At 41.4% G+C, this 121,002-nt stretch overlaps 7 protein-coding genes and 1 long non-coding RNA gene across 19 annotated transcripts; 4 read left to right on the forward strand and 4 right to left on the reverse strand.

Moving 5' to 3' along the window:
• The first annotated feature begins 6,338 nt into the window (after window positions 1-6,338).
• LOC122863154 lies at window positions 6,339-10,955 on the forward strand. The gene is made up of 3 exons (XR_006374932.1): window positions 6,339-6,695; window positions 6,824-6,871; window positions 10,753-10,955. It is a non-coding gene; the product is annotated as an uncharacterized LOC122863154 (long non-coding RNA).
• A 15,436-nt stretch (window positions 10,956-26,391) lies between these two features.
• LOC122862826 lies at window positions 26,392-31,909 on the reverse strand. Of its 3 annotated transcripts, none has more exons than XM_044168559.1 (3): window positions 31,776-31,909; window positions 28,129-29,916; window positions 26,392-27,330 (listed from the first exon to the last, which is right to left on the reverse strand). In XM_044168559.1, exons 1-2 carry the CDS (start codon window positions 31,852-31,854, stop codon window positions 29,171-29,173), a joined length of 825 nt encoding a protein of 274 aa, XP_044024494.1. In that variant the 5' UTR covers window positions 31,855-31,909; the 3' UTR covers window positions 26,392-27,330; window positions 28,129-29,170. The 3 variants fall into 3 exon arrangements, with proteins under 3 accessions (XP_044024494.1, XP_044024492.1, XP_044024495.1); XM_044168557.1 differs by having other exon boundaries at window positions 27,078-27,448; XM_044168560.1 differs by lacking the exon at window positions 26,392-27,330 and having other exon boundaries at window positions 28,355-28,382; window positions 29,096-29,916.
• Window positions 31,859-36,241, forward strand: irak1bp1 (interleukin-1 receptor-associated kinase 1 binding protein 1). The gene is made up of 5 exons (XM_044168556.1): window positions 31,859-32,019; window positions 34,138-34,525; window positions 35,455-35,536; window positions 35,636-35,766; window positions 35,869-36,241. Exons 1-5 carry the CDS (start codon window positions 31,980-31,982, stop codon window positions 36,128-36,130), a joined length of 903 nt encoding a protein of 300 aa, XP_044024491.1. The 5' UTR covers window positions 31,859-31,979; the 3' UTR covers window positions 36,131-36,241.
• si:dkey-261l7.2 (uncharacterized protein LOC569751 homolog) lies at window positions 36,169-39,518 on the reverse strand. 4 transcript variants are annotated; one of them, XM_044168561.1, is made up of 8 exons: window positions 39,368-39,511; window positions 39,210-39,278; window positions 38,753-38,894; window positions 38,427-38,516; window positions 38,194-38,282; window positions 37,346-37,506; window positions 37,029-37,145; window positions 36,169-36,945 (listed from the first exon to the last, which is right to left on the reverse strand). In XM_044168561.1, the coding sequence occupies exons 3-8, from the start codon at window positions 38,875-38,877 to the stop codon at window positions 36,835-36,837; spliced, it is 693 nt and encodes a 230-aa protein (XP_044024496.1). In that variant the 5' UTR covers window positions 38,878-38,894; window positions 39,210-39,278; window positions 39,368-39,511; the 3' UTR covers window positions 36,169-36,834. The 4 variants fall into 4 exon arrangements, with proteins under 4 accessions (XP_044024496.1, XP_044024498.1, XP_044024499.1 ...); XM_044168563.1 differs by having other exon boundaries at window positions 39,210-39,513; XM_044168564.1 differs by having other exon boundaries at window positions 38,670-39,518.
• A 335-nt stretch (window positions 39,519-39,853) lies between these two features.
• Window positions 39,854-75,342, reverse strand: LOC122862824 (pleckstrin homology domain interacting protein). 2 transcript variants are annotated; one of them, XM_044168554.1, is made up of 40 exons: window positions 75,155-75,342; window positions 74,983-75,041; window positions 74,868-74,897; window positions 74,657-74,716; window positions 71,429-71,579; window positions 71,087-71,185; window positions 70,498-70,658; window positions 66,120-66,341; window positions 64,694-64,794; window positions 64,112-64,182; window positions 63,596-63,696; window positions 62,928-62,968; window positions 62,310-62,408; window positions 60,959-61,115; window positions 60,009-60,143; window positions 58,181-58,309; window positions 57,794-58,019; window positions 56,974-57,120; window positions 55,109-55,292; window positions 54,860-54,962; window positions 54,511-54,648; window positions 53,628-53,725; window positions 53,321-53,528; window positions 52,802-52,912; window positions 52,374-52,481; window positions 51,192-51,316; window positions 50,558-50,640; window positions 50,333-50,444; window positions 48,936-48,997; window positions 48,640-48,795; window positions 47,682-47,802; window positions 47,401-47,526; window positions 47,168-47,243; window positions 46,701-46,760; window positions 46,363-46,515; window positions 45,681-45,833; window positions 45,266-45,477; window positions 44,931-45,172; window positions 44,417-44,557; window positions 39,854-44,284 (listed from the first exon to the last, which is right to left on the reverse strand). In XM_044168554.1, the coding sequence occupies exons 1-40, from the start codon at window positions 75,192-75,194 to the stop codon at window positions 43,575-43,577; spliced, it is 5,511 nt and encodes a 1,836-aa protein (XP_044024489.1). In that variant the 5' UTR covers window positions 75,195-75,342; the 3' UTR covers window positions 39,854-43,574. The 2 variants fall into 2 exon arrangements, with proteins under 2 accessions (XP_044024489.1, XP_044024490.1); XM_044168555.1 differs by lacking the exons at window positions 74,657-74,716; window positions 74,868-74,897; window positions 74,983-75,041; window positions 75,155-75,342 and adding an exon at window positions 74,064-74,307.
• A 4,438-nt stretch (window positions 75,343-79,780) lies between these two features.
• Window positions 79,781-87,762, reverse strand: hmgn3 (high mobility group nucleosomal binding domain 3). Of its 6 annotated transcripts, none has more exons than XM_044169703.1 (7): window positions 87,601-87,761; window positions 85,492-85,542; window positions 85,179-85,208; window positions 83,411-83,461; window positions 82,467-82,562; window positions 82,140-82,239; window positions 79,781-80,607 (listed from the first exon to the last, which is right to left on the reverse strand). In XM_044169703.1, exons 1-7 carry the CDS (start codon window positions 87,613-87,615, stop codon window positions 80,600-80,602), a joined length of 351 nt encoding a protein of 116 aa, XP_044025638.1. In that variant the 5' UTR covers window positions 87,616-87,761; the 3' UTR covers window positions 79,781-80,599. The 6 variants fall into 6 exon arrangements, with proteins under 6 accessions (XP_044025638.1, XP_044025637.1, XP_044025640.1 ...); XM_044169702.1 differs by having other exon boundaries at window positions 82,467-82,565; XM_044169705.1 differs by lacking the exon at window positions 85,179-85,208 and having other exon boundaries at window positions 87,601-87,762.
• A 5,844-nt stretch (window positions 87,763-93,606) lies between these two features.
• enpp5 (ectonucleotide pyrophosphatase/phosphodiesterase 5) lies at window positions 93,607-101,276 on the forward strand. The gene is made up of 4 exons (XM_044168552.1): window positions 93,607-93,881; window positions 95,236-96,138; window positions 97,108-97,284; window positions 98,967-101,276. The coding sequence occupies exons 2-4, from the start codon at window positions 95,259-95,261 to the stop codon at window positions 99,368-99,370; spliced, it is 1,461 nt and encodes a 486-aa protein (XP_044024487.1). The 5' UTR covers window positions 93,607-93,881; window positions 95,236-95,258; the 3' UTR covers window positions 99,371-101,276.
• Window positions 101,277-102,426: 1,150 nt separating this feature from the next.
• Window positions 102,427-115,523, forward strand: clic5b (chloride intracellular channel 5b). The gene is made up of 6 exons (XM_044168553.1): window positions 102,427-103,255; window positions 111,533-111,642; window positions 111,738-111,863; window positions 112,502-112,608; window positions 112,872-113,053; window positions 113,867-115,523. The coding sequence occupies exons 1-6, from the start codon at window positions 102,719-102,721 to the stop codon at window positions 114,029-114,031; spliced, it is 1,227 nt and encodes a 408-aa protein (XP_044024488.1). The 5' UTR covers window positions 102,427-102,718; the 3' UTR covers window positions 114,032-115,523.
• The last annotated feature ends 5,479 nt before the right edge of the window (window positions 115,524-121,002 follow it).

Consider the following 121,002-nt stretch of genomic DNA (forward strand, 5'->3'; position numbering starts at 1 on the left):
TTCAAGAAGGAGGGCTGCTTAGTAGCTAGATAACTGAGCATTATCATTAAATACCTTCGAAAGCCACGTCACGACTTGGGTAGAGTACGACTATCAAACTGATAGGTAGCACTGACCACCGAAGCAAGCAGACCGCAAACTCACACACCTGCTCATGCCTGTAAGTCACTGTTGATAAAATCTTGTACTAAATGCTTGAGTTGTAATTTGACAGAACATCAGTAATTAAAAATAAATGGTCAGTACTGCATAAAATTTCTGAATTATGGAAGAAAGGAAGGAATGAAGAACGGTTATGTCTGCTGAGATGTATCAGTATGTAATAATATATGGGGAAGCCTTTTACATTCTTTCCATTAGAGACTGTTAAATTATGTCATGAACCTTTAAACTATGTAAGGGTCAAGTGTTCTTGCATGGCTATTAAATGGTAATAAGTACATCTGTGTGTGTGTGTGTGTGTGTGTGTGTGTGTGTGTGTGTCACTGTGTGTGTCTGTGTCTAAGTGAAATGTGCAGGTATCTTATTAGTACTTTGACCAGAATCATGGCACATCAAATGCATATAAAAATGAAGGTGAATATTCGTTTTTTCCGACCTCCTGAGTTTGTCCTGGTTTTTCCATTATGAAGCTGATCAGAAGTGGCACACGCAAATATCACACACACTTTCTCTCATTCCCTCACACACACACACACACACACACACATACAAGCCACAAGCCCTCGCAGACCTATAAGGGTCTGTCCTTAAGCATTAAAACATACAGAGGCCCATGAGATGGGCAGAGGGAGAAACCGAAAAATCGGTCAGCTTAGATCCAAGACGAAGCGAGATTGGACATAAGGCCCAAACATTTTTAAGGCTATAGCATTTTCCTCTAAACAGACATTACTGCAGTCATATCGACAGTGTTGTGCAAGCTCACACTTCACAAGAGCTAGCTCAAAGTTCAGTTCACACAGATTAAAATGAACTAGTTCACGTTCATTTCTTCCATTTTTTTTTTCCCTTCACAAAATGCTGTGAGTTTGACTTGGGTGGAGGAACTTTGCGGCTGTTGGCTCATGGTCTTTGCCTTTAATGATTTCTTGTGATCATCATTCACTCGCAGATATTTCCCAGACTGGTCGGATGTGTCAGCTCGATGTGTCGTTTCAAAAATCTGACGCATATCTGAAAGGTACAGTTGTAATATTGTTTTTAAATATGGATAAGGAGACAAGAAATATGAAGTGTAGTACCGTACGGAGCGCTGGGTTCACAAACGGCGCTGGTAGTAGTGTTCCACTAGAGGTGTGCTGGTATCAGTCTTTTAATCTAAAGCAATACGCCTATTTCTTCCTATTTTCTATTCTTCTATTCCTTTAACTTCAATGAGTGACAAAATAATATGTCCGTCTGTGTTCAAAGTTGTGATGCATGCAGAGGAATGCACACAGAGATTTTGTTTAATTCTTAGGAAACAGAGTCCACAAAATAAACAGATTTGAAGTCGACACAACTACAAAGTGGAAATCATCACATTGGCTGAACCACATGAAACAATAACTATTAAGTCATTCTCCTGCCCTCTTAAAATCCATAATATGTTGAGCCTGTTAATCGTTTCCTCACTGGGTAGGGACATGCTGAAATGTGCTGACAATCAAAATAGCATTTGGTTTATTTTATCTCCTCATGGTTACCCTGTATACATGAACATAAAACATGAAATGCAACTCATGGCACTGGCCTCAGTACCCTGCCAAGCAATGACTGTGTTTATGTGTGTGCCTTTACCCTGTTGGGCTTTAGATTTATCTTGATTGTTTCCTTCCACGTCTTCTCTTCAAAAAGTTTTCATGTTTCTCGAGGGTGAAACTTTATGTCGACTGTGGTCTCGGGGTTTGGTTATTTTTGAAAGCAAATGTGGAGGAAATATCCCAAACATTTTAACGGCCTTTCTTCAAAGGAGGTCGACTCTCTGTTGAATTTAATTAACAGACAGAATTGAGATTGGCCTTAAATAGCTTGGCTTTTTACTGTGCTTTTCAGAACTAAAACATAAAACCACATTTAGCAGTCATCAAGTCTACGAATCACCACCCCGGTTTATTTAAGTACAAAATTAGGCTAAAATGGGAGAAATCTTTATAAACATAGCGGGACATTTCTGGGACAAGGTTGACTTGACTGCAGGCATTCACACCCAAGATGCTGCCTGTAGTTTTTAACAGCTTACATTACAAAGATAAATATTCAATTCAATTTTATTCATATAGCGTCAATTCATAACAGAAGTTATATGGAAATTAGACAATTACATATACCTTTACTCTAACGTAATACAAGCAACTTTTTAAAGTATTTTTGGGCATTTGTGCCTTTATTAGATGGCAGACAGTACAGAGGTGACAAAGGCCTCCGGCCAGACTCCATCTGGAGATGGTCAGCGTCTTAGTCGACCAGGACACATAAGCAACTTATAAGGACATACAAGCAAACTAAAAGGACAGTTGATGACAAATTAATTCAACTTATTCTGATAAAAAAAAAAAACATAACATTGTTTATGGAAAGGTTTGTAAAAAAAAAGAAGTCTTTGATATGCATGTCATCAATGAAAACCTTGCATCTCCAGCACATCAACTTTTATGAGCTGAAAAAGCAGCCCAATTTTCAGCTTTGTGACAATGCATTTTTCAGATAATCCAATGGGGTTTTCAATGGTTTATTTAGCTTTAGAAGTTATTTTCTCAACCAATAAAGGAACACTGAATCCTGTTTTAAAAATTCTAAATTCCCAAATTTGGAGACACATGGTTTTCACTGGACAGGGATGGCTTCCACATCAAATACTACCTCCCTTCTGCTCAACATGAGAATGAATCCCCCCCCCCCACACACACACACACATTTTCCCCGAGATGAAACCTCTGCTATAAGGAAGGAAGGAGGGAAGGAAGGAAGGAAGGAAGTGAGGAGTGGTCCAGATGTGGACGAGGTAGGTGCCTCAGAAAGGAAGGGGTGTAAGGGCAGGTAAAGTGACAGCACTTGTACATGTGTGTGATGTCTTCATTGGTCCATTGCAGCAAAGACCAAGGACTTGTGTGCGTGTGTGTGATGTCTTCGTGCTGGTCCCAGTGGGCTGTAGATTTTAACAGAGCATGGATCACAATTACTGTTCCTCAGAGGGAGAAAAGTAAAAAGGGAACTGAAAGCTCTCTCTCTCTCATACACACAGACACGCACACACAGACACATACATACATCTGCTTTGTTCCTTTAGTCCAGCAGCTGAAATTCCCATCAGAACTTTACATCGTAAAGCCCCAATATCATCATCATCGCTGCCTCTCTTTTGGTTTTCTCCTTTGTTCTTCTGTCTTGCTCTCCATTCTTTCATCCATAGGTCACACACTATTCTCTTACAATATTTACTTTCATTTTTAAAACTGAAATTGTTGAGCCAACTCCCCGCTGCAAATATTGGTTCGTGACAACAGAATGTTTTCAGCAGATTTGTATGTGTGTGTGTGTGTGTGTGTGTGTGTGTGTGTGTGTGTGTGTCAGCAGGCCTCAGCAGTGAAACAATCAACTAGTTTGAAGCTTGTCCCCTCAGGGCTAGAACAAAGATGTTAAAATTTGAATTCTTCAACGCATAAAGCTCACTAAAAAGACTATAATCTATGCAACAGTATACGTGTGTGTGAGTGTATGTTATGGAAATATACACTTTACGACACACACAATCTTTGTGTCAAAACCTCTGCCAAAGTGTTGCACATGGTTGTTCAGGGTGTAACAGAGTGTCACAGAGGTGACAGCAGTGATGACCAAAGCAGAAGTCACATCAGTTGGTAATACGAGGACACACACACACACACACGCATGAAATAAGCCACCTTGGAGGCAACATCTTGCCAGCTCATTACATTCACTTGGACGGTGGCCTTTAACACACAGTACCACCTAGAGAGCAGCACAGCCACCCCCCACACTGCAACAATCAGCCTACAGAGAGCAGATAACCAGCAGAAGAGCCTCCAAATCCAACAAACCAAAAGGGTGAAGTGAGAAAAAGACAAAAGCAAATTGTAGCTCTGTGTTCTTTCAGACATGTGACTTAAACCACCAAAAAAAATTTAACTGATGATTCACTTATTGTGTGTGTGTGTGTGTGTGTGTGTGTGTGTGTGTGTGTGTGTGTGTGTGTGTGTGTGTGTGTGTGCGTGTGTCTGCACATTCCAAGTCCTGAAGTGGCGTGAGGGTCAGAGGTGAGCCGTATGTAGCCCCTTCATCAGCTCTCCTGGGGGGGCTGGTCTCGCAGACACACACACACACACACACACGAGTAGACACACACTTGTTGACCACTCACTCACTGACACGAGTGAGTGCAAGCAAAGAGTGACGGTAACACACGAAAAATCCACAGAGCAACATAAAAAAAAAATAATCTCATCCCCTGCAGTTTGACAGAGCGGCCTGTGTCGAAAGCAGTGTGTTCAGCAGTAAAAGATGGAGCAGTTTTACTTTCACAGGGCTGCAGACTAACTTTTCCACCGGTAGCACCGCTACCAGCTTTCTCAGTTAGTCACACCAGCACATGATTTAGTCGCACCCCTTTTTTATTATTTTGGTACAGCGTGGTATTAATCAATGACCTTGCATGCTGATGAATAGTTGTCTTAGTTTGCATACCCTAGTTTTGCAATGATGTAAAGATTGACAGTCACTCGAGACTTGATATTTGCAAAATATTTTAATCTGACTATTAATTTCTCTATGATAGATAGGGGACAGAGGCAATTTTGTCACCAGTCTTTTCCCAGAGGTTGTCTGATTCACTCCTATAAACTGAGCGCAGGCCACGTCGTTGGCATAGGTTGGATTCACATTCAACCTGTTCTTCATCAGTGTGATCTGGGATTAAAATTTTGTGAACAGGAGTTCCACTTTCACTATGTTAAAGGCAGTGTTGAACTTCTCTAAAAAGTAGTCGGGTCATGCACTGCAGGTTTTGTGTTTCTTACTGTCGTTGTGCAACTTCAAAGTTTCAAGCTTAAACTGTGTTGACCCAGTAACAAGTTTAGAGTTGCCTGCAAAGGACGGGCCACATTGCCTACCATACACACACAGCATAGCTTTCCCATACTGCAACCACAGGTACTACGTTAGCCACTGTGGTTGAAAGTAGTACTTTTTCTTCTTCAGTGGCTCAGTCGGTCTCTCCTTGCCTGCACTTTCCCCACCAGCCTCCTCCTCTCTCTCCTCATTTTGCTTTTTAAAATAATCTGCTGTAGACCGTTTCATATTTGGAACACGGCAACAGCTAAATTAATTGGCAGATTTGCCAGTGTTGCCAGATTGTGCCTCTCGCACGAATGCGGCAAGGTAAAATTTTACCTCGCACACTCTCAAAAAATGGGCGCATATGCAACCATTTTGGTCGCAGCCTGGAGCCATTTCAGATGCAGTGATGGTCTCGGTCTCTTGGGCTTGGTTCAATGTGCAATGTCATGGTGTTTAAGACATTTGAAATGAAAATTACTTTTTTTTTAATTTTCTAATTTTTGCCATTAATTTCATTAGTATATAACTTTACTCACCAATTCAATTGCAATCTGGGGATGCAGCAAAACTAATAGGAATTTCAAATCTTTTTGAGAATTATGGAACTAAAATATAAGAAAAACACAATTATCAATTAACACTCAGTAATATAAACAAAACATTTATAATTTTTTTAAGAAAAGCATTCATGTTTTTCCCACATACTCAAAGGACAAGAAAATGTTTAAATTAAGAAAACAAAAGAAATGTATAATATAAATGTTTACAAATAACTATTGTTGCTGTAATGTGCCTATTGATGATTATAGCTATATGTTTTGTGGTTGTTTTCTAATATTCCATATATATATATGTTGTATGTTACAATATAAAATGTACGAGATAAAAATGTGTGAGATAATAAAATACAATATTTACTTCACTAATAATAATAATAATAATAATCTGCATGTATATAGAACATTTAATAGAAAACGATGCAATACATTGTGCTTCAAAAAAGATGAAAAAACAATAAAAAGAAATGGGAACATTAAAAACAAAGCTTTATTTAAGAGGCAAATCAAAAATATTTGGTAGCAAACCTGCATATACAAAACATATAGTGCAGTGTATGTTATGGTTTGGGGTTTGTGTTTAGTCATTTCCCGTTTTATTTTGAAATACTCACCTCTTCTCTTGTGTCTTACAGTATTACTTCCTGTCTTTGTTTGGTTTTCCCTCCACTTTTGATTATCTGCCCTGCCCTGATTAGTTTCACCTGTGCCTGGTTATCTCCCCTCACCTGAGTGTATACAGTCAGTCTGCTTCCTTTGTTTCTTTGCCAGTTCGTCTTTGTACTTTGTAGCGTTCCAGCCCTTCCTAGTGTTTTTTGGATTTACTTCATTTGTTGACTTTTCTGGCTGATTTGATCAGGCTTTGGATTTGTTTGGCCATGCTGGACTGCTTTACTGGTTTAAACTTTGCCTACCTCATCATACCCGTAAGCCTGCTGTACACTTTCTTTTGCCATTAAATCATTGAACTTGACAAGCTCTGGCTCTGTGTCTGCGTTTGGATCCTATAGCCTCTTGTTCCTGAGTTCCCTGCTTGAACATCCCCAACAGTATATTAATTCTACTCTGCAAACAGCTCAGGTAAGTAAATAATACGGACCTATGCTCCTTCACATTTTCACATCATTGTTTCATCATTTTACCATAAATGCTGAAAGCACCTCTTAAAAGAGAAGTGCATCCAACGCTCCATGTCTTTTTGTTTTCAGTTTAAAAAAAGAAAGATTCATTCAACAATTAGTCTGAAGAGTACCAAGGTAACTTGCCCCCTACCCCCCCACTGACTTTGTCACCTTAACTTCTCTATTGCGTGTATGACTGTGTCAGTGTGTGCTTTCAGTAAAAACAGTCAAATGCCCACCTGTGCTTTTCTCACTCTCCTCATTCATTCAACTGACTTTTGCTCACTTTTCATCCTGTATTTGGCTGACTACACACACACACTCAGCCTCACACACACTCTGGCTCTCTGGCTCTCTCACACACAGGACACGCCCACATATAGCCGGCTCCCCTCTGCTCTGCTTTAAAGCATTGCCTATCCAAACAGGAAAGTGGCCTCTGCCCCAGCAGCAGTTGAGGGCACAGCAGTGGAGATTTCATTAGTCACAGCTAACAGGCTAATTATCCGCTTCAGCGCACCTGTAAAACTTAACTGTGTGTCAATCTCACACAATCACAGATACTGCATATAGGTGTGTGGGTGGGTTTGTGGACATGTGGGTGGGTGTGAACTGCTGGGTGTGTAACAAACCCGTCTGTTTCTGTGTTAATATGTGAACTGTGTGTCAATCAGGCCTCTGTGGGCGTGTGATGTGGAATAGTATGTGGAATAGTGTGGCTGGCAATCAAAGCTGCAGGTTATTTACTTATTTCTTTTAAAGGTACCAGAAACTCAAAACCATGAATTTGTAATTGAACAGGCAATAATGTGTTTGTGGTCTTCATCAGCCATCAGCTCCTAGAAATGTCATCAATTACTGTTCATTGCTCCCATGTTGTTGTTTTTTCACTTAAATTTTATCATCTTTATTTTGTGGCATGAAACTTGGTTTTACAACAGTTGGGCAGTGTTTTGTCACACCAAGAAAAGGTCCAATGAGGGAACACCGCTCTAAACTGGGCATCTCCATTGATTGACAGTCAATAGTTTAATCAGTGTCAAGAGGGGAAGATGATGGATAAATATTGAACAAGAAGAGACTGTCCTCCACATAAGAACGACAGCATCAGTCATTTCAGCAAGTGCCCCAAAACGACACATGAAAACGCTTCTCCTCAGTCCGCTGTTATAGCCTAATGATACTGGCCAAGATTAACACAAACTCTTTCCATTTGGTTTCGTTTAGCTAAACTCAGCGAAGCTATTTTGTAATACTTTCAATTCAGGTCATTAAGGCATCATCTGGCTCAATGGTAAAGTTTAAGGTATAGTCAGGATGTGAGATTCCTGTGTTACTTTTACACTGTGTGCCATGTTTGCGTATTGCAATAGCAACCTACGACACATGGAAACAAATTCTCCTGTGGCTAGATGCCCTGTGATACTCTTTTGATTGGAACAGAGGAGAAGGAAAAGAAAAGAAGATTGCAACAATCTTTCCCTTGTTTGAGGGTTTAGGGTTTCTGTGTTTAAAAATGGCCTAAAATAGAGAGATGAAGGAGAGCGGGAGCTACTGATGGGTACAAGAGTCTTTGAGGTTGAGGGAATTTCTCACAATTTTACTGCAAGCGCCAAAAACCCGCATCCTGCCCAACGAATAAAGCTGGAGACACACACACACACACTCGCACACACACCGGTACCCCCTGCCTGGCAGCCTCTTTGTAGCCATGTTGTGATTGTATCAGATGTGGAGCGATAGAGGTTAGGAGTATGGGGGTGTTGGTAGGGGGATGTGTGAATTTGTAATGTGCTTATGCTTGGACCGCAAAAACAGGAGATAGGGGTACCAAAGCTGTGTTATACTCACACAAACTCACACACTGTAGGGAGTGGAACTCTAGCTCCCTGAACTCCTTTCATCCTACTGAAGGTGGAAGTCAGTGCAGGGTTTCCTGGAGTCACAGCGAGATTCAGCACTCTCTATATCCTCTGCAAAACTACTGCCTGCTGACTGTATGTGTGTGTGTGTGTCTCTATGTGTGTGTGTGTGTGTGTGTGTTCGTTCATATGGTTCAAAGGCTCAGACTGCACAATGTTGAGATGAGCTATCAGTGTGTGTGATCTCTGAGGCTCTATATCTAACACATCAAAGTTTGAATTGTTGCTTTAGCCCATATATCACCTTTTATTAAGGTGGCTCTGCAGATGCAAGGCTTTTACTTATTCTGGATATTTTTGTTCCTCTGAAGTACATAACTACAACTGCAGGGCCTTTTTAAGATCACGTCGTTGAGCCTCCATGTGTGGCTGAAGTCCTAGAAGGTCACCAGAAGCTAAAGAAAGAGCAGCAAATGGTGTCACTTCCCTTAACGCCAGGTTAGAGGTCAAAGGGGAGCCACACTGGACTGTTGAACTGGACAAAGACAACATACCTACAGCACACTGCACTGGCACAATAAAGCCATGGGAGTTTGTCATGCAAATTTCCATTTATCTTCATCCTATGGTTCAAATTCCTCCCTCACCTTCATTTTTCCCTCTCTGGGCTGGTTAGGGAAGTAAATGTGTAAAAATGTTTAAAAAGAAAGCTTGTGACACACCACTTTCTTTGTCTCCATCTTATCAAAGGCTTTCTTTTATCCCTTAAACCCACCCCGTCTCTTAAGTTTGACAGGCAGACTTGCTGACTGTGGTGATTTTGTGTGCGCAGTAGACCATGACACACCCATAGCCACATATACTATACACCCTTAACATATGGGTGTGCCTCTAAAGCCGGGGGCACGCCACACGACCGATCTCCTGACTGTTCGAATTTATAACATTTATTGCTGTTGTTTACTGGAGATTATTCACTTATGATGTGGCACAGACGAGGTCACACATTAAACAAGTCTTCACTTACATTTGGCCACGAGGGATCTCCATACCAAACTGTCTCATAAAAGAAAACTTGACTGTGACCAAAAAAAAAAAATTTCAAATGGTGCACAAGGGCTGAGAATTTCTCAGTATCTCATAATTTGATTCAAGTTTGATTTAGGGTCTTATGATGTTGCTCCAAAACAATTCTTGTCAAATATAGACAATGTACTCTGCAAAGGAGCAAGCTATAAACTTTTTAAAGCCACCTTAGAAGTCTACACTGGGTTGCTTTAAGGCACTTGCACATTGGCTTCAACAGCCAGCCATGGTGGCACAACACCCTGTCAGCGTATTTCAGTATTTGCTCTCCATGCTGCTGCTGCTGATGTGCTACAATGTACAAGAGGATTTGTGTTCTCAAAACATACAGCTTAAAAATGTGACTATATTTCTATTAGTTTTAGTTTGTAAGAGTAGTTCTGATGCTATTAAAAAAAAAAAAAAAAACTGAAAGAGATGCAACAAATTAATTCATTGTTACGATGTGACACACAGGCTCATTGAGAGCCAAAGTCCTGAAATCACTTCCTGTCTAGACGCCGTTCCACTAGCTTCTGTAATTCAATGCAATCTCTCATTGAGGGTTTTATTCACCTCTCCTGAAAAAGTGAAACATATACATTCTATATTCTAAGACAAATGAGTATCTACTGTACTATAGCACCTGCTATTAGAAACTGAATCCTTTCTGGTTTTCACAATTTAACAATGAATAATTTGTTAGAGTTAAAAAAAATCCACTACAGCTCCTCCTCATTTTTTTCAAGACACCAGAGCACATACTTTGTAACCGTTGGTTTCTCCCTTATTCATAATATCCACAGACGCTCTCTTCTGGTGATATCTTTCCCACTTTTTAGCTTTAATTTCTACTGTCTAAAAAACGTTTTGTCACAGCTCACCACTCGACTAACCTTTATTTAAATAAACAATATTACATCTTTTTTTAATTTATCATAGCTGTTGTCTAGACAAATGGATTGAACAGCTTGAAACACTATTGAGTGAGGTCAATGTATGTTCCAGTGCTTGAATTTTGGTAATTTGTGTAATTCCAAATCTCAATGTGATTTTGAACAGGTATCGTACGTTTCGGTTTCTCTTCAGCTCTCCATCCTGATTATCTTTGTACTGAAGCCACCAACTCCTGGAGCGGTGCACACTATGGCCACATGGGATGCTGACAGGCACACACACACATACACACACACACACACACACACCCCAAGATCAGAGGATTTCCTGCTGCTCAGTGTGGTCGTGGAAGTGTGAGGGTACCTCCTGGCACAGAGCCTTAGCTGGACAGCACAGTAGGGAAGAGGAGAGTGTTTACACACTTGCACCACCGCCACCACACACACACACACAGCCAGGTCTGGCTCCTGTCCCACTCTGTTTCTCCATATAATATATCAAAGAATCTCTGGGTGGCTATGGATCTCAGAAAATCCGCACTCACTTCCTCAGCCGACATACTCTCTTTATCTCTCTCTCTCTCTCTCTCTCTCTTTCGCTCTCGCTCTCTCACTCACACACACACACACACACACACACACACACACACACACACACGTGCACACACCATGCATGGTGATGAAGGATGGTACCTCTCCTCTCTCCGGTCTCCAGCTGATGTACACATTCCTGACAAAACACCTGGAATAACACCACAAACACATATACACACACACCGGCACACACACAGTGGTCAGAGTCACTGCACCGCTGCTGGGCCAAGATAACCAAAAAGCAAAACTCACACTACTGAACTGTTGTGTTAGACGTGACTGTGGTATCAATATGCTAATAAATGAAAAAGATATGTGTGTATGTCACGTCTTTGCCCCTTTTTATGAAATTTCAGCCAAGGTCCTTCTCATCAGGCTATCACCAAATAAACCCCCATCATACCATAGCTGTGGGTTTGTAGATTTTTGACCAACATACCACGTCAGCAACATTACTGTCACGGAAAATTCTATCTTAATTGTTTTTACGAGCTTATATTATTCATTTGACCTTATTTTCACTTCTTCCTTAACATGACTGCTCTCTATGTCAAATTGCAGATACAAGGTTTCAGAGGGCAAGACTGAGCTGGAGGACACAGTGGAACAAATGGCCTGAACCAGGCCAGCAAGAAAGAGAGACATTGAGAAATAATATAGTCTATCTATGTTCACTTCCTGGTCAGGAGGAGGAGGACGAGGAGCTGGAGGAATAAAAAGATAAGAGAAAAAACAGTAGAGCCATTCATAGAGCATGTCCCTCAGGGCTTTGTACAGAGAGGAACAGTGTGTGTGCGTGTGTTTGAGCAAGAGAGGGATCGAAAGGAACTTCAGCGTCAACCAAAAATCATAGAATAGGTATAAGAATCAAATTTTAAAAAATGTAAGCCTGTTTGATCTACAAGTAGATATAAATACAGTATACAGTGTGCCATGCGTGTGGTCTCATCATCTCATCCTCCTTAGGAATGAGAGAGAGAGACCCCTGTTTCCTTTGGCTCTGAACCCTCTGTTGTGACTACATTACAGCCCCCAACTCCATATGCCTCCCATAGTAAACCCTCTGCACAGGCCCAACACCAGAGTCCATATGAACAGGGTTCAAACCCTAGGCTTTCAGCAGTCGCCGCTCTAGCTTTTAATAAATCTCTTTGCGGTTTCAGACAGCACATGACAAATATCTTGTTGCTTTGCTACGATTTTATCAGTCGGACAGATCAGGTGACTATGCAAATGCATACTGTAGTGTTAGGGAAACTTTCTACACTGACAATAATTCCACAAATTTTCTAAAAACTGACTTTTTTGTTTTGTTTTCCCTATTTCCCTTGCATCCAGATTTAGCTAAGATGTATTAATTACTCTTAGGGAACCACCATTGCTTGTATTTAAAAAAAAAAGTTAAATGTTTTGGAAACTATTTCTTGGTGAACAACAGGCGTAGTGACCTCCTGGAGTCTTGTCATCACAGTGAAGTACTGGGCGGATGGATACATTGTTGTTCTCAAGAAATAGTTACAGCATGAAACTACTAATTGTCGTTTTTACATTTTGTGTGTGTGTGTGTGTGTGTGTGTGTGTGTGTGTGTGTGTGTGTGTGTGTGTGTGTGTAATAAAAAAAAATACAACATGTTAATTAGTAAGGTTTAGAAATGCTGGTAAGTACATTTTTGAACTTTGGACAAAGCCAGGCAGGCACCAGCTTCCAGTCTTTATGCTAAGCTAAGCGACTCTAGCGCCATTCTTTACACACAGACACGAGTTGTATCAAACTTCTCATCTAACTCTTAGAAAGTGAATAAGGTTATTTCCCAAAATGTTGGAACAATTTTCTTACAGGAAAAAAAAGGCTTTTTAAATGCACAATAACATCTTTGTCTTGCACGATCACGTCAGACTAATAGGATTTACATACAGGAAGTGAGAGAAAGAGAGGAAACCTGGAGTGAATTTCTTCATGTTTACCCAAAATATACAGAGCCCAGTTCCCTCTATCCCAGCTGACTGCTGACAAATCCCGCCAACCGCTTATCAAATTAAACCCCCATTAGCAGCATAAACACACAGGCTCACACACTCGCACAAACAACCCATTACCAGCACAAACATGCTTCGTTTAGCCACCTTTCCTGCTCAGAGTGTATCACAGGCTCTTCAAATAATCCTGCACACCAAATTAGACATGTCTCCAGACCCAGATAAACTGGTCTGTATGTCACAAACTGCACCATGCAGCGTGTGCTCCTGACCTGTGCCGTCAACTGTCAGTGCCTGTCACACTGCCAGAAGCATGCGCAGAGTTAGCCCCACAACGTCACACCTGATGAGACACGGCACCCTGCATGGGGTCCACAGTCTAATTCCTTCCATGTGCGCTTGTTAACATGTAGGATTTTCTTTGCAGCCACCATAAAGCAGAGTGTGCAGGTAACGCAGTCTCATGAAACTTCGCTCTGTCTGGCAGATGCTAGAGGGATTTACCTCATAATGTAGTAATGTAAACCCCAAAAGTAAGACATTGCCGTAAAAAGGACAATTTAATCTGTCTTCCTTCCTCTTCCTGTGTGGCCCCCAGGGGACGCCTGGCCGGTAGTGGAGGGTGAGAGATTGGGGGGAAGAGTGTAAATGGAACACTTAATATGCACTCCATCAGCATAAACCAATCATCAAATGATTTTCAGGTAGATAGCGGTGTTTGGATGAACATGACGAGGTGCGTTTATGGACCGTGTCCTAGGAACGGATAAAGGAGGAGTTTAGGGAAACCCAGGAGTGAGCAGAGACGTCCAAGTGGTAAAAGGCAGCCAAGACCCAAACTAAGGACATATTACGCGTAAAAGAGGAAGGGGCAAAAATAATCCAGCGTTGGTTCCAGTAAAGACAGTCTATGCATCATTAAACAATGCGGCTGATGCTCCCTCAACACATTTCACACAACCTGCATGTGTCTCTCAGCCATGTAGTTTAGCTCAATTTCACTGACATGAAATGATTCACTCAATCAAACATAATAGAACGCACATCAGGAATATCTGTTTTCCACACTTCCCTCTTTAATAAACTGATACAAGCAAGGAGGGCCATGTCTCAAAGTCTTTGTAAATGTATTGTGTAACAGTTTGGCAGAACTTCTTCTGACACATCATCAGGAGTATGAGTTACTTTGGAGGCCTGTAGAAATAAAGGTAACTATTGCAGCTGCCTCACTGTTTTACTCAGCATTTGGTTTTGTTTGTAAAAAGTTTATAGTCGTTTGCTGAAACATGCTGAAGAGCCATTTCGCTGCTGGCGAAATGATTTCTGAAAGCAGACCCGCTTTTGGATTACATTCAGTATTTTAAGTGAAATTACATTACTTAACATTGCTTCTATAGCCTGGAGACTTTCCATGCTTACCACTGTAAAAAACAACCAAATACCTCTATTATAAGTATGCTTGCTCGTAAAAAGTGGATCAAGAAGCTATTTCCATTGTTTATTTGTGTGTTCCGTAGTGAGGCAGTCTGTAGCTCTTAAATTGCCCTGAAAAGAATCCAATCCAAAACAGCAAATCTATAGTTCTGCCTCCTTCTTTCCTCCTCCTCCTCCTTCTTCTTCTTCTTCTTCCTCCTCCTCTCTGGAATTCTACTCTCTCTCTATTCAAATAAATCTGAAGGGGCCTTTTCCACTTTTACAGGAACAGCAACTCATTAAATGGTTGATTTCAGATGGCAGAGTGTGAATGTTTTGAGTTAACTTTATTGATCTGTGAGAGAAACTGACGTCCCCTCCGGCACATGGGCAGTAGATTTACACCTCCGCCATTTAAAGACACCTCTAAACCCAGATGGCCACTGGCCCGCTCTCTCCTGCGCTGCCCTGGCAGAGACACTGTGGTTGTCTCTCCTGCACACATATTCACATAAACACAGCAAAAATGGCTCGGAAAAGGATATTTTATTCACTTACCTGCATGAATACACCTCTCTCCTCCAAGGGCTGTAGTGATGCGTAACAGCCTGTTAGTTCATGCCTGGTTCAGCCTCCTTGAAGCTTCAACTCTGGCTGTCTGTAGCACATAAAGAGTTTGTGTGGCGGTCATACAGAACAAATTCAAATAAATAAATTATTCCATTTTTAAATCATTATTTGAGGGAGTCCAGGGTGGCTGGATGACGGGGAGTTTTGATAAACTCAACGGGCCAAATTTTAGCCCATAAACACTAAATTAATTACATGCAACCTATCTCACTGGACCACGAGAACAAAAGACAAAGGATTTTATTCTTCTTTGACATGTTTTTGAAATACGGCAGTGCCTTCTCTGAGCTCTTTGAGCATGAACAAACAATGAGAACTCAGGGGAATATGAAGGGCCTGAAAGACGTCACAGCTCAGCTTAATCAAGGAGTCTTTGGTGTTTCAGATCCTGCAACTCGTATTTGCCCTCCCTTCGCCTGTATCAGCCAGGGAGAGCTTGGTCTGTCTCCTACGTATGACATCACTCCCCGAGTATGAGCCATTTCCCATAAACCTCCATGGTCCCCAGGGTTTCCAACCCATGAGATCAGGGAATAAGCAGGGTGATTATGAAGAAGGAAGATCACTTTATATCAGGAGTGAGTTCAGTTTTATCTTGTCCATTTTTTGTTTAACATACCAACAGGTACCTGTGAGAGCCAAACGTTAATTTATTGATAACTGTTTTATGCTCATGTATTCATTCAAACCTCATCTCTGTGTGTCCTATTTATCTGTTTAGATTCTGTCTTCCGTCTCTCTGTATTTGTCTCTCTCTCTCCCCCTCGGGGCTAAAAGCTGTGAGGCTGTAAGGTCCCTTTCTTCCCACAACTGCTCCCAATCACCCTTGTGACTGCTCAGCTGTCAATCACTTAAACATCAGACCCACACTGAGCAGATCAAGCCTGCTGGCATATATATACATACATACACACACACAGAGAGAGACACGCACACTTCCCGAAATACACAAAAAAAAACAGGGTTTGTAGGGGGAGTGGAGACATGAAGGGGGTCCTGTCAGCACCTGCTGGGCCTCACTGGAGAATCTGCAGAGACACAGATACACCCACACACACACATACACACCGCAGGGCACTAGATGTAAAGGTACCACTTTAATTTTGGTCATATTTACTCAGCCTCCCCCCAAGTTGCCTCCAACCATGCTGTCCCACAGTGTCAGTATGAGCCGCTCTGCCCTTTAACCGAGGGAAGCACTGGGCAGCCAGAACCACGGTGCAAAACACCCATGTATAGAAATTACAAAGAGACACACAGGAGCAAGCATGTACGACAAGTCAAGCGAAGTCTGAGGTCTTACACACATGTACAGACACACTAACACATCAACACACACCTAAAGTCAGGTATTTTCTATGAGCAAGGGAATCTTATAGAAATATACACACTCCAGTTCTCGAGGTTCCTTCTTATGAACGCAAAACCTCTCAATTAATTTCATCTGTTTCTGTCCAAAACCACATTCACACACACACACACACACACACACACACACACACACACACACTCTCTCTCTCTCTCACACACACACACACAGATGTAACGCATGCACACAAACATACACACAGAGTCCATTAGGCTCATGTGTTGGGCCCAAACCATGGCCCAGAGTGCTCTTTCATGGCTCCGTCATTACATCAATAAGTCTTCACATTAATCTCAGCACAGCAGAGCACACAGGCTATTACCAGACCAGCCCTGCACCACAGAGGCTCACCCTGAAGCAGACATGGGCAAAATAGTAGTCAAATATATTCTGGATACTTGATAAACACACAAGAAGTGCTTGGTTTGTCTCGTTTTGAGAGGGATGTGTCCAGTTTTGAGGCTGGTTAAACGGCGGAGGATAAATTACGTATGCTTCAAGTAGTTCAAATGCATGAAACCATATCTAGATATATTTGGCCACATGTGCTCTGAAAAGCCCTCAGAAAGACTTCTTTAAGAGTTTTTTTTTTCTATGTAGACTGCTGATTTAATACAGGGACCAAAATTATTTTTGAGGAGCTGGTTTCAATAGTGACTAACGAGAATCTTTCGCCAAAACCTTTTCAAATCTGTGTAACATAAGATCATGCCCTTTTAATGAAGCTCTTGAGAGTAGTCTGGAAAAAAAAAAACTTTCAGAGATTAGCTTACTCCATTGCTTATTATGAAATCAGCCTTTGGTCTGTAGTTAAGAGCTCCTGTGAGAAAAAGGCTGCATGGTTAATAATCACTAAGATGAGCTAAGGCAACTAAGCCGAGGCTGCCATCACAAACACAGCATCAATCACATTCCAAACACAAAAAAACTAAATTTTTGTGCAGACCGATGAATATCAAGCTCAGACAGAGAGAGAAAGGGGAAGAAAGAGAAAACGAGGAAGAAAGATACTGAGTGGAAGTGAGAGGAGGGGTGTTTAGACCTCGTCTGTCTGGACAGGAAATGGGGTTCTTTAACCCTTGACCCAGGTCCACTATGCGGCTGTGAGTGTGTATGTGTGTTTATCCTCTTGCATATGCCTTAGAACAGGTTCTTGAAGACACTGGTTTGATGGACAGATGGTCCTCGTTGTCATGGCAGCCTGTGCAGGTGTGTATGTGTGGGGTTTCCTGCCCTAAGGTGCACAAAGGTGGTGGGGTGGGGGTGTTTATCATCCACGGTGCCAATGGGCAGCAGAGTACCGCCACTCCCAAGAGGTAAGAGGAATGATGAAGGAGAAGGAAAAGAGGGGGAGAATGAGAGAAGGTAGGACAAATGGAGAAAGGGAAGGAGAGAGAGAGCGGGAAGCGGTAAAACTTTGGAGGAGCGTCCACTTTTATCACCCTGGATCTGTTCTTGGATGAAAAAAGCTGTGAAGTATGTTTTTCACTCGTCTCTCATTCTCTGCCATAATAAGAGAATAAAAGAATATTGCCTCAGAAACCTCCGCTGTTCCCGGAATGGCAGCCTCAGCTCAGATGACCTCAGATATTGTTCCGTTGTATTCTTTTATTCTTCTTTCAACATTTCGGGCCGCAAATGTGAGGCGGGAGGAGGAAAGAGGGGGTGCAGCGTGGAGGGAGTTGAGCGGTAGGGCCAAGGGTCACTGCTGGAGATTCTCCCCTGAAGGCATGGCCGCTGCAAATGGGGTAATAATAAACGTTTGGCGTTTTGAGTTTCTGAACCCCACCACCCCGCCCCTCTGTCCCGAGTCCACCGGCTACAGCTCCCGTACCAAACACATCAAAGTAAATATCAAATACTTAACATTGCTATGGACTCCTACATAAAGAATGTGAAATGCTTAACTAAAACTTTCTTGTCTACATTTAAAATTATACAGTAAAAATAGTGAGGAATGTTTTTTATAGTATTTATGTTGTTGTTTAGCAGTGCTGTTCAAACTAAGAATCAAGAATTGGCAGATTTTTTTGGTTAACTGACTCGGCCACTATACTATAGACTTGTTAGGCTCCCTTAGCTTTCATAAGAAGAGCTAGCATTGTTATTGCCATCACTGTGTGCAAAGCTTCGATTCAAAAACACTTCATTTGAAGCTAAATGGCTAAATTCTGTGGAATGTAGTCCAATTTATTTGAGCAGCTTTAAACCAAACAACTGCAACTTTAAATTATCTAAGGATATACTGCAAAGAAAATTGATGTCAATAAATTTTAGAACAAATTTGATTTGCAATGTGTCGCATCCAACATCTGCTTGAAAAATAATAACATTTTGAATATGTCATGCTTTCAAAAAACATCACATATACCCACTACAACTAGAAATTAAATTAAATCAAAAGTCAAGTATAAAATAAAAATTTGAAAAAAACAAAAAAACATCCTAACTTTTCTGAAAATGAAAGAACACACACACACATGCACACACAGATATGTCCCTGCACACACAAGGTTTGGCATAGTGGAAATATGTCTATACCCGTCTAATCCCAGGCCTCGCAGTCTGGGTTGTTTGTTTTTGTGTTTACTTTGGAATGTCAGACATCCGAGGACACAGCGGAGAGGAAGGTCAAAACCGCAGAGCCCCAAAGACTCAACAAACATTATTAAATTCTAACTTGTTATAAAAGGTTTGTGGAAAGTAGCGTAGTGAAACCATTAACGATTTCTCTGGTTATTTTCGTGTCCTTAAAGATCTTTATGCATTTTAAATCTAGAGTACACATACACTTGACAACTACAACCCACACACAAAAACAGAAGGTCTGCAATCATGTTGGATCTCAAGCATACAGTATATCTTGCTAAGAAATATGATTTCAGGAAGTGACACAGTGCCATATAAAGCTCAACAGGAACCTAAGAAGTAACTGAGGAAGGCAGGGCTTAAAAGGTTTTAGTAAGACAGCGATAGGGTGACAAAGTGTGACTGAACCCTAGCAACATTATCTTATGAACAGATTTAAAGGCCTTAAAACAGGATGACTTTATAGAGATGAATCGTAGCGTTTCAATGAAAATGTATTTAAGTCTTTTTTTAATGTATTTATTACATGCTCCCTAATCTCAAACAAAAAGAAGATCATGAAAACGGGCTCTCAAGAAATGGAGCTCTGGCTATTTGATTGAGAGATTTGATGTAGAAACAGAGATAAAATCCCACTTTCCTGTTCATCTGTCGAAAAAGCAGCCCGATCTATTGTTTGGAAGAGAGGAGAGGTAGAGGAGAAAAGAGGGAACAAACAGGGACAGGGTGCTGAAAGGGTTGTTAAGTCTGTGATAGATCTTTGGCTCTCAAAAAGGCACGATTCCTGTAGTAACAATGAACTTTGTGGGGAATATCGCTGCGGCCTCCATGAGGGGAACATGTGCTGTGTGTGCGCATCTGTGTGAGTGTGTGTGTACATGTGTTTTTCTGCGAGTGTGTGTCTCTGTGTGTGTGTGTGCTGTGCACTCATTAGTGAAAAGCCTCAGTGCAGACTAGCTCCAGTTACAGTAGTAAACGCTGCCTTTGAACTTTTAATAGAGCCCTGAAACCCAACCAGGCCTTAAAAATCACAGATCTGCAGGAAAAGGGGAAAAAAATGGAGAGAAAGAGGTGGAAATGGTCAAGAGTAAACCACACAAAATGTATGTAAATGCATGAACGGGAATGGTGAGATGAAGAGCTGCATTAAAAAACTAGATAATTCAGGTCATTTAATCATGAGCCACAACACTGCTGCTGTAATACTCTGCAGTCACAAAATGTATGGACTGGCCCGTGTCAACAAAGAGGCCATTAATACTAATGAAGCACAACATATATAACCGCACACCTGTTGACCCGGCTGACAGACACATATTGTAGCTCTCTGAAGTGGGCAAAAACATGCCAAAGCATTATTGGCATATCAAGTATCTCAAAATGCTCTCTTTCTGTAGCGCACATACACACATCATTATCATCATTAGGGACACTGCTTAGCTCAGGCACCTGTGTGTATGCCTGGATGCAGTAATTAAAACATGCAGACCTTTCTGCGTGTGTTTAAGTGGGTGGGTATTTATCTGGGTGGGTGTCTGCGTTGCAGAATCTTCTGGCATGCATTGCAATAAACAGATGTTGAGTCTTTATGAGGTCTTTACAACAGGTTCAGCCGGGCCCCAAGTGTTTCTATGCGCCGTGCCATGTGTGTGTGGCTGAGCATACATAGGCCTAACATGGAAACCTCTCATCAGTGAACCATAAAAGAGCCCACAAATGGAAACAAACAGGAAAGGTGCGGCATTCTTCCTAAATGCTGAGAGAATTTTAATTATTTCAATAATGCTGTCATAATGCTGCCCTAGTTACAAACAAGCTATTCCAATCTACATACACGGGAACAACGTTTAAACCAATCGCAGGAAATTCTCCGGCAGCCATGTAAAGTGTTTCATCTACACTACCATTCACCAAAGCCCATCCCTAAATCTTTTTTTCACAGCAAACATGTTGACTCGTCATAGCACTAATAACATTAACGATGGCTCTGTTTCATTTCACTGTGCTAGTGAGCCAGCATGCACTATACCACAGCCATGGAACTAGCACCCATAAACAGAACGCATGATGGTTATTAATGTAATTAATTACACCTGTGCTTTCCCTGCTATGACATGTCAAAATATCTGCTGATACAAAGGTCTCTTCAGAGCTGGGAATGGAGAAGGGCTGTGGACAGGACAGTTTATTTGACTACGAGCTGTTTACAGTGATGGACGCTGTGGAGCTGAGCGACAGCATGAGAAAATACCTCTGATAATATACTGACATGCAGAGAACTCAACAGTGAACTCGCCTCCGTGCTCGTCTCTCAGGACCTATGCACATCACACCACAACTAACAAGAGAGACATTCATAATTATGTTTTCATTTCCACTAACTCCTATTGCACAATTTTATGAAGTATTTTATAACATCCTATCCAACAATAGCTAATCTTTGCTTTCATTTGCAGTTGTTTGTTCAGCTGGCTCTGGGTGTCACCATGTAATGATTTGAGGGAGACATGCCATGCCATCTACGTTTAGATAATTATCCAATCGCCTACTCCTTTTTAGTATTTGTAATAATTTTCTCAGGTCTGACAGAGGGATTGTGCGAGTATCTGTTCAAGAATTTTAGAGAATGCTAAATAACATAAGTACTTAATGAAGGAGGGTTGACTGAGCAGTAAGCATGCTGGCAACCACCTTGATTAACAGTACATTCACACATTGCAACAACCAGCGCAACCGCTGTCTTCAACTAGTGACCTCTGAGCGGAGAGTCGTAGCTACCACTGAGGACAATGAGGTCATGTCCTTAATATTTTTTTCCTGGAGTTAACGTTCTACAATATAAAACGTTGATACGGTTTATATTTTGTATATATAAGCTGATCCCAATATTGCTAGGCTGAGTATTTTAAATTTGACTACTTTGAAGCCAACAAAATAATAAAATGCTATGGAACACCATTTAGACCTTCATGAAATATAATATAGATAAGTATAATTTAACAATTAACTGAAGAAAGAACTTCTTTTTGGTTTCTGTTCATAATTGTCTGAGAGTGTTGAGCGGGAGAAATTCTAAAATTCTGGCTACAGCCGTGACTACAGCAGCACCTGGAAAGGTTATCGCATTCACAATCCCCTCCTTCATGTACGAGGATGAACAAAAACAGCTGGGGCACCGTCATCTTTGGTGCAACATGTCCTTTCTTTCATTCACAACCCATCTCGGTGCAGGTCATAGTGTAGAAATGTTATGACCCTGTTTGCACTCACAAAATTACACAGTTGTTAAAACTTTTAACTTTTCTTAAAACTATGAAAGCCACTTAAGCAAAACATAAACATAGCATGATGACAGAGGAGTGAAACGTAGAAATTGTTCATCTTATTCATCTAACTAATGACCAAGAATTTACAGGTCCAGTTGTGAGTATTAGCCCACGAGTTCAGAGCACCTCCTGCTGATAAAACCATGATCACCACCTGAACCTATTGTTAAACAGAGCTGAATACTGGTGGTTTTATAACCAATAAAACTGTTCATCGGAAGAGTCTGGAGACGTAAACAATGAAAATCTCCATTTATTGTGTTTTCTCATTCTATCAGCATCTGTTTTTAACAGGGAGAGCGATTTGTGTAGGGAAATAAAAAAAAATGAAATTTGACTTTTTTTTTTCCCTTTCACAATAAAGTCCTAGACAGATGACAGCTGTGGACACACAGAGTGCACGCTGCATGTTTTATCGCCTTCACTCATAAATAAAAAACGCAGAGTGGGAGAAATACAGTCAAAATATACGATTTATGGCAACGGGCACAGGAGGGAGTCTGGAGATTTCTTGGACAATATGAAAATAAAACTGCAATAAAACTGCACGGGCCTTGATTGTGGTCTATGGAGAGACGTGGAGGGCCTCCAACACAGCTATTACTTCATCTGAGAGAGCAAGAGAGAGCGAGAGAGACATCAACAGATTCAGAGACCATTACAGTCAAATCTTTTTCCCTAAGTGGCCACAGTCTCCATCTAAGGACCCCCAGACCCGTTTCACCCAACATCCAGGGACACAGTGGAGGGCAAAACCTCCTCTATTGAGTTTACCCAGCTTTTTATTTACGCAACCAACCTTTTTTTGGTTTACATAAATCTTTACAACATAATTTCATGGCAGGCATCACAGTAAGTACTAATAAACTGATGGTAGTTATATAAACATTGTGGGAAAAGAAGAATTAATGCTTTTAAGAGTAAAAAGGATTCTTGTTTATGTAAGTGGTTGGTAACCTTCTGATGATCGCCAACTGAACAAATAATTTACCGTCATTTTCATTTACCACAACATCACAGCGCCCAACTGTTGCTCTAAGCATTTAAAATCATTGCAAGAGAGCCATCTTTCTGGTCAGAGGAGTTGGGAGACAGCAGAGCGAGAAGACAGACATTTTGAAGTGATTAGGGCAACAGATAGCTAGGAGAGGAGCAAAAATGGTCTGCAAGCCACTCAAGGAAAATGCTGTCTGATCTCTCTTCCTCATTCTCTCTCATATGAAAATAGCCTGTTGTAGGGTGCTGCATCTTTCTTGGCTGGAGCTGTGCATCAGATCTAGGGTTTCACAGAGCATACCGGGGGACCAGCGAAACCGGAGACAATAACAACAAATATGGCCTTGTATTTTTAGGTTGTGATTATAAAGCCCGTTTCACAGTTTAATACTCAAGGGGAACCAAACAAACTTTGTTGTTTAAAGAAACCAGTGTTCAGAATTGGATCAAATCTCTGCTGCTCCCAAATGTCCTTGAAAAATGAAAGAAGAGGGCACATAATAGGTCTAAAGTACACGGAGAGACGGCAGTTTACATGGCTTCCAAACTAACAGATTAATGAGATATACTGCGCACAATGCCCTCTCTTTATGCAAAGTAATATTTTCTTCACTAATTTAAGATACACTGAAAGTAAAGTATAAATTTAGATTATTTTGATACAGTACGTTTCTTTTGTATGATTATTACTATTTATTTTACTAAACTCTACTCATTAATATAACCTCATTGCTTAGACCGTTAAAAAGTCTGGTCACTAATCATTCAACACTGCTTTAAAACATTTAAACTAGCGTGAGAAAATTATATTCATGAAATATAACATTTACCTATTTATGTACTTGTGAGTAATTGATATTCACAATATAATACATTGATGGGCAAAATATAATAATAATTATTATTATTATAATTATTGGCCTCGTCTCCCATCTACCAGAAGTACTTAAATAAATATTTGATAGTTAGAATTATTCCCAACAATGATAGAAAGCTTAAATCTTACATAATAAAAACTTCAAAAGTATCTCTCTGTACTGCATGTAAAGGCCTGTACTTATCCTATCACTTCTTATGTGCTGCCATATTTTTATTATGCTATTATGTTATACTTTGTTGCCATCTGCTGACCAAATAGAGATACTGACCAACCCAAGTGATACTTGCAATACATTGTGTACCCTATATCACTCCGCTTTGACTGTTAACGAGTGACAAACATCTGTGGAAATGGAACAAAGACGTTTATAACAAGTGCTGCTATATAAGAAATACTATTACAGATATTTTTACTAATATTTTACTAGTCAGAGGTGTGATTAATAACATAACCATGGCTCTGTCCAAATTAAGTGCCACAGTAAGCCACACCACTGAGTAAACATGCAAAATTAATAATACCTTAGAAGTGGTTATGCAGCTATTATTTACAGTACAGTTACACCTGTGGTTTTGCTGCTAGTATATTTCAAAATGTCTGCCGTGAAAAGGGTCTACAGAAAGGTGGGTACCGAGACTTTCAAATGAACTAATTAAGTCAATGAATTGAGCAAAAAAGAGCAAATGTTTCAGCAATGGCGGAACTATGTTAAGTTAGAAAAGCAAGCTAACGTGAGCCCCTTTGTTTGATATTCTTTAGCATTTTATGGATACTTTGGAATCTTTCAACCTCACTCAGGCAATACAAGAACCAACAAACGCAAAGGGCCACACCCTTGACTTGGTTCTGTACAGTGGTCTCAGCCCTGACAACTTTGAGACAAAGGATATCTGTGTGTCTGATCCTAAGGCAGTTTTATTCAGTGTGGTTTTATCCCAACTACCCATTAATCACAGTACACCTGTCCGCTGCCGGCTCTTTAAGTCTACATCTGCTAGCAAGTTTTCTGAGCATTTTACTGCTGCTTAACTGCCTTTAATCCACATTTGAACACAGAGGAACTTGTCTCCCTTTTTTATGACACCTGCCAGACTATCCTGGACTCTGTTGCCCCATACAAAGACAAAAAGTCAAATAGAACACCCCAGCCCTGGCTAAGTGAATCCACCCAGGAATAATACAGAGACTGTAGGAGAAAGAAACAAAAATGGGGGGGGGCAAGAGCATCCTTCTTCTCTAATTTAAGTTTAGCAAATTACTCTAACCCCAGAATTTTATTTATGGTAACAGACTTTTCTGCAACTCAATAACTCAAAATCAGAAATCATATTGTTCAATCCCCAAATCCCATCAGTCTCATTGAGAATAGCCTTGGGTCCTTGTCTGCAAATGTGAAGCCCACTGCCAGAAATGTAGGGGTACTGTTTGATTCTGATCTAAGCTTCAAACCACAAATCAAAAAACTTGTCCAGTCCTTTTCCTCCAAATAAGAACCATCTCCAGAATTAAACCAATGCTCTCACACTCCGACCTGGAAAGAGTTATTCACGCATTTATCTTCTCTAGTCTCGACTACTGTAACTCCCTTCCTTCTGGCATAAACCAAAAGTCACTCTCTCGCCTCCAACTGGTTCAGAATGCAGCAGCTCGGCTTCTCACTGGTTTTAACAGAGGACATCACATCACCCCAGTACTTGCTTCTCTCCATTGTTCCTCCCTGTTCGTTTTAGAATTGATCTTAAGATTTTACTGATCACTTTTAAAGCACGTACATGTATGGGTCTGGCCCCAAGCTACATAATGGAAATGTTGACCCCATATGAGCCAGCTCGCAGCCTTAGATCCTCAGGTCGGGGCCCTTCTGGCTGTTCCGAAGTCGAGGCTTAAATCTAAAGGTGGCCGTGCTTAATTAGGAGAACACATCGCAGGTGTGATAAAGGGGACCCAAATCATGTGATCACAAGCAATAACTATATTATTGTGTAGTGAAGCAAAATTATAATCACATTACACACAGTCTGACTACTAAATCTGAATAAATATACAGTATCCAGAAACTCATAAAAAAATACATATTTAATTATTCAGAAGCCAAATAGAAAGGCTACCATATATACAGTAAAAAGAAATTAACAATAAATACACGTCATCCAAAAATATACACATGTAATCCAAATAGGCCTAAAGGAAAATTGAATAAAACATCCTCAGCATTGTCCGGCAGATGTTGAAGGGCCTCAGCCTCCTCAGGAAATAGAGGCTGCTCTGGCCCTTCCTGTAAAGAGCTTGAGTGTTCTTAGCCCAGTCCAGTTTATTGTCCATGTGTACTCCCAGGTACTTGTAATCCTCTACAATGTCCACACTGATCCCCTGGATGGAAACCGGGGTCACTGGTGCCTTGGCCCTTCGTAGATCTGCCAGTTCCTTAGACTTTGTCGCATTGAGCTGCAGATGGTTCCGCTCACACCATGAGACAAAGTTCCCCACCACAGCAGAGTCATCAGAAAACTTCTGAAGGCGGCAGGACTCTGTGTGGTAGCTGAAGTCCGTGGTGTAGATGGTGAAGAGGAAGGGAGAGAGGACAGTCCCCTGAGGGGCCCCAGCGTTGCTGACCACGCTGTCCGACACACAGTGCTGCAGACGCACGTGCTGTGGTCTGCCAGTCAGGTAGTCAACAATCCAGGATCCGGCTGGGCTGGCCGGATGGTGCTGAAGGCACTGGAGAAGTCAAAAAACATGATCCTCACCGTGCTTGCCGGCTTGTCCAGGTGGGTGTAGATGCGGTTCAGTAGGAAGATCATGGCATCCTCAACTCCCAGCCGGGGCTGTTAGGCGAATTGAAGGGCGTCCAAGAGGGGTCTGAGCATGGGCCACAGCTGTTCCAGCACTAGTCTCTCCAGGGTCTTCATTATGTGGGAGGTCAGTGCCACCGGTCTGTAGTCGTTGGAGCCACTGGGACGCGGCGTCTTCGGCACAGGAACGAGGCAAATTTCCTCTCTTTGGGTTGGGGATAAACCTCTTTATATGTATACGCCTTTTATAATCCATATTCCCATTCCTTCTAGCTGCCTTATGTGCAGCACACCCTCAGTTTTACGAGCTACGGATATTTGAACTGAATAGACAGCATGCAAGAGAAAAGCTTAATTAATATTTTTACTGTTCATTATTAATTCATTATTAATACAATCAATGATTTATTCATTATTATAAAAGCTAAGATATTTTACTTATATTAATGTGGACTGTATCAATATATGCTATTTGGGATATTATTCATAAAAATCTTAAATGAGTTCAAGAAGGCTATAGTAACCATTTTAACTAAAACCTGTGGAGGTCCTATAAAATGTTTGTATGTTCTTATATTGTTGCTGTTTTCTAAACTAAACTAAAATAAACCTAAAAACACCAAACCAGTCAAACAATGGGACTGTAGGCAAAAAAGTATATAAAATAGTGCTTATTAACAGTAATACTTAAAAATATGTGTAGGTGATACGGACAAAGTTAATATCCTGATCAACATTACTTAATTTTTTTACATCAACATGTAATATAATGAATACACAGAGGAGTCCTGCCCTATGAAATACAAAAAATATGCAATGAATAATTCTGGACACAACTATACAACCTTTGCATTGTAAGCAACTATTGAATTTGGCCTCCAATAATGGAATAATATTCAAGAAGGTTCCTACAATAAATATAATCCTACATATGTAACTTTAGCTTATCTCCACTTCATTACACTACTGGGGCTTTTGTAGTCTTAGTGAGGGGATTACTTACTTAGCCAACTCAAAGAGAGGGGAGCACCGCTCTCCAGCTGGTCGTCCATCCTTCACATCTGGTCCGGAGCAAACACATCTTCTCTGTCGTCATGGAAATCCCAGATGTAGTCTTCCACTTTGTCGCTTCTTGTGGGGAGCAGTGTGTATAATCCTGAAGGCTGGGAAAGAACAGATGCCTCTGCTGGATGCAGCAGACCAGAGGCAGTGCTCCAGCTTCCACAGCTTCACCTGTCACAACAGCCATCTACACACCTGGGGGGGGGGGGCATGGAAGTACAACAGAGTGAGTGAGATAAATAATCATTGAATTATTAAATTAGTGATAAGAATTGCAGAAGACTTTCATCAAAGTTGCTTTTTATTATTATTTTACCTCGGTACGTTACAGCCACCTACACCTAACTAAAAAAAACACGATGTGCAACAGAGTGAGTAAAATTAACAATCTTTGAATTACCGGTAAGTGAGATTAAGACTTCCAGGAGACTTGTCATTCAGTATTAATTTACCTTTGTCTGGTATAGCCAGCTACACGTTGCAAAGAAAAATACATGACAGTACAACAGAGTGAGTGACATTAATAATCTAATGAACTATTAAATAAGTGAAATCAAAATTTGCACGACACTTTTGTTAACGTTATCCTTAATTGTTAACTTGCCTCTGGTATACACATCTACAGCTTAGTTTAAAAAAATACAAACATGGTAGCTTGCTGCCATCGGTGTATGAGTGTGTGTGTGTGTGTGTGTGAGAGAATGGGTGAAAGAGACACATTCGAAAAATGCTTTGGATTAAAGCACTACATGCAGTTCATTTAGGTGTCCTATACATTATTATTAAAGGGAACTAGTCATATTCAAAAGAAAAATCTATATAAAGAAGCCAGATGTTTAAAAAAAAAGCCCTGGTGCAAGATGCTACTTAAGTCTTCACCAACCAGGCCAGACGTGTGGGAAGGTTACCTGGGGCTTGGCCAGCCCTGCCAGACACAAAGGTTTTACAGTTTTCCAATCCTGCAGCAAACAGGGCTGTCAGTCCTAATCGGAGTCGCTGTCATCAGCCCACCTTGAGCACTCAAAAGGACCCGGCCAGTATTTCCTGTTTGCAAATGAGCCGAGGCCTGAAGCTGAGGGAGCTGACTCCCAGTAGCTCTCTTTCCGGCTCCTGTTTGTGAAGGAGCTGAGGCTTGAAGTTGAAGCGGCTGACTCCTCATGGCTTCCCACACAATTCCACCTCTGCCTTTTAACACTTACCTGCTCTCCGTAGCTATCTTCCGTGCTCCTGTTTGTGGAGGAGCTGTGGCCTGAGGTTGAGGGAGCTGACTCTTCCAACCTTTGAAAAACTGAGGGCAGACCGTCTTCAGGTTGTTCCACTTGCTGCTCAGGAGGATACACTTGTCGCCATCCCTGCAAAAAGTTTTCTGGTGGGAACCGCTGGATGAGAGTGGAGCGAGGTCTGATGTTGTCATCATCGTAGTCGTCTTCCAAGTCCTCCTCATCCTCACACGTGGAGTCATACGCAGAATCTCCGCTGTCAGACCAGTCCTCATCATCATCAGTGTCTTCATCCCCTGCCTCGACCATCACCATTAGTTCCTCAAACGCATCCTCATCGTCAGAGGGGAGCGGGGGAATGCCTTCACCTTCATCCACAACCTCACCTTCCTCTTCCTCATCAGAAGAGATGCAGATTGGGAGATTGGGAGCTTTGCCACTGTCGACAATCCTGATTACTTCAGGAGGGCCGTCTTCTGCAGGACGTTCAATGATGTAGTTCACACCACCTGAGGGGGAAAAAGTGAAAGCTTCTGAAAACCTGGTTTCAAATGATAAATATCTCTCATAACATTAAACATCTGGGATTAAATAAGCAACAATCTAAGTTAAAGTTAGGTGCAGTGGTGGAATGTAACTAAGTACATTTAAGTACTGCACTTAAGTACAAATTTGAGGTACTTTACTCGAGTCTTTTCTTTTCATACCACTTTATACTTCTACTCCACTACATTTACTTTTTACTTCACTACATTGATCTGACACCTTTAGTTACTAGTCACTTTACAAAGTGAGATTTTTGCACACAAACCATATGAAGAGTTTATAAAACAGGATGTTTTGTTATAAATTAAACTACCCAACAGTTTATACAAGTACAGCTGAAACGATTAGTCGATGAATCAGTTAGTCGATTGACAGAAAATGAATTGCCAACTATTTTGATAATCGTTTCAGTCCTTTTTCATGTAAAAAAACATTTCATGGTTCCAGCTTCACAAATGCGAGGATTTGCTGCTTTTCCTGCATTGAGTACTTTTACATTTTCACGATTATACTTACATACTTTTACTTAAGTAACATTTTCAGTGCAGGACTTGTCACAGAATGTTTTTACAGGGTGGTATTAGTACTTTTACTTAAAGTAAAGGATCTGAATACTTCCTCCACCACGGTCACTAAGCCACCATCACACAAGAGGCCCTTTTAACAGTAATATCAAATATTGCGCAGTTCTGCCTCTGTTATTTTCAACAGAATGAGAATAATTGTATGCTGCATTCATGGGACACTTAATGATAACCACTGTTTACTCTACTCACTTGGAAAAACTTGTAACTGTTAATGTGTTGACCTTGGAAGAACCCTTTTCACAATGATGGAAATTTTGATCATATAAATTACAAGTATATTCGCATATATGGCTGAAGAGTTTGAGTTATAAATGAAAAATCAACAATTTTGTGTTTGGAAACCAAACATGATTGAAAATGTTAAAGAACATAAGCCTGTTTTACTGTTACTGTCCTGTTTTAAAAAACGTCACTGAAAGTACATTTGAGTATATAATGACATTTAAAATGAGAGCAAATGTTGAAAACGCCATTCTCGTGAGGCCTTGAGCCATGGGTCAGAATTCTATAATAAAAAAGGCGAGGTTGTGCACATCCAGTGTTTTTCACATGTGCTGAACACAGAAGACATTACAAAACATAATAATAATGATAATATTAATATGTTCGAAACTCTATAGGGCTTTTAGCACGTGAACAAGGCTTCATAACTGGACGAGGAGCTCAATCTCATTTACGCACGTCTCTTTGCGCTATTCTTTGGACGGAAATGCAAGCAACAGGAAAATTGGACAACAGGGGAAACGAGAAAACATAGACGGGACTAGGTAAACGATCAAGGTGGGGAATACAATACCAGATATGGAGCTCGAGATCAATCTGTCAGTGGGTCAGTTAATCAACTGTTGTGTGTGTGTGTGTGTGTGTGTGTGTGTGTGTGCACTGGGCAAAGGCATTACACCAAACAACTGTAAGGACGTCAGTGTTTATGTGGGCAAAACTCTCAATAGTTTGCAATGAGCTGCTAAATGTATTTAATATGCATGGCATTGCACGCGTCATTACGCTCAGTGAACCAAGGGTACACTGATTACATCATGCGCAACCAACAACAGGGCTTCTCCAAAATAACCACAGTAATCTCTGCAATCTGCTAGTAGGCTGGTTTATAAGTCATTATTCTCCCAGTGTATGAGCTGCATATCACAGGGTGTGTACTGATACATTTGTTAAAGGGGTGAATCAATAAATCAGTCATAAGTTAAATGATAAAATAAATGTAAAAGTTGTCTTACCTGCACGGTTATTGCCCAACTCACGGGCGACTCCCATCAGCAGGTGTTTCTCATTGCTCAGTGCTCTACTGAGGGCCATTTTCAAGCGCTTTGGTTTTCCACAATAGTTGAGCCCAAGTGTTGTTCTTCAGCAAGATCCGTTTTCCAGTAGATTCTTTCCAGCGCTTCAATTCTCAGAGAGTTAGTTAGCTTTCCACAGTTTGGATGTGCAAGAGATCAACTCGTGTCCAAGTCCAAGTGCAAAGTGAGAGATCAGAAAGAGAGACATAACATTTATATTTGTTCTCATATTTGTTCAATATATTTTCATTTTATTTATACATATTTTTTCATTTTTTATTAATGTTACTCACTCACTTTTTTTTTTTTAAAGCTATTTGTTTTCCTTTCATTATAGTGGGCTACAGCTGATAAGCAGCAACATTAGTTTTTCTTACATTCAGAGTTATAATTACATTGTGAATCTTATACAACCAGCTTCGGCAATACTCATGCCAATACAACAAATCTGAATATGAAATTGAAAACACAATTGAGAGAGAGTGTCACGGAGAGATTAAATAGACTAACAGATGATTTGTCCAACTTGTGTTACAAGTTGATGTGTAGCTGTGATAGTCCATTCCCTCTACTGACTGTCAGAAATGACACAGGCAGTAGTCTTATATTTTCTCCTTCAGCACCTGATGTGTTCATAATCATTAAACACACACAGCATGGTCAAAGTCTGAGCGAGGGACTGCCCCTCGTCACCCTGACTGTCAGTAAATCGCATAGGCCTACTAATTAACACAGTAAGTGCATATCTGTTTGACGCCCAGAAAGTCAAGTTTTGTGTCCCTTTGGCAAATGTTAAGGGTAAAAACATGCAACATTAAAAATATATGACAACAAGGAAACTAACTTTGTCATTCACCACAGCAGTAGTGGCAATTGAACGTGCAGTTTTCACATGGGTACATGTCTTGTTAGGCAAAGTAACTTCTAATTCTAAAGTCTATTGAACGCTGAAGGCCAGTCTGGATGGGAGATAATAGACTTTGTGATCTTGCCATGTTGTTGATTCTAATTATGTTCTCCCCTGCAATGAATCACAAAGCATTTTCAGTGTTTTGGTGTGGTTTACTTTGTTGCATACCAACTTCTTGTGTTTTATTGTTCTCACATGCCTGTAGTAGTGCAGCGTTCTGCAAACAATCATCTCCACTGTTATTGGATTTGTTGGTGAGCTCAGTGGATCCTTATTAACTCCAAAACCTCCAAACATTATGGTTTTAAAAGCTAATTTTAGTAGTTTTTTGTTGTTTTTCAAAACACTGACAGGACAAGGTGCATGGATTTGCAGCTGACGGATTGTGTGTAGGGTCTCTGATCTACCTAAAATCAAAAATACATATTTTTCCTCTTACCTCCAGTGCTATTTATCTATCTAGCTATTAAGATGTTTTCTTAATTTGCTTGTGTTTTGTTTATTTGCATGTGTCTTCTTAAGTTGCAGTGCGTTGAGCTCTCAGGGTCACTGTACATAACAATCTGAGCAACAATTTAATTTAAATCTGTCTCTCCCGTGTCCCCCGACTACCCTTTTAAACTTTAAACTCACAGATTGAAGCTCCAACACGGTTGCACTGCTTTGTCACTGCTGGCTGGTCCAGTGCACATTTCATATCGGGGAACAGGCCCGGTCCTAGACTGCTTTGATTGGGGGAGCAGTAAGAGATTGTTTTTAAGACTATTTTTTGGGGCTTTTTGCCTTTGATAGGAACAGTTGAAGAGAGACAGAAAATGTGGGGGAGAGAGACAGGAGGCAAAGGGCCGCGGACTGGATTCAAACCCGCTTTGCTGCAGTAAGGACTCAGCCTTGCACATGGGCTCTACAGTAGGAGATGTTGATTGGTCACCAACTGCTGCTGTGTTGAGTTCTCCAGGGATGATGTTTTTTGTGTAGGCCAGCCAGGACTATTGCATCGCCGTGGTACCATTAGCAAAAGTCTAATGGGACGTGGCATGTTTATGATTGGCCAAATCGACAAGGACAAAATAAAATACTTTTCAGTTATTTTTAAATTTGGGGATGAAGCGGGGTCGGTTGGGTGGGGCAGTCGGAGAACTTGGTGGCCATGCCTAGAACTATGGGTTGTCGCTGAAGCAGGGGGGGGGGGAGTAAATGATTGCATGCGTTGCAGTAACATCCTTAATACCATAATAACATATTCTCAAGAAGGTAGGCAATCTGTGAGAATAATAATAAGGCACGATTTGGGGGCTCCCAGATCCGCCCCTGGCTGCAAGGCTGTTAATTTTACTGACATGCGCACTTTGAAATAATCTTCTAACAACTTTCTCTTCTTCACACCTTTAGAAAGACAGGATCTGTCAACGCCCTCTCTTTGTAGTTCTTTGACGGAACTACACATCCCGACGAGCATTTCACCTATTGCCATAGCAGCGGGAAGTTGGATTGTGTCTACCATCATGGATGGCCAGAGTCGAGTCTTCGCTGCGATACTACCGGCTGCTGGTCGGGAATTCGACGGTAACGAAAAAGAGCAGGGACTCGAAGCGCGAGCAGTTACTCGTCAAAGTCCCAGTAACCGGGTAAGGGAGGTCCAGGTCACGGGAACAGCGGAGGTTTGCTGCCGGGCGGACCGAGTGTCAGTGCGGGTCAGTGTGGGCAACAGCAAAGAGTCAGTCAACGAGGTGACCAACAGCGTTTCACGGCGACTTGAATACATTTTACAAGCAGTCAGGTGAAAACACACTCCCATTCAACACTATAACTTAGCTAACGTTAACCTTAGTTCTGTAATGTTTGTAGCTAGCTAGGTTAGTATTCGCTGTGGCAACAGTAATGTTAACAGAAATGTAACCAACTAGTGCTGCTCACTGAGACATTAAAGTACGGTGGTATTAATGACACGTAGGATTAATGGCTTCTGTAAACGTTGTTTAAGTTGTCGTAAAGGAAGTTATATCCATTAAACAAGCAGCAGACTAACTGCTGTCACTGCAGTAGCGTTAGAAGTAGCCAGAGGTGGAAGACGTATTAAAAACTTTTACTGAAGAAGCAGTACTTCCTCAATGGAAAACTATCCAACTACAAGTAAACTAAAAGTAGACTAACTTGACCTTCAAGGTAACTGGCAACTGTAGCTGTCAATAAAATGCAGTGGCGTAACAAGTACGATATTTCCCTCAGAAATGCGGTGGAATTAACTATAAAGTAGAATACAATGAAAATATTCAAGTAAAGTGTGATGTATCTCACAATTGTTCTTTAGTGCAGTACTTGAGGAAATGTACCTAGTTACTTTCCACCACTGGTCGTAGCACTAGTCAGTAGTACTCTACACAGTCATGGGTTTCCACTGAAGCATTAAAGTGCCTCTTATTTATTCTTAGTAGTAGGAGTAGTAGTTGCACAAGTAGGCCTATTATAGTAATAGTGGTAATTGATGAACCAATATTTAAACAACTGAAGCTGTATGGAGCACATAGGCTAGCAGTCCAGTTAGTGTTTCTAAATGTATGTATGCGCACTGCTTATTTTGTGTGAAATATATATATTTTTTTTAACCGGTAAATTAGCTAATTACACCTTGTTCTCTAAGTCCACCAAGTCTAAAGTACACCTTGATGCAATCAATGTAATACTTTTTCATTTATTCATTCTGCTTAGACAACATGGTGTCAGTGACAGAGACACCTCAGTGAGGAGGTTTCTCCACCGAGAGGCAGACCAGTATCACATGGATGCAGAGGTGGAGTATTTGGACAAACACGACGCTATCACCCTTCACTGACTCTACAGCACATGTGTGTTGCGTTGTATATGACAGTATAACAAAATGTTTCCACAGGTTGTGGTCACTTTCTCAGATTTTGAGAAGATGGAGCAAGTATGTAGTGTCCTGCTGGAGAAGCTGGACAAGAGTGTTAGTGTGGGAACACCGCAGTTCTACCACAGTGCTGAATGCTTGAGTCAAATGAGGTATAAAGAACACACATCTCAGCATCACTGTAATACCTGTACAGACTTGTCCTTATTTTGATGAAATTCAGCAGTTGTAACTTGTGTGTGTTTGTGCTGTAGGCAGCGTGTGTGTGTGTCAGCAGTTGAAAATGCTCAGCAGAAGGCCTGCGAAGTCAGTCAGCTCCTGGGGCAAACTCTGGGACCCCCCTTACTCGTCAGAGAGGAGGAGACAAGGGAGTGGAGGAATGAGGATGAGGAGGTTGGAGGCAGAGGCCAAAGTGCTGCACCCCTCCCTCACCTTCACTGTACACCCACAATCACCGCCTCCTCACGGGTGTCTGTGTCCTTCAGCCTCAGAGACAGAAGCAGGAAAAAATTCTGAAGGCATTTGTCATTGACTCGTGAAACCAAAGAGCAGTGTCACATTTAAAAAGTATTTTATTTCTCACTTGTAATGGCTGAATAAAAGTGCAGTTTTTCAAGGTTTTGTCTACCTCAGCCAATACAGTGTTATGAATGGGGGGGGGGGGGGAAACTACACAGATTTCAAAAGCAATTTTGTCATTTCAAGCATTTACTGTTATCATTTAACTTAATTCCAGTCATTCAAATCTGTCTTTAAACATCAGGAAATATTAAATTAAATGTCTCATCTGTTTTTACTTTTTTTGGCAATACTGTATATTTGTACATCTCAAAGAAATAAAAGTTGGACAACTGAGAGCTAAAGTACAACATTTCATAAGTGAGTCCCAGTGTTACTCCAAATCCACAAAAAGACACCCTCACATTCAGATCCAGCAAGGAGGGATTTGAAAATGATCCTCGATCTGCTCAAATCTCGGCCTTTACGACTACCAGGTCAATATGTCTAAAGAAAACATTGGCATTTTGCATCCGCTCATTACAACTCATGATTGACAGATTCCAGTAGATTTCTTAGACAAATGAAGAACTTGAGACCAGATAGATAGGTCTCTCAGACACCTTTGAAAAGTCAGAAATACACAGAGAAGCAATAGCCAAGCTTCCTCTGCGGTTTTTAACATTGCATATCCCACGTCATGATCACACACAGCCGAGCAGTCAGGCGTCCACGTTCTCATCCTCGGGGAAGATCTCTCTGAGCCAGGGTTGCATGACGAACCGCTCCCCATCAAAATGTGTGAAGTAATTCTCCAAGGTGGGAATGTTCGGCTAGAAGCATCCAACAGTGAGTCCAAGATGTACTGAATGTGTGCGATTGTGTGTGTTTATGTGCTGTGATTTTCAGTACATACCCTCATCCCAGTGATGCGCTCCAGTTGTGTCTGAGGCAAGTATCCAACTAACAGAGAGGAGGGTCCAGGCCCGCTGAACAGTACTTTATAATGAGGCGTCCTCTCTGCTTTAGTGCCCTGCATGCATATAAGCACAGTCACAGAACTGGCTCATTTTTTTTTTTACTTATTTACTTTTACTTTCCAACACTTATTTACATTATAAAATGTCCATGCCAACACTGAGTTTGTGAAACAGAACGTTAATGAAGAGGGGGACACATGAAGTAAAAGACTTTCAAGAAGCAGTATTGGTGTGTCGAGTTGTGGCTGCTAACCTCAGAGTTGGAATACACTCTGTCGACCCACTCTGGAGGGGCTCGCATCTCGGGGTCCCAGCTCACCACCACCCCAACCATATGGCCCTTCCTCTCCATTACCACCTCTCCAACCCGGAGAAAAACATATGGAGGACGAGGGCTGCGCGTTGTCTTGGAGGCTGCAGGAATGAAGAAAAACGAGAATCTTCTGTGAGGCTTTTTTTTTTTTTTTTTTTAACACTTGCAGTCAAGTTGAACCCACAGGTTATTCACTGTCTTACAGATGTGAGAACTTTTCACTTGAACACAGAACCACAAAAGACACACTAATTTGCTTGCAAGAGCTTGTCTTTGGCTGCTTCCCTTAGGGGTTTGTTCTAAGTAACAGTACAATCAAAGTGAAGACATGAAACAGCCAGGGCATCATTGCATCAGATTCAACTTTTTCATGACATGCTTGACAATACGGTTTAGTTTGCCTTTATTACTGACAAAATACAAATTACACTACACATTTCATTTAAGTTTCACTCAGAGTAAACACTTGAAAGAGGTTAGTGTAGTTAGCAGTAAATTGTGCACAGCCTGCGTGATTAACACAGGATTTAATACTTGCTGAAGGGTTACAGTTCAGGCAAGGACAAAAAAAAAATGAAATATGACATAAAAATTGTAGAAAGAGTAATGGGACATATGGGGGCACAAAGTTGAAATACAGATAAAAATAAATTAATTTTTCTTAAATTAAATTTTGTCATTTTGAAAAATACTCAATATGGGAGCTGAAATTTCAGTTTATGCTTTCTGAATATGTCCACTGACCAAAATGTTCCAAATATATAGTAGATATGTATACAGACACAAACCTCCAAAGAATCCCTGGTCATTATCATAAAGCATGATCTCTATGGCAAGTGACTCTTGAGGCTCTTCCTGTCCCAAGCCAACCAAAGACCTTGGGAAAGCAAAAATATTGTTAGTCTCCACATATAAGTGACTGGCCCGTGTGTTTCCATAGTGCTACAAGAACTTGAAACATTAGAAATCCCTTTTAAAGGGACAGGAAGCAGTGCTTGATAGGATCCCATCCCATACTCACTGGACTCTGGACATCTGCTGGCTTGCCCAGTCCATCCATGCAGTGCCATTGATGAAAGATGTTCTCAACTCTTTCCACATTCTAATTAACCTGAAACACCATGGTTATTGATTAATGACAAAAACACTAGGTTATTCCTATATGGATGCACTAGGTTCACTATAATATTTCTATAGGGACTAGGATGCATATGGATGAATTTAAGGGCCATTTATTACATTTCAAACATTTTCCCCAACTCACTTTATCTTCCTCATCCAAAGTGGAGACACCCTACACTGATGCGTAAATGGGAAAGAAAAGCCCCGTTCACGCACGGATCCTACCGTGTGGTCGCGTGGAACCGCTGCACCGCCGTGGAGCCGCTCCACCGGGAGATGAAGTACTGCGCGGGCAGAGCGGTGAGCAGCAGCGCGAGCTGCAGCACCGCGGCGGCCGTTAGCTGAGGCATCACTGCGCAGCCGTCACCTGAGGACGGAAACGCGCGTCAGGTGGTTGTGGCAGGTGTGGGACCCAGTATCAGTCCAAAGTCGACGTATACAAGAACTCAAACCAAGAAGCCTTCGGGTAGCCTACAGAGCCGCTGCTACTGTGAACTGACACTTGTTTTTTTTGTAGTTTTATTGGCTGGCAGAATGTTAATATGGTTCAACCTCACGTTAAAGGAAGTGAAAACCAGCTTGATAAACAACACATGTTGCTGCGGAAACTTAGAAGAAATGCAAGTCAAACGACGTAATTGTCAAATTCTGTTGCCATTAGCCTAGTAATTATAACCCTTACCTCGTATTAAAATCCAAAGTCTTTGCTCCAACTATCTGCCTAACATTGCGTCTGAGAGTCTGCTTGCGCCTGGAAACCAGAACAGTGACACGGTTTCACTTCTGTTTTATTTACATAAACCACACGCGCGCACATGCCTCTACCACCTGTGTATTTACATTTTTCGTAAAAATTGCCAAACAGGTAGTCTGCCCAATCGCCGGATCCCACGGAGGAACCGGCGGACCTTTAGCGGCTCGCCACGTCAGGAAGAGCCGAGCCGAGCCGAGCCTGTTTGCTCTGCGCGGGGGGAGTGGTTTTTCACGCAGTTACGCTTTGGCAACGCAAGGTGGGAGAGTTGTTAATTCATGCAGCTTTATTGTAATGTAACCAACAACCTTAACTGAACTGTCTCTGTCGTCTTATTTTGAATTGGTTGTGTTATAGCACTACTGTATTTATTTTATTTTTTTTACTTCAGAGAGAACAAACAAATCAGCCAGAAAAAACGCATATGCTTTTATTTTTTTTTAGGACCACACATACTGCAACTTGAACCCTTGATGTGGTGGATAATATGAATTTAGGTTTTGTTTTGTTTTTAAACCTGTGAACAAGTGAGGATTCTTTTAAAATGACACAATCAACAACAGGAAGGAAAAGTGTATATGGAAACACAACTGTTTATTTTACTTAAAATATTGGTATGAACTAACAGGACAGCAGTACGCCCCTACACATACATTCTAGCCTTATGCTTCTTTTTTGCATTAATGCCTTTATATATAAAAAGTATCCAAACTAACAAAGACATCCTCTTCAATCAGTTCACATGAAACAGACCCCTTTCCCCTTCCCTTCCCATTCTGTTCTTTCCCATCCCAAGCCCCTCTTAAAACTTAAAATGTCCCAAAAATGCTTCCTGGTGGCTCACATGCAACCACTTCACACACGCACACGCACAAACACACACACACTGTGACCTTTATCCTCTGACCAAACACTGTGATGCCTGGTCAGAGGCCACAAACAGCACAACTCCACACATTAGCACAGGCCCGTGGTAAATGTGTGTGTACATGAGTTCCAAAATGCAGTGCGGGCCTTGTAAGAGAGCTGATCTCAAGTGCTTAGTCATATTTCAAAACTTCTCAATAAAAATTAACCTAAATCCAAAAACCTAATGAAATCCACACTGTGAAGCACTGGGGACATATGCGGCTGATGTGCGTTCAAAATAAGTGAATGAACACGCCGATTCTTGCTTATAAAGCAGCGACTTGCTTTTAAGGCCCCTTTGAAATGATTAGAGGTTGTACATTAATATTAACATGGTTAAGCTAACCTGACCAGCAATACGAAATCAGCTCTTTTACTTTGACAGGTGTAATAAATGCAGGTAGTGTGGGTCTGATGAAGAGGGGGGCGATGACAGAATTAACACGTTTGATGTCTACTTTTATATGACGACTGCATTCCCACTTTGACTGCATTTCAATGGGAAATCAGAGGGAAAATAACACACATCCCTGCCCATGCCCTTATTAACTGGAGATACACAGTGGCTGCTTTGTAGAAGGCTGAAGGAAAGGTTAGCTACCAATCGTTCCTGATTCAAAATGGGTACATCCACGGCAAAATCCGGCAAACATTTGGGATTCTCAAGTACTGTGTTTTTTAGTTGGCTCAAGTAAACATTGTGTTTAAAAGTGAGCTCATACCTTAAGTTTGAGAAGCCTGGGTCTATAATGTTGTTTCCACACTCTACTCATGATAATCTGTGCATATATGTAAATATGATTATGTGTGATTGAGATAGAAAAAAATCCCAAACCTTTATGTGCCTATGAAGAGTCTATCTTTGCCCACAAAATACATAGTTTTGTGGGTAAAGATCATCAGCTTCCTATCTTTAACAGAAACCCCAACAATAAGATTTATTTTCATGCCAACAGTCATTTGTGAAAGGAAGGTGTCAGTGTTTTAGGCTGTCTCAATCTGGAATAAAACTCTTCATATACACAATATAAACAAATATCTTGTGAAGTAAATATAAGCCAGACTGACTGAAAAAAAAAAAGTTAATTATATCCTCAAATAAGTGCCAGGAGTATAAAACACCATTCTAGCTCCACAGATCTAGCCACTGAAATACTGTCCTGTATGGCAGGGACACAGACAGGAAAGAGGTGACACATTATATGTAAGCGAGCTCAACACACTCACTGTGGAGACAGTAAAACTGCTTCAGAAAATAAACACATTCAAAAGCCATGTTCTAAAACTTCAGTGCCCAAAGACAGAATTTGGCATTGACAAATCCATAACCAAAAACAACGAATGACAAACAGATGAGATATATGTTCAGTAATATGTGACAAGAAAGACCTATGAAACGAACCGGGTGTATATAGATGCTTCCGTCCAGTTCTCCCCAGTCAAACCCACAACAACAAGTGGCTGATTTTGGCATTTAGTTGCTCTGTGCTGGGGTGAAAACAGCTATATATCAGAAGTGGAGGCCGTCATCTTTATAAACTCAGTCCATTTAGTTGTGTGTACAGAGAAAGTGACATAATGTGTTTTTCTCCAGTCACATTGTTCATTTTTCAGTCTTTTCTCTCTTTCGTAAGCCCTCCGTACAAGCCTGTCAGGTCCAGTCCAGTCCCTGAAGTACAGTTCTCTGAACCCAGTGATGAGCAGAACCAGGAAGTCCCAAAAAATTTTTAAAAATTAAGTAAGGGGGAAAAAAAGGCCCCAAAAGCAGAAACCGAGGATTCAATATGCCAGAGTAGCGAAGGCACACAATCAGAAAGATGAATATAAGACTTGTTTCTCTCTCTCTCTCTCTCTCTCTCTCCCTCTCTCTCTCTCTCTCTCGGCTTTCCGTCCAAATTCAGTCCGATCCAGTTTGATCTGGCTCGATCCTGTTTGCTCCAGGCATGAGAAAGTGCTAGAACATGCGAGACAGACTTGTGTGTGTATGTGTGTGTGTGTGAGTGTGTGTGTGGTCACCATAGAAACATCTCAACATTTAAAAAGTTCATTTTTATATGTTAACAATTTTAAAATACACAGGGTTACTCCCTCCGACTGCATTGATAACCGATCTGTGGTAAGTGCATCTCAAAGCTAGTCACCCAAAGCTCCACTGGTTGTACCTTAGGTATAAACTGACGATAGGTTGGTTATAGGATAATATATTGACATGAATAATGGTTTTACAACAACAGTAAAGTCTTTTTTCAACTGCTATAAATACATTTCTTTGAGAGGTTTCACAACGATCAAACTGTATGCCACTGTTTGTACGCTGAAAGTGAATGACGCACTCAGTTGTGTTATAAAAACACACACACTCCTTCAATTACACACATCCGTACACATACAGGCACATGTACTTTGTAGGCCAGAGGCCAAGCTCACTTATACACACATGCACACACACACACCAAAGACATAAAGGCACAAGGTATTGCTAATGTTGACGCATTGAAACATGATCTGTCTAAACATATAAATGACCCCTTGCAAAAACAAAACAAACAAACCCCCACACACACACCAACAGTAAACAAAACCTACAGATATACAGTACCAACAAAGGTACACCATTTGGTATTTTAGCGCAGACAGACACGCTCAGGTCAGCCAATGTGTAAGACTTTCAAAACAGAGAGCCGATCATCACGTACAAATTTTAGAAAAAGCAGAGAAGGGGTTGTATAAAAGAAGAGCGGGAACAATGAAGAAGGGGGCGAAAGACGTCTTCAGGCCAGTGGTCTCTAATCCGTCACAGACCCTCAAGTCAGAGACACTTGAAAAGTCCTCAAAAATAGTAAGAGTGAGTTAAGATACATCCAGCTCTCCTCATGATTTTTTTCAAGTACTAAAACTACTGTTTTGCCCAGTCTGACACCAACAGTGTTTAAGGTCAGACAGAGGTGAAGAGTGGTTCACTGGAAAGGAGCGAGTCACAAGACCCCCAGCATAGGAGTCAGTGAGCTCCTGTGGGATCCAACATGGACCAATAATGTAGGAGGAGTTGGAACAAATGAACATGCGTTGTCAGAAAGCCATCGGTTGGCGGAGCGATGCGCTTACTGGGCCAAGAGGAAGGAGGAGTGGACAGATAACTGCGCTGTTGTGTCTCTCCATAGCCACAGCTTTGAATAGCAGCAGCTGGACTAGCAGCTCCCCAGACGTACACACACACACACACACACACACGCGCACACAAATGCATACAACACCAAGCAATTTTCTCAGCTCGGACCCCCCCTTCTCCTCCAACGCATAAGCTATAAGAAATCTCAGCCAGATTTCTTCTCTGTCAGGGCACGCAGCCTCCTCCTCACATCCTGTGTGTCTGCTCTGTTGTCTCCGTTACCAGCCTATCAGGTTGGCTTTGGCCTTTTCTGTCAGCTTGCGTACACGTCCCTTTGAGGAGGTGCCAAAGGTGATTGATGAGTCCTCAAACAGCAGCTGCCTCTGCTCCTCCTCAGAGTCCTCCTCCACATACCAGGCAGACCGTCGCCCCTGGTTACGCGTGCGCATCGACCCTCCTGCCTCCTCCCCTGCCTCCTCCTTTGGAGACTCCTTCCTACTGGATCGTGGAGGAGCAGTCTGGGGAGGAGGCGTGACCTCCTCATTGGCTCTCCTGCTGCTCCTCCTCAGTGGCGAGGGCTCAGGTGACTCGGCGGGAGGAGTGGCTTCATCAGTTCTTACCACTCGGGGCCGCCCGCGCCGTCTAGGCGTCGATGCCATGCCAGAGTCCGACAGCACAGACGTTTCCTGCGCGGAAGACGTCCCGCCTTCGTCCCCTGTCGATTGGTCAAGCTCATCGTTAGGGGTGGAGCTCCTGCGGTTGCCGCTCCTCCTCATGTCCTCCAGCTCCTGCTTGCTCTTCCTGCCTCTCTTCTTGCCAGGAGGGCGGCCTCTGGGTCTGGAAGGGCTCCCCGGAGTCGTGACTTCTGGAGGACTCACTGGTGGGTCCACTCTGGATTTCCGCCCCCTCTTCCCCACACCCAGGGTCACATGACTACTGTGGCCATTCAGGTGGACTGTGCTCAGAGATGAAGGGCTGGCAGGAGAGCCTGAGAGGGAAGGACATTGATTTACAGAACAAAAGGAAGAAAGTACGTATCAATAGCAGGCAGGTGACATTAAATATGTAGTTTCTGACTTTAATCATAAACCTAAGCATTCCTTGTGACGCCATCTCTTACCAGGTGTGTGTCGTACAGGAGTCCTGAGTTTCCTTCGGGTGCTTCCTCCACCGCCACTTTCCGCGGCTGGAGAGGGTGTCACCTTTTCAGGAGCTGGTGGCGCTGACACAGAGTTATGAGCCCTCAGTGAGCGAGTAGACTCTGTCGATGGCAAAGTGATACGCAATAAAGGAAGTAAATTATCTAACATGTTACACAGACTGGCTCAGTCTAAAGGTAACACAATCTGCCTACCAGCACCTCTAAAGCTTACTAATTAACATCTTCTTTAATTCATACAAAAAGTGTAAAAACAACTCGTTGTGGTTTTGTGGGTGCAGTAACTTCCTGGAATATTGTTGTCACCTCGAGGTTGCCAGGCAAATAAGCTAACCAGCTGCTGGTGGAAGTTTCATATTCAGTATCAATCATCTAATCTAACTCTCAGCAAGAAAGCAAATGAGCGTATTTCCAAAAAATGTCAAACTGTTCCTTTAAAACTACAACTTATTATTTATGCTCTAAATGATCTCACCTGCTGTGCTCTGTGTGTTGCTTGCGGTGTTATGTGAGGAGGATGAGGAGGGCGGAGTGTGTGTAGAATGGCGTGCTGCACTTCGTGTACGCCCTGCGGCCGGAGTGTCTGCCTTCCCGTTCACCAGCTGAGGGGGCAGTTTGAGGGGGGCACTCTGTCTCAGAGAGGAGGGTCGTGAAGGAGCTGGTGATGGCTCCCTTTTCCCGGTCACCCTGGATGATACACGTCTCTTCCTCTCCGGACTAGAGGCAGGATGGGAAGAAAGAATACAAAAGATCACACCTGATGCGCAGTAAGTAACCCAAAACCCCAAATTAAATGTCCCTTTTTTCTACCTGGATGCAGTGCTGCTGGTTGGAGATTCGCTCCTCCTCCTCCTCCTCTTCATGGCGTGCCGTGTCTGTCTGTCTGTAGTGTGTCGTGTCTGTCTGTCTGTGCCCTGTCTGGTCAGTTTATCCGTCAGGCCGTGGATGGCCTTGTAGTCGGCCAGGATGGAGCTGACATGCTCCTCAAACAGTGCAGAGAGCCTCAGACTCATACTGTAGATCTGGAGACGCAATAAAGTTTACACTGATTCAACTGTCACACTAAGACAAAAAGGGATAAATGACTGAAGAGCACTAATTGATATGAGAATTTGATTTTATGTACTGGTCAAAGCATGAAAATATGACAGCACTACAAGGTACATTGCACCCTGGTTTTTACGAACCGTGTGTGTGTCTGTGAGTTTGTGCATGCGTGTCTTACCCGAGACTTCTTACTGGGCGTGTAAGCTTTGGAATTGCTGAAAATGAGCCGGATATCTTTGCAGAGCTCAATGGGAGACTGGTACTTTCCTTCTGTTAGCGTGCTGAGAACAGTGCCAAAGTCCATTGGTGAGTCGACTATTTGCAGGTAGTCCTGGGAGAAGCAGAGGGAAGTTGGGACATTTCAATTACAGGTTTCAAAAGATGAGAACACAATAAGGAGTAGAGGAGAGGAAAAGAAGGTAAAGACGTAAGAGATTTGGGGGATTTGGGGCTTCACTTTGAGTGGACTGCGAAAAAAACTGAACCAACAGCAAAAGAATTCCACTCTCCCTTTGTTAACAAGAGAACTGTAGCCCACTAAAAGCTTGAGTCTGTTCACATTGTTCGTTTCAGATGCTGAGTGGAAAGGGCCTGTTCTTCAGACCAAACAATCTCTTTGCTTCAAATACCACTCCTTGTGTAATTGAATTGTAGCCACTTGTGCCCCCAGACTGTCTGTAGCAAGATTCAAGGACCAAAAAAAGGGAACTGAAAATGCAAATGAATGTGCGCCTAATGGAAATTTACAATAAGCCAAACTCAGACCACATCCAGATGAGTTCAGTTTGTTTCTGAGGAGGTAGAGTTCACATGTCCACACAATACTGAAGAAAGAAAGCAAAGAGTTGTTGCATAGGTACCGGGTATTCCTGTAGGTCCACAGGTTCTCTGAAGGGCTCTGAGTCTTCACACTGAAAGATGAGATCCAGCAGCTCCTTACAGCGCCCCCTCCATGCATGAGGGTCGTATGAAGGAGGTCGGGTTCGCAGTTGGCGCCGCATGGGTCGACGACCCTACACAAAAAAAATGACAAGACCAAGTAAATAGAAGTTACTGTACTAGCTGATACAAAACAGCCTCCTCTTCTTTAGATGCTGGATTACATGGCAGGGGAGCAACTTCTGATGTAAGACCTTTGAGTTTAGTATGGTTTGTTTTCACTCATGTGGACAGCAGTCTAGGATGTATGGGATTTTACCTTATGGTTTCGTGTGGATGTACCAGGAGTATTAGTATCTTCGTCGTCCTCCTCATCATCCTAAATAAATAGGAAAAGGGGAATTAAATATAGGTAGCGTATATTGAACTCTACTAAGCTCATGTACTATGTATTTGCAATAGAATATTTCATTATTTCAACTCCCAACTGAATTTCAGGTGTAACTTAATAACAGCAGCATTTTGAAAATAGAATTACTACTTGTTATCCCAACTTTTGTTGCTGTGATTTATGCAATACAATATCCAATCCACAGCATATTTTGGAATGAAGAAGAAAATTGTGTGAGAAAGTGAAAGTAAGCCTTTTTGATACAAATGACATAAACAATATTTTGACTGGGTGAGAAATCATGTAATCAATATCAGCCACTAGGGTAAAAAGCAACATGTTCAGGACAATTTTAAGACAAACTGCAGTGTAAACATGTAGATGTGCAAACACACCTCATCTTCAGAGTCAGAGAAGGTAGCCTTCTTCATAGTTTTGTAGAGGGGCATGAGGTCTGTCAGACTTTGGTCCCTGAAGACGAAAGAGGGAGAGAGCAGAAATGACTATATCTGACGTATGGAGTGCTTTAAGACAAAAACTGAACTGGCTGACGCTGAGCAGTTGACACTATTTTCCTCTAAAACAACATACAGGCTCTTGAATAAATTATACTTTACGACATACTCACTTAATGAATTGCAGCATGAGGTCAGAGACAAACTTGGCGGTAGTGACAATGAATGATCCAGGCTCATTGAATGTTTGGGCGTTGTGTTCAATGTAACGAACCTCCCACATCAGAGAGGACAGTCGTCTGAAAAGGAAATACAAATATGTTGAGTGGGTTTTTAATTCTCTCTCTCTCACACACACACACACACACACACACACACACACATACACACACACACTGTATATTCTGCCATCTCTTTTACTCAAACACTCAAAACACAACCTGATGTGAGGTACCTGTAGAAGCGGTTCACCAGCCTTTCGCGTATGGTGCTGAGGTCAGTGACGTAGGCCACTACTGTGCAGTATGTGGGGTAAGCTTGTAGGTCCACGGGAAAGGCAAATGGCGCTGCCACATCTGAGGGTGGCAGGTTTGGTCGGCGGACGAAAGACGGATGAACACACAAGAAGAGAGGATTATTACTGGAACACATCCGCTGTAACAGACAAGCATTTAGTAATACGACTCCACAACAAAATGGCAGGATGGTGTGAGGGTGTGTGTTTAATCAAGAAATAAGTTTACATGATCAATTGCAGTTAGTTGCAGGTACGTTAAAAGAGGTGAGGGTATTTAACAAAAGTGGATATCTTGTCTATATGATAGATGTCTCCTTCCAAATAAAATAACGTGCATACGTCAAGTATTACAATAGCAACGCTAACCTCACGCCTTTGTCCCTTTTGCTAAATATTTTCCTACTTATTCTGAATATTCTTACCTAAATTTAGAGAATTTTAAGAATTAATATAAACCCAGTCCTGTAAGCCAACTGCAGCATGGAGCGTAGGAGTAACAGGGAGAGATCTAGAAGGATTAAGTGTGCAGGCTGTTTGTGCTAGTGTGTGTTTAATCTCCAAACTGTCACTAGAGGGAGCCCTCACACCAGCTTTCCTCCACTGGGAGGAATACAGCAGTAATACAAAGTCAGTGCTTTATATGACATTACATCACTTAACGGGAATTCAAGCAAGCACCTCAATATGTGGCTCAATGTGTTAGCAGCTTATTCCTTTTAATATATGATCCATGGCCCTGCTGGGCTCATGCTGATGAGCTCAGAGCAGTGACTCATGTTGTGTAGACTCATGCTGCCGCTACTTTACAAGAAATGTGCCCCCGTGGCTTCTTCACATCCCTGCTTACATGACATAAGTGGACTGTTATTTTCACAGGGGCTTGGTGACGTCATACCGAGCGTGCAGAGCTGGTCGATGGCTTTGATGATGCGTTCGCACTCCTCTGCACGTGTGCGGCAGCCCCATTCCCCGTCCAGCGGGATGTACAGCAGCTCCTTCTGTTCTTCGTCCGTCAGCGGGACACTCGTGCCCAACTCGTCGGGGAACGTGGCTGCACAGGGAACAAAGGCAGAGACAGAAAAATCCATCAAAGTTTTAAAAATTGTTAAGAAACTATATTTGAATTTGTAAAGAAACAAAGAGAGTATAAATGTGTGTGCACTGGAGTGTGGGTGTATTCGAGAGACCTACCATCATCAGGGATGGGTTCCATATCCCAAGGACTCATCTTCTCCGTGTCTCCATTATCCCAGCTGGATGGGAAACAGTGCTGATATGAATCATCAACATCGTCACATTGTAGTCTTTGTGTTTGTAATTTCTTTTTGTCTGTTGCATAGGTGACGTATTGCAAGCACTGACGCGGATGTCATTCTCTAAGGTTTGTCAAACAATGTGTGACCATGAGCACTCGGTGCCGACAAGAAAAAATAACACAGACAATATGCATATTAAAGTTTCAAATTGGAATGTCACTGACGATGAAAGTCAAGCAATACAAAACAAAGGGCAGTCTTAGTTGGCGTCATTGTAAATATCAAATTCAAACTGTCATCCAGCACTGTTTCATCAAGTCTCTTGAATGATTCCAGGCATGAGGTGTTTGTGCAGTTAATGAGTGTTGTGAGAGGAGGTGTCAGCGGCATAATCACAAGGAGCTATTTGTCCAAGCAGACAAATTCCTGTTACATGCAAAACATCTGAATGAAACTGTTTCACATTTCTTATTCTGTCAGGGTGGAAAGTCAGATCTCAAACTCATTCAACACCAGGATTCACTAAGATGCCAAGAGACCAACTGCACATTAGACAAAGTTTTCACACTTTTGCAGAAGCCAACTTTAGTGATTGAAAATCAATCTCTAAATTCCAAGTGAAATTTCTCAAAATCATAGGACTTTAATAATTACATTTTTGGTCAAATATTTCCCTTTTACTGCCACAAATTAGTCCTGCACCATTGTGTAAAAAACAAGAATCACAATTTTCTCAGTAAGAGATTACAAGTTTCTGTCCAGATTTCTTCTGTAACCTCCCTGTACCTATGAATGCTTGTTGAGTATGCTCCATATATAGTGTTGTACTATATAAGGTTCATGTTATGCTGGTTGTCTGGTAGGGTAGCAGAAAAGTTCTGGTAGTTATCGTGACATTTATAGTTTCATCATGTTGCATTTAGTTGTTTCTGGCATTAGCCTGCAGTACAACTATGGCAAGATATCATTTGCAAGGTGTGTAATTTTGTCTCTCACCATTACCTTGGAACCTGAAAACAGACAATACAACACTTTACTTCACTCTACTTCCTTTGAGGTTTCCTCTGATTAATTTTGGTCTCATCTGTGTTGAATCTGTTTCACACACGTTATATCTGCTTTCATTTCCGCCCCCTCTGCCTGTGCACAGTTTGTCGCAGTCTTGTCATTTGCTGATGCAACTTAGGGAGAAATTAGGAACTCTTGGTTTGATGCAATGGATCTCCTTGCTAATCCAAATACATAAGAGATTTATCGTGAAAATGAGATTGATCGAAACTGCAATTTTAATTGTGCAGCCCTAAATAGAGTAAATCCAAGCTGTGGTCATACCAGACATTGTAGCACTGAAACAGGCTGTCAGGATACTGAGGCTGGTAGGGCTCCTGGCTCTCAATGGTCCCAAACCACCAGGCATCGTCAATCACTGACCGAAACCTGTCACCTATACACACATCGCAATTAGTTAGCTAGAAAATATGTGACATATATTTGGTATTTGTTTCACATTCTGCACGTTTCTAGCCAAGTCAGACTACAATGGCAAAATTGGCTGACCTATACTCCACTGTCTCTTCCTGGCATTGTCAAACTGCTGCCGCAGTATCAGGAAGTCGATTACATCAGGCATGTCGTGGTATCTGCAACAAGACAAATATGTACACATTAAGTCAAAGACTGCAACAAAGGAGAAATAAATAAAACAACAACAACCATATTACCAGTGTAAAATAGATCAAACACATAACATTTTTTGTAGCATTTTACCATTCCCATAGAGTCTTTACTTTATAAAGTCAGTCAAGATTACTGCATTAAATGTTTTATGAGTACTGTCCTGTCTTGTGTCAAGATGAGAATTAATATAAGAAAAGAAATGTTATATTTAAACTTAGCAGAAGAGGGAGGCACATAGACTTAGGAGAATAGTTTTACACTCTGTCGGCACAGGAAATCTGCATATTGTTGGAAAAACGGGTGAACAATGGAAAGTTCAATTAAGTATAGGGTATGTCACATTGTAAAGTAGCATATGTACCACATAGAAATAGCAAGAGTGCCGTGATGCATCAGAAACAAGGATCAACACTTATTCTTAAAAGTTAATCTTCAAACACTTGAGCTTGACAATTTGTCATCAAAAAGCCGCAGACCCTCTGAAGCTCTTGTGGGGACAGAGTGGGATGCTTACTTCATGGAGAAGGATCCGCCAGTCAGTTTGCCAGTGTCAGGGTCCAGGAAGGAAAGCTTCAGACAGCACAGTGTGGGCAGGCCGACCTCATACTTGATACCAACTATCTTCATCAATTCTTGCTCCTGAACACCACAAATAAATAAAAGACCAAATAATGCAAATTAATATAACTAATTCCTCCTCCGGAACTCTAACCCTTTCCTTTCAGTGTTGTGTATTATGCAGGCTAAGAGAGTGCTAGCAATGCTACAGTAAGTTTGAAACTGGAGAGAGTAATGTTTTAGTGTTGCCATGCCCGTTTGTTCAAATTACAAAAAAAAAAAGATATAGAAGAGAACCCTGCATTCCACAAGCTACAGGCAATACATACAGGGAGATGCACACTGTGCCTGCAATGCATTATGGGCTGCCGTCTGCACAGAAATGGCTATTTCTGCCTCCACACATGGAAAAGAAATGAAAAATATACCAAGTAAAAATGCAATTCCATAAGCTGTTACTTTTAAGTGTTGACATCTTTTCTTCGTTCTTTTAGAGACAGTTTTATATACAGGGATGAAACTTAGTTCTCTGCAGACATTTTTCTTTTAGTGGAGGTAGGTTTTTTTGGACGGAAAAGGGATTAAAGTAAACATGAAAGTGAAACCAGACAAGTGTCTGTAATGTAGAAGAAATATAGGTAAAAGGTTTGCAAGATAAAGTGTGTGTGTGTGTGTGTGTGTGTGTGTTTTAATTGTTGAATTGTAATTGTGGCTTGCAACCATGTAGTGATTCCTAGGAATTGGTATGTATTCCTAAGAAGATTGTGTGTCTTTTTTATCTCTACTACTTTGGAAACTCAGCACCCTTAAAAGAGAAATGTCAGTGAAAACATTACACTGCAAAACAGGATCTGGCATCTGATGTTCACTACAGAGAAGTTGAGAAAAGTTTTTCACTGTGATTTTTACTTTTATGTTCTTAATGAACTGCACAAATGTAGTTCCTCTATGTAATTACTGTGTCGATTTTTTTGTTACATGGCTCTACTGTGATTTTTAGAAGGATGCTTCTCCTCAGTGTTTGTGGGCACACAAATAAAGAGACGATATAAATCTCTAGATACATGGGATCTAAAGAGCACCGTCTCCGTCTCTCTTCAGAGAGTCTTAAATCCATCTTTGTCAAATTGTTCCTTACCCGTAGCTCCATCTTGTGCCAGGGCTGCTTCTTAGGATTGATGCTGTAAATCTTTTTTTGTTTGGCCATCTCCACATAGGCTTCATGGCCCTGTCTGAAGTAGTATAGCTGCACACACACATACATCAATTCAAATATACCACAGAATGCTCAGATGTGGATCTTGTATATTATTCTGGAACATTATGTATATTTTTCTGGAATGTAACTCTACTTAAAAATATAAAACACATTTTTAGCTGCTAGGGATGGCAATGTCAGTCAGTGTGCCCCTTATTTTCTTGTGTGTAATGGGCATTACAGCCTCATGAGGCCACTAAATTTAGTGCACACTTTTAGTCTTGTTGCTATGTAAAACATGAGCCAGTGTTTTGGTATAAAACAGACATGTGTTGCACATGTGGTGAGGACGCTGTAACAGCGTGTACCTCGTCTCCCATCTGTGGTATGTAAGGACATCTGCGGGGGACCGTGTCTGTGATCCAGGCAGAGGGAAGCCACTCCTCCAGAGTTAGCCCTTCCTCCTGTAACTCTGTCCTCTGAATGACACACAACGAAATGAATACACAGTTCTTTCATAAATTTGAGGTTTTGCATTATGCAACATTTCTTTTCTTCTCCAAAGGACCTGCATTTAATAGTTATCTCTAATAATCCTCACCTAATGTGTTCTATACTTAATATAATAATATTAATATTAAAGCTTGTAATTTCCACTTTTACATCAAATGTGCAGAAAATGTTGCAAAAGAACCTTTAAAATCTTTGCACACATATAATGTACTTGAGTTTTTTTTTTTAATTAAGTGTCATTTAAATACTGTTTAATCTGAACACTCATTTGTGCAAATGGATGATGGGTAATAACTTTGAATCACAGTAACGACACTCCTGAAGCCACAAGGAGGAAAATACAATTTTGTCAAAGGCCATTACTGATGACTTACCTTCCTCTTCTCCTTTGGCTTCTTCTTCTTTGGTAATGCGTCGTCTTTGTCTGCTTTCTCTTTCTTCCTTTCTTTCTTGCCTTCTCTCTTCTTCTCTCCATCTTCCTCAGAGCCGCTGCTTTTCTTTTTCACTTTCACACTCTTCTTTGGCGGTTCAAGGTTGATCCCTGCGTCCGCTGTCCAGTCAGAGTAATCGCTGGAGTAGTCGCTGCGAGGGAGAAGATTAAATACACTGATGTGTCTTCTTGTGTTTTGATTTGCTAACGCTGATATGATATACGTATGTGATATACTTTATGTATATTACCTTGAACTACTGTGGTCATCTGGCCAGGGCTCCTTTTCCTCCTCTTCCTTCTCCTCCTCTGAGGAATGTCCATTGATTTGCCGTACCTCCACCTCTCCCTGGAAACACACACCATTTTATGTTAGCACTCTAATGGACACATAGATGAACAAAAAGACAAACAGAATCAGTGAAAAGGAAATGCATCAGGAAGGTAATGTATAATAAAGACAAACGCTTGTCATCACATTTGTGAGCTAAGCAGCAAAAGATAAGTGGTACTGAGCAGAGCTACACCCCCTTTAACCCTTCAATGCTCAACAAATTGACTATTTTTTATTGTTAGACTCTTGTTATGAGAGTGGACATAAAGATTTTAAGGACTTATTACACTGTTGGATTGCTACACTGCTTTGAAGGTAGGGAAATGCCATATACTCTTCCATGCATTGTGCCTGGATTATTTTTATGACTGGGTGTTCTATTGGAAAATATATATATATATATATATATATATATACACACACACACACACACACACACACACACATATATATATAAAGTCCCAGGGGCAAAACAGTGGGCAGTAAAAGGTTAACATGCTAGTCAAGTCTGAATAGAGGCTGATCTAAAATTGAGAGAAACAAGTGCAAAAGCAGTAATAACAAATTAGATGAGCCAACAAAATGGGAAAAATGACATCCCTCAAGGACAACTGTAAGATTATACTGCCTGACTGAAAATCGTTGGAATGGAACTTTAAATACAAAAAACCTACAACACAGATCTATTCATGAAGACAAAGTCATCTGCGTTTTTCACGAGTTTCAAGTAGGGTTTACAGAGCTCCCCCACAAAGTATAAAACGAAATTCAAAACAAGGCAGTAACATTACTGTATCTACCTCTGAGGTGCTTTCATCGTCATCGGCAGCCTCGGCGCTCTGCCGGCTCGTCTCCTCCATGGCAGCACGAGTCTGATAGCCGTGGTTGCCCTGGCTCCTCCTCCCCTCGTCAACTACACACTCTGATGTCGGATGAACCTGCAACAGCAGAGAGTGAAGCACAGAAACGAGACAAAGTCACTCGATATGAGCACTGATAGCGGAATAATAATTAAACAAGAAATAAACTGAAATCCTGTGTCTAAGAGATGTTAAGTCAAGAATAAAAAGGTTATGGTAGAAAAATAATTATAACTGTAAAGCAAAAATGTGTGTGTGTGTGTGTGTGTGTGTGTGTTAATTCACTTACCCTGCTCTCCTTGGGGAGCGAGTGGATGGTACGTCTCCTCCTTTCTGACTGATAAATATTGATCTCCTCCTCCCCTTTAGCCTCACGCCAGTTTATCTGTCTCCTACACAATAAACACACACACAGAGTCATGACATACGTTAATACTATCACTTCCAAAAACAGGTTCCTCTCTGTGAAATCAGTTTTTGTGTGTGTGTGTGTGTGTGTGTGTGTGTGTGTGTGTGTGTGTGTGTGTGTGTGTGTTACCTGACAGAGGCGTCCTCCAGCTCAGGGACCAGCACCCTGCGGCTCCAGGCCACCAGGTCTCCCTCTGTGGCCATCTGGCTGCGTGGGGCGTTGCTGTGCATCTGGCGGACACCCTCGATCTGCCCGCTGCGACGCAGACCCACGTTGGGCGGGGAGTGCACTTCTGTGGGCGAACCCACCGATCCTGAGGGAGAGAGACGTCAAAGAGAGAAAAAAAAACTGTGCTTTCAATTTGTCACTAGCATTTAAGTGATACACCTGTTTTGGGGGGAAATTGTCCCGCTGGTTAACACACTTCATAAAGGATGCTGACACCAAACTCAACAATGCGTTTCTAGTAGATCATTCACTCAGGTGCTGCATATACTAACACTTCAGTGAACCTTATGAGTGATAGCAGATGATTCAAATCATCTCTAAAGTGAAATTTGTAGCTCTAAAATAAAAAGGGAAAATGCTGCAACTAAAAGATTATTGATTATCGATTAATCTGCCAATTATTTTCTTGATTAATAAATCAATCGCTTCTTCTATAAAATGTCAGGAAACAGTGAGATATTTCCATTATAATTTCCTAAAGGTGGCGTCTTCAGATTGCTTATTTTGTCTGACGAACAGCTGAAAACAAAGATGTTCAGTTTGCCATCACATAAGCCAAAGAAATGCAGCAAATCCTCACATTAGAGAAGAACCAGCGAATATTTAGTGTCTTTGCTTGAAAAAAAGACTTAAAACTACTAATCGTTTAACAAAATAGTTACCGCTAATTGTTTTTAGCTCTTAAAGTGATTGAGTAAGAGATACAAAGACTAGAGAAGAAACAATAATTGGAACTAGCAGGGGAGTCAGTTATTGAGGTAATGATATTTCATTTGTAAAACCTAATGGAATTTACAATAAAGACACTTAGATGGCTGCATTTTCTTTCTGTTAAATAAAGTCAGCAGCATGCAGGCAATTACTTATCATAGTGTATGCTAATGTGTTAGTATGGAGTACCTGGATGATTTAGATCTGCTGTATGTTTTCATCATTTAGAGGATAAGATGACCAAAAGGCAAGTCTCCCACTGATGTATTATGTGTATGTTCTCTGTATTCACCAACTCTTTGAGACAGGGGTGTTTTATTGAACTTCCCTGTGTGAATCTCACTGAGTTGCTCAAAATGCTTGTTTTGCATAACTGGAAATGATGTGTGTTGCATATTTCGGGGCGGCTGTGGCTTAGGAACGGGTCATCCACTGATCACACGGTTGGCTGTTCGATCCCCACCGTCTCATGTTCACATGTCGCAGTGTCCTTGGGCAAGATACTGAACCCCAAATTTCTCCTAATGGTTGGCCAGCACCCTGCGTGTGTGTGAATGGGTGAATGAGCAGCAAAAACCTTGTAATGTGCTTTGGATAAAAGCACTATATAAATGTAGCCATGTACCATTTCAGATGAAATGCCCACGAAAAATCTTTTTAGTTTAACAATGCCCTAATTCCAAACAAAATATTCGAAAGTCATTACTGTGACTGTGATAAATAAAATATTATTACAAATGTATTGTGTGATGTACTTTTCACACAGTTAATTAAACAAATTTATCATATCTGTATTAAACTAGTATCTGCAAATAATTCTCAGCTTGTTTTAACCTGCTTCAAAGATGCAACATACGTAAGTGCCACAGTGTTTAGAAAGCTTCAGTATTTTTAACTCAGTTTAGACACTGAATTAACATTTGAACTGCCCTGAACGATATCCTTGCAACTCCAGTGCAGGCGAAAACTAAAACTAATTGGCATAGCATGTGAACCACAATGAAAAGCTACCCACACTACAGTAGTATGACCTTCCTGTCATGACGCGGCCTTACCTCTGCTGGCCCTGGTGTTTGCAGCAGCAGAAGCAGAGGCGTCATTCGCGCCCAGTCTTTGGTCCTGTTCCTGCTGCAGCCTCTGAATCATAGTATCCAGAGGACTGGAACCGTCCACCGCCTGCTCACTCACCACTTGGTTCAGGCCTGACACAGACAGAAATGGAGTAAGTGAAAGAGAAACAGAAAGAGAGATGGTTCTGGTAAACTGAAAAAAAAGAAGCTTAAATCCAACAACAATGGTCAACGGTCAACAAGAAGACCACTATGGTCTTATAATAGCTGTATGTACACATTGCTTTATGGTATTCATTTCTATTTATATTTAGTGGAGCAAAAAATTCCTTTACTCTGCACGTCACAATGCTCTGCTATCAATTTCAAAGAAGAAAAAAAGGCAATGACCTTTAAAAGCTGAGAGCAGGGCAAGGTTAGGTTAACAGTATTCTATATACAGTGAGAGCATATGCACTACTGATGCATTTCATGAACTACTGATTGTTTCTGCTTATAGCCCTGCCAAGATTTTAAACTGCCTGATTAATTGCCAATGCTGGTGTAGTTTCAGTAAAAGACTCTCATTAAGCATACTTGAGGACAGATAACATTCTTGTCAGGCTACGAGAGCAGCATGATCAGCTTGACAAAAGTGTCTTTGATCAGCTGACAGACGGATTACGATTCGACAGAAGACCTCCTGGTAAAGATCTGATCTGAAGTGTACAAGACCACAAGAGCAGAGCAGAACTACAACTGAGTTCATGCCCTCAGACCATGCAGAGTAGAGCTACTCCGGAGGGTCTGATTTCAGCCTCTTTACCTGAGGAAGTGACTCCCATCTGCGGGATCAGCTGCTCATCCCTGCAGCCCTCCCTGCCAGGCACCAGCCGCTGGTATCTAGGGGGGTGGGGGTTTCCGTCCACATCCACCAGGAAAGGAGGGGGCATTAGGTGTGGCGCCTGCTGAGTCTGCTCATCCAGTACATAATTGTTGGCATCCCGGATCAGTGGGCGGTAGTCGGTATGGAAGAACATCTGGTCCGCTATCTGGAATACATTACATCATACATTTTAAAGCTAATACTACTGATACTGTGGAAATAACATGGGCATTTGTTATTACTGATAACATCAATTACGTGAGTTGCTGTTAAATGTCAGGTATATATGTATGTGTATAAATATTAAAGGTGAACCTGTTGCTTTACCTTGTCATATTTGCTGCTAGAGCCAAAGCCAAAGATGAGCAGGTGTCCATGCGAGTCTGTGGCTGCAAAATGCTGCCCATCTGGACTACATTTGCAGTCGAACAACGCCCCGTGCCCTTGGCCCTCGATCTATCCACAGAGAGAGGGGGGGGGAAATAGGTGCACACTGTAAATCATAGTATTACACTACCAGGGGGAATTCCAGGCAACCGTAACAGTTGTGTGCTATGGACAGAGTCAACTCAAAATGTCTAGTACACAAGATCAAATGCAGTATTCCATAAGCCACATGAATGGCACTGACAAGTACTGATCTACAAGATTTTGCTAAAATAATAAATGAAAGTGACACATTTATGATTCAGTAAATAGCCGACAATAGACAATTGTTGTGTATTTTTTTCAGGTAAACCCCGTGGGTTTGACAGACAGTAAGAACAGTGATATCCACTATTACAAAACAGAGCACCATCTGCAGAAACTGAAACTTCATCAACAGAAACCCTAACTGTTCAGCCGACTGTTGCCGTTAGTTTGTTTTGTGTGTGTTCCTTCACACTCACAAGAGCTCTATTCAATCACAAGATGAAAACATTTTCTTTTCAGAGTTTTTGCCTCTTCGTCCCTTATTCAGGAAAAAAAAGTCTTCGTCTGCCAAAGAACTAAAGTCACACAGCACACAGCCTAACCCAACCTGAAGCACTGAACTTTTGATCATCTACTACTTAGGTATATGCAGGAAAGGTGCATGTGTTTTTAGCCAGCTTGACAGGCAACTCTAGTTGCTGAATAGTGGTGTTAAAAGTTCAGAAGGGCTCCAGTAGAAGCAGCACTGATGAAATAGTGGATTGCAGCGGATTTGGCAAAGTAAGAAGGAGCAGGGCATGTCAGCTTAAACAAATCGCCATATTGCTAAGGGTGTGTTGGATTATGTCACATGTAAAAGTAACAGAGCAACTCTGCTTGAACTGGCTTCAAGGCTTGGCTCCATTAAAGCAAGACTATGTAACTTTTGAAATAAGAAAAACACAGTCCTCCTCTTGTAAATGAAAAGTTGAACTAATAGTCAGTTAACTCATCCTTGCTCAGTTCAGTACACTCAGACGTTTTGATGCTACAGTCTTACTTGGTCTGTAGCTTATGGTGGCTAATGTTAGCTAACATGACATCAAGTAGTCAAGTGGTTTAGAAGACGGCCCAGTCAGAGGGACATGAGTTCAGTTCCACTGCTGGGCATGGTGTGCTAACGTTAGCAACCTTTAGATAGACATTGCTCTGTATCTGCCATTGCTGAGTCAGTTCTCTGACTTTATGATTCCTTTCTACTTGTGCTACTCTTACACTACATTTTAGCATTTACTATTATCCTGTAATTGTCACTTGTGTCCACAGGGGCCGCTATTTAGCAACAGTTACATAGTCTCGCTTTAAGTTTCAAACTGAAATTTGGGCCATTTCACGATCACAAACTTTGTGTTATTAAACACTGTTCACTGTCTACGATCAACACCAAGATTTGGCCGACTGACCAGATCACTGAGTGACTCACTTGTTCTGGGACTGTGATTAATGCTGTCCATGGTTACCACACGCAGGAAATACAACAGTGGCTATAATTATTAACACATTAGGTGAATATGAATTAAGTGGCATATGAACATCAGTGTGTGGTGTCATGATTTCACTCTGCCATAGACTCGTGGCCACGGCCATACATAGTGCAGCGGCGAGTGTCACACGTGAGGGGGACAAATATGAGGATCTGGTCAGTGAGTGAGAGGCAATGAGACAAAGAGACAGAGAGGAACACGGTGCTCAAGAGTCTCACCATGTTGAAATAGGAGCGGATCTTGACTCCTCTGGCCAGGTCCCACACAACGCAATTCCCATCATGCCCCGCTGAGAAAAGGATTCTTGGATCAAAGGGGTGTGGCTCCAGAACAAACACCTCATCCTCATGACCCTGTCATTAAACAACATACACATCTAGATTAAGACACTCCAAGAAATGAAAAAACACAGAAAGAAATCATCAGTGTTTGTTTCTTAAAGGACTAACCTTGTGGTTTTGCATTTTTTAGTCCTTTAACAAATTAGGCATACTTGGTGTCACTTGGGGTGCGTTACTCTTCCTGTGAGTATGTTTAAGGGCGAGTTTTCAGAGTCGGCTACCAAGCCGAAACTTTTTTAAGGCAAGACACAACCATATTCATATTATTTTTAGCGCTTTTTAACTATCAAATGTCCCATGTCCCATGTCCTTGAATGCATCACTAGGGAGAGTCTTTGACAATCCCTGCTAACAATTGCATTACCATGCGACAATAATGTCACTTTGTTTTTTAAAAAAGGAAGAAAAAGAAATGATGAAATGTTCAGGATGATAGATTTTGTGTTTCAAAGTAAGAAAAAAATCTAAACATCTATAAGGATCTAAAAGGTCAGCAAAAATGCAAAGTACTGAATATGGCATTTGTAGTCAGAGGGCAAAACATGCAAAAGATGAACATCTGTGATGACACTGCCAACTAGCAAGCATGTTATTTGTTGTGGGACACAGATAATATGCCAAGAGTTCAGTATTACCCAACTAACCAAAAATCCCTTTAGGAGCAACACATGGATTAGGATTAGAAGGTAAATTATGAATAGATGAAGTGCAACTTGTAAGACTTTAAATTCATGCTGGCGTTTACTTTTCATATTGTGTTTTTACATGTGTATCTGTTTGATTGTGAGCACTGTGTTTGCGTGTGAATGTGTTTCATCACCACATACCATCAGGACGTGGACGAGGTTGCCGGTGGTGGAGTTCCACACCTTCAGCGTCAGATTGTTAGCCGCTGTGATCACTGTGCTGTCATGGCGATCCCATGCCACCATGGTAACCTTCAGCTTGGTCACCTTGTCTTCCAGCGGAGGAGGGTTGTACTTCCTGAAGGGAAGATGTTGATTCACAGATTCATGATTCATGTTTGGTTTACTTAACTAGTGGCAAAAATTACATAAAAAAGAGCAAATAAAGACATATTATAAAATGGTTAAAATGTCATAAAAAAATAAATGCATCCAATTTCTGAAAAAATGATCAAAGGGAACAATTTATCACCTGGCCATTCCTGCTATTAAGTTTAATCTATTATCCTCAGTCCCTTAATACACCATTAATAAGGAGCTAGCCAATCTGACAGCTCAACCTTATCTCTTTACAGTTTATGATAATTATTGACAACATCTGCTGTTACTGTTTACATATGTTAACTGTGAAAAACAGCACATCCAAAACATTTCAACACTTTCTTGTACAATTCCCTGACTCAGACTTTATGTACTTTTTTTCAGCATAGGAAAACAGTTATACATATACACACACACATATATACATATATACACCCACACACACACACAGATATACATACATACACACAGACATACACACTCACACACACACATATATTGTATAGATATATATAAATATATAGATATGTAACTATTTAGATCCATTTAACTCTTTCAGAGTGTTTTGTTGTGTTTTTCACAATATCTAAGCTTCAGTTATCATAAACAATTTCATATTTTTTAGATAACCAGGTTATCTTAGAATCTGCATTTATTCTCATTGCTGTCTCATGTTTGTTGTGTTCATTCAGGCAACAAAGACTTTAATAGCCTGTCATTGTCATCTCCATTCAATCACTGTCTGTGACGCCTGCAGTAAATCTATATTCTGCCTGGGAGTAGTCGGGTGATCAATCACTTTGTCACACTTTATGTCACAGGTGTGAAAGTGTTGTTTTTTTCTTTAACTTAGTTATTTATGTGCTGTATATTATGCAGGAAGTCACCATACTCTAAATAAATAAATGCAAAATGTAAATTATTACAAGAGAAGCATTTTGCTGCTGCTTGCTGCTTTTTACTATTCCTAAATAAATGTTTTTACTTCAACACGGTGTATAGTTTCCAACAGGGAATGTTCACACACTATAGGTGTGGGACTTTTGCACATAACATGATTGATTTCTGTAAAATTTAGACTGACATTATAACCTGCAGGATCATCCCAACCCACAGCTCTGAGCTCTAAGCACAGTGGAGAAGCCAGACTTTGACAGCTGCACACACATACCCGGGTAATTTGGTCTGCATGTCCAGCAGAATGCTCCTCCAGCCCTGAGGCTGCAGCTGCCAGATTCGTGCTGTACCATCCCTGCTGCCGCTTACAAACCTGCAACACACAAACACACACACAGATTTGTGAGCACAGATTCATGCAGCAGCTAAACTGTAAATATAAGTCTTGGTTCTATTTCTGCAATACAATGAATGCGTTCATCTCCACACATCAGGATACACTAACTGTATGTACCCCACCACCCCCTTCTCCTTCTCCATCCCCTCCACTCCTCCTTTTTGCATAGACACTCTACCTCCCTCGCTGCTGAGATTACAGCAACCCAGGGGAATTACAGCTGAGCTTGTTTTTCTGCAAACTCCACATAGAGACACACAATTTAACACTCAGGGAGTGCATGATATGCGCAAGTGCATGCGTGTGTCTGTGTGTGTGCGAGAGGATGTGTATTAGAGCATGTATCAGATAGCAAGTAAAGTTGGTGTTTCTGCTGACACCATCAAGTCATATTACAGCACCCGGAGGTTCCATAAAAACAAACAGCGGTGCACACACAAACATTAACTACACCTATTATGTAGTTCTCTCAAACACACACACACACACACCTACCTGTCACTGCAATGTGAAAATTGGATGCTGTCAACTTTGTCCTAGGTGAGAAAAATACAGGAGAAAGGTCAAAACAACGTAATGAGTAGCAAACATTTCCTCTGCTAGTCTTCCAAATCATGACAATTTTATTGTGCATTACCAATAAATCATGTTTGTGGCAAAAAAGATTCTTTCAACTACATCTCCCCTTCTCCCTCAGTTGCTCAGTTGTCATGGAGAATGATGACCAATCTCTCCATGACAACACCAACAATCCCCAAGACAACTGAGCAAATCTGCTGAGGAAGTCCATGAGATGCAGTTGAAAGCTTTGGGAAAAAGCAAGTAAGAGGGCCTTGAGTTAAGTTTATTTTTTTCTGTTGGTCAAACTACTGTTCCCAAGGTCAAGAATGAACTTTCACGCTCAATATATCATGGTTTTCGGGAAACAACCTGCTAACTGATGCAGATACAAAATGTAGTTATTATCATTTTTGTATGCAATTGTTTTTCAAAAATAGAAAACAGATAATGTACAAGACAAACTGATAAACCAAGTAAAAATTAAAAAGTAAATTAAACGTGTTGATTCATAAGTCAAAACAATGTACTTAAGCATCTTACTGTGGCATACAGAGAGTTACTCTACAGCACAGTTTCTGTAAAACAGCACTATGCTGACTCACTGTATGGGACTCAAGTTCGGAGATCTTCTCTGGTTGGCCTGACCCGAAGTAGTACACCCTGATGATGTGATCCGTGCTTCCTGTGGCCAGGAACATACCACCTGGACACACACAGACATATGTGTCACACTGTCAGAGTAACCAAATTCATACATTCCAGTACTTTTCTTTTTTTTTTTTTTACATAAATAATGTAAAAAACTTAGTATACACGTTAAAGATCAAACTGTGGTGAAACCAAAAAAATGCCTTGTACGTACAAACTTTGTGCATAAGAAACTTTAAAGTCAATTATCAAATGTTCAAGGTCAATAACATCTCAAAATGGAAATATACCCTCAACAACTGTGAAGCACACGTATTCCACATTTTCTGAGAAGCAGCAGGCCCATTCGAGTGTGGCTGTCTGTTGTGCTAGCTCTTCAATTAATCTGGGGCTGATTGTGCACATTTTTTCAGCTCTGTTGCCGTTTCCCCTCCGGTGGTTTAGAAGCGTGTGTGAAAATCAAAGCTCACCTGCGCTGAAGGAGGAGCAGATCATCTGGACACCAGGTCTGGAACGCTCCGTGAATTTACTGGGCCTCTGACTGCATACACACACAAACAGAAACAGACACTTCAAATTAAACGCGCTTAACTACCAGTTTGCATGTTTTTAATGGAACAGGGTTGTTGGGTTTTAGCTGAATTTGGCTTCTTTTACACATTGTATTACTTATTCTTGCCTATTTTTAAAGTAGGCATACTCAGCACATATAAACAGTGGAAATCAACCTATGAAGCACTGACGAAAATGGCAATCCTATCCACCCAAAATTGGAAGTTGAAATTGAGACAAATCATCCCAAATCTGTGTGTAGTTTACATCAATACTGTCTTATAGAAGGTAAGAGCATTCAAGAACATCAAGATAACACACAGCACAATAGAAAAACAGTAAACTGTGATTTTCACCATGTAACAAACAAACACAAATATGACAGAAATTATGACATTTTAGCATGATGCTAAACAACATGTCGATGCAAAAGGTGTGAACGGCACGCGTGCATGTGAGACGGTGCGACCGTGTGTGTGTACTGCTTCTGTGTTTCTCACCCAAACTTGAGCGTGCGTGCATCCCACTGCCAGAAGCAGATGGTGCCGTCAGCTCCGGTGGAGGACAGGTAGCGCTTGGAGCCGCAACAGAGAGGAGAAAACTGCAAACACAACCAATTAGAGGTCAATTAGAGCAATCAAAAGACGTTGGTTACACTACAGCAAAAAAGGAAAGGACACTTAACATAAGCTTACATAAGCTTAAAAAGCATCCATAACAATGTAGGGAGAGGTGAGAGATTAGCATACAAGCTTAAAATACATAGATACACAGATAAATATGTAAACAAAAAAATGAATAAATAAAAGCTCAAAAACTAATTTTTAAACAGGTAACAAAGAGGTCATCGCAAACACTGTGTATGATCAAACATTGCACGGTATAAATCCTGAAACTTTACAGGATAAGGCTGGAAATCTTCTGTATTCTTCTTATTGTTGACAAATCCCACAAAAAGACCAAAACCAACAGTGATCCTACCAAAAAGTATTGCCTGTGTAGCCAAAGCCTGATATAGCGTAGTCGTCTGTGCCATAGACCTCCATTGTTGTCCTAAAACTATTCAAACCCCATGAATAAGCCCCGCCGTTGATCTGGATGACATATTCCTTCATTGCAGTGAATGTGAGCACTGTAGTTTATTTTGAGTAAATCTCACTTTAGCCCTGCTGCCATAAATACTTACTAGGGTGTATTAATTTGCGGCTGAAATCAGTCCCCAACAAATGTGCTGTTTCAGGACATAATTCATCTTCAGTAGGAACAAACAGCTTGAGGCTGAATGCACAGACAGGGCAGGTAGAAACCAACCTGGTTGGTTTTGGTATTTTCATGGGATTTCTTGAAAAAAATAACAAAAAAAAATACACAATAACGCCAGCCTTATCCTTTAACGGCAGACATGATCTTACAACACCAATGTACAAATTTCTGATTGTAAAAATTAGTCTGCTCATTGAACCAATACAGGCATTTTATTACATACTGGATATCAAGCCAGTCATGTCATATATTGCCCATATGTTAGAGGCTTCTATCTGACCATGTCTACGTAACATGAAAAACCTCCAGTGGATTGCAGAAGAGTTTCAGTTAGTCATAATCTAAATATTGTTTTAGTGGCTTTTAAATTCTACAAAGAATACAATTACACAGAATACATCATATTTGGTAGCATAAACTGAATCAACATACAAAACACCGACAAAAACATCGGCTAGGCTGCAACTTTAGTCTAACAAGAGTTGCTTAAACTATCCAGTTTGGATGAAGTTTCTACAACGTACTGTTACAGACACCAACACACAGACAGAGAGCCTGGTGACAAGAGTTAAAATATTGTTATTGGCTTTCAAATCCACTTATTGATCAAATAAACACAGACAAACATTCATGCAAAGCCAAACAGCCAGACCATCCTCGTACCTGCAGTGAGGTGATAGAGGCTGCATGTCCCTCCAGGACAGCCAAAGGGGCGCAGGTCTGTAAGCACCACACTCTGATAGTCTTGTCACAGGACCCGGCAGCGATCATGGTGTTCTCGTAGCTGACGGCCATGTCGGAAATCTCAGCGGCATGGCCGCGCAGCGTCGCCAGCAGACGGCCATCATCTGTTCCCCAGATCTTCACGAGGCAGTCGTCCGAGCCCTGGAAAAGAAAAAAAGCACCGCCAATGTGGCTATCAGACGCAAGTGAAGACTAGTGATTTATATAGTTTGAGATGTGGCGTGTCTGCCTCTAAGGCACACTTCTAGTAAGACAAATTAAACATGTCAAGTTCAAAAACATTTAAAAATATATCTGGGCACGCTGCAGCCTTAGACTGTCAGCACACTGGCAAAGTTGGAACACAAACAGAAGAGGGAATGAGGCTCTTCAGATGCAAAAAATAGAAGTGACTTATCTGCAGTGTGTCAAAAAGTGACTATGAACATTTCAAGGCACTACATCGTCATATGTACAAGTCGTTTGCATTTACATGCACGCTACATAATTTGATTATTACCTGTAAAGGCAATACGTGAGCACTGCAACTCAAGATTATCTTAGGCTATCTAAAGTCAAATTATGGACAAAATTAGAGTGAATTAGAATTAGAGTTTCTCCAATTAACAGGCAGATTGTTACTGTGGTTATATTAGTCAGAATGTGTTTGATTACACACACACACACACACACACACACACACACACACACACACACACACACACAGGACCCTAAGGACCCAAAGTTCAGATGCAAAGTTGCATCTCTATACACAAAGAGCAGCTCAGCAAAAACAATAAGTACACTTACTACTGATTTTTTATTTTGCAAGGCCTTCTATTGGCTAAACCACACTACATCTGTACATTAAGCTGATTATTAAACAAATTGTGTAAATTTAAGTTATTGGGGAAATCAGGCTCCTGCAACCATGTTAATGTTTGCTCAAACTGTCACCTTCATTTGGTTATTCACAATAATGGGGTTTCAGTGTGCAAGTAAGCATATTGAATGTCATTCGGCAAGCCTTTAACCGCAAGCAACAGGACAAAACAGACACACTGACTGACTCATTACCCAGACAGTTCAGAACTGAGATTTTTCACACCACTGTGAGATTGACCGGCCTGCTCTGTGAGTACTCCTCGCTCCAGCTGAAATAAAGTACAACTGCACCAAAGAAGAAAGCGTAATCTCAAACTGTAGAGAAGCACTACTGTGTATTGACTGAGGCTTTACTAAAAGACGTCACAAGATGTCTCATTTTGACAAAAGCTGTTGTGGGTTTCTAGCAAAAAGGCAATTTTAGAGGGGAAACCCTCTTAATAACATATTTATTGTAAGTATTAAATTAAGTAAAAACAATGCAAGCAAATAAAGGAACACAAAAGCAATGCTTCGCAAAAGGTCATAATAATATATAATCCATAATACATAAAGTCAAGCCTATAAGAAATGTGGTAGCCTAGAGGCATCTTATTACACAGTCTTTAATCTGGTTTGAAAATGCACGATCAATCAAGGCATGGAAACAGCCTACAGGGACGCAACAGAGCATATCTGGCTGTCATCCAGCTTGTAAGGGGTTAAAGGGTTTGTGATTCAACATGATGCCAGACCCATCTGTGCCTTGATTACAATCGCAAAATAATTTTAAAAACCAACAGGTAACAAGTTTCAAGATGCAAAAACACAGTGTGACATGAACTAATATCTTTATTTAAAAAAACAAAATAAAACTAGTTTGTACAAGCTGGAAATAGAGAAGTGACTTGTGAAGAAACACACAGAGCCACGTCAGTAAATGAGGAGGGGTAAGGATAAAAATGTCTATGTGATCTTAGAAATATAAGTACATCTACAAAATGTGATAGCACAATTTTCCTAACCTGATTATCAAGTTTGCATATCAGACAGAGTGACTGGATTCCAGTTGGTTAGTTACAGAACATGCAGAAACACCCATCCTGTTACAGCTCCAAAGTATTTTATAAGACAGGCGGCACTATCAGTATCAGCATAGATTTTAGAGGAAATGTGAGATGAAAACACCAACCCCCTCGCTCCATCACCAGTAGAACGGAGTCTGACTGGAGCTGTTATTTTATGTGGACTGATCAAAGCAGCAAGTGTTCCCTTAGCGATTTAGAAAAAGCTCAAGGACAAATTAAGACGGACGAAAAACTGATATGCCCGAATGAGAGCCAGGCCTGAAAGGTGCAGGGTTTGGAAAAGACTTGACACAAACTTTCCTTGTTGCTATAGATGTAAAGTTTCAGGATTTATACCGTGAAATGTTTGATCATACACAGTGTTTGGGATGGCCTCTATGTTGCCTGTTTTGTTTTTGAGTTTTTATTTTTATTTTTTTGTTTACATATCTATCTGTGTCTCTGTGTATTTTATCTCTCACCTCTCCCTACATTGTTATGGATGCTTTTTAAGCTTATGTAAAATGTAAAAATGTTAGCTACCGTCACAGGGACAAACAATACATACCAGCTAGTCTAATTTGTCCTTCGCAATGGCCATGATAATGAGCCCGCAGCCATTTCTAAAGCTATATTACACAAATCAATATGGCTGTTTGCCAATCAATTGTTTAACCAACATACATGGACTTGCTCACTGATCACAAATGATCACAGTCAATGTTGAGGCTATATAAAATAATCACTAATCAATCGGTCTACCTTCTGCTCCAGCAAAGTCTGAGTAAAACGACTGAGAGATCCAAAAATACAAAAAGATATAAATAAAAATGATCTTGTGATGAAAGGAGACAGAGAGAGAGAGAAAAAAGAGCAGAGAGAAAAAAGGCAGGAGGAGAGACTGAGGGAGACTAAGAACGAATTTTAATTCTGGCACTTAGCCAGCGCCTCAGAGGAAACATTTTCTCCAGTTATGATGAGAAATAGCAAGGGGGGGGGACAAAGGAGGGGCAGCACAGGATGAGGGATGGGGGAGAGAAAAAGGAAGAGAGAGTGAGAGAGAGAGAGAGTGAGTGCAAGTGCAGGGAGTGTAAGAACGGTGGAAAGAGAGATAACAGGAAAAGAGAGACAGAGAGTCAATCTAACCCTCCCTCCCTCTCAGCAGCCAGCCATTTTTAGAGATTTAAGAAGTGAAAGCTGAAAATGGTGTATAGCAGCAGGCAGTGTTTGACTCGAGGATCCAAACAGAAGGACGGCAACATTAAATCAACATTATCTCATTGTTCGTTTAAAATTTAAAAGCCATGCAGTATCTCTAACCCAACCACATGGAAAAGGAAGCTAACACGGCACTTGTATACAAGTGGCATCCAGAGGTCAAAGGTCAACTTCTTCCTTTTTTTGAGACCATGAGAAGTTTTTGTTTCCCTTCTTTAAAATATAATTATTATCCTAAAGGTGTATGATTTTGCTCCCCTGCAGGCTCAATTTGGCTATAGATGTGAGTCATTCAGTAAAAGCGTTGCACCACATTAAGGTAAACAGTAATTACCTCCTACCAGAACTGTTACAACAGGGAATACAGACGCTTGGTCATCTTGGTAAGCAGAAGACAGCTTCAGGGCTCCAGGGTGCGACCCTTTAGGACGCACATGCGACCAAAAATCTGTCATGTGTGACTAAACATTTTCATTGGACGTGCCTGAAATTTAGCAGGCCTGATTTAAAAAGAAAAATGTACAAAAATATTGCACATTGCACATTTATTACGGCCAAAGTGCGGCCAAAGCATGGCTGGGAACAGTGCGAATTGAAATGTTTAAAAAGCACAATGTCCCCAAGAAACACCTCCTGTGCCGTGACAGGCGCGTGGCCGGCAGGGCAGCCCCCCTCCCCGCAGCGTTTCAGCGCCAGACAGCAGCAAACTGATGCACTGCTTATAATATAGCCAAAGAAGAGCTAGCTTTTATTAAATGAAAGTCCATTAAAAAAAGATGTGTTAAGAAATTACCAACGTGTATGGGAACTGAAAATGTAACGCTTAAAATGTATTTTTGGGTGCACCTAAATTATGTGCTGGTGCACCTAAATGAAAAAGGCACACTAATGCCACTAATGTAAAAAGTCTGGAGCCCAGAGCTTGTAACAATCAAACACCTACACAGCACGCAAGAGGTGACTCTAAACAAATACAGGGGAAACACTAGCGCACAACAATGTCACTGAAATCACTCTGAATAGGCTCCTTAAACACCAGCGCACACACAGAGGCATCGCAAGCAGTGAGACGTTTCCCAGCTGAGGTCAACACACAAACACACACACACCATGAAACCACACACACACACACACACACACACACACGCACGCAAAGTCCGCAGCCTTACCGTGAAGATGCGTCGTCCCGTCCTGTCGAAGGTGACGCAGTACACGGACGACAGGTGTCCCAGGATCCTCTTGTGCATCTTCATGTGCTGGTACACAGCTGTGGGCACCAGCTGCCGGAGACGGTAGGAGCCGTTCAGTCGACGGCCGAAGCTCGTCTCGACTGGGTGGCAAGAAAAGATAAACAACACCGGTGAGGACATCACTATATGGGAGGAAATCGGCAGCAAATCCATGAAAACCCACTCATTTAAGGATTTTTAAGAATGGCGTAATGGTGTGCTATCTCAGCCGGGTCTCCCTTGAAAAAGAGATTTTAATCTCAAGGGACTTCCTGGTTAAATAAAAGTTAAATAAAAAAAGAACATAAAAAAAGAACTTGAAAATGGGCTACAACTGTGTTTATCCCATGTGCAAAAATACACTGGGATTCTGAAGCAAATCAATAATAACACCGCTGTCAAATGCTACTGGCAAGCACAGATACAGTATAGTATGTAAGATCTGACTCATACACTGAATATCAAAAGGCACAAACAAAGAGTAAAATTGGTTGAATGTTATTTTTTGCTTTGCAAAATGTGATTTTACCAATATTAGGTGGGCTCCCATAGATAACAGGAGGCTCCGGTGGCCGTCCACAGTGCAGCGCAGCCAGCGCTGAGCCCTTCCACACAACATGCTTGCAACCTGAAGAAAGATGAATGCAAAAGAGGTGCATAAAGAAACACCCTACAGTTCGCATTATGTATCGTCTGTGAGCTGCAAGCGTAAGCGCGTGAAAGAATGTATTTACATGAGGTCTGTTAGTCTACACAAACATGCAGACAGATGAAAAACAGTAGCTGCCTGAGAGAGTGTGTTTGCACGTGTGTACATTAAAGTAGCTCATTTGCACATATGCTATGTGCTATGTGCTATACATCCACTCACTCTTGCTGGTGCGGAGGAGATTCTGCCTGCCGGCCCCCAGCAGGCTGGTGAGTCCAGGCACGCTGGCGGGGACCTCCCTCTCCAGCAACGGGCAAACTCTGGAGCAGACCTGCAGCAGGTGGTCTGCACTGATGTGCCGGTATAGCTTCACCTGAATACAAACACACACACACACACACACACACACACACTTAATTCAGACTTGTAAATGACAGAATATAGGGCAGCAGGGGAGCATAGTATAAAAGGGAAACTGAAAGAAATGTGTTCAAGCCACTTTGTTGAAAAAGCTGATGTGTCAAACCCGTACTAGCTCCACATTTTTTGCAGCTCAGCCTGCAGTGACCCTGACACAGTGGCAACTCACACTGTAAGTGGCACCACATTATTACACTAAAAACTAACTAATAATGTCAAAGAAAACATTTTCAATGGGTCCTACTCTATTAAAAAAAGGGGAATAATTAAGTATTTACAAGCGACTGTGGCCTGTACACAAAAAGGTTCATTCTTTGGCTTGAGTTCATTAAGTTTCAAACTCTTAAGCGCGCACGCACAAAAAATTATTTTCTGCAGAATTAGGAGAAGTGAAAAAAAGGTCACTGCCCCAAATGCCTGTTGGTTTACTGAGCATTTCAAAAATAAAGGTGCCCTTTTAAAAACGATACCAACAATTATTCTCTGAGAATAATTTCAACAGAAATAAACTGAGCAAGGCTAATAAGGAAAAAAATAAATAAAATGACCTGACTGAATGACATTCACTCTCAAACTGCCAAAAATCATCATTTCAAATACATGAAAAGCGCTGACAAAATGAAGAACTTTAAATATTCCTATCACAAAATGAAAAAAGATTAAATGGCATCTGCAACTAAATGAATGCCGAAATTCAGTTCAGATGTTTGTCTTTTCAGTGGACATACAGCTCACATGCAGTATAGTACAGCAGCAGGGGGGGGTGGGGGGGCGTGGCATGCAACATAAACATGAAGCAGAATGAAAGCCACACTGTTGTAAACACAGTGTGTCTCTGATTCCACTGACACATGGGGGACACCCCTGCATGGCCTACCTCTGAAGAAACACACACGCCTGAATACATACACCACAGGATGAGAGAGATAAGTATGCAGCGCTCCGTTTATTTCAGGATGCTGGACTATTTTAAATGTATTCATTCAAATCAGACATGCTGTAATCAGCTTTGTTTCGGACGCATCGGATTTAAATTTATGAAGGGGGTCAAATTAGCCTGAAATTAAACAATTAATCCACTCGCACTCATTTTTTCCCCATTCCTGTATCTGAGCACTGACATTAACACGTATCCTCTGTCTCTGTGACACACACACACACACACAGTTAATGACCCCTTAATTGCTTTCAACATCCTTGCCGGTTCAGAGACGTGATTAGTGTTTCTAAGCACATATCAGCACACAAGCCCCTCTCAGGTACACACACACACACACACACACACACACACATCAAGGCACTAATAACAATTTGCTCCATTTTACTTGCTTCTTTAGGGTAATGGATAACACTCCCCCAGTCACAACAGCACCACCAAAAAGCACATGGCCCTATACACATGACTGCAAGTTACCCTCTGTGCAATTATCACCTTACATTTCTGTTCAAACATCAGTAAATATCACGTATTCAGGCCTTATCCAATACAGTTCTAATAACTGAAAAACAGCCATTGTTGAAAACCACTCATCATAAAAATTAAAATTGGTATAAATATGGTTATAATGACAACAGGCTGCTATGTTCATTCAAATACAGGTTCATATTATTTTTGTACATTGGCTTCCTGATCCATTCCATATGCAAAATCAAAATAACTATACATCTAATTAATCCGCCCTTAATTAATTTGCCACAATTAATATCGTTAATTATTACAATATCATTGAAGTCAGCGTTGATTCCTCATTGTTGCGCACAGCCCCTTCTGTGCCAGCCCAGACATCAACCTACAAACAACCGCCGACAAACACATCCGACCGTGACCCAGTGCTCCTGCCTCTGAACACACTGTTTCCATTTGGGGTAATGATTAAAAACCCTCCGCGGCATTTTTCAATAGAGGAAATTATGCACAATAGACAGGAGGCAGGCTGAAGTGCTGGGAACGGGAGGAGGAGGAGGCACGGAGAGCCGAATGAGGCAAGCAGGAAGAGAGGGGAAGAAAAAACACACACACACACACACACACGCACACACACAGGCGGGCAGAGTGACGCTGGCAGTTATTTCTTAAACGTATAGATTTACATCCCGGTGAATCTCCACTTGATGCGAACTCGTCTTGGACGTCCATCCGTGTGTCTGTGTGCGCGAGGGAGCTAAAAATCCGCACACATGTAGGTAGCCTACTTGCGGATTAAATAGGCCACAGGTCGTCATTTGTGTATTAATGTCAAACTAAAACTTGTAAAATAAGCATTAAAGTGGGGATGCACACTTTCAGCAGACTGCCAAAGAAATAACCATGCACGCGGTGATTAATTCTCTCCACGCCCCCATGCGTAAACGGCGCTTCCGAGCGAGCCCCGTTTGTTTACATGACAATTAGCACGTCAATTAATAGAGCGATTATAAGATATCAGCTCAACGTTACCTCGCTCCTTCACATAAACTGATCTCCCTCTCCTCTTCCGTCCGAGCTTGCACCGCAATCCCCCCAAAAAACTGCTCTCCAAAAATTGACTCCACGACAACCGGGCGGCAGCCTCCCCTCAAACGGGAGCTGCTGGAACTCCAGCTTTACTCAATATACTGTTTCTATTCTCCTCAGAACGTCCTGTTTTCTAACTCTTGCCCCCCTGTGTGTTTTCAACCCATGCACACAAATTATGGTTCTTGCAGGACAAGAGCGCCTCCATCTCTCTCTGGCTTGTGGCGCAGGGAGTCCCTCCTCCGGATCCTGGCGCTCCTACACCACAACACTCATGACGTATCAACATTTCACACACATTTTTCCAACAACTATTAAAACCTTTTGGACATGCATGGCACCAAACTCGCACACCACGGTGCACAGGAGGCTGGGACCCGACCCCTTCGTGCCCCACAACGGCCCCGACCTGAAGCCAGCTCGCCCTGCAAAGTCCTTTGGAGTTTTTTCTTTGCCACCTGATTTAAAAATTGCGGGAAATTCAATTTTTATTTTGCTCTCTAAAAACTTTTTCCTCAGTTATAGAGCTCCCTTACCAAATTTTCGTATGTCCCGGGGTGTTCCTGCCCTGTCCAGTCCAGCCTTTTGGGTAGAAGCTGAGATGGAAAAATAGTGTCGACTGTGATCATCCAGTTCATAAATGTATCGAGTGATGTTTTAAAACAGTAAATGATAAATCAGAGTAAAAGCAACATCACAAAGTACAGTGCAGAGAGAAGCATCTCTCTCGTATTGCTGACTGCTTACCTCCTTCTCCTCCACCTCCCTTATCAGGGTCTGAAAATAGGATAAAAATACAAAATTACACCCCATGACAATTTCGGACATATTATAAATTATCCTAAAATGCAAAAACACCAACCTCGGCTGCTTTCTGACACGGTCCAGCTTCTAGAAATCGGGCTATTAGGAAGTACAGTTCTGGTATGGTTGGAGGGGGAGAAGAGGACGGGAGCTGCGTTAGAAGAGGGCACCGAGGAAATTGGGGGGATATTAAAACAACCATGACATAGTTTCCGATCTCCTTTACTCACCAGAAGTCAACTGCGCGATGTGTGTACTGTCTGAAGCCATTTTGGTGTTGTTTGCCAGGGCAGCGCCAGAGCCTGTGTGGTGGGTCTAGGTGGCTGCCCTGTAGCTGTCACTGTTTATCCACCAGGAAGAGGCTGCCTCCATTCAGCTCCGCTCACACAAAGTCCCGGCTGCGTCGAGTAGTCTTCCGCGAAGCGACAATTAGTGCGCGTTGCACGTTTTACCCCGCAAAAGACCGTCTTTCTCTAGCAAAGAACCAACCGCCAAGGTATTTCTGGGTTGACTAAACCTCAGGGTGAATTTTAGTGGCGGTTGGTCGATTGCGGAGGCATGTTTGTTTAAATCCCCCTCCCCCTCAAAAGAAAAAGCGCAAGCCCTCTGCGGAAGAATACAAGTGGTGTGTTTCACGCACGCCGCTGTAGAGGCGAGGTAGAAATGGCAGCCTGCTGTAGGGGAGGACAGGACACATTGCTGCAGAATGGCTGTTACTTCGTAGCTAAATGACATTTATCACATTTAAATAATTACAGGCTTATACTTCCACTGTTTAAAGTTTGTTGCGGACTAATACAACGTAATTTGTGTTATATTTCTTTGTATTTGTAGCTGCGGATGTAGAATATGGCTCACGTGTTTCAGAGGGATTTACAGCCATCTTAGCCGTTTCAGCTAGGTTTTATTAAATAATATAGCTAGCTGTGTTAATTCTGTGTTCTTGTTGGCCTTGCTTGAAATTACTATGTCGTTATTGACGTGTAACAAGATGGCTAGCTAACACACCCACTCTCTCTGGGAGCCGTTTGGTGGGGAAGTCGTCCATTTCTCTAACTAATACTGCCAGGCAGTAAAATGGGGGAAGGGTTGGAGAAGAAGGGGAATGCAGCTTAATGAATGAAACCTCGTGAGTTACAGGAATTTAATGGCAATGAGACATTTATGCAAGATAGATCATCAAGGAAGGTTATCAAAGAAATACGTGACAGCACACTTCTTCTATGGTTCTCTAGAAAATTGTGAAAAAAGGGAACAACACTAAGGTGTTATTTTCTCTAATTAAATAATATGACTTGTATAAAGGATGCATTTTATATCTTTATTAAATACATGTGTTTTACAGCAGTTGGCCAACAAAAAACAAGCTCCCAATGTCTTACTGACCTTATGAACTGTTTACTCTTTATTTTATTTGAAGTAGGACATCAGTGAAAGCATTAGTAATTAATTACTACTAATTAATAATATTACCACAGTTTCTCTACATTCTGTTGAAAATGACTTGAGACTACTTTATTAATTGCAAAACAAACCACCTCCTAAGTAAGGCCAATGTTGTGGTTTGTTACAGCATTCCAGTGAACCCACAACTTATAATTCAATGTGAGAGATATTCAAACACCCAAGTGTATTTCTGAAACCACCGACATGGTATACCTTCAACAATTTTTTCACACATTTTCTTCACTATTATTTCTTTTCACCTCAGTATAAACCCTGTGCATGTGTGCAGGAGCTTATATGGTGTGAGCTACCTAAAAAGGGACTTATTCCTTGCACTTTATCGTTGTATATATTGTAACAAATAATCTTTTGATTCAATAGCGTTATTTCACAAATCATAGACACTGGTATAGAAACCACTCTCCTATTTATGTACTGTCTCACTTAAATCCCTGGCAGAGACACCAGGGAACAGACGAGTTTGTGGCTGGGAAGATGCGGATGATATAAAAACTTGAACAGATGACTGACTAACTCTCGGCCTCTGTTATTTATTGAAAATGTGTTGGGGTTTGTTTTGTATTTTTTGGATGAAAATAAAAAAAAATATTAGTTGGCTTTAATACTGCTTTAATGTAGTTTTCCTTTGAAATGCACACACAAGACACCAGTTAATCCAAACTTCTGATCATTTAAATAGAATCATTTGATTCAGTTTATTTGCAAGAGCTAACAAGGTGTGAATAATTAATCTGCAAGATATGCATCTTATATACATAGCCATATCAACATATGAACTGGTATTTGCCTTGTAAGGGGAAAAGTTTAGTTTAGAAAAGTTCACATTTTCCCCAAATCTTGTTCAGTGCAGTGTGTGAATGTTATGTTTGCTGTATGCTTTACTTAGCACTTATGGATTCATTTTGGCAGTGTCAACCACAATACAGTCAATAATACAGACACTATACCGTATGGGCAGGAAATATACAGAGAACGTGAGCACCCAGTGGCTAAACCACCTACCTTTTTCACCTACCTATTTTTATTTTTGGTGTCAAAAGTGTTGGGTCAGACAGGTAAGTGTGTTCTCTACTCCACGAGGAAGCTAGGCATATTCTGCCCTTTCATCGTGCGTATGTTGACCCTCCACTGAGAGAGTTAGGTCAGCGGTGTCGAGTTTGCTAATGTCATGTCAGGCTGAATTTGTCACTTACTGCCATGGATTTGGATAGGGTGTAATCACATAATGTACAGTTGACTGACATGCACTTTTCAAGAATTGTCATCAAATCCAGGACTCATGATAGTGAGGGGATGCTTGATTATATTGCTTTTGCATACTCGCCTCTGTTGCTGCTGAGTGAAAGTTCATCTGCTGTACATTAACCCTGCGGCCATTAGGACGTTAGAACGCCTCAGATGTGTCAACCACCTTAAGAATGGCCTCTTTAACCACGAGACAAGACCATCCTGCAATCTGCAAACCATGCTTCACAGGCTTTGTGGCTTGGAAAAAATATTGTGGCATGGAGTAAGGCCAGGTTTGAATCTTTAGGCCTTGTCAGTCACTTCGATGTAACCTTTCATCCTGACCCCTGAAGTGTAGTTGTTATTGTGCTGGCTGACATGGCCACAAGGAGGCAACCTCACTCTGTGGCACTTATTTGTGCACAGGGCCACAGAGAAGTCAAAGGTTATGAATAATGAGGTAAATATAACAATTCAATTCAGCGGGCTTTATTGGCATGGGAAACATGTGAACATTGCAAACATATACATAAACAGAAGAAATGTGCTATTAAAAAATATATGCAGATTAGTAAGATAATAAAATAATAATAAAAATGTAGACTTGCAGTTAAAAGATACAAATACAAAATAAGTAAACAACACTTGTGTGTGGGGCATTCACTGTCCCTCAGGTTGTGGCATGGTGATATATACTGGGCAGCAAGATCTGCCCTGTCTCCTTCTCCTAGGAGTATTTTTAATTTTGAGAGCTCATTTAGCTCTTTCAAATCTGAGATTTCAGAGTTGAACTTGTTAATGTAAACGTTGCTTATTTCATTGAATGTTGTACATTGTAGGAGGAAGTGCATCTATAGGGATTCTCTGATTATTAGTGACCAGACAAAAAGTCCACCAGCCTGTGTTGAGCTTGCTTAAAATGGCACAGTCTATCAGTAAATAACCACCTGTTTGTTTATAATGGACTCAAAGGTTCTATAACTTCTGCACCAATTTCATTTTCTATTACATGTTTTTTGAAACCATATAAATGACTAAATAAATCCACACCCTTTATCAAATTTCTTCCCAACATTTTTTTGCCATGTGTCTCGTGATAATGTAATACACAAGAGTCCCTCTGTGTGAATGACTCAGAACTGCCACAAAAACTGAAACACATTAATCCAGGAAGCTGATATCTTAATGTAGTTGTTGCAATTGAAGTTACGGCTTGTGTCAACCGTGCTTGAGCTGCCGTTGTAGCTTTTTCGAGAGCTTTAATGGATATTTCTGTGGTGTACACATTTATCATGTTTCACTGTGTTCTTGTAGCTACTGAGGTCTGCGTGGTTGCACAGAGATTTTAATCAGCGATATTGCACCTGTGCAGCTTTACTCTACATTCAGTGGTTTGGTGTAGGGGTTAAAAGGTCAGATGTTCCTAATGGAGGATTTTCCACTTAGAAAAACAAAAGACATTTTTTAATGTAATCATCACTGTTGCACACATTCCTACTGCTTTTACATTTGAGTAAAAGAGCCATCATATTGTTGACCCTGATAATACATTTGAATTGGCCTCTCCGGTGTCTGTGGTATTCAGACATCATCACTCCACACCTCCACACGTACAAAAAAAAAAATGCGAACTGGTCCACATTATTGGTCCATGCGTGTGAATGACGGCTCGTCCCTCAATGAGGAGCCCGTATGGTTTCATCAGTCCCACCACCCTGGCAAATGCTGACCTTTCACTTCCTGACACAGCAGTTGTATTTAACACAGCCACGTGCCCCTGGCGACCTCACACACACACACACACACACACAGATATACAGCCACACAGCGCTGGCTTTGTGCTGGTTTAAAAAATAACTCTAAACATGAACACAGTGAAAAGGAGCTCTCGAACACAAGCAGAACACATACGTCATGCATACACGTGTTGTCTCATAGAGCTTTACACAGATTACCTGAGTTTTCCATACTACAAAAACCAGTGTGGGTGAAGGCATACAATTACAGTATGCTAGCGGCTATAACAAAAAGATGGCATTGCTGTCCAATTGGAGAAAAAATACAATGCAATGCACTACATACACAATATAAACAGTAAACTATATAAATAGTTTAATACAACAATAAGAGAAGAGGCACAGAAAAACAGAGAAACTCCCACATGACATCAACTTTTTCTTTTATTTCAAAATAGTCTCCCAACAGGATGAAAGTCAGAGAAGCCCAGAGGGTCCAAAGCCAATAGAGCCGTCTAGAACAGAAGCACCACTCATTATTGCTATGTCACTCTGCTGCAGGACAAGGTGTTTGGGGGGTGGGGGGGGGGGGGACGACAAAGTGAACTAAGTCAAACAGAGAGACCAACAAACACATTCGCTCCAGCACATACATACAAAGGGAGCTATGTGAAACACAGTGGTAATGATTCTAAAAACCAAGATTTTTAAAAAGCTGCAGATGTTCTCCATGGCGACTGTGAACCTGGTTTCTTGTAGTTCTGCATCCAAACTGCTGATACACATCCACAAATGCTCACCTTAACCATCAGGGGGGAAATAGTCAGAGTGGCAATAATAATGATCATCTCTTGTAGAGACTACAAATATAGGCAGAGCTGGTTTAGCGCTCATAACAGTCGTGTTTACGGCCCCTTTCAGACAAGATGAAGAACATCTGCAGCCGCCTTATAAAAACACTTCATTCTGTCTTTCGGTTTCTGAGAGGCGTGTAGTGATACAGAATGGAGGAGGGAGGAGAATTGAGCAAAAACATACTGCAGGTAGAGGAGCTGAAAGGAGTGTGAACACATGGGATGGGGCTGCTGGTTGTCCGTCTCTACTATCACAAGTCTAAAAAAAATTCAGCATGGTACAAAAATTGTCAGTAAAAAAAGATGCTTTGCTGCCATGGAGTCAGAGGGGACGAGTCGGTGGACGCGCCCGTGTCCTTACGCCTTCTCCTCAGTCGCCTCCTCCGCTGCTTCAGTTACCTGGAGGGAAGAGGGAAGGGGAAAGAGTTACCCGTCATAGCCTCAAAAAGCAACCCACAACTTGTAAGTCCTCGGTGGGCTCCGGATTTAAAAGGGTTTGGGGTTTTACTTAGTAAGTAATGTTAAAATAATAAGTATGTTGTTTGTTTATTATGTACAAAAAATGAAGACAGCCAGGCTTGAGGCTAGCTGTTTCCAGTCTTTATGCTAAGCTAACCATCTCCTGGCTCTAGCTTCACATGTAGTGTACAGCCATGAGTACTCATCTCATCTAACTCTCGGCAAGAAAGCGAACAAGCACATTTCCCCAAATTTTTGATTTATTCCTTTAAGTATGATTCAGAAATTGCTTTGGCCTATTTCTTTTCTTAAATGCATTCAGAGAAGAGTTTAGGTTAAAAGTTGCCGTGTTTTTCGACTTGTTCCAAGAAGCAGGTTAATCGAGTTATCAGGATGACTTTGCTGAGGAAACCCCTTCAAATCGGGAACACAGACTGACGTCCGCTTACTGCTTGTGGTGGCAGATAGTTTCCGCCGATTTAACTCTGAAAGTTGAGAGATGTGATGTGTCAGTAGTCGCTGAGACTATTTTTCAGGTAGAAAGTTGGTTCCAATGATAACTCTTCACAGTGTGATCTGTGGATTATCAAGGGTAACTGGAAGCTTGTTTCTGAAAAGACACACTGCTGTTGAGTTTTCCAAATGTCATTGTTTCAATGCTGTGAGCGGCACAAACAAAAATGCATTGGGATGTCAGATATGGATATCTTCAAACCTCAGCAAATAAAACCAAAACTATCTGCACAGCTGGATACCACAAGGACAATGTATTTTTGTGATTTGGTGAACCAACCCTTTAATATAAGATCTACCAAGCCAAGGTGAGGCGGGTGTTCGTGAGTTTCGAGAGGTAAATTGTGACCACTCGCCACAATTTGATGATTGGTCCGGCTTCAAGCTGCTAGCTCAAACAGTGTTTCTCTGCTTAAGGTCTTGTAGCGTTCACATGATTGGCTTATTTGACAGAGCTCTCTTAATTTCTACAACTCAAAATATTGATATTTGTACCACCATAGCTAAGTTTTATTTACTAAATTGCTCTGAAAAGCTACTCTAGTATCTGCAGGAAACAGCATTAGCTCAACAAGGGAACCGAATCTGGATGGTGTGACCTCACTGGAGTGAACATCTCCTGTCTATTTCCTCTGCCTGACCACTAGTGGAGCCAGCTGTCTATGGACACAGTGCCAGTCACATTCACATCACAGCTGTGTGAGCAGCGAACCCCCCCGCTCATGTGTAAAAAAGTTGTCCTTGGCCCACTTCACTGCACACAGCAACCAAAATGCCAGACACCCCCACTTCTTCTCGTCACTCTCACTTCACCCATTACCTCTCAAAAAAAAAAAAACACGCCACAGCACCCTAAAGCACACTGGATAAATGTGTGCTCAGTTAGCATACAATTTCTGTATAATAAGTTAGTTTCCAAACACACACCCAAAAGATAGATTAGAAACGCTCGACCATACCCTTAACTCTGACTGTCTCACTCTGCCCTCTCACTGACATCAAGGAGGGAGCCGTGCTTCTGATGGAAGACACACTGACAGACGGACGAGACACGTAGATCTGTGTGTGTGTGTGTGTGAGCATGCATACGTGTGAGTGGAAATGTGAGATGTGTATTAGTGATAGGAAACAGTGTGGTTATGAAGGAATATAGGTGTGAATATAATGTGTGTTCATGTTTATACACAAATTGACAAAATAAGAGAATAAATATCATTATTTCCTTGTCTGTCTCCTATCTTCTTTCAGCAACATGTTTTTCTTTTTTTAATTTTCCCTCCTCATACCTCATTGGTCTTGGTCTCTCCATTCTGAGCGGGGCCGTCGTCCTTTTTCCCCTTAGCGCCACCTTTCTTTGCCTTCGCCCCCTTATCATCTGCCACCTTCTGCACGGAAGAAATGAGAAGAACATACAACTGCATAAAAATTACACGATGGTACACATCATCATACATTGAAAATATTTCCAGTAGGACCTCAGCATTATCTATCGAAAGTGTGAGGCTCATCGTTTTTTGCTCACCAAAAATAACTTTTTTAAAAGGAGTGCATCAGGTGAAACTGATTTCAAACCATATTTTAACAATCCAAAACATACTTTTTTTCCTGCTTCCGTTTCCTTCTGCAAAATAACAGTTTACCTCTCATAATAGAACGGGAAGAGAAAAATGTTGATTATGCTGCAGATCACCCGCAGTTCCTCAAAGTAATGAAAATAAAACAATAGTTGAAACTAGAAAATGTTTTTGCAGCAAATTGTACTTTTATAATAATTTACCTTTAATATTCAAAATAAATACAAATATGTTCCTGGATATTTGGTGAAATAATAAGCCCTGGATACTGCAGGTGTAGCTGCAAAGTATGTTTGCATGTGAGGACCTCTGTGTGTGTGTGTGTGTGTGTGTTTCTGTGTTTTCCACATCCAGCGGCCTTGGCCATGCACATAAACTAGTAGTGAGGGGCAACCTGACACTGTTGCAAATTTATGGGGATATAAATAAATTATTGTAGGTGTAGTTGTGAGTGTGTGTGTGTGTGTGTGCCTGCTTTTTGAGGGTTAAGGCTTGGTTTTAGGGTACAGGTTACAATTAGGTTAAGGTTAGTGTAAGGGTTAAGGTTAGGCATTTAGCTGTGATGGTTAAGGTTAGGGTAAGGGGCTAGGGAAAGCATTATGTCAGTGACTGTCCCCACTTGTGTGTGTGTGTGTGTGTGTGTTCGTGTACTTCACCTTGACGATGGCCTTCTTGGGCTTGGCGTCAGCCTTGGGTGGAACAGGCTTCTGCAAATTAGGCAGAAGTCAGTTAGGACTGACCAACCACACAGTGCATCGATTCTGGATAAATATTAGTTTATCTTTAGTTCCCCCTCCTGTCTACACTTACAGAGCCATTTCTGTACTGTTTAAAATACTGTTGCTTTAGCCACAAGAGCTGCTTAGAAAATTCATTAGGACTAATATAGAACACATGGAGGCTTGGAATGTCTGCACTGGCTCCCACTGTAAATATTAATAATAATCAAGTACTTGTACTGTATTTCCTGAGCAATGGGATCTGACAATATTCCTGTGCTAAGTCGTTTCAAATATCTGCCTCTTCTCAAAGTGAACTGACCTTAGACCACTGTACAACGACTATAACATATGGGAGTTAAAATTCTGGCCACTCAGTGTGAGCAGGTTTGCTTTCCAGACTGCTGAGTGTGGACCACATTACCCCGAAGCCACAAGCTACAGTAACACTGCTGTGACAAAATTAAATCATGTGATTCTTTCTCAGAATATCTCTGTTTTGCTCTAGAAAACACTGACACTCTGCACAGAAATTCTTCTTACACTGGGGGGAAGTGGGGCTTAACATTTACAATTACATGTAGGAAATTATCTACACCTCATTCAAATTTGGAAAACACAAGAAAGACTATACTTTTGGTCACGCAGTCCAAATAGCAGCCTATAAAAAAACATGGCAGTGCTGGTTTACTGCTAAAAAAGGTCTTATCTTATTAAACAATTTGACCGCTGAAGGAGTTCAAAGACAAGGAAATATCAAAACAGGAAACATGCGAAAATTTACTGCTGAAAAGTGTCACATCAAAAACTTAAAGGAGTAGTGCAACATTTTGGGAACTATAGTTAGCTTAGCTTAGCATCAAAACTGGAAACAGCTAGCACAGCGACTTCCTGGAGTCTCCACACGTCGCCTGGCCAAGAAATAGTCCCCCTCCCTTTGGACAGACTAGCTGTTTCCACGTTTCAAGTCTTATGTTAAGCTAACTGTCTGCTAGCTGGTAGCGTCATATCTAGCGTACAGACATAAGAGGGGTATCGAAGTCTCAGCAAGTAAGAGAATAAGCATATTCCCCAAAATATGAAACTATTCCTTTGAAGTGCACATGCAAATGTACAAACACGTGCAACTGGGTTCAACATGCAAAGTACAACACAGATAAAAACACATGGCCTGTATAGCAGAACTGCATGATCACATCAAAATGATACATTTGCTAGATAATATTATCATGGTTACTAACCATATTCATTAGTTTACTGGGATTTGGCAAACAATTTCATAATTTTGAATGCAAATTGGACATTTTCCAAGACTAGTTTTGGTTACTGTTGAGCATTGTTCAAGTATAGTAGGGAATCTAATTAAGAAAAAATTGCTTTATTGTTACAATTTTCTACACTCATTTACTATTGGAGTATTAAAATGCAATATGCACTCTTTTAATCATGCAGCCCTACACATCAACGAGGTGTTGTAACAGCTTAGACTGAGAATGGACAAAGACAACAGAGAAAAGACACGCACACCAAGCCAGATGCAATCCTCGGGGGAGCACGTTTATGGAATTTGTAAATTGCCTTCATCAAATCCATAAACTGGACGAGGACTATCCCACAAGACTAGAGGCGGGATGACGGGGAGGCAGGGAGAGGAAGAAGAGGACAGTGACAGAGGTGAAGACAGGGAGGGGAGAACGAAACTTACCGCTGACAATCTCTCTGACCTTCTGGTGGGCTACCGGAGCAAGGGATGATCAATGAGAGAGAGAGAGAGAGAGAGAGAGTGACAGAGAGAGAGAGACAGACAGATATCAGTTGTACCTTTGCGGCCTCATGTTGAGCTGATCTGCTTGGCGACTGCTACAAGTGTGTAATCATTAACCTGTCTTGGCTCTGTTCCCTCGCTCACACACACACACACACACACACACACACACACTCTCAGTACAAAAAACACAGCACGCAAACACACGCCTGCACGCCCACACACAGCACGCAAACACACCCGAAACATTTACCTCTTGCTTTGTGACTTTGGAGGCCTCCTTGCCCTCGGGACCCTCTGGAGACTGTAGGAAACGCAGCAAGGAATACTGAGACTGATAACAGGGCAAGTGTGTTCAGGTGCACATACACAAGGCAGCCCCCCCCACCCACACACTCGCACAGCATATGAACCCCTCTCAAGTTGAGAATTTTGTGATTCAAAATGTAGTTTTCTGGTTGTTTTCATCAGTACTTAATCTTGAATAATCTTGAATGATAATAAATAGATTTGGTTCACTAGGGTTTACTCTGTTCAGTTGTGCATATGTATCTTATCCTTTCTGTGGAGTAATATAGGCAGCCAGGATGAGTGAGAAAGACAAACAACAAGGTCAAAAGGTTAGAAACTGACATAAAAAGGAGGCTCCCTTTTCTAGATAAACTTCTTACCTCTTGAACAGAAATCCCACTTACTAATAACAATATAATAAACGTGTAACTAGAGCTGAAACGATTAGTCGATTAATCACTCATCAACAGAAAATTAATTAATCTGCAACTATTTTGATAATCGATAAATTGATTAAGTCATTTTATTAGCAAAAATTCACTGTCTCTACTTTCTCTTTGGTGAATATCTGCTGGTTTTCTTAGTCTTTTATGATAGTAAACTGTATATCTTTGGATTCTGGACTGTTGGTTGAACAAAAAAAGCAATTTGGAGACATCAGCTTGAGCTTTGGGAAACAGTGATGGGAATTTTTTTTGCTATTTTCTGACATTTTATAGACCAAATGGTTAATCCAGAAGTTCTTTCTTATGCTTCTGGTAGCATCCCCACTGATTAAATAACATATGGTCAGGTTAGAATATTTTATTCATATGTTAAGGATTTTATTACAGTTGTGCACAATATGAAGAGTTCTCGGAATCTTAAAGGCCATCATTCAAATTTAATTTTGGATTTTCTGGATTGATTTAGACTATAATTTTGGATTTTGCTTAACATAATAGAACCAATTCATAATGATGTAATGAAAATCATAATTTTAATTTAAGTCCGAAATTGCTTACAGATGCATGAGCACCAATTGCTATTTCATATTATGTGATGATGATATATGATCTCTGTGGTGATTTGAATTAATGGAGGCATCTTGTTTACATGCCAAGCTCCCCGCAGAATAATGGAACATAAGCATGGGTTATTGACTGATGACACACCGTGAGGGCTGTCAGCCTACATTTAGATGAGCATATCCTGAACGGGGTATATTCAGGCTGCAGGCAGGTAAGGTAGCGTGCAGGAGGGTCCACCCCCGCCATGAAAAAAAAAAATGTTGGTTTAGCCTGCAGGTTGACAAGCGCCCTATTTGCATATGGGCGACCTCCGCCCCTAGAGGCCTCCCATTCTCTGTCCTCAAAGGCGAATCTAAGCAGACAATGGCAGTTTTTGGAAGGTAGAAAAGAACATTTCCATGTATGCGCTGATACAATGCACTGGAGCTCGTCGCGCAGTGCTGTTTAGATAGTGTCACGGCCTCTTTTAACACAGCGGCAATTGTCTCTGATCCCCTCTTTCTTTCTTGCTTTCTCTCTCTCTCTCTCTCTCCATCTGGATAAGGGTTTGTTCACTCGGCTTGGCGGCTACCGTTGATCCCCACTGGAGAACCAAAATGACACAGGGAGGTGGTGATATTTCTTTCACTGTTAGATTACACATTATTCACAATCGATAAGTCTCATACATTCGCGAAACGCACCCAGAAGAATTATCATAGCGCACGTCTCCTATACGGGATTTACGCATCCATCCATCCGGCGGGTCCGTCTGACATTCACCAGTGCGCACAGTGGACAGGGAAGTGGCAAATAAAACGACCACAAGAACGGCCATTGAGATGAACACGGGGACATTTATAGTGTAAAGAGAAAAAATATGATTGAAGAAATATCTCATATACACGCAAAGACGCGTTAAATACAGCTGAAAGGTTGCGGAGGAAAAGACGCTTCCTCAAACTTTGGCATCACCTCACCTGCCTCGACGTCGCCACAGAAATCGCGCACCGCTATTTTCCTCAAATGCAAGAGCAGAAAAACTACAGCGAAGTGAGCTTGATGGCACAAACGACACTCACCTTTCTCTTCGGCATTTTACGCGTGAATTATTCTCCACCAAGCACGGAAAAAATTAAGGTCAACCCCGGAGGTCCAAGAGAGGCGAATTTGAACTACCTCGAAATACAGGATCAATATCTAAGCACCTTCGATAATATGTTGATTATATGCACTCCCCAAAACTCTATACCTCCCACAACCATTGGGTAGAGGGGTCAAAATCCTCTCTTTTGCTGACTCCCGATTGGCTCCTCCCGTCTCTATGTAAACGAGAGGGTCGCGGACATTGGCCGAGATTTATCAGAGGGTGGCTCTAATTGGCTACGCGCTCTTTGTGCGCAGATCCCACCAGACGGCGATGGCTGAGAGGGAAGTGGAGACAGGCCAATGAAAGCGGGGCTGACTCTCGGTGGATCTGGGTAATGTAGGATGAGAAATAGAGATAATGTTGTAAATAAAACACAAAGGACGAGAAAAACGGGCACAATGGCACAATGTCGGCCATAGACGAGCTCCAGAAAAGCTGGTGGGCATTGTGTCTTGTAGGGTTTCCTCTGCAATAAAGAACTAGAGTCATCATACACATATGTTTTTGCACAACAAATAGCCTATGACTGCAGAGGCACCAGTCCCTGTAGGAACATGATACCAGTAAAGCAATAGGAATGAATAAGTCACTATAAATTCACTATTGCAGACAAATTAGAACCGTGAGTGATTTATTTCATCACATTTCTTTCCATGGGAGAGTAAAATATCAGAATGTCATCCAGGTGTACAAATCGGTTGAAAGCTAAATTGTGCCCAAATACATTTCATGTGCAGCAGTGCTTTATTTGTGTTGGTCTCTCTACTAGGACAAGGATTATCCAGCAACGTCAGAATAAAAAGAACCTAGAAAGAACTCCATAAAAGAGCCAAAGCTCTTAGACCAGGATGCAATATTGTGTTAATAATGTGTTTCAGTGCATATTACAGTTCTCCCTCACATAATAAACACTTTGAAATTATTAAATTGTGGCAAGGAATGTTCAGTGTGTTAAAGTGCATGCTTTCATAAGCATTTTGGAAATGTATATTTTCAAAACAGAGGAAGGAGACTGTGTCCTCGAAACTGAACTCTCATGTGCAAATACTAGGATACTGATTCAGTGTTTTCTCTCTTGATACCCATTCAGATACCTCATCTCTGGGCATCTGCTGATACCGATCGACAAAGACAAAGAAATGGCATTTATGGCCACATCGTGACCAATGCTTGATCCACTAAATAAGGTCAATCACCCACTTTCCTGGGATGATGAAAGAAACTCATTGGACAACCCTGAGAAGGTATAAACCCAGAAGCCAAGCTTCCAACAGAGAACCCAGTTACACTGTTGGAGCTGAGTGTATGTGGCTACCAAGACTGCCAGCAAATTGGTTCAAAGGGGTGTAAGAGATGAGCGATCGCACCAGCCCTTTCTGCCAGAGTTAATTGTTTGTAGTTTTTTTAAAATTAGGATATGTCTGCCCTCATGGGACATTTCCATGCTTAAGTTTTCCCCTAAAGTTACAGCACAAATTCTGGTAAACCTTAGTGCCCCTTTAAGGGCCAGATAGGGCCCTTAACATCCAGTTCATGCTACATCAGGTGTCTGCATACACAGACATGTTCACACAGTGTTTGTCGGCATGCTCAGTCTGTGTAGTCATACATTTTGGGGGGCAGTCCACATGGCCCCTCATGGACATGGGCAGATGATGAAATTAAAGCGGATGTGGAAGGTATAAATTGGACTTTAGTTAGCCCAAGTGCCCTCGTGGCATCAAATTCTGATCTGGTAAGCCTAGGTGCCCTCTGATTGGCCCCAAGTCCCAAAATGCCTTTCTGGGCAGCCCAAGTGACCCTCTCAGTGCTACTGTCACTCTGTTGTGACTTCAGGGCAAATCTTGACACAGGTGCCTGCTTTTTATTTTTATTTTGCCCCTGTGATTACCAAATTTGTACACTCCACTGTTTATATTTATTGCTTCAGTCACCCCACATAACAGATATCACAGGATACAAAATATCTGTCTGTTTAAACAGACGGAACCACTGGCTCCTCAATGGATTGAAGAGACTGAAGAGTGCAACTGTGTTTTCAGAATCTCATTTGCTGTAGTTTAAATCAGGATGAATGACCGTCATGGAGGCCATAGAATCGTTCATGCATCAGTTTGTGCCATAACTCCCAATTTGCCCATAGAGCTTAAATGTAGGGCTGTACCTAACACTTATTTTCATTATTGATTAAACTGGCAATCATTTCTTCAATGAATCATTTACTCTATGAAATGTTACAAGACAGCGAAAAAAAAAATGTAATTCACAATTTCTCAGAGCCCAGCGTGATGTCTTTAATTGCTTGTCCAACCAATGGACCAAACCCCAAAGATATTCAATTTACTGTCATATGTGATATGATTCAATCAATTTTCTAAATAGCTGCCAGTTAATTTTCTGTCACTTGACTAATCAATAACTAATCTATTTGAATCTTTAACAGGCAATTTGTTTCTATTTATGAAAGACATTTTACAGTAAACTAAATCAGAATTTCTGGATACTTCTTGTGATATCATACATAACTGCTGCCACAACATATTCATTTTTAATTTAAAGGTTTAAAACACATGCACAAACTGTGTCAATACCCAGAGGAACTTTGTGCTTTGCTATTTACTTAATTTACAATAATGTCTGGTGCATCCAGTAGTATGGAAATCCTACCAACCTACCTTGCAACAATAATAATCTAGAACCTCTTCTATAAAACAATGGCCTTCACCATATTCTACAATGTTTAAATGCATACATCGCAGCAAATATCACACCATTTTAAACATACAATGCCAAAAAACATTCTACAAAGAAATCAACAAAAGCAACCTCAACATTCTTGTGTAACATCACAATAGACAGAGAGAGAGCTACACATCTCACAAAAGACAGAGCTTTCCTGCCCAAACAAACAAAACCCCTCATGTCTACATAGGTGTGAATACACAACTGTTTTAGAAGTCAACCCAGAACACACAGGAGCAGGTAGCTTGATGGCTGCTCCGCAGTTCCCACATAGATTCACACTGTCAGCTAAATGGAAGGGAATACACAATGAGGAACATGTACAACACATACATACATAAAAGAAAGACACAAAAGGAATCCACACTGAAAAGAAATAATCCCAAAAATGTTACTTTTGAAACGTTTTATTCAGACTGAGAACACTTCTTTCTGATGATAAGTTTACCATTACTTCTCTGTTTGTACATTTTCTCTTGTTTGTGCCCTTTTGTCACCTATTATGGGCGTCAGTCTGTGTGCCTAGTTTGACTGACTTCACACAATACATAATGGGCTCACTTTTACAAATTAAAGAATTAAATGAATGAATGTAGACATTTTTGAAAACATGTGCACCAAATCATGTTTATGAAAGTGACCTTTCTGTGAATATACTCAAACAAGTCTACAGCCACGCTAGCCGCTCTGTGAGGCTGTAATTAGGCACAGCAATGCTAAATGCTAACATCAGCATGCTAACATGCTCACAATGGCAATGCTACATGCTGATGTTTAGCATTTATAACGTTTGCCATGTTCACCAGCTTAGTTTAGCATGTTAGCATGCTAACATTTGCTAATTAGCACTAAACACAAAGTGCAGCTGAGGCTGATGGGAATGTCATTAGCTTTGCAGGTATTTGGTCATTAACCAAAGTACTGGACAAATTGAAATTTTGACCTGATGATGGTGCGAGAGGAAAAAAGCAGGGATCAATAAATTGATTACAAGTCATCCTGGGGGGATCGTGACTGCCTACATTTTGTGACAACCCATCCAGTTTTGAGACAATTCATATAAAACTACAAATGTCAATCTGCTGGTGGCGCTAGTCAGTGCGCTAGTCAGGGGATCACCAAAGTCCGTAGGATTCATCCACTGGGGACTAAGAATATCTTCGTAAAATTTCATGGCAATCCATCCAACGATTGTTGTGATATTTTAGTCTGGACCAAAGTGGTGGACCGACTGGCAGACTGACTGACTTTGCCACCCATAGAGCTACGCTGCTAGCATGGCTAAAATGATTGCATGATTGCATGTTTGCATTTTGTGTATGATTTAAACATGTATGATGATGTGTGATATAAAAGTGAGAAATCCCATGACTAGTTACCTTTCTTTGTTTAAAGAAACCAGAACCAACTTCATCCCAGTTAAGCCATACACATTTATATGATGTTCCAAAGAATTCATGCTATTAAACAAAAAGCATGTTTGTTATCATACAGTAGTTATAGAAATAACATTTCACTTGCCTGAAAAACTTAAAATTTCTTACAGTGAAATAATGAGTCAGGTCCTTGCTCTGGGGCCTTAAGTGGCAGGTTAAATAATTCTCTGGTTAAATGTTCTTTAGTAAGCCTTATTTACACCTTTATTACCAGTATCACCAGTGCTGTTAAGTGACTAAAATGAACGCAGAATTTCCCAAGCCAGTGTTATAACTCAAACTAGAGAATATGATCCCGATCCTCCAGTCTTTGAAATGTCTCCAGAGGCTGCATGTGAGGCTTAGAATAGATTTTAAGATTGTTGTCACTGTGTTCAAGGCTCATAATGGCCTTGTGCCACGCTATCAGCCTGGTATATGCACTGGGCTGCTCAGGAAACGCAGTGAGCAGCTTTTAGCATTTAGGCTCTAAACGTGGCCTAAATTAGACTAATTACAAATCTAACACAATATCTGTATTTGTACATACAGATTCATATTTGCATACGTATATATAAATATATATAACATAAAATGTCCTAGAGAGGTGTTGAGCCTCTAGAACAGCTTCAGAAATCCTTGGCATAGATTCTCTGAAACACTTCCTGACTGATGGAACAACATTCTTCCCTAATTTAATGTTTTCATGATGGCGGCGGAGAGCACTGTCTAACATATTGCTGCTCAGTTGAGTTGAAGGCCACAGAACATGATTCACATCATTTTGATGCTCACCAAGCCATTCGCTCAGTATGGAGGCATCTGCATTTGTTATGTTTCTTCACTCATTTATTCACATTTCTTTTTCATTCATTCACCCGTCTGTATGTGTGATACACGCTTTATAAATAAACATAAACCTAATGTCATAATAGACCATTGCTCCTGTACTACTGTAAATTAGCAGCACATAGTGACGTACAGCAATTGACGTAACAATCTCATCACAAGGTCCATTTATCAGCTGTTCTGGGACTTTTGATCATGTCACATGATCATCAGCAGATGGAGTTGCCCAGTTATCACAGAATTATGGTTGTTCAGTTTCCCAGTTTTCTGATTACTTTAAGAACTTCTCCTCCGTGTTGACTTTCCAACTTCTTTCTTGACCTTGGAAACAGTTTCACAACAATCTCACCTCAAGGTCCATTTATTAGCCGTTCTGGAGCTTTCAATCATAATTAAATCTAAATAACAGAAATGGACTTTGCATTCATAGCAACTAACAGCAAACGGAGAGAGAATTAAAATGATGCATAGGAGCACTGAGCATCAGTGAGCTGGTCTTTCTCTCTGCAGAGATGGAAGAGCTTGTCAGAAATAGTCTCACGGTGCAGCGTCATTATTGAGATGCCATCTTTCTTTCTAACAGACTGTGAAGAAAGCCAGACTCTGACCTGACTACTTTTAGACAGGACTTGCCTGACACCTTGTGGACAGTGTTTGTCATTATTATTGTTGCAGGACGGATATTGCATTGCGCTTTCAGCATTATCATAATGTTAATAAAATAATCGCTGGCGGAATTAGAGCAACGATGTCTTTTTAAATGTCACTATTTGTACTATGGAGGATAATTGAAACCAATTTTTTGTTTATTTAATTAATTAACATTTCATCTTAAAGCAAAAAGGATTGCAACCTGTCCGACACCAAGATGTCTATTAATAATACCCTCCCTCCCCCCGCCCCTCCCCCCCCCGCTCCTTACTTCCTCCCTCATCCTACATTACGTCATTAGGACCTGCGTACTTGTCGATCGCGGTGAATTTGGGGGATGCAGCTCTCCGTGAAGCGAAGCATGCACCTGCAGGAAACACCGGGCTGCCTTTTGTCTTCAGATGATTTGCTTTGGTTTAATATCTGTCAATAAAACCGACAGAAAGGTCAAAAACACGGCAGGGTAATAGGCAGGACTTCCTTCGGGCACTAACGAGTCCGGCTGTTTATCTCGGCGTGCAGCGCAAGGCGAGCCACTTCAGGATCAGATAACAAGGTGAGCTTGTTGACAAGCACAGCGTTTCGCGTTTTTGAATTTGGGCTTCTTTTTTTTTTCTGCCCTGATGTCGCTTCAGTTAATCCACTGACGGGCAGTGGGTTTGCTGCTGTGTGTGTGTGTGTGTGTGTGTGTGTGTGTGTGTGTGTGTGTATGTATGTGTGTGTGTGGTTGTCTTATTGTTGCAGGCGGAGCTGCGTGTTTTAGCTGTAGCACCAAAGCTACAGCACGGAGCCGACAGTGTTTCCTCTTTAATGTGGCTGACTGTCAGTAGGGAGGCTGTCATTCATTTATTTGTAGGGAAGTTTTTCTTACAGATGCATTACGGTCGCTTCGTCCTCGGTCTGCCACATTTCCAATGACATCATTGCTGTCCTGACCTGTAGGCCTAATGTCTTCAGCGCCTGTCTAACTCCATGTTATGTACAGCCGGATACATCACAACAAGACTTGTTATTGCTTAATACCATGATAGAGCTTTAAAGCTGTATTACACTAATATTAGTTTGCATTTTCTGAACTAACTTCTTCTTGTACTAGAGCTGCAACTGAGTATTTCCATTATTCATTAATCTATTTATTAGTTTAGTGAGAGATTCATAATTTAACCTATAAAATGTCAGAAAAGTTCCCAGAGAAATGAAATGAGTAATTGATTATCAATTAGTTGTCGACTAACTTTCTGTTGATCAACTAATCGTTTACTTGCCTCAGCCCTAATCGACATTAATCACCAAATTTACAGAACTATGGGCATTAATATGGAGCTGAACTCAGCCACTGATATTTGAAGGCCTGGCCAGCAGGACAGCAGAGGCTTCCCCGAACTGTCACTACAAAGTTGGAAGTAGAGCCGAATGAATTGTCAATTAATCAATTAGTCGGTCATCAATCTGAAACTATTTTGATAATTAATTAGATTATGTTTCCAACAAAAAATGCTTTTTAAATGATGAAGATTTCTTTGCCACACATGATTGTAAATATCTTTGGGTTTTGGACTGTTGTTTAGAGAAAACAAGACATTTGAAGATGTCACCTAGGACTCGCTATTTTCTGACATTTAATAAACAAACGATTGATCAAGAAAAAAAGCATATGTTACAGATTAATTGATAATGAAAATAAATGAGTTGCAGCCCTAGTTGGAGACACACTATTGTCTAAAGTATCATTGTATGCTGTAGCTTTATGATTTCCCTTAACTGGAACTAAGAGGCGTTGGACAAACCACCAAAACAGCCCCACATACGTGTGTGGGCAGGGGTGTCCGTATACTTTTTTCCAGTTAAGAGGGGATAATTGCTTAGCCTCACTGAGTTCTTCCTAAGCAGTTTTTGTGTGTGTTTTGTAGGTTCTCTTGTCACACACCACACTATGCTGGGCTGCTTACTGCGAGGAGGATGCAGTCCTCTGGTCTGCTTGTGGGCCCTGCTGCTGCCTCTGGTCTCCCTCAGTCATTTGAACCAACATGGGCGCAGGGGCCACAGTGTGATGGACCGGCCAAAGCTGCTGCTCGTATCCTTCGACGGCTTCCGCTGGGATTACATTGACCGGGTCCCGACGCCTAACTTCCACACCCTCATAGATGAGGGGGTGATGGTGGAGCACGTGGAGAGCGCTTACATCACCAAAACCTTCCCCAACCACTACAGCTTGGTGACGGGGCTGTATGCCGAGACGCACGGCATCGTGGCCAACGAGATGTACGACCCCGCTCTGAACCGGTCCTTCTCCATGGAGACAGACAGTATTTATGATTCTCGGTGGTGGGAGGAGGCGGTGCCTCTCTGGGTGACCATCCAGAAAGCTGGAGGGCGGAGCGGGGCGGCAATGTGGCCGGGGTCTGACGTAAAGATCCACGGCATGTTCCCCAATCAATACCTCCCGTACAATGCCTCAGTCTCCTTTGAAACCAGAGTGGAGCGGATTATTGATTGGTTCTCTGCACCCAAAGAAGAAGCAGTGGATTTTGGAGTTCTGTATTGGGAGGAGCCAGATGAGAGCGGGCACAACCTGGGACCTCAGAGTTCCCTCATGGACGCTGTCATTGCCGGGATTGATGAGAAGCTCGGCTTCCTCTTGAACGAGCTAAAGAAGGCAGCGCTGTTTGAGAAAGTGAACCTGATAGTGACCAGTGACCATGGGATGACGCAGCTTTCCACTGATAAAATCATAGAATTGGATGTGTATGTGAGCAGAGACCTGTACACCTGGGTGGATAAGAGTCCTGTGGTTGGAATACTGCCCAAAGAAGGTATCCCTTTCAAATTAAATGCTGTCAATAAGCTTGATTTAAAGGAATAGTTTGACATTTTGAGAGATATGCTAATTTGCTTTCTTACCGTGAGTTAGATGAGAAGTCGATAAATATGAAGCAGAGGCTAGGAGACAGCGTAGTGTAGCATAAAGACTGGAAACAGAGAGAGACAGCTAGCTAGGGTCTTTTAAAAGGTAACAAAATATGCCTAACAGAGACTCTAATTAACATTTTATAGCTCATGTATTTAATTTGTACAAAAACCAAAGTTTAAAAATGACTATTTGTTGTTTCGCGGGGGGGGGGGTAACCGGCTGCTGGCTGCAGCTTCATATTTAATGGACAGACGTGAGAGTGATGTCAATCTTGTTATCTAACTCTCGGCAGGTTTGCGATCAGTACAAAGAAAGACTAAAATGAGCACAGAATCACCTTTTCTGTTTCAAAAATGTTAAAGGTCATTTTGTTACATTTTGTTGTTCTCAAATAATGCATGTAGATTTTAGGAAAATGGAGCTTTAATCTAGAATCAGATGTTTTCTTTTGTATTTTAGACCTTTTTTAGACTTTATTGTCCCTGGGGGGAAATTCCTTTCCACAGCACTGTACACATGAGACAACAACTTCACACAGTAACAACATACAATGACAGACAACAGTACACACTCTGGCCAGTTCAGCGAGGCCGATTATTTAAGGCGGCTATGGCTGCAGGGGTTAGACTTTTCCCAAAGTGAGCCCTTCTGCACCTCAGTGCTCTGTACCTGCACCCGGAGGGCAGTAGGGTAAGATGAGTGGGTGTGTGTGATGTCCTGTGCTATTGATGTTGTACTTTCTTTAGTTATACATACATATTGGCAGAATTTCTAAAATGTTGAATTTCTTGCTTATTTGTTTCTTATCCTGTAATCAAATTTTTGTATCTGTGGAAATTTTCTAGCATTGCTTGTCATCTGTCATCTGCAGGAAAGCTTGACGAGGTGTATAGTAAGCTGGTGGATGCTAACCCGAACATGGTGGTGTACAAGAAGGAAGACATTCCTGAGCACTTCCATTATCAGCACAACATCAGGATCATGCCCATCCTCATAGAGGCCAAGGAGGGCTGGACCGTCGTGCAGAACAGGACCGGGCCCTTCATGTGTACGTATTCAAACCTCATAAGGCTGCGTTGCGACAGGTTTTTTTTTTTTTTTTTTTTTTTTTTTTTTTTTTCAATTATTTGAAACAGCAGGTTCCATATGCTCTATTAATAGCTTCACAAGAGATTTTTTTTCCAGTCATTGAACCAAAGCTAGCTCATGTTATACCAGCTGTAATTAACAAAGAAAGGCATATTTGTTTTCCCTTAGAAACAGCAGGAATGTGTGTGTGTGTGGGTGTGTGTGGGTGGGTGGGTTTGGAGGTTTGTCTTTCACCGCCTCCAAGTGCAGTTATTTTTCTTAATCCAAATCAAGCAGGTATTTTTTTTAAACACCTCCTCTTCAGATTAGAGATCTCAAACTATGCATCACGGAGGGCAGTTTTTTCATTGCAGCCGCAGACCCCATCAGCTAATCTTACTGCTTAATTCTTCCTCTCTTGTTGAAGGCTTGTTAATCAGTAAAATGAACTGGTGGAGTCTGCGGCTGGAAGGAAAACCTGCTGACCTGCCTCAGTCCTCAGTGACAGCGTGGTGTGAGACTGCTTAGCTTGATATGTATAAGTATGATACTGTCCTGCATACCAAAAGTTGTTTCTCCTCTATAGCTGTTTGATTTATGAGCGAGCAAAAGGCCTGGATGATAAAACCATAGCTGTTACTGTCTAGCAGTGGCACCTTCTGCTTCTCAGTGCATTCCAGGGAAGGCACTGAGATATATTAGTGTACACCCAATGTGCATGAATCACAGCAATGCTCACTTATTAATGATTATAATTGGTTTATGTGGACTGGACCTGCACATCCAAGATTAAAGGAATGACCAGACTGCAGTTCTGCCTTACGAATATTCCCTTTCTACCCTGCTTACTTTAATTAAAGACTGTACGACAGATGAATTCAGGCTCCGGCGAACTCACAGTAATTTATATTCATAGAAACCTTAACGGTGCCCCATTGGGTTTTATTGTAAGCAAACAAAAGTTATATTTATGGTATCTTTGAGATCTAACGTGAACGTGTTAAATGCATTTCCTTCTTCAAAACATTTGCAAAGCCAATGTCTTAATATTTTAAGTCCTGCATAGTTTACATCAATGTTCACTTGCTAGCAGTCCTCTTCCCTGCCTTCGATGGCGTACTGCTGTGCTTCTTCTCGATCAGTGGAATAGCGTGAAATCATTGGCAGGACTGCGTATTGCGTTGCCCCCATTGCTTGCACAAGTGCGTCCTCATGGGTGTGTACAAAACAAAGCGTAAAAATTGATCCGATTGATCCCACTGATGCTGATGAACTGTATTTATTTTACTCACAGCACAAAAAGTGAATCCTGTCAGTTCGTCAGGAATGTAATAGCACTGATAGATTTTAGGAGCAGTAGTTAGCCTGTCTATGCTTTCATCAAAGGTTTTTGTGCTGATGTGTTTTGATTTAATTTTCAGTTTTGCTTATGCGTTGCTGTGATTGATTTAGCAGTAACCAGTCTGCTGGGTCAAGCAGTGATGGTAGTAAATCATCTGAGAGAGCAGCAGTGCCAGATTCCATAAATCTCTAAACAGAAAGTACGGCCTGTGATTCATGGGATGTGGAAAGTGGAGATCTATAGATAAACAATGCAAGAATAATTCACATCCAAGCATTTTAACTCTTTATGCAAATATATTTCTTGTCTTTTCTCTCCAGTGGGAAACCACGGCTATGACAACACCTTACGTAGCATGCAGCCTGTGTTCGTGGCCCGTGGGCCGTCCTTTCGCCAGAAATACGTCAAGACCTCCATGCGCTGTGTTGACCTTTACCCTCTCATGTGCCACATCCTGTCCATCCACCCTCTACCAAACAACGGCTCCCTCTTAAATGTTCAGGACCTGCTGTCTGCAGAGCCAGCTCCATCCATGCCCAGCATCCCTCCCAAGGTCAACGGGTACTCCTACGCCCCCGTCATAGGTTTCTTCCTCGGTGTGGTGATGGTGCTGGGCTTTCTGGTGGTCTACATCAAACAAGTCACGCGCAAACAGCTGCCCTCACTAAAACACCGAAGCAGGGAGATGTCGCAGCCCTTACTGCAAGAGGACTTGCACCTGTAGCGGAAGAAATGGAAATTATGGCAGGCATAAAAGAAGAGGAGGTATCGCTCCCCAATGTAGTCCACTCTGTCCAGAAGCATCCCCTAAATGCCTCCCTTGTACGACTAAATGCCATTGTGCTGCGCTTTTTATTAGTTGGAGATCAAGGGAATTTTATCTAACCTCCTAATCATTTATAGAGGTACATCTTGCCTGCTTGAGTGTAAGGAAAATGTCTAGGGTTTGCTTCTGGTGCAGGCTTCATCAAGATAATAAACCTTTACATGGGCTTTATAGTGGCTTTGCTTTGATTGTGAATTTTACCTAATATCATCTCGTCATTTTTTTATTGTCACTTAATAAGTAAAAATTCAAAGCTAAGTATGAACATTTTGTTGGCCAAAACCATGACTTGGATAACATTAAGGTGTCAATATGCTCGAAACAACAAACTTGTTTGTCTGAAGGTAAAAGTGTTTTATAGCTATTTGTAGCCAAACAGCCACAGTCGAAGAAGCAATAATCGTTTAAATGACTGCGCGCACTTTCAGACAATCTTTCCTCGGCAGCATTCATAGTGCTGCACTCATTTGCACATAGAAGATGTTAGACACAGCCTTCCCAATTCCAACGTTCGGTAAGGTGGGGGGGGGATGATCCAAAAAGCACTTTGTTTGAAGCATACTGACACCTTTACTCCCTGACAGTAACACTGGTATGGACGGCAGTAGATTTGGTTTATTCGGCCTTAGAACTAGGCCTTGTCAGGTTATTGCCACCAATTGTTCTACTTGTGGTCTGAGCACTGAATTAAAAGTTACTTTGAAATACAAAGGCTCGTGAAATTCAGCTGGTTTCAGGAGATTGGCTGGGGTCAGTATTATTTTTGAATGTTGGAAGCAGATGTTCCACTAAAGACTCACTTAATGTGCCAGGCTACTGCTCATATTTGTAGGTCATTCCATGAGCCAATCACATCACAACCTTGCTCTTTAATAGTCAGTTACCATTTGCCTTTTAACTTAACTGGAGAACATCTCTTTAAGGTGTGCAATCGTTTGTGTCAGTCTTTTTATTTTTTTTGTAGAGTTTGTGTTTTGGAAGGCATTTTCCTATATAGCTGACTGTGTACTGTCCTCCTGTTCATACATTACTTGACTGTCATAACCATTTGTTGGTGTGTGAAGTGCAATTGCTATTGGTCAGTATTTGGTCGTAGGGATTTTAAGAGTTTTGTTGTTGCTTGGTTGAGAAGACTATTTCGGCATGACTTGCAAGAACTGTTCCCCTGATTTGCGTTACAGGATAGATATGAAACAGAACAATGGGGCAGTAGTTGGATGCTTTTTAGGTCATGTATTATTTGCACTTCTTGTTCGTAGTTGCTATTTGAAATGATAAAAAAAATAAATTAGGTGCCTCTTGCCAAAAAGCTTTTCAATTAGCATAATCGTAGAAAGTCCAGTAGAATCCAAATCTGCAAATAAACAATTTGAATATTTTTTCAGCATCTTTAAAAAAAAAAAAAATTGGTTCAATTTTCTCCTTATGCTTTTAGATGCATTGACTAATACCTGTGCCCAAAAAATGACAGACATCACTGTGATATATACTTTTTACAAAATTTAAATTCATAAATTGAAAGCATTTATATGGATATTGTTCATTTACTGATAGTCTTTTTTTCTTGTGTTGTCTGATAATTTTCCCCTGACTTGTTGACAGAGAAATTAAATATATCCATAATATATTTAAATAATTCATTTGGAATTGTTAGAAAATAATAAACATTAGATTTATCTCAGTTGATTATTAACTTGGATTTGAAGTATGGATATTTGATATAATTTACAAATTAACTATCTTTGCCATGTTGATGCCATTAAAGATTCTTCTGAAATTAAAGGGTGAAACTATGTGAAACAGAGCAATTTTGTATTTTCTTTATTTTGTTTGTGTTTGTGTATGATGCCAGGACCTTGACAGATTTTCTTAGTCCAGACCATTTATGTCTTCACTTTCCTCATACAGATGCCGATGAGAAAGAGGCCAAAATGTTGAAGGGATTTTATTCTGAAGGCTGACAGAACCCATGTAAAAACAGCAACTAATTATTTGGCATAAGGATAAGAAGTTGTTAGCACTTAGGGACTGTACAAAAATGATTGTGGTGGAGAGGGAGGCTGAACCTTATGTTTCATGTTTGTTTTTTATGTTTTCAGTTTTAAAAAGCAAGGCCCTCCTCGGTGTTCTAAATATTTTCTTCTGCCCCTCCCATTGACTTAGAAAAAAAAATGCAACACTATTCTCACCGCAATATCTCAAAATATTTTAATTGGTACAATTCATTTCCCTATTAATAATTAAAAGAAGGCAAAGAAGAAAGAAGCGTAAGATGATAAACCCCAATTTAAACCTTGATCTGAGAACAGTATGATAACACGCACATTAGAGGTGAAATTATAAATTGCCACATTTTTGACAAACAACACAATGTTGAATATAACTGGGACATGATTTATTGAATAAAGAGCTTCTAAATAAACAGTTATTAATATTGTTGAATTAATAAACGGGCAATATGCAGGTTGCACCACACATGGATACCAAATAATAATTTAAAAAATAAATAAAATATAAATCTGTGGTGAAAAAATCAATAACCCTCCCCTGCCCCAAAACTTTCAGACTATATTCCCTTCAGCAAAAAATATAAAAAATACGTAACCCTCCCCCGATTCTGACTTCTTCTTCTTCCCCCTAATAATTTTCGTACAGTCCCTTAGAAATATGACTTATTAGCATTTAAAGTAAAAATTGAACAAAAGTGAACTTGTCCCTACTCCTTATAAATCTTTAGTCGTGATCCATTACAAAGTGAGAAACCTGCTTGGAGTGAAAATTCAAAGTGTGACGATGTAAAATTATAAGGAGGCAAAACTTAAGGAATTAAGTTCAATGTCTAACTCAACATTTGATTATGTAAGTTTGTAACCTTGACATTTTAAGTTTTCTCAACTTTTTCTTTCTTTTTTTTTTCTTTTTTTACAAGTTGGGACTGAAATGAAGAATAGGCTATGTTAAAAATAAGATAGAACTTTTCAGTGTGTATCTGTTCACTGCACTCACTAGGTATTGCACTTAAACTGCCTCACTGCAAATGTGTCCTTGAAGGCACAGGCCTCAGCTTTTGCATAAATCATTTGTTAACTTGCAGGATCAAAGGTCTTTTATGAGTTATCGCTGGAATTTAGAGCGCTCAGTCAGTCAGAGGCAGGCGGACTGTGTGCCACCACTTTGACCACTTCACTCCTCCTCCACCTTATACCTCGGGTCTGCCAATTAAAACAAACAAACAAACCAGAAAACATGGACAACATCAATGACACAACAGATGAGGGAAGTGTGCTTGAAGAGCGCAGGGATGGAGCTGACAGCCCCGACCGAGAGCCTAAATATGAGAACTCAGGTGCGGCGAGGGAGCAGCTGTACAGCGAGGTGCAGGTCCACGCCTCTGCGGAGGCAGAGCGCAGCTCGCCGGACTACATGGACACGAGAGACGGGGACAAAGATAGCAGCTCGTCCTCTTCATCCAGCGATGATGAAGAGGTTAAAGCACAGAAAGCGGCGGAGGTGAACGGCGAGGCGCACGACGGATCCAGGCGCTCCTCGGCCTCCTCCGCTTCCCCCGGGGACCCGTGCGACGACCCGCCGATCCAGCCCAGGATCCAGGAAGAGGATAACGCGGAGGATGGGATGCTGATGGCGTACACCTACAACAACAGTGACACCAAGCCGGAGGAGTCTGTTGACTACAGCCTGAAAACTCTCGAGAATGTCACTCTGGATGAGAGCAGCGCTGCACCGGCTGATCCCAGCCAGCCTGACATCTCTCTGTTCGTCAAGGTAAGAAATATACCCAGGTCAGTACGAGACCAAACCGTCTTTGCAGGGTTGACCCAAGTCAGGCCTCAGTTTGCTTCAGCCTCACCCTTCAGCATGAGGCATTAAAGTTGGTTTTTCACTTTCAGTAGTGATGAACTCAGCACTATATCAGATTTCCCAAAAGGCTCCTTGGAGCCATGTTGAGTATCCTTCACTGTACTGTTTGTACAGTTTCTTTGGTGTTAGGGTTGGTTACTCATGATTGAAAAACCAACACAGCATGTAGACTTTAATCCCCCTGAAATAAGTATCAACCAACTGGCATATTCTGCATTTTGAGGATAAAACATTGATTTCAAGTGTTGAACAGCATTATTGTAATATCTGGCATATATTGCATATCAAATATTAGTGTGCATATTGAGGAACACCATCCAAAAGTGTAACATAAATCTGTTTCTGTGGATGTTGGTGACTTGGCCAAGTCTGAGCCAAAATCATGACATGTAAATAATCTGAAAGAGTGCCAGCACTGAATGATATGCCCAGGGCATTTCACAATCAAGGTCCAAATATGAATAAGTTTAACTTGCTGCGAAAATGTACACAATCGAGAAATTTGACTTTGTGGATTCCTTTTGTAGGTCATATTAAGCGGAAGAAAACGTACAAAAATTTAAGCCTAAAACACATTGTTTATAGAAAAACTGGAAACATAGACCAGAACTATAATGATGTTGTATGAAGAAATAATAATCAAGCACTATAAGGAGTCTATACTATGTGAAAAACTTATTTATGGCCACAGTATACACATGGTTTACCGGTTTATGGTTGAAGTCTTAGTGTAGATGTTATTTAAGTTGAATAAATTGAACTTCTTGAAGTCAGGGATTAGAAGCACATGTATTATAACAATAGATCTAGTATTAAACAGAAATATATTCAGAAATATCTATGACATTGATTTCAGTAAGAAATGTCACAGAAGCAGTGATCACTTTTTATCAGAAGCCTTGTCAGTGACTTTATTCTGGAGGCACTCTGGTGTAATAATTAACTTGTTTACTGTACGGCCATAGAAACCAGGGGTGAACTCCATGCCTGAGCAAATCCAACTGTGTGTTTTGCTGCTTTTCTGATAGAGCTGGTCTGTGAGGTGTACTATCAGCACATGCGGGGGGTCACTTTGCTGATTGGGCAACAGAGATTGAGAGTCAGTGGGCAGGACTGAAGGAGCTCTGTTTGGGCTCACAAAAGGCCTTGTAATGGGGAATGACACTAGTAGTTTGTGCTAAATCTTCAAATTGTCGTGTCTGTCAGCAAAGACAAAAAAAAAATGGGTGTACGCAATCAACACAGATGAGTTGCAAACATGCAGTAATTGCTCTGACTTGGATGATGATTTCTTGAAATTATCCAAACTTCCTCCTGTAGTTGTGACAGGGACTGGGGCTAACTCCAGAAAGAGTATTAGCCGTTAGCTTTGCCAAATCCAACAATGATATGATTCTGAGAACATTCATTTCATGAATACAGCATTATCATAAGAACAGCATACAGTATTGCATGTCCATTGCTTTACCACGGGAAAATTCTCAGTAAAAATAATTAATGAGGATTTTGTGTCTTTTATCAAGGCATAAAGAAACCTTGCAGCTGATTTTCACCCATTTTCTTGGTGATTAGAAACAACATTGGTGGGATTTGGGATTTCACCTCAGTCGACACCAGAGCGCCGGAAACCTCAGCATATTAACACATTTACAGCACAAAAGGACAAAAGCTCAAATTTTGCACATAGAGAGATGTGCTATCTTGATGTTATCACAATTGTGATAAACATGGACAATAGTTCACCATGAAAGTGACAACATATTTGGCCCCTTCGCTGCATACTGCCACACTTTCTGTCCTATCCAACCCGTGGGTGGATTTCCCAATAGTTTAATCTTCAACCATCACCATAAACCAGGCCGAGCTGCACTATAAAAGTAGGGAGGAGAGTTAGGACACCATCTGCCCATGCTGAAAGCCTACGTGGCTCCATCCCCGCTGTCTGTGATAAAGAAGGCCATTGTAGAATATGTTATCACTACTGTCGCTAAAAAGCAGTTTCACAGGGGACAATCTTTTTTTATATATCTGCATGATAACAAGCTCTGTTTAAGATAACACCAAAAGTACAAGATACTTAAGTATTCACTGTCAAAGTTTAGTTGGCCATATAATCATATTCATAGGGTTTGTTGTCACTGATTCTGGTCAAAATTAAGACAATGCTTATATTGACTGTTGGGTTGTCACATTTGGCAAGTGTGTGTTGACACAAGTGGAGAGGTCAAACACTCCCCTCCACCTTGGCTCCGGAAAGATAGAAAATGTCTGTTACTGTTTGATGTTCAGGTGAATGATTAGTCCAGCAAATCAGTGTTTTGGGCTTCCTTTTGTCTCAAGACAAAATCAAGGCCATTTCTTCTAAACCCTTAATGATTTCATGATCATCAAGGATTTCGAAATCCTTAAAGGAATAGTGAGACGCTTTGGGAAATACGCTTATTTGCTGTTTTGCAGAGAGTCATATCTGTCCTGTGAATGTACAGCTACAGCCAGTTAGCTTAGCTTGGCATAAAGACTGGAAACAGGGGGGAACAGCTAGCCTGCTGGCACTGTACAAAGGTAACACAATCCGCCTACCAGCACCTCTGAAGCTAGCTAATTAACAGTATCATCTGTTTAATCCACGCAAAAACCGAAGTGTAAAAACAAAAATTGGTTTGCTAAGCTAAGCTAACTGGCCACTGGCAGGAGTTTCATATTTACTGCACAGTTATCAGAGTGGTATCGATCTTCTCAGCAAAATCTCGGCAAGAAAATCAAAAGAAGAAGAATACATTTGTAATCAGAACAAAGAAAGGATAGAATAAGCACAGATGCACCTTCTTTGTTTAAAAAGTTTAAAGGTTTAACCAAATTCAATGATTTAATCAGTCATTTTGTTACATCTTGCTCTAATAATATATGTACATTTTAGAAATATGGAGCAAGTTGCAGTTGCAGTTCTACGTGGGGTTATGTGCCGGACTGTTTCTTGGCCTTTGGACAGAGCCAGGCTAGCTGTTTCTTCCTGTTTCCAGTCTTTATGCTAAGCTAAGCTAACCGGCGGCTGGCTATAGCTGTATATTTACCGGACAGATACGAGAGTGGTATCAATCTCGTCATTTTCGACACTTTCCCAAAATGTCAAACTATTTGCTCGGGTCTGTACCTGTAAAATATGCTACAAAATATGAAGAGAGCTTCTTTAAATGCAAGGAAATGCAGATATGGAATGAGGTTTTCTATTTATTGATGCCACATTTGGTAGTATTGAATAAGATCTGAATCTGAAAAGACTTTGGGCTGAACTCATTATCATGCCTTGTTTTCATCATGTGGGTGCTGTGAAGCCTATTGAGACTGTAACTTTGATTAAGGCCTATACAAATAAACTTACCGAAACCTAAAATAACACATTTAGAAACCACTCAACATTTTCCCTCATAAACACTGATAATGAACTGCTTCCGTGGTGGCCCAGTAATTGGTTAGTGATGCATGTTGGTATATCAGCCAGGAGAGGGGGCTGTTCTATAAATAGAAGCAGTTTAAAAAAGTTGCTCCAGCCACCCCATTTTTCTCTCTCTCCTTCTGCTTTCATCTCACTTTCAAATTGATTGATGATGAGAGATTTTATTCTTGGGTATATCTCTCAGAACTCTGTGCCCGTTCCAATGAAGCAAATAATGAGTGCCACTCAATTTCTTCAGTGTGTGCTGACAAAGATTTTTGCAGTCAGACCTGCTTTTATTTTAGTTGCCCTACATAGGCCCTTTTTCCGTAAATGAACGCCAGTTCCTGCCTAAAATCCAAAGCCAAGCATGAATAATTCACAGAGGAATCTTCTCCAGGTCTCCTGCTGGTGATCAAATATAACCTGCCATATTCTGCCAGAGTCAAACACGTGAGCATGCATTAAATATGAATGCTGCTGCTCACACACTCAAAAAAGTGACACAAACATATTTGCATATACTTGAGAAACAAAAATATTTATTTATATATATATATACTCAGATATATTTGGGATTACTCAAGAGAGATGATATTTTTGATAGTTTGTGATGTGTCTGGAAAAGTCTCGTCAACCTGACCCAAGAAGCAAAGAGACCAGAGAAAAATCAGAAAGTGAGGTGACCAGTTTAGGAGAGATGAGACAGATAAGAGAGGAGGTGATGGCAGGGATGTGTGTTAGAGGGGAGTTTGGTTGCAGTGGTGGGAAGAGAGGGATGGGGCTCCACCCCCTGGTATAGACCGACACCTGTTTTCCACTTTGTGTCAGTGAGAGCTAGCTCTGCTCTCCATCTGTGTCCAAATCAGAGCGCGCGGCTCTACCTGCCACCTGGACCGCTTCTCAGCCTCACCTGCAGGACATAAAACAAGGGAGAATACAGCCTTTTACAGGACCAAAAGGGTGGTGGAGATTTTGAAACAGGGACTTGAAACCAAAACAGCCTTTTCAGGTGTGAGGGATCACTGTCGGAGAGACGATATCTGGGTTTTTTTCTGGAGGATGTAGACCTCCAAGGATAAGCAAAGTACTGTAGTTACATAAAAACAAACTAAAGAATCAAGGTGACAGCCAGAACCAGGCATCATGTCCAGTAACGGTCAAGACAGAGACCCTGATATCGAACTTTTTGTCAAGGTAAGACAGAGACACAACTATGGTTACAGTATTTTGTAAAGTTAAGTTTTGATAGAAGATGGGGACAGTATATCAGCAGGATTTCCAGTGTAGCACCACTGTGTCATGGAAAGCTCATGTAACTCAATAGCAGAGGTAGAGTTACAGCGGCACACTCTTCTCCATGTTGACCCAGGATTGTTGTGACAGTGATACTGAAGCTGCTCGTTGATGGTGGGAAGCTCGCACCAGGGCACTGCTGTGGTACCACTACCCCATCTGACACATTAAAAGACAGTCAGACTTTTTTTTAAGGGACATTATGTAATCAGTAGATGCTCCAGATTATCACCTAACATAGAGCATAAATGATTGAAGCACCAGTTTGGAAGTGCCACCTTTATTAGATACAGCCGTGTTGTTTTGTTCTCCACAACTAGATGCGCTTGAGGCCCTGTGGGAAATGTTAGAGGCGGATGAATTTGAGGCAGGTGAGGTGGAAGCAGGTGGAAAAGCTCATCGCTGATGTGCTGCCTGGATGCACTGGCCCAATTAGCTGGTGTGAAGGCAATGCACCTCCTCTCCTAGGAAACCGGTCAGCTAGGTAACTGAAAGTTCACTGACACGCGGTCGGCTTGCATCGCCCTTTTAAGCCTTGCCGTTCACAACGTTCCTCTGTTCTTTCAGTACATGAAACTCTTATTTCTAGAACGCAATAATCCTGTGGCAAGATACTTTGTGTTTTGTCTTACATTTAGTTAGCGATTCTAAGCTCGTCCAATAAATGTTCCTAATGAAACCAAACTCACTTTTGGCTCTGTGTGAGGTGTGCTAAGTGCAGAGGCAGTCTGATGCACAAATCTCGTATATGGAGTGGTTTCCATAGCAGCTGCAGCCTTGATATTAGTTATTAATAGATATTAATACTAGATATTATTTTGTCCTCATGCTGCCATTTGAGATGTGACCTAGATGGACAGAGAACTATCCTACATAGCCGCATATCAATCCAATTTGTATTTCAATATATCGCACCACAGTATATTTGGGTTATTGTAGCATAGTGAGGACTGCATGGGTGAGTCTTAGCTCTTTTTATTTTAACTCCACTTAAGTAGACAGAGGATCTATACATTGTAGGAAAGCATGTAGCAGCATGATCACAGGCTATACCAGTACCCCAATGATGAATCTCAGGGTTGAGACATAAACCCTTCATGAGTAGCAAATCTTCACATGGTACAGTGATTAAACGGGCTCTCCAGCGATTTCACACATCAAGATCAATTGAAATATATGACACAGCCTGTAAAAACTGTTATATAATGTCTTCTGCTTATGGAAGTATAATACTAAATTACCTAGCTGAAAAACTTCATTGTGTCAGTTATTTGTAATTCAGAAGTTTTTGGATTTTGGATTTTTTAAAATATGGTTCTTATTGTGCAATTGAATTGAAAAAGTGTTGAAATAGCTTTCATAAATTGCTTTAGAAAAGAAAATTGCACACTGGTATTGAAACAGCAACATATAATTCACTCAAATTATTACTCAGAGCCTGAATATGTGATCTTTCTATTGGAACAATAGAATAGTTAATTACACACACTCTTAAAAACACAAGAAACATAAAAACACGAGGAATTGCTTTGTTTTCACTGCCTTAGCAATGATACATTGTCATTTTTTCTCATTAAAATGTGAGGTAAGACAAACCATTGAGACTGAAACCCAGTTATAGACCAGTATACATGTATAAGTATGTGATGGATCATGTGAAGTAACATTGCCTCCAGTGGAACCCACTCATCATCACTCAGCGGCTCCATGCACTCACGTTCCTTGTGCCCACAGGCCCAGTTGTGTCTGACAGCTTTTGTCCTCCATGTTCTAGATGTTGATTGGCTATTATCAGCGGCTGTGTATTATGTTACCGCCGTGCCGCTGAGCCTAGCCATAACAATGCGCAGACAGAAGCATCACATGCACTCAGGCAGCATGACAGCACTCAGCATCAATGGCTGGCATACATACAGTTGGATCAGCTACTTTTAGACCGACAGCTCTGTTTTCTGGTCTTTGCTAGGAGCAATGCGCTGTTGGGCACGTGTACTGAATGGCAAAATGTTTTCCACTTCAGTGTAGTGTCTTTTATTTGTGAAGTGACTGCTAGTGCTGGTTATTTTTGATATTAGCCAACTCAAGGATAGTAATAACGAAAGTGCCCATAATTAAATGAATCTACTGCTTTGGTAGATAGTTTAAAGAGAGTTTAATTTCCAAAACTAATAAATAAACTATCTCCACTGTCAAATCTCTGCTCATCCTGCTGAACTTGAGGTCATTGCACTTATTTTGCTGTGTGTTGTGGAGCTCTCTTGTACAGCTCTGACCCTGCACTCTGTGCCCTGCTGGCCAGTGAGCCCGGTTATGGAATCACTATGTATAATTCAGCTGGGCCAGTGGATCAGGTGACACTGCTGATGCTCTGCTATGTATCCGTACATGCCGACACACGATCTCACCGCATGTACACAAGCATACGATGGAGAGGAAGTGATTATATCAGTAGTGTCACTGTAGGGAGAAAAACTTGCAACCCCTCTTTGGTTATTATCATGCTTTATTCTCAGCTGACTGATTATGTGGTCCTGTGAAGGATTTAAATTCTGGAACCACTGATGAACTCATTTCAAAACCATTTGGATAAAACGCAAAGCTGTCAGGCACAAAACAATGTGGTTTTTCTTTTTGACAATTGGTACAATGCTTTAACCTGACAGCAAGAGTATGCAGCTTTTGTTATTTGCCCAAATCTATATGGACACCATTTAGTACACATAGAATAATACTCCTAGATTAGAACATGCTGGCAGATACCAAGAGTGTACTTTTGGTTTGACTGTCCTTATCATACATTTATATCAGGGATTTAAGGGTGACGTATTTATGTGAATTTGTCAAGTGTTTACATTTATACAACCCATGACGCTACTTTGAATAACCTTACAAGTCAAATAACAGTCAAAGATAACAGTCAGCTAAATCCAACATGTATTTGTTATTAGCAAGGTTGTCAGGTTCTCAGTGAGACAACCTTGCAGCCAAAGATTTTACCAACAGCAGAAAGCTGGTGTAGCAAGTGTGTGTGTGTGTGTGTGTGTGTGTGTGTGGGGGGGGTCTCTCCTCATGAAGGCTTGAGTTCAAGCTGTGACCTGGAGCAAGACATTTAATCCCTCCTAGCTTCTGGGATGCAGAGATGAATACAGTGTTGCAAGATCAGAACACAAAGAGAAAAAATAGCTTGTTAAACAAAAGCCTTAACGTCTGCCAGCTTATTTATGTGTGACTTTAGAGAAAACATTAATGCCTGCCTGTTATAGTGCAGCCTCCCATCTCTGCATCACATGCCATGTAGATTTGTGAAGCTTCTAATGCTCAGTTTTTGTTTAGATGATGTCTAATTTTTCACACCATACACGTGTATGTTTGCCTGTGTACAGTACTTTTACAGTACCATATGTCATATTTCATCGCTCTGGCTCGTTTTCTGTCGTCTCGTTTGTGCGCAGGCAGGCAACGACGGAGAAAGCATCGGCAACTGTCCCTTCTCTCAGCGCCTCTTCATGATCCTCTGGCTTAAAGGAGTCGTGTTCAACGTCACCACCGTCGACCTCAAAAGGTTAGGATACAGGAAAGCGAGCTTCCAACACAAAAACACACTTATGCACTCACTGGGTTCCTCGTGGCATACTGCTTTCTCTGTGTCCTCTGTAGAAAGCCAGCAGATCTGCACAACCTGGCTCCTGGGACGCACCCTCCTTTCCTGACCTTCAACGGAGAGGTCAAGACTGATATCAACAAGATCGAGGAGTTTCTGGAGGAAACACTCTCTCCTCCAAAGTAATTCAACTGGATGGTTTTACAACACGTAGTTTACAGTATCAGATTATATCACAGACTACACATACGCTGCTTTTTGCTGGATTTATTTAACTTCAACAACGCTGTTGAAAGGGCAGGAAACATTTCAGTCCTATAAAAGTGATATGTGCTGTGTTTGAAGACTGATGTTAACTGATATAAGTGTTTGTTGTTTATGGCTGTTGTAAATCTTTTGTGATTGAGTATATACGGTATGTGGCTTGGCCACTTTTGCACATTTAAAATTTGAAAACAAAAACCTTATGTGCTTCAATGACAACAGCGACAGCTTTTGTGTAAATTTAGAAAAATCAAGACAGGTTTATTGTTTTTTTTGTTATTGTCACCCCTCACCCCATCAGAGCCAGTGTGTGAGCAGTTGCAGAGAAAAACGTCAGATTAACTAAATCTTTCTTTTATTGCCTGCAAAGTTTTTTGCATTATAAATGGAACTTAGTGTGAGAGAGCTTAAGGGGTGGGCGGCCAACTCGGTGTGAGTGTGTAACATGTTTTCAGTCTGAACTGAGCTCCAGTCCAGGTGTTAATGCTATCCAGATGGTTTGGTCTGACTGCGTCTCTGACTGCGTCTCCTGCCTCTGTCCCCCCTGTCTGCTCAGGTATCCCAAACTGGGCGCCAGGCAGAGAGAGTCGAACACAGCTGGAAATGACATCTTCGCCAAGTTCTCAGCCTACATCAAGAACACTAAACCAGAGGCCAACGCCGGTGGGCTGCTCATTTTGTGCCATTTACACTCACAGGCGCACACATACACAACAGAACAGGATGAAAAAAAATATATGGCAGCCATTATTATATTCCTCCACTAGGTAGTAGCAGAGTCTAGTATTTAAGGCTTGCTTATACTCATATATTTTGCCGTGCTGCCACCTAGTGAGGTTATCACTACACAGGTTATGTCACTTTTACCTTCCGACAGTATTGTATCCATACTTCTGTGTGTTTCTGTGTGTGACTTGTGTGTTTAGGTCTAGAGAAAGGTTTGACCAGGGCCCTGAAGAAGCTGGACAACTACCTAAACAGCCCCTTGCCAGATGAAATCGATGCAGACAGCATGGAAGAGGAGAAGGGCTCTAACCGAAGCTTCCTTGATGGAAACGAGCTCACTCTTGCAGACTGCAACCTGCTGCCTAAACTACACATAGTCAAGGTAAAGAGGGATTGTACCTGGGGGAAACATTCATTAGTGTTAGTTGGTTCATTTAAAACCACTGAGAAAGAAAAAAGTATTTTATTTATATTATCTTGAACGTCAACATACTCGTGTTTGAGACTATTTAAAGTTTTATTTTTAACCAAGCGTGGCTCTAGGGATAGCAATGTCGGTCTGTCCTTCCAACATTTTGGTCCAAACTGAAACATCTCAACAACTATTGGATGGATTGCCATGCAATTTGGTAGAGACTGGCTTTGGTGATCTCCTGACTTTTCCTCTAGCACCACCTGCAGGCTTATAACCAGATAACTGCAAAACTAATGACATTCCCATCAGCCTCAGCTGTACTTTGTGTTTGGCACTAATTAGCAAATGTTAGCATGCTAAGGTGCTAAACTAAGATGGTGAACATGGCAAACATTATACCTTCTAAACATCAGCATGTTAGCGTTGTCACTGTGAGCATGTTAGCATACTGATGTCAGCATTAGCAGCCTCACACAGCAGCCAGTGGGGTTGTTTTTTCAAATAATTTACTTTGAATCAGGCATAGCTACTCACAGCATCTTTCTCTTTCCCCTCTCAAATTTCCTCACCTTTTTTTGTGGAAAACGTCACCACACTATTGCTTACACACTATACTTGAACATATGCAACAAGTCATGTCACAATACCACCTGGAATGCACTGAACATAAACTGATCAACAGTTATAAGATAACCAAAGGGTCGATTTTAAATGTCTGACAAGATAAATAAAGTTTGCCTTCAGTTCATGTTGAAGTTACAGCTTTGCCTTCCTTCCTAGGTTGTTGCTAAGAAGTACCGCAACTACGACATCCCATCAGACATGACGGGCGTGTGGCGGTACCTGAACAACGCCTACGCATGTGATGAATTCACCAACACCTGCGCTGCCGACTCTGAGATCGAGACCGCCTACAAAGATGTGGCAAGGAGACTGGCCAAATAACTCGCCAACCGACCCGAGCTCAAACAAAATAAACTAGCAACACAACACAAAAAACCCACCACTTTTAAACATACATGTGACTGTCCTTTTGAGTCTTCTTCAGTTGCATTTTCAGGAACCTGACATTTTTGTCTGTCACAGTAAACAGGTGTTGCAGATGTCTGTGTGGTGGCTTACACTGCATTACAGCTCCAGATGTGATGGATGACAGTGATTCAGCACATCGTCTATATGGTTTTGTAATCACAAAAACACACAGGGCAACAGAGAAGTGGAGCAGAACATAGATCGAGCACATTTAACTTAATTGACAGGTTTCAAACCAGATTCAAATTTTGCTGCTGTGAAACTTCTGACATAACACTTTCACTCAAACATGATTGTGTCTGTCTGAGTTTATTTCTCATAACACAAAGCTCTCTTTCATACATACTTCACCGGTCCACACGGCCAAACATTTTACTAGCTGCTGATGTCAGGGTCATTTGCTTTATTTATTCCTAAGCCCACAGAAGTCTAGTTTGACTCCAGTGTTTATTATCAAGCTTTGGATCCTGGGGAGACACCTTGATTCATCTATGATTGATGACTGACGCTAATTGTTTGCTGAATATGACTGTTGCGATCTGCGGATTCATTTTGTTTGTCATTCATTACTGTAGGTGTTGCTGTAGTTGTTTTGTTTTCTTGAGCTCATGCATATCTTGAACTTCACTCCTGCTTCTGAAAGACTGATTTTAAGAAAGATTGATTTTAATAATAAGTTCATATGCTCGATGATGTTAGTTGGAAAGAGCAAAATGTAGCTGCCGAGGGCATTGATAGCTTAGAACAAAGCTTGTTTCTGAATTGTTTGCATGCACGAATCTGTTTTAAATTGTGATATTTAAAACCTGATATAGAGCCGCTTTTTAAGATATGAAAAATCCTCTATGTGCCTTTATTTGGAAGTATCAAAAATCCATGCCAATGTCACAGATGGACTCATTCTGAAAAATGTATTGCAGCCAGCGCTGAGACATTTGTTCTGCCACTAGCTATTAGTGTTCAGTCTAGGTATTGATTTTGTCTTAAGTTACACATGATATTATGAATAGAGAGAGTATTTATTTAGCAGCCCCAATCAGGCCTGATTAGGTAGAGCCATTAGTGCTGCGATGAAAAGCGTCTTCCAGGCCAGGTCCACAATGGTCAGGAGCCCTGCCCTCCAGCCCTTCATCAAAGAGACATTTCCTCCACTCTGAGGAGTCTATCAACATCCGCAGCCTAAAGTTCAAGTTCAAAAGTTTCATTGTCCACGCAGACGAGGATGGAAATTTATCTTGGGGCTTATCGTCTTTGGCTTGGTGTCAGGCTGCAACTATAGCGAGACTTCCTTGAAGAACCATAAGGCTCTTGTGCGGTTTGGACAAACAAATGATATGAAATTGGAGCATGATGACTGAGAGCCTTGCTCATTGCGAAGCTCTACAAATAAAATAATATTTTCACAGATCTGCTTCTGCCTTTTCCTTTCCAGCTAGGTGATCAATCAACAATGATACTTTGGAGGTTGTCATGAAGGGAGGGGTGCGCGGTCTGTCTCGGTGATAGCAAAGGTGCCACTGGAGACCGGATCCTGGTCCTGAAAAGGGTTAAGTGTGCCTGACTGAGTTGATCAAATCCAGTGGTGCAGGTCTGTTTCTCCATCCATAACAGAGAGAGAGAGAAAGAAGGAGAGAGAGAGAGTGATGACCGTTGACAGGCTTAAATAGAGGCTTCCATGCCAGGGATCAAACGCCATCCCTCTTCTCCACTCTCTCATTAAGACGGAAAACCAGAGCGCCGCCATCCGATCTGTCTCCATTTTTCCTCAAAGGAGTCTAACTTGAAAGATCTGCGCCTGTCGGATTTACAATGGTGGGCGAGTGGTGTTTACTGAGACGCGGCCTTGCCAGAAACAACAGTCAAAGAAAATAAATGGAGCCTGCCTAGTGTTTCCACAGGAGTAAGGAAATATGGAGCGAGACTTGTGCCTTGCTGTTTGGTAATTAGTACCTAAACATCCCTGTCCTTGGATCCCATCGCTCACATCCAACATTTCTGCAAGCTGGATAATATACAGTGGAGCATTAACGTCAAACACGTCTGGTCATGGGGCCTGGCACGCCACATTAATCTGTTATTACACTCCCAGTGGATCTACCAGTCACTGGCCTTGGCTTGGCCACCATAGCACAGGGAGTCCGTATAGGCTGACAGGGACTCACACACAGCGTACTTTTATAGCCAGGTTTAGTAAACCTTTTCAGCTCAGGCATAAATTGTCTAAATTGAGTCTTGCTTTGAGACCTGAGCTGATTAAAACAAACTGGTGTGTTTGACATGTGAGGACCTACCAGAAACAGACCTGTGATCCAATTAAGGGCCAGACCCATAGTTTAAGAAATACTGCCATATAGACCTCAATGCTCCTTGCAAGTACGAGTCAGATTTAGCAGCTGCTTACCATAGATATTGTACCCACGAGACATACACATACTATAAGTTTCAGCCTGAGGTGACGTTTGGTTTTACCTCATACTGTCCCGCTATTTTAGTAGAAACCCTGTATTATCCCTGTCCTTTAACTGCAATTGCAGCAGAAAGGGCTTCATTTGTTGGGCAATCTCATACAATATCCTGCTCTGCTCTCCGGACTTTTCAGTATGATCATACATAGACCAGACATAACCCCAGTCTGTGCATCTTATGTATTATCATTACATTCGAGTCACAGAGCTAAGCATTCGTTTTTCTGAAAAAATAAATACCTCTGAAGGTTGTTTAACAACACTTACTGCTGTACTCAAGGTATTTCCACAATCCTCAAAGACTCTTCTAATCATCTGGATGAAAAAATATTCCATCTGTTGCACACACAAAAAACCCCCGTTTCCAAAGTTACGCCTCTTCTTGTAAACCAAATAAAGATGGTAGCCGGAAATCCCAAATGTCCTTGCTCAATTTGTACAATGTGAACCAAAATTAAAACTTTTTTTTTCATCAGTTATAATTCTCTGTATTGATGTTACTTTCTAATTTTTTGTATTTTTGTGTAAAAAGTAACGCTTTTATATATAGGACATATGTCAGTTCTGGCTACCTGTTGGAAACAAGAGTTGGAACTTGGAAAAAAAGGTTAAAAATCGTCTTTCAAGCGGTGGACAGAATATTTCTTCATCCAGATGGTCTTTGAGGATCCTGGAAATGCCTTCAGTACAGTGGTAAGTGTTGTTGAACAACCTTCAGAGGTATTTATTTCTCAGAAAAACATATGCTTAACTTTGTGACTTGAATGTAATGTTAATACATCAGAGGCGCATATGATTTGAACAGAGATTCAACTCTCTTTTGCCACTGAAATACACTTTCCAGTCACTAACTGCTGTCATTCCTGATGGTGGGTAATGACTGACACGTGACATCAACATCAACCTATTGAGAAGGTGAAAGCTGAGGTCCTACAGGCCAGAGAAGGAAGTGTCTAATCAGAGCACTGCCGACATAGACAGGAACCATGTCATAACAGGAGATCATGTTCAAAAGAGAGACAGAGCTCTGGAAGACGAGTCCTCATCTCTTCCACTGTGAGACAGAGAGCATCTAAGAGAGTATCAAATTCTCAGCAGGTCCCCCAACCCTCCTCCGCTCGCCTGCCCTTAGAGGTTTGAGTGACTTGTGGTGAAGCTTGATGGGGATTATTGATCTGCCTGGCGCGCGCCTGCGGTTTCGGCGTAAGACTGACGACCTCACCAGAGAGAGTTCTTGGCACACACCGGCCCCTGTCTTAGATCAGGGCCGTTTGGAGGCTGGGACAGGCCTGTCGTGGCCTGAAGTGTGGACTGTTTGAGCTTGGAGCCAGGTGATCAAGACATTTTTCTGTGTATTTAAATAATCAGGCCCAAATTTAGGCAGAAGATAACAATAAACATATATGATTGGCTTTTTGGAGAGGAGTAGTTGAAATGAGTAACCGTGTCTGCAGACAGCAGAGCCCAGGGGTATTTATGCTCTTGGTTAGATTTACTGGTAAGGGTTTCAGTTCCAGTTGTGGACCACATGAAATAATCCATGGTCACTGGAGAAGGATGTGGACACTGTGCTAATTATGTGAGATGATGATGTCAGGTATTGATACCTACTGGTGAGCCAGAACGTTTCCCTCTATGCTGTGTTCCAATGTATATAACCGCACTGTGGTGACCACACTCACTATACGACCACACTCACATCCACATGTCGGACATGTCTGGATCCTCAGCAGCCCTCACACATCCGCACTGTTAGGCGGGCGCTCACTTTATCATTCATAGCTGTAAATCATTGCTTCGCCTGCAGGAAACACGCAGCATTTTATTTTCCAGTCATAAACCATAAAACCTGCCTCTAACACAAGTTATGATCCTTGGAGACTGAGAGGATGAATGTCTAAAGCAGAACCAGACACGATGGCGGGCATCTCTTATCCCCCTTTTCGCCTGGCATCCCCAGATGGCTATGGTCGTGTGGTGGATTTTCCAAAAAGCCCCAACATGATCCAAATGTCACCAGGGTTGTATGTCATTCAGCAGTGAGCTGAATCTCTGTGACTGCTCTGAATTACCAGTCCATTAGTTCTCAATTAACACTCGCCTGATAAAGTTTTAACAGCCCTTCATCTGACAGGAAGAAGGCATAGAGGTCCTTCATGCTTGGTTTCAGGCAAAGATGGGGCCCCTGCCCAAATTTTTGAAATTTTATTGCCTGGCTGAAACCTATGGAAAAGGCCTGTTTTGCATGAATATTTGGCACCGAGTGGAGGTTTATCCTGTCTTATGTTCTGTACACTCAGTCGTGCTGCAATAGTTTGCCATTTTTTGACAGTTGAGATGGTGTATAATTTGAAACACTGACATGAAACGGAGGCCTTGGACAAAGAGGCCTTTTGTTTGTGTTTGGTCGCTGTCCATGGTCCTGACACTCGCATTTTCACAGTAATTCCTTTTTTCAGGCGGTGTGGCCAGTATCAGATTGCATAATCTGAACTGGCAGAACTCATTAAATGTGGGCATTTTATGTTTCATGAGTGCACTTTTCTCTGAGCTGCGTTTCACTTAGCAGCAAATGGTTTCATGGAATCAAATGTTTCCAAAGCAGGCTAAAGACGCAGGCATGCTTTAATCTAGTGATGAATGGATTCTGGTGCAGGATGTCAGGCCGCCTTACAACCTACCATGTCTGTGAGGTTCTGGGCTGCTGCCTGGATGCAGCTCGCCTGCCAGTTGATCATTTCTTTTATTACAGGTCAAAAGACAACTCGTCGTTTACAACCCCCTCTCAGTGAGGGTGAAGAACTTTTCATATCTGACATTAATTTACAGAGCAAAAGCTCTTGTACAGGCTGAAGTCCACAGAGACAAAATGTGGGGTGTTGGAACTGTTGCAGGAGTACCGCTAACATAATAAGTGCTAGTTTGGCCACATCCAGCCTGCCTTTGGCTGTATGGAACACCATATGGGTGGGCCCCTCACCCCGGTCCCTACGGTTAAATAAAAAAGCCACTAGAGTGCGCCAAAGTACACAGTTATGGTTGAAATTCTCCTGGCCTGGGAGGGGGGGTTACTCAATTACAATCAGATCAAATTAAGATCAATCTTCTGTGATTTATGGTAGGCATGAGCTGAGCTCAAAGACGGTCTTGCTCTGAGACATTAAGGTGGCCCGTCGCCATTTGTTAAACTCAGATGACATCAGATTAGAAAGGTTCAGGGAGGTCATGCTGATTCAACAGTCAAGGCCCACACTGGAGAGTCCTCTTGCCCTGAGGTTATCTCGGGACTAAATGAGAAATCAAGATGCATGGATTCCTGTTTGAAGGCAAAAAAAAGTTACACACACGCACGCACACACGCACACACGCGCACACACACACACACACACACACACACACACAGACAGCCTTCAGCTCTGTTAGTGGAGACGGAAACATACGCAGAGATATACAGCTCTGTGAGTGGTATGGGACCCTTGAGGATCACTTCCCGCCTGTGCTGCTCCACTGAAACGTTTGTAGAGGTCAAGTAAACAATTTGTATTGGGCTGTCAGCTGTGTGTGTTTGTGTGTGTGCGCAGTCATCTGAATGGAGTGGTTTTGTCTCCTCATGAACTCCTGTTTGTATTCTTCTCTGTAAATTGCATAACATAAGCAAGAGAGTGCAGTCTTCTTCTTTGTGCTGATGCTGCAAGACTACTTACAACCTGGTATAAAAATCAAGCGTACATCATCGTTGGCATCATGTTCAACCACCAAATTTAACAGGGACCAAAACTCTATACCAAGCCCTCTTAAATGAGTCTGCCTCGGTGCTGCTGTCTCTCCCGTGCATGCAGGACATTATGCTAATTTCTCTGGGTGTCTGGGTCCCGTTGCTCCTCCGGAGTTCATTATTATAATTGCTAGACATGGCTGAGAATGCTGCGAATGTGAACTTGAAACCAGTGGGAGCTTTTTTCCATGCAATCTATATTCAGGGAAATCCCGAGAATGTTCCCAATCTGAACCTTAAAAAAACACATGGGATGGGGTAACTCGCCCCCACTTCTCTCTCTCTATTTCATGCATGTGTACGTGTGTGCGCGCACACTTAGATTGGCTCTATTATGTCTTGGAATAATGTAAAACAGCTTCCCTGGTTCTCCCTGTCTCTGTTCCTGTCTCCATCTCTCTGGTTTCCCAGTGTACCTTTGAAATGAAGCCATGGCAGTGGCAGTGGCACTAGTATTCTGGCTGAGTGTGCCGGGGCCCCAGCCTGCCTTAGTTCCCGTCCAAAGACAATGTTGGTGCAGACGGAGCGGCAGACCAGAGATGACACCGCTAAATGTGCTTCCTACGCGCAACATACTCGGAGATCTGCTTGTTAACTGTTACAGAAAAGATTAAACAAGTGATGACACTGCTAAATGTTTTTGG

This window comes from Siniperca chuatsi, linkage group LG16 (assembly GCF_020085105.1).
Source record: "Siniperca chuatsi isolate FFG_IHB_CAS linkage group LG16, ASM2008510v1, whole genome shotgun sequence".
NCBI classification, from domain to species: domain Eukaryota; kingdom Metazoa; phylum Chordata; class Actinopteri; order Centrarchiformes; family Sinipercidae; genus Siniperca; species Siniperca chuatsi.

What these genes read in the sequence shown, in the direction of transcription:
- LOC122862826 (XM_044168559.1), bottom strand. Translation starts at nt 31,854, where the DNA reads ATGGCCCTCAGTAGAGCACTGAGCAATGAGAAACACCTGCTGATGGGA. An exon ending in GTTGGGCAATAACCGTGCAG is followed by an intron (nt 29,917 to 31,775) that starts GTAAGACAACTT and finishes TTTCCCCCTCAG; the next exon opens with GTGGTGTGAACTACATCATT.
- irak1bp1 (XM_044168556.1), top strand. Translation starts at nt 31,980, where the DNA reads ATGTGCAAGAGATCAACTCGTGTCCAAGTCCAAGTGCAAA. An exon ending in TGTCCAAGTCCAAGTGCAAA is followed by an intron (nt 32,020 to 34,137) that starts GTGAGAGATCAG and finishes TCACACCTTTAG; the next exon opens with AAAGACAGGATCTGTCAACG. An exon ending in TACATTTTACAAGCAGTCAG is followed by an intron (nt 34,526 to 35,454) that starts GTGAAAACACAC and finishes CATTCTGCTTAG; the next exon opens with ACAACATGGTGTCAGTGACA.
- si:dkey-261l7.2 (XM_044168562.1), bottom strand. Translation starts at nt 38,877, where the DNA reads ATGCCTCAGCTAACGGCCGCCGCGGTGCTGCAGCTCGCGCTGCTGCTC. An exon ending in TGACCAGGGATTCTTTGGAG is followed by an intron (nt 37,507 to 38,193) that starts GTTTGTGTCTGT and finishes TCATTCCTGCAG; the next exon opens with CCTCCAAGACAACGCGCAGC. An exon ending in AGCGCATCACTGGGATGAGG is followed by an intron (nt 36,946 to 37,028) that starts GTATGTACTGAA and finishes GGATGCTTCTAG; the next exon opens with CCGAACATTCCCACCTTGGA.
- LOC122862824 (XM_044168554.1), bottom strand. Translation starts at nt 75,194, where the DNA reads ATGGCTTCAGACAGTACACACATCGCGCAGTTGACTTCTG. An exon ending in CCGAACTTGAGTCCCATACA is followed by an intron (nt 62,969 to 63,595) that starts GTGAGTCAGCAT and finishes TTTCTCACCTAG; the next exon opens with GACAAAGTTGACAGCATCCA. An exon ending in TACCACAGATGGGAGACGAG is followed by an intron (nt 52,482 to 52,801) that starts GTACACGCTGTT and finishes GTGTGTGTGCAG; the next exon opens with CTATACTACTTCAGACAGGG.
- hmgn3 (XM_044169702.1), bottom strand. An exon ending in CCAAAGTCACAAAGCAAGAG is followed by an intron (nt 85,209 to 85,491) that starts GTAAATGTTTCG and finishes TTGCTCCGGTAG; the next exon opens with CCCACCAGAAGGTCAGAGAG. An exon ending in GAGAGACCAAGACCAATGAG is followed by an intron (nt 82,240 to 82,466) that starts GTATGAGGAGGG and finishes ACACACACACAG; the next exon opens with ATCTACGTGTCTCGTCCGTC.
- enpp5 (XM_044168552.1), top strand. Translation starts at nt 95,259, where the DNA reads ATGCTGGGCTGCTTACTGCGAGGAGGATGCAGTCCTCTGGTCTGCTTG. An exon ending in TGGAATACTGCCCAAAGAAG is followed by an intron (nt 96,139 to 97,107) that starts GTATCCCTTTCA and finishes TGTCATCTGCAG; the next exon opens with GAAAGCTTGACGAGGTGTAT. An exon ending in CAGGACCGGGCCCTTCATGT is followed by an intron (nt 97,285 to 98,966) that starts GTACGTATTCAA and finishes TTTTCTCTCCAG; the next exon opens with TGGGAAACCACGGCTATGAC.
- clic5b (XM_044168553.1), top strand. Translation starts at nt 102,719, where the DNA reads ATGGACAACATCAATGACACAACAGATGAGGGAAGTGTGCTTGAAGAG. An exon ending in TAAACCAGAGGCCAACGCCG is followed by an intron (nt 112,609 to 112,871) that starts GTGGGCTGCTCA and finishes TTGTGTGTTTAG; the next exon opens with GTCTAGAGAAAGGTTTGACC. An exon ending in CTAAACTACACATAGTCAAG is followed by an intron (nt 113,054 to 113,866) that starts GTAAAGAGGGAT and finishes CTTCCTTCCTAG; the next exon opens with GTTGTTGCTAAGAAGTACCG.